This window comes from Thalassophryne amazonica, chromosome 21 (genome assembly GCF_902500255.1).
Source record: "Thalassophryne amazonica chromosome 21, fThaAma1.1, whole genome shotgun sequence".
NCBI lineage: Eukaryota > Metazoa > Chordata > Actinopteri > Batrachoidiformes > Batrachoididae > Thalassophryne > Thalassophryne amazonica.
The window spans coordinates 28,438,473-28,560,683 of NC_047123.1; the positions used below are offsets into that span (position 1 = coordinate 28,438,473).

A 122,211-nucleotide genomic window follows, 5' to 3' on the forward strand; every position below is an offset into this window, starting at 1 on the left:
AGGGAAATGTCTGTGTAAAAAGTGGACAATACTAAAAAAAAAAAAAGGCTTGGTGACAAAAGAAAAGCTGTCAAAATACTCAAATTTAGAAACATGTAAAGGTTTGTATTTAAAAAATAAAAATAAATGTTTTTAAAGGTTGTGATTGGAAAACAAGAATTTAAAAGTAGTATTCCAAATTCAGGAAAATGCAAAGATTAATGAATGGATTTCAGTTAAATTTGGTGAGGAAGACTAGAGGTAAAAGAAAATGTGCAACAGAATGAAAAATTATTGAAGAGTCTTATCATTAGATTTCAACATGAATGACGTAATGAGGTCATGCAGCATTTATAAGAATAAGCAAAAGACTGCGCAAGCACATACTTTCCATTCATTGGATTTCCTAGTCTGAAAGAAAATAAATTTGGAAAACGGAAGAAGGAGCTGTACATTGTGTTAAGAAATATAACTGTTGCTTTTACAAAGCCAGTCAAGTGCAACAAATCTCCATGACTGAGCCGGATGGATTAATCTTTGTGTGGAAATCCTTTCCTACAATGGCTTCACTCTAACCCTCTGACGCTTTCGTAAGAGAAGTGATGCCACTTGTGCAGAAACTTCCACTATTTTCTCAAACTTAAGACATTCACATGCAGCTTTGCCACACATCTCAACAGTCAGGAGAGGATTGAATAAATAAGTTTTAGGATTTCAGAATGCTTTGGTGTAGATATCTCCATAAATCATTAATACAACGTAGAAACTTGATACTGTCATTTGGGGTGAGGGGGAGATGATCACGTTTTAGGGTTTAATAGTGTCGATATTTGTACTTCACTGCATTTTAAAGGGTACCTGCTTCTGATTTTACCAAAGCCTAGGAATATGTGAGCTAGGTTGTCAAAGCTAACAAGTCATACTATGTAAAATTTGAGCAATTTGTATCTCTATTCTACTCATCCCAGGTCCAATATGTGGATTGTCAACCCCAGATTTTCTCTTGGTTTATTTTCGCAAAGGTCATAGTCATTGGTATCAAAAGGTTAAAATACTTGTATGTATGTACTTTTTTCACTTTTTTCATTTTTCAAGGCCAATCATTGAAGTTAAGTTCATTGGCAGTCGGCAAACAAAATTTAAGGTTTATCTCTGGATTGCTCAGCAAGGTCAAATTTAACAAAGGTCAATTACTGAAGTTAAGATCATTGGTGGTCAGTTGTCAGCATTTAAGTTTTTTTTGTTTTGTTTTTTCTTTTTTTAAACCTCCAGATTGCCCAGCAAGGACAAATTTACCTACTCCTCCCAGGTCCTTGGAGTTCTACCAAACTTGTCAATGAAAAGGTTAATGCCAAAATGGTCCTGTAATAATTAATTTTGGCAAAATATTTTCCAAATTGATTTAGATCAAATATGGCACATAGTTTGGTGGTTTCTAAACCCGCCATGGCGAGGTTAGTTATTTGGGTGAAAGTCAAGGAAAACTGGGTCAAATGTTAGATTTGTCACCTTTACAGTATTTATGCCCACATTTCCTATAACCTTTAAGTTGGTGAAAGCAAAGCAAACACACACATTCCTTACTTCTCTTTTAGGTATAGAGATAAAGGAGTGTTTCCTTTACTCACATTACATCATTTCTGGTTTCTGAAGTGTTTATTAAGCAGTTACCTTTAGCCTCCATTTCAAAACCACCAGCTTATGAAGTGTACTGAAGGCTGTGCAACTTCAAACCATATTTGTTTTTAAATGTCTGGAGAATGAGCCATTTTCACAGGTGTACTAAGGGCTTCCTCAGTGGGTGTGCTTTGAGTTTTGACTTTGAAACAGCAGGTGAGCGCAACAGTTTGCACTCAGCGTGGAACATCCTGTCACATCCCAGAAATCGGCTTCCTGTTCAGAAAAACATCAATATTTACCGGAATAAATCTAAAAACCCGAGCCTGCTCTTCTGTCGTGTGTGTATGTGTACATCCCGCTGGTGCCAGGTGTACCTCATCTTTATTTATGACTTTATATATTCCCTTTCAGAGTGAGCCCACCACTGAGAACACATTTTAATGGCAAACACTCCGCATTCCTCCTGCTGCACCAGAGCTTGACTCCAAAGTAAAGTTTGCATTCCTTGGCAGCTGGGAGGAATGCTGCCCTCTGCGGCCCCAGGAGGCCTGGAACGGGCCTGAAGATTACAAGTCAGGAACCATGGATGGATACTTGGTTGCCCAGTTAGAGGTGAACAGCACAGATTTCATTTAGAGTTTAATAAATCTGAATTTGGTCATTGTTGGATTGTGTAGTGTTAAACTTGCACTTGGAGTACTGAATCTCAAAAATTAACAGTCTTAATTTTTGAGGATTATTCCCTCCAGAGCATTCACTACAACTACTTATTCACCGAACCTCAAAGGCTATTAATTTTCATTTAAATTCAGTGAGTGCAGGCTCATATTTCAGCTATGAAGAGTTGCACAAAGACACCAAAGATATAACTTAACATGTTTAAATGTATTTGAACAATTTAACACTTTTAAGGAAGAACACAAACCTGAAAGGATTAATTTTTCTTCTATTTTGTCCAGTACTAGTTCGTGCAGTGGTCACATTAGTGGTTGACGATGCCGATTTTATTTGGAAGCGTATTGCTATTTTGTCGTGCAAACATGGAGTAAAGTTCACCCACTGAAAGAAAAGTGCCTGATGGTATCTGGTGAACATGTATTACCAGAGTATACCTGCTCAAAAACAAGCTTGATAGGCTCACGTCAATGTTACATACATGCTAACTAGCTAACGAGAAATGGCATAGCTGGTTCACAATGCTACTAGCTACTCAGCGTGGCTGATAGCCAGGTAATTTAGTTATATTAAAAGCTGCATTTATACTATCCATTGCCTTAACCCTTATTGAAAACTGCAAATGTGATTGAGAGTTGACCTATTTAGTATCCCACCCATGTGTAGTCAAAACTTCCTAAAAACATTGGCTAGCAGCCAAACAATATATTACTTGTCTAAAAACAAGCTTGCTAAGGTCATTATTGAGTCCTCTACATACTAGTACTAGTATAACTATCCAAGTGGACAGGTAGCTCTGTGGGATTGGAGTTGGGCCACCAATCTATTAAAGTACTTTTTCTACGTGCTAACTAGCTAAGATAAACATTATAGCTACTTGGCCATCGTGACTAGCTACTTAGTGTTGGTGCTAGCCAGATAAAAGGATGTATTTGTACTGTCCCCTATTGCCTTACGTAGTACTGAAAATTTAATGCGTATCACAGCAAGCTAACATGACAGCTGTCGCCATATGTTGGCATTGGTATTGATAGCTAGCCTGTACCCCAGCTACTAATAAGAATAAATTAACTAGTGCAAGTAGGGTGTGTATTTACTTCCATAAAATTAGATGATGTGACATCCAATCTGGATGTATTTCTACAAAATCAATGCCTTTCCTTTTCCAGGTCAGTATGTTTAGTAACATAACTGCATTCTTCAACCGGGAGGACTTTGTACACTACTGTAGATGTACACATGGATAGAGTCTGTGGTGGAAAAATGTTTTTAACTTGAAATCATAGTCAATACATGTTGGTATGATATCCAGCACTGCCCCCTAGCGGCAGATTTTCTAAGAGCATGAAGGCTGCCTCCTCTCTAATTCCTAGAAACGGAGATCAATAGCGCAAACACACGTCATCTTATTCAGGAGAACTGTTCTAACGGGAAAGTAGACTAATGGCAATGTGTCATCTTGTCCTGTAATTTTTTTTTTTTAGTAACGCATCCACTAAACCCAGCAAACACAGATTATCCAGCCCCTCCCAAATGTTCCCACTTTGACTTGAAGGAACTTTCCAACCGGCCTCCAAAACTGTGAAAGTCTTGGTAGGGAAGTAAATTCCACTCGCCTCTACCCAACAAATGTGCTACCTTTTGCATGTGTGCTGCTTAGCCAGAGTTCACAGTGTTCCATGGCAGTCGGATGCATTTACAACACCGGAGTTAACATCATCACCTGTTATACCGCTGAAAAAATTTGTGCGTCACAGCAGTCTGTCAGTTTCACAAAGAAAGTCAGCTCGAGAACGTAGTGTTCGGCTATATACAAGCCAAATACCTGTTAACTACTGTTTTACCCTCTGTAACTGTTTCAACCCCATTTCCTTCATGTGACAGTATATAGTGAGGTCAAGGTGTACCACAGGGATCCATTCTTGGTCCTAATTTATTTCTTTTAATATTTACATAAGATTCAAAGTATTTTCATCTTACTTCAGATGACATCATAGCCTTATAAACAACAGTTTATCACTGACTTGAGTGTTCCAGGGAGCTCACCGTTCATAACTTTAAAAGGAAGAAAGGCAAAGGTCCCACATTTGAGTTCCATAAATTTCTGCAGAATACAAAAAGGAAGAATATGTAACATTTTGTCACTACAAACTAGACTGTCTAGAGCTCATCAATACTAACTTGAAATTTAAAGTAAAAAAAAAAAAAAAAAAAAAAAAAATATATATATATATATATATATATATATAGACCTACAGTAACTCCTCCTCGCCTACAATCAGTAAAATGTCACATCTACAATCACCCGCCTTCCTTTGACAAATCCACAGCCTCTTTCTCCAGGAAACCAAACTCAGCATTTCAGAGCTACTTGCATTTATATTTACAGGAGGCAGTAAACTGCTAATAAATTTTGAATGTATAATTAATTAGTGAATTAATCTGTTTGCACTGTGGGGATTAAGTATGTCAGGTTATTAAAAATAAAAACAAACATATACACATCTGGATATATGTAATAGCTTCTATAGGCACTTAAATACTGGAAAAAAGTAGCAAATGGTTAAATTAAAATACTTTTCACTGCAGCTTCAGTACATTCAGCTACTTTATTCAGCATGTAACAACAAAATTTGGATGTTAAATATACATGTGATGAGAATTTTACATCGGAGTCAAACAGTAGTAAAAAAGTGTTAGCTGTAACTTTAATTGGTGATGAAAGGTTAGAATTAATTAGAGCAGAAAATCAGAATATACAGTGCCGATATATGAAGAGTTTATGTTTTAAAAGAAAAACTAAAGAAATTGAATTAAACTTTTTTTTATGGAGGGGGAAAAAAAATTAAGTTAAATTTTTGCTGGCATTACAAACAATATTACTGTCCTTGAGTGAGCCAGTCAGACAAGTTTGAATTCATAGAGATATTTTTTAAAGACTTTTTCCCCATACCGATATTAAAAAAGAGAGACAGATTTAACAAAAAGCACATAAATTTCATGGGCTGTCAAAACATTAAGTATACTGTCAACTACAACATCGGTTAAACCACGAAACACAGCTGAAGACGTGACTTAACCGTGGCCTTGCTTATTTATATCATTTGTGGAAAAAAATACATTTTTATACATAGGTATACCTTCCCAATAACCAAAGCTTTTCATGCCTACGTCTTATAACATCTCGTGTAAATACATAATTGTTAATAGCGTAAAAGCTGAAATTTCCATTTGATTCACAACTTACTCTTGCTGAGGACAGCTGAGACCAAATGCTTGTTACATCTACCCTGAAAAAGATTCTTCATCAGTTCCTTGTAAATTTTCCACCAAGAATGAATTTAACATTTAGCAAAATGCATGGATTCTCAGTTTTGGGATACAGAGATGAAAATTTCCCGGGAATTACCAGAGTTATCTGTGTGTTCGACTCCTGACAGGCCTCACTAAAGAAAACTATAACTGTCGTTAGCTTTAGCCTACGTAGTAACATGCTGTTAGCATTAGCATGTGCAGTCACATGTTAGTGCTTAGTGTTAGCACATGATGAGACACAAAGTGAAGCTCCACTCTAGACCAAAAATATGGCCTTCAAGAACTATAACCCAAATAGTTACTTAAAAAAACAAAACAAAACAAAAAAAACACACCTTGAGTGTACACCACGTGAGTGTAAGTCGCAACTTTAAAAACCGACAACTCTAGACTCTAACCGTTGGTGTCAACTGTTGTTAGCGTTTTCTTGAATGCAACGATTGCAGTTTGCCTTTCTTACTTGTGTTTCCAGTCGAGTGGAGACTCGCTGGACTGGGTTAGCCTAACGCAAGTAACTCTGATTTTTTTTTCCACGTTCTGCAGGCAGACACGCAAGGCTAATTGTGGTGGTTATCAAAACGAGACTTGCTTAAGGATAACCGCAAACTCTTTAAGTGCCTCCCATCAGGAGTCAAACGCGCCGACTAAAGCTAATGTCCTCTATAAATGGCAGTGTGGCATCTGGAAATCTGGTCATTCCTGGGAAACCCATCGCTAATAAAGCACAAGAGGTGCACAACTGCTTTTTCAGCATCTTTTATATCCATCTCTGGAAAAATCAAGTGAGGACTAAAACATTACAGAGGTCCTCACACAGAAAACCCATTAAGCTGATTCGACAAGTAATTAAAAACCCATTTTGTTTTCACGGCAGAGGAACGTTTGGTCATGTAGCGTTAATATAAATAAATGAGGCAAACGACTACTCAATGAAAGTCCGAATGATTCCCAACATGAGGGGGTGAGAAGAGGCAGATGATAGGTAAGGCAGTGCTTCATACGTTTTCCGTCGCCGTTGAGTGAATATGAGGAGGAGGAGGATGGTTCATGTTTTGACGGATGCCCAGATGATGAGGCCTATAACCACGCCAGCGACCACCAGCACCGACAGTATGATGCAGATCTTCTTACGGGAACTCCTCTGTGGAAACAGGTGCGTTTTATCAAGAAGGTCCAAGGATCAAAATGACTCACAGCTTTTCTTCATCTCCCTTGTCAGCAAGCTGGCCAAGAGTTTGGTTACATAAAGTCCTTGCAGCACGTGGGAGGATGATCTCTGCACATTATTTCTGCCTTCTGCAACATTTAATCATCTTCTTTAACGTGTTTTACCTGGTAGTTTTCAGCACGCGCCAGCTGCTTTTGCGCATTCTGGACGTGAGTGTCTGCCGTTTCCACGTTGGCTTCTATACTGTCTGCAGAACACAAACACGCACACAGTTACAGCTCACATGCTCTCATTTAAAACTCATCAAATAAGAAAAGAATTCACTGCAAAATCCTCAAGATGCTGAAAGCTGCAAAAACCCAGTGCCATTAAACTAGAAGCACATAGAAACTAGGGGGTGACAGAGTACACGTCAACTATGGGAAACACCTTTTTAATGATTAAGAATTTTGGATTTCTGCTGTAAATATTCACACAAACATTCATTATATAGGATTTGTTAACAGAAGCAGATCAATGACCACTCAGTTATTATTTATTTATTTATCTCAGGCAGCCACAATGTGAAAGACATGAAGACTAAAGCACCAAACACACATAGAATTTAAATAAATAAAAATATGCTTGAAGGATCAGGGATGCTTAGAGTTCTAAAAAGTGAAATGTAAATTATTCCATTTCTTTGAAATAATCACCGAAAAGCAACTAAGCAGGTGTTTTAAAATGTGGAAGTGAAATCTTGGTGTGCATTTGCCACACGTGGTTTCTTTAATACGCAAGGTTTTACTTTATTTTTAGACAGCTCGTTATTTTTGCATAATTTCCCAAATGAAAAGTCTCTGTGCTTTTTGTTTTGCAATGAATTTGCAGATGAATGAAACCTAAGTAGTGCTGCATAAAGCACAAACAGCAATTTGATTCAATAAAACCTTAATATTTAAACAATACCAGCGTTCCCTCTGTCATCCAATAATTTGTTACACTCTCTGATAACATCGTCTTAAAATGCGCCCCTGCATAATGCATAGTTCTAAGATTATGACTCAAGAGAAAATGAAAAATACAGAGGAGGACAGTGCTCACAGAAAGCTCATGTACTGTCTTTAGGAGCCTTTACTAATAACTTTCACCAGATTTTCACTTATATTTTGGCTCAAAAGTGATACCTTTACTAGGGGAGCTACGACCACTGCCTTTTCCCCCCCTCCCCCGGACTAAACCAAACCAACTTTTTTAGGTTCTTTAATTGACCCCAAAACACAATCAGGATGTTCCCAAAAATAAAAACTGGCCTCAAGCCAGTTATCCAAGATGGCTGCCAAAATAGGGCTTTCCACTAACACACCTTTAAACAACTTATAAGCAACTTAAATATTACAGAGATTTAATTACAGGGGTCTATTGGTGGCCAGTTTAGACGTCATTTTGAATCTTAAAACCATAAATGAATTTAGTTTAGGCACAAATGAGTTTGCTGTGACCTGCAATGGTCTTCCCATTGAATCTCTGTGATATTTAAGCTGTTTAAAGGTGTTTTAGTGAAAAACCCTATTTTGGTGGCCATCTTGGATAACTGGCTTGAGGCCAGGTTTTATTTTTGGGAACATCCTGATTGTGTTTTGGGGTCATCTAAGGAACCTAAAAAAGTTGGTTTGGTTTAGTCCTGGGAGTGGGGGGGGGATGCAAAGGTAGTGGTCGTGGCTCCCCTAGTACATATGGAATATACCAACCCTCACATCAAATTTCCTTTTTATCAAATGAATGTGAGATCAGATGTTCCTGCAGGATGTGATTATACATTTTAGAAGCATGCAGGACACATAAGGGAGGAACAGACATAATTAGAGTTTACCGATCATGTCTCCTTGTTCGTGGACCATCATTCCCAAGTCCTTGAAGATATCGTTGATATCTACGATGTCGGACTGAATCAGAGCACATATAGTTCATTATATACACACACATCCACAACACTCTGGACAGCAACATTTGTTTGTAATATCATCTGAATTTTATATACTCAACAAAAATATAAACGCAACACTTTTGGTTTTGCTCCCATTTTGTATGAGATGAACTCAAAGATCTAAAACTTTTTCCACATACACAATATCACCATTTCCCTCAAATATTGTTCACAAACCAGTCGAAATCTGAGATAGTGAGCAATTCTCCTTTGCTGAGATAATCCATCCCACCTCACAGGTGTGCCATACCAAGATGCTGATTAGACACCATGATTAGTGCACAGGTGTGCCTTAGACTGCCCACAATAAAAGGCCACTCTGAAAGGTGCAGTTTTATCACACAGCACAATGCCACAGATGTCGCAAGATTTGAGGGCGCGTGCAATTGGCATGCTGACAGCAGGAATGTCAACCAGAGCTGTTGCTCGTGTATTGAATGTTCATTTCTCTACCATAAGCCGTCTCCAAAGGCGTTGCAGAGAATTTGGCAGTACATCCAACCAGCCTCACAACCGCAGACCACGTGTAACCACACCAGCCCAGGACCTCCACATCCAGCATGTTCACCTCCAAGATCGTCTGAGACCAGCCACTCGGACAGCTGCTGAAATAATCGGTTTGCATAACCAAAGAATTTCTGCACAAACTGTCAGAAACCGTCTCAGGGAAGCTCATCTGCATGCTCGGCGTCCTCATCGGTGTCTCGACCTGACTCCAGTTCGTCGTCGTAACCGACTTGAGTGGGCAAATGCTCACATTCACTGGCGTTTGGCACATTGGAGAGGTGTTCTCTTCACGGATGATGCGAAGGAGATGTGTTGCACTGCATGAGGCAAATGGTGGTCACACCAGATACTGATTGGTATCCCCCCCCCCCCAATAAAACAAAACTGCACCTTTCAGAGTGGCCTTTTATTGTGGGCAGTCTAAGGCACACCTGTGCACTAATCATGGTGTCTAATCAGCATCTTGGTATGGCACACCTGTGAGGTGGGATGGATTATCTCAGCAAAGGAGAAGTGCTCACTATCGCAGATTTCGACTGGTTTGTGAACAATATTTGAGGGAAATGGTGATATTGTGTATGTGGAAAAAGTTTTAGATCTTTGAGTTCATCTCATACAAAATGGGAGCAAAACCAAAAGTGTTGCGTTTATATTTTTGTTGAGTGTATATACCTCCAACTGCCTGATAGCAAGTTCTCGCTCCTGGATCAGCCTCAGGTCATCTTCAGTGATGGCTTCGCTCTGAATCTGGTCCTGAGGATCGCTGCGGGAACAAACGCGGGTGCAATTTATTTCACTGGGAGAATTACAGAGAATAGGATTTACTGGATTAGCAGATCTGGATTGGCACCAACACTCCAACACAGGGTTTTAATTTGTTGCAAGTGATGATAATTAACACCTAGATTGAGGTAGTCGACAATTTAAGGGGTTCTTCTTTGCAAAGACTATTTTACAGAAATATGGTGTCATTTCTGTGCAATCCATTAACAACCAAGCAAACAATAACGGTAATATTGATCTCAATCATACAGTGTGATGAACAAATGGTAGCAGGCTGACCTCTGAAAAGGAGTAATCCCAAAGCTATCTTCAGGTGGGCCCGTCTGTCAAAGGAACAGAAATTCAGGGAGGAGAAATAACTTACAGTTCATTGCAAAAAAAAAAAAAAAAAAAAAAAAAAAAGTGATGACAGAGGCTGCAATTTATGCGTTACAACCAGAATTGCTCAGAATTATTGGTATCTGATTTTTATGCACTAAAGTTAAAATATATTCACAAATGTTGTATAATTAGAATATTTTAGAAAATGCCCAAAGTGAAGGAACAACAAAGCAAAATGCTTTTATATTGTGAAATAAAATAAACATTTCCAAATCACTAAATGCATCTTGGACTTCATTTACACAAGTCATTAAGTAATTCAAATTGTATGGTAAATCTTTTTGGAGGAACTTGCAAGAATAAGTGAGGGAAGCCACCAAAGGCACCCGTGACAATTGTGAAAAAAAGTTAGTATAGACTTCTTTGGATGTAAATGGAGATACTGTGCATAGTGCAACTGTGTATTACCCCACAAGTTAAATCTTCATGGTAGAGTCAAACATCGAAGTAGTTTAATATGTTCTGCCCAGGTTGTCCATCAGAAACACACTGGAATTTGACCTGGACCATAATCGTAAGTAGGCCACATGTCCCGAAGGAACCCATGATTTGAACTAATGGTATTGTAGCATATTAATGACAACTCAAACATTCCCCTGCACATATTTGTACGTTTATCAGGATCTACTGTCGGCACAGTCTGAATGGACTGAAACTCAAACAAATTGTCCAAAATGTCAGCAGGTTACACAAGCACACAGCATGCTACTTCCATTAGCAAACAATATACATGAGAGAGCTACACAATCTGTGACTGGAACTTACTGGTATGTGAAGGAGAAGATATTGTATTCAAAATAACTAGATTATATATTTTTGCAATATACCCTCAAGTTTGGTTTTTGCTGGAGCTTTTCTGTCTTTTGGATCTACTGAAAACATCCTTGATTGTATCCTCACCTAATTTCGGCTAGACTAAAATACAAAATGAAGCGAAATGTAGCCTGATAATCACAAAATGGGCGTAAAATGTAATAAATGGAGCAGACTGACTCCAAATATGATTCAATTAAGTACTTTTGTTTATTTTTAAGCGAAACTGAGCGAAGTGGGGACTGATAAATACAAAATGGGTAAAATGTAGCAAAATGGAGCAGATGGACTCCAAATATGATTCAATTAAGTACTTTTATTTAATTATTTTTAAGCAAAATTGAGTGAAATGGGGACTGATGAATACAAAATGGGTAAAACATAGCAAAATGGAGCAGACTGACTCCAAATATGATTCAATTAAGTACTTTTGTTTATTTTTAAGCGAAATTGAGCGAAGTGGGGACTGATAATGAAATGGGGGTAAAACATAACGAAATGGAGCAGACTGACCCCCTGACTGAAGTTTCATCTCTTGATGTACTGAGCGCATCTCACAAAAAACACAAAAGCCAAACAATTAAATAAAAGTACTTATTTGGAGTCAGTCTGGTTCACTCTGTTCAATTTCGTTACATTTTACCCCCATTTCGTGATTTTCAGTCCCCATTTCATATTTTAGTATGGCCTCCTAATTTCACAGCTGTGGAAGTCGTTATTCTTGAGATATTAGCATCTAAAAATTTCTTCTCAGCTAAAATCCCCCCCAAATAACAAAAAAGAAAAAACCATACTCAACCAAAAATTTGACATAAAATTTGAAGTAAAGCTGAGCTGATGTGGCAACACCGCCGTCTGATTAGAGAACGATTTCGTAAACTTCCCCATCTCTAACGGCTCATTTATCCCTCAAAAAGGTGTTCTGCTCACAGACACCCTGGAGCTGGCTCTGACTCTGGCCACGAACTCTTTCTCTTTATCGGCTGCTTGACGCTGAGTCTTCTGGAAGTTGTTCAGGGCACCGGAGAACTCGTTCAACAGACGCTCTTTTTGCAGCTTTCTCTGACGCTAAAATACACACACAATAATATATCAAGTTAGAACAAATGAGAAGTTCCATTTCAAGAATAACTGACATAATTGTTGTTACTGAGAGGAGTGCAGTACCTGATCGATGCCAACAGGTAGCGCACTGAAAGTCTTGACAAGTTTGTCTATGTCTTTGGCCAGCTGGTTGCCTTGCTGCTGTTTCTGTTTCCTGTTGACAAAACACAAACTAAAATACCGATTTTTGTTCAAACACCACAAAATCAGTGTAGCTTGAAAACAGCAAGATCACAAACGAAAGGTTATTTTCATTACTGGTTCGACACCAAATCCACAAATTATCCAACTTTTTAATTATGTTTATTTTTTCCACACAGGCCCAGTTACGATTGAAAATTTTCACTTCTAACATTAAAATGATCATTTTAAAAAGGCTGCCTTTGTTTTATTTCAAGATTTTGATAGAGAGACACAAAAGTGTGACTGTGTGCAACAGACAGTGTTTTTTTTTTGTTTTTTTTTACACGTCAGAAGATAAAACCACAGTATGCTGCTCAGTACTTTTGCAACATGCGTAGTACAGTAGAACCTCTGTTTTAGGATGGCTTTCTTTACGAACAAATCTGTTCATGAACATTTTTCAATGAAAAATACAGCACTTTTCGAACAAAGTCTTGATGCACGAATACCTCTGCCGCAGTAGGTGGCGGTAATGCACAGTGTTGGGTTGCAATTCACCCATAAACGTGAAAGAAGGGTTATTTTTGTGTTTGGGTGTTTATTAAATCATATATTTGGGGACTGCTTTTGGTTTACTTTGTTGTGGACATTAAAAAGTTTTGAGCCGTACATTTTTTCCAGTAATCATACATTAAGTGTAGCTAACGGTGAAGCTACCGACAGCTACTAGAAGTGCTAATGCTGTTAGCATACAACATTAAATCCAACCAGAGCTGCACTGCAACAGAAGTGCCGATCGGTCTAGTTTGGAGTATTTTACGACAAATACCTGGAATAATCTGTCTTGTTGTGCGGTGAAACATCCTAACATCAGTCCCCTTCACCATCCATGCACACCATCAAGTTTCTTCTGTACAAGTAAGTTGAAGTTAAATAGACTATTTTAATATAATTACTGTACCGTATTTTGTATAAGATACTATGCATATTCTTTGTATTTTGTCTGCTTTTTATTCATGAAATGCTGTTATAAATGTAAAACAGTGTTCTTTTGGGGAGCCAGGAACGTGTTAATGCATTTTTTATATTATATATATATATATATATATATATATATATATATATATTTTTTTTTTTTTTTTTTTTTTTTTTTAATGGGAAAATTTGTTTCAGTTTAAGAACATTTAGGAACCAATTAAGTTCTAAAACAGAGGTTCCACTGTATTTCCAATTTTTTTTTAAATGTATGTAATATAAGTCAATGTAAGGCCAATTCAAATACATAAGTACAGTAACTTGATATTTACTTATCCTTGAAATATTGTGCATATCAGGTGACTCCAGTTCAGATCACGACCCAAGTGTTGGGAAACCATGAGTGAATAAGCATTTCTCCATTGTTCTGTTCATTAGGTCAGAAGCTCAGAACACTGTGGATGTTTGATTAAGTTGAGCAGTTCACTTGTTAATTGAACACCTTTTGTTTTTGAGCTCATCGTGGTGGCCAAGTGGTTAATGCGCTTGGTTTCAGTTCGGAAGGTTCTGGGTTCAAATCCCACCCCTGCCACATTTCTCCATGTAATGTGGAGTTGCATCAGGAAGGGCATCCAGCGTAAAACCTGTGCCAAATCAACATGCAGATCCACCTTGGATTTACTGTGGCGACCCCGAGTGCAATCAAGGGAGCAGCCGAAGGGACTTACTATGAGACAAAAATGTGAAATCTGGGGAAACATTTCAACTGATTATCATTTAATTTAAAACCAAAATACAGACACTTATCAATAGACCTGTTAGCTGCAGTGCTAACTTGCAGTTTGATTAGTATCACAAGTTACAAATCAACAGTACAAATCCCAAACGCCGGTCCCGTGACTCACAGCATCTGTCGCAACTTGCTGGTATCCTGATCTGTACCCAGCTGAAACACTGCCCTCTGCAGCTCAGAGCCTAGGGAGCAAAACCAAAGAGGACACGTAACATCTTTAAAGATCTGTGCATCTCCTACGAGCTGCAATCAATGATCGGCATGCACTTTAACAGCAGATTAATATTAAACCCCACATTTCATCCCTTTTCAAAAGTTTCTTTCAGATGTACTTCATTATTTGAAGGTGTGCACAATGTGATGACATCATGTGACGACATTTTTTTTGAAGACCTCAGCAAAACTGAACCAAAGGATCTAATCAAAGAGCAAATTTCTAAAGAGGTTTACAGTGAAAACTGCTGACATACAACTAAATGGCATGTAGTGAGTGTGATGTTTGCCATGTGTGTCAGCAGATTACTTAGCCGAGTCAGCTTCTGGATATCGGAGCTAATTTTATCAGCCAAAGCATTGGGCTCCTCCAGAATTCCAGGCTGGTACGCCATGATGGAGAGCTGTCCAAAAAGCACAGGAACACAGTCTGTTAAAAGAGAGAACACATTCAGCATGGTTATTTTATAGTTCTGGTGCTTTTAAGATGAAAGAACCTCTAAGATGAAACTATGTGCATAACACTGTTATAGCAATTAAGTTGTTTCCACCTGCATGTTTACTATCAGCAATATTTCAATGATTTGGACAAAACTTGGTAGAAGATTCGAGCCTGATTGGGAACACATACAACCCCTGGCAAAAATTATGGAATCACTGGCCTCGGAGGATGTTCATTCAGTTGTTTAATTTTGTAGAAAAAAAAGCAGATCACAGACATGACACAAAACTAAAGTCATTTCAAATGGCAACTTTCTGGCTTTAAGAAACACTAAGAAATCAGGAAAAAAAAAAAATTGTGGCAGTCAGTAACGGTTACTTTTTTAGACCAAGCAGAAGAAAAAAATATGGAATCACTCAATTCTGAGGAAAAAATTATGGAATCATGAAAAACAAAAGAACGCTCCAACACATCACTAGTATTTTGTTGCACCACCTCTGGCTTTTATAACAGCTTGCAGTCTCTGAGGCATGGACTTAATGAGTGACAAACAGTACTCTTCATCAATCTGGCTCCAACTTTCTCTGATTGCTGCTGCCAGATCAGCTTTGCAGGTTGGAGCCTTGTCATGGACCATTTTCTTCAACTTCCACCAAAGATTTTCAACTGGATTAAGATCCGAACTATTTGCAGGCCATGACATTGACCCTGTGTGTCTTTTTGCAAGGAATGTTTTCACAGTTTTTGCTCTATGGCAAGATGCATTATCATCTTGAAAAATGATTTCATCATCCCCAAACATCCTTTCTATTGATGGGATAAGAAAAGTGTCCAAAATATCAACGTAAACTTTATTGATGATGTAATGACAGCCATCTCCCCAGTGCCTTTACCTGACATGCAGCCCCATATCATCGACTGTGGAAATTTACATGTTCTCTTCAGGCAGTCATCTTTATAAATCTCATTGGAATGGCACCAAACAAAAGTTCCAGCATCATCACCTTGCCCAATGCAGATTCGAGATTCATCACTGAATATGACTTTCATCCAGTCATCCACAGTCCACGATTGCTTTTCTTTAGCCCATTGTAACCTTGTTTTTTTCTGTTTAGGTGTTAATGATGGCTTTCGTTTAGCTTTTCTGTATGTATGTAAATCCCATTTCCTTTAGGCGGTTTCTTACAGTTAGGTCACAGACGTTGACTCCAGTTTCCTCCCATTCATTCCTCATTTGTTTTGTTGTGCATTTTCGATTTTTGAGACATATTGCTTTAAGTTTTCTGTCTTGACACTTTGACGTCTTCCTTGGTCTACCAGTATGTTTGCTTTTAACAACCTTCCCATGTTGTTTGTATTTGGTCCAGCGTTTAGACACAGCTGACTGTGAACAACCAACATCTTTTGCAACATTGTGTGATGATTTACCCTCTTAAGAGTTTGATAATCCTCTCCTTTGTTTCAATTGACATCTCTCGTGTTGGAGCCATGATTAATGTCAGTCCACTTGGTGCAACAGCTCTCCAAGGTGTGATCACTCCTTTTTAGATGCAGACTAACGAGCAGATCTGATTTGATGCAGGTGTTAGTTTTGGGGATGAAAATTTACAGGGTGATTCCATAATTTTTTCCTCAGAATTGAGTGAGTCCATATTTTTTTCCCTCTGCTTGGTCTAAAAAAGTAACCGTTACTGACTGCCACAATTTGTTTTTCCTGATTTCTTATAGTGTTTCTTAAAGCCAGAAAGTTGCCATGTGAAATGACTTTAGTTTTGTGTCATGTCTGTGATCTGCTTTTTTCTACAAAATTAAACAACTGAATGAACATCCTCCGAGGCCGGTGATTCCATAATTTTTGCCATGGTTGTACTATTAAATTCTGAGGCAGATCTGCATAAATGTACAGAACCTACAATATCACTACTGTCCTGCTACTGACTGCCAAACACCACAATAAGTCGCTGAAACACCCTGCAGGAAGCTGTGTACAAATAAGACCTTTAAAACAAAAAACAAAATACAATGACTCTTTTCTTTTCAGAGTTTTTGGATTTGCAATGATCTGTATCCACGATGTACTAAGTAGCCTGTAGGGAGAGGGAGCAGACTAGAATGTATCATATTCCAGCTTTCATTCCAGTCAGACACATGCTGTGTCAACTCTAAATTTTTATTTTGGCACCTCCAATTTGTGCCTGGCATCTATCGTTATTGCAATCACACCTACCTAAACCCAGATTTTAACATGCTCATACACTGGTACCAGACTACGACAGCGTTTTAGGGCCACATAGAACTTTTTTTTTTAGACTTCGAGAATAAAGTCGTAATTTTACGCGGAAAGTCGGAATATTACAAGAATAAAGTCATAATATAATATTTGGACTTTTTTCTCGTAAAATTACGACTTTATTCTTGAAGTCCCCAATAAATAAATAAATAAAATAATTTCAACGTGGCACTAAAACTCTGTCGTACCAGACAGAGAACTAGACTTGTAGAATTGTGCAACAGCTTTCAGCACTTCCAGATGTCTTGCGCAGTAGCTGAATTTGGTTTGGGCCCACTTCTGGAATTTTTCACCTTTGAATATATCAAAATCTGTTCTCTTTCTTCCCCGTTGGAGATGTTGAGAACCTTACATGAAAACAGTTGTGTCTTTTTACTTTAGAGATGTTTCGCCACTTATCCAAGCTACTTCTTTTAGTGTGTGTGTGAGATGCATTCAGGAGCTGAATGCCCCAGCATCAGCCATTTACAATGTTTGATGCTGACTAGTCAGTGACAAACCATTAACATACAAGGTAAAAAAACAAATGTTTAATGCAGATATATACTCAAGGATGAAGTATGCCACTTTCAATTAAATCTCTCTAAGACAGAACGTCTGGTCTTCCCAGCCAAAAATCTTTTACGTCACAATATCAACATAATCGCCTCTATCTCTCACTCCAACCTGAGTGTCATGAATAATCCATCCATATAATAAAAGGGAAGTGGCTTTTGTGTTTATCCGGAGAATCAACGGAAATCCAGAAAGAGCCAACTTTCGTCCTTTGGCATACTTATGTATTTGTACTTAACTGTAAGTCAAGGACCACTTGACTTCAAATTCTAAATGCAATTTTAGAATTGCATTTAATCAGATGCCATTTTACCCAATGGCATCTGATTAAATCAGCAACCACTGAAATGCCAAAGAGAATCCCGTGACTGCAGCTCCTTGTGTTTTAATGAGTTAAATTCAGATTCAGCTTTGGGTAAATCAAATTATTCTCCCATACTTTCTGCGTGTATTTATTTCTCTGTGACGCTTCCTGCAGCTACACTAAATATAACGAGAAAAACATGCAAATCACAAGATTTCAAAAGAAAACAAGAGGAATGCCGTCAGGTGACTGTTGGCTTATTATTTCTTTGTTTCCGAGACACAGCCGTTGTTCACATGAGCGCTTTAATCCAGTTTTGACGCTAACGTGAGCAGTGTGGCGTAAAAGGCAATAAAAGTCACAGTCACACAGCGAAAATTCGCTTATTTCCCGTTCTGTTTTCCCAATAATTCTTCCGTTTTCTTTAACTGCTAGATACGGAACCACGCTAAAACACCGCAGAATCGCCTTAAAGTGTCATTAACGTTAGTATTTGTTTAAAATGTAGAAATTTACCTTTCTTGTTGGTTGTAGCGACACCGTGCTTCCGGATTTTATACCACGCCCCTGTCACATGACGTCTGTCAGCAGCTTCCCCCCGCCTTTTCCGAAACAGAATCTTTGTTTTTGTTTTTTTTGTTTTTTTTTTGCTTTTTTTTTATTGTTATTTGTTTTTTTTTTGTGTGTGTGTTTTTAACAGAACCTTTGTTTCAAATTAAAATTGTTTTAGTGACGTTTGTGGATTGGTGATTTTTTTTTTTTTTGCACATGATTTATTTGATTTGATTTGATTTTCCAAAGGCAGGGCATACATATGAATAATGTGACGTCTCTCAGCAGCTTCCCCCCGCCTTTTCCGAAACAGAATTTTTTTTTTTTTTTTGCTTTTTTGTTTTGTTTTGTTTTTGTTTGTTTTTTTGTTTTGCTTTTTTTTATTGTTATTTGTTTTTTTTGTGTGTGTGTGTTTTTAACAGAACCTTTGTTTCAAATTAAAATTGTTTTAGTGACGTTTGTGGATTGGTGATTTTTTTTTTTTTTTTTTTGCACATGATTTATTTGATTTGATTTGATTTTCCAAAGGCAGGGCATACATATGAATAATGTGACGTCTCTCAGCAGCTTCCCCCCCGCCTTTTCCGAAACAGAATTTTTTTTTTTTTTTTTTTGCTTTTTTGTTTTGTTGTTTTGTTGTTTTTTTTTTTTTTTTTTTTGCTTTTTTTGTTATTTGTTTTTTTGTGTGTGTTTTTAACAGAACCTTTGTTTCAAATTAAAATTGTTTTAGTGACGTTTGTGGATTGGTGATTTTTTTTTTTTTTTTTTTTTTTTGCACATGATTTATTTGATTTGATTTGATTTTCCAAAAGCAGGGCATACATATGAATAATGTGACGTTTCTCAGCAGCTTCCCCCCGCCTTTTCCGAAACAGAATCTTTTTTTTTTTTTTTTTTGCTTTTTTGTTTTGTTTTGTTTTTGTTTGTTTTTTTGTTTTGCTTTTTTTTTATTGTTATTTGTTTTTTTTGTGTGTGTGTGTTTTTAACAGAACCTTTGTTTCAAATTAAAATTGTTTTAGTGACGTTTGTGGATTGGTGATTTTTATTTTTTTTTTTTTTGCACATGATTTATTTGATTTGATTTGATTTTCCAAAGGCAGGGCATACATATGAATAATGTGACGTCTCTCAGCAGCTTCCCCCCCGCCTTTTCCGAAACAGAATTTTTTTTTTTTTTTTTTTTGCTTTTTTGTTTTGTTGTTTTGTTGTTTTTTTTTTTTTTTTTTTTTTTTGCTTTTTTTGTTATTTGTTTTTTTTGTGTGTGTTTTTAACAGAACCTTTGTTTCAAATTAAAATTGTTTTAGTGACGTTTGTGGATTGGTGATTTTTTTTTTTTTTTTTTTTTGCACATGATTTATTTGATTTGATTTGATTTTCCAAAAGCAGGGCATACATATGAATAATGTGACGTTTCTCAGCAGCTTCCCCCCGCCTTTTCCGAAACAGAATCTTTTTTTTTTTTTTTTTTGCTTTTTTGTTTTGGTTTGTTTTTTTTGTTTTTGAAACAGAACCTGTGTTTCAAATTAAAGATGTTTCAGAGACGTTTGTGGATTGGAGATTTTTTTTTTTTTTTTTGCACATGATTTATTTTATTTTATTTTATTTTCCATAAGCAGGGCATACATATGAACAATACGAGAGCTAATCTGCAAAATTTCTGTCAATAACTACTATTTGGGCCTTACTGGAACATTTTAACCTCATAGCTTGTCAGCGTTTTATACACACACACACACACACACACATATATATATATATATATATATATATATATATATATATATATATATATATATATATATATATATATATACACACACACACACACACATATACTGGTTCAAATAGCAATATTTGCATGTGGTACATGTCTGGCATTCTTCAGACAGGCACATGTAAAGTAGGCCTTTTGTTTGCATGCAGTTTTGTTGCTGGTCTTTTCAGTTCAGCAAAGTTTCTGGAAAATCAGCTGAAAATCCTTTGCAGCCAGTCATCCGTATGTTCGAAGCCCCCTGAGAGTCCCAGCATTCGTTCACATATGTTTAAATATAGATTTAACTGTACTGTCATTTTGTTTTGACACTTTGAATGAGATTTCTGAAAAAAAAAATCAACTGGAAACCTTCAGCAACCAGTCGTTTGTACGTTTGAAGCCTCCTGACAGATTCATTTGCATATGCTTAAGTGTAGATTTTACCATGTGGTGCATCAACATTTCTGGAGAATCTGCTGGAAACCCAACAGCCAACTATGTTTGAAGCTTCCTGACAGTGGCAGCATATTTGCAATGCTTCAATGTAGATTTAACTGTATTCAATGACATTTTATTTTGACACTTTGAGTAAACTTTCTGGAAAATCAGCTGGAAACCTTTAGCAGCCAGTAATCTGTATGTTTGAAGCCTATCTTTTTATTTTTGACAGTTCAAAAAGAAACGCTGGGGGGGAAACACCTGATTGGTGGATACTGACAACCACAACGCTAAATATCACTTCTTAACCTCCAGTTTGGCATGTACGTGAGTGCATTTATAATTCAATGTTTTGTTGGAAGGAAGGCAAATACAGTATAACAAGCAAAGTATGAAAATTCCAGTATCAAGGTCTGTCTATATATTTCGCTACACATGGCCTGTTGCTAGGCAACCACTCATTCTATTTTTAGTATTTTAGACGACTGCTTATCTGCGGAATATTGTGATATTTATCAGACCCGTTTGAAAGCTTAGTATATTTGAACTCTATAAATGTGTGTAACCTCAAGGAACTGGGTCATTTAATATTGGTGACCCATAAAATTGGGTCACCAATTTTAAGGTATAAAACAACAAATGCATCAAAATGTTTTTTTTTTTCTTCTTTCCAGGAATTTGAATTACAGCAAACACAGAAAATATGACTGGGCCTATATTGTAAACATCCTTTGCAAGCAACAGTTGATAATTTAGTAATATTGCATTAGTATTAAACACAGGTTCCATTTCTTTACTTGTGAACACAACGGAGTCCAATCAGCTTTTGTGAAATAACTAAAAATGTTATGTCTGATCAATATGTCATGTTTTGTACATGTTTCCTGTCTGTAGGTGTTTCAGAGTAAAAACTGCTGCTATACTTATTGTCTTTTTTATAATACTGTGGTGAAACCTATTTAAAATATAAAAGAATCTCACCAATTTTAATTTATTTTTGTTGTTGGCATATGGACTTCACGCTGCAGTATCACACATGGGGTCAAAGGTTAGACTGCATTCAAACCCAGCTGCAAGTTTTGGTGTCATCAGTTTGTGGTCCACTGGCGCCCCCTAGTGGAAATATAAAGCCTCACCATAATGCCAGGTTTTCAAAAACTGATTAGAAATACTTGTAAATCATGAGAAAATCAGATTCCTGTGTATTGGATTGTAATGAACAACAAATTCAAAATAATATTTGTATAACATAATGAATAATGACCTACAGTCAAAAATGGTTAGTATTGTTTTTAACTTAATATTTTAAATGTATTAATTCTTTATTCTTTTTTTAATCTATATGAAATATATGGTTAGAATTTATTGTATTTTACTTGGTATGTGCACCTAAAAGTGCTATATAACTGTTAATGTTATTAATTATGCTTGTCTGATAATAAAAAAAGATACATTGTTCCCACTGTGGAAAAGCACCAGTAAAATCCACATACACATAATTAACATCATGTATCTATGCTACTGTAGCTTGTGATTGTCTGAGGAAAAAAGCAAATACAGATTCACCAAACAAAAAACAAACACACAATGTATCCTGTCAAGACTTACACATTTTAAGGGCTGAGTTTGAGTTTATTCTTGGCATTTCCCTTCCATCTACCCTTGTTTTTCAGAGTGCTGTACAAATTTGCGTTGTGCCACAAACTAAACAGTTGTAACTGTGCAGCATGCAGGATTGATATCAGGAGCAACAGTTACCACGGCGGTAACACAAAGAGTGCTGCTTTTTGTTATCCTGTAACAAATAATCACAGATAAAAAAAAAAAAAGATCCAGCCACAGGTGGAATTTGGGCTGCTTGTCTTGGCCTTCTATGCTTAAAAAAAAAAAAAAAAATCTATCCAGGTTGTGTGGATGCTGCCAGAGCAGCTCTGTCCTATCAAAGGTTGCCCTCTAGTGGAGAAGTCTGGGTGAGTCCACTTTTTGTCTTCAGGATGTCCGCATGATTTTTCTCTTCTATTTCCTTAAATCATTTCCAATACTTATAATAAACCCTTTAAAAAAATGTTTTGTGCTTTGACCAGCCATTGTTCAGCTGTGCTGATAATTTTCTTTTTCCTTTATTTTTTTTTTGGATAAATGCAGGGTCAAGAGCAGGTTGAGGCAAGGCGTAAGTATGCACCGGAGAGAAGGGGAATGAAAGTCAGTTGCAGCAACATGGAGTACATGTGCATGAATAGTACAGGGCAATGGGAGTGTAGTGGTGATCCATGATATGCGGTTAAAATAATGCTGGTTGGTAGTAATTGTATGTACACTCAACAAAAATATAAACACAACACTTTTGGTTTTGCTCCCATTTTGCATGAGATTAACTCAAAGATCTAAAACTTTTTCCACATACACAATATCACCATTTCCCTCAAATATTGTTCACAAACCAGTCTAAATCTGTGATAGTGAGCACTTCTCCTTTGCTGAGATAATCCATCCCACCTCACAGGTGTGCCATACCAAGATGCTGATTAGACACCATGATTAGTGCACAGGTGTGCCTTAGACTGCCCACAATAAAAGGCCACTCTGAAAGGTGCAGTTTTGTTTTATTGGGGGGGGGGGATACCAGTCAGTATCTGGTGTGACCACCATTTGCCTCATGCAGTGCAACACATCTCCTTCGCATCATCCGTGAAGAGAACACCTCTCCAACGTGCCAAACGGCAGCGGATGTGAGCATTTGCCCACTCAAATCGGTTACGACGACGAACTGGAGTCAGGTCGAGACCCCGATGAGGACGACGAGCATGCAGATGAGCTTCCCTGAGACAGTTTCTGACAGTTTGTGCAGAAATTCTTTGGTTATGCAAACCAATTGTTTCAGCAGCTGTCCGAGTGGCTGGTCTCAGACGATCTTGGAGGTGAACATGCTGGATGTGGAGGTCCTGGGCTGGTGTGGTTACACGTGGTCTGCGGTTGTGAGGCTGGTTGGATGTACTGCCAAATTCTCTGAAACGCCTTTGGAGACGGCTTATGGTAGAGAAATGAACATTCAATACACGAGCAACATGGTTGACATTCCTGCTGTCATCATGCCAATTGCACGCTCCCTCAAATCTTGCGACATCTGTGGCATTGTGCTGCGTGATAAAACTGCACCTTTCAGAGTGGCCTTTTATTGTGGGCAGTCTAAGGCACACCTGTGCACTAATCATGGTGTCTAATCAGCATCTTGATATGGCACACCTGTGAGATGGGATGGATTATCTCAGCAAAGGAGAAGTGCTCACTATCACAGATTTTGACTGGTTTGTGAACAATATTTGAGAGAAATGGTGATATTGTGTATGTGGAAAAAGTTTTAGATCTTTGAGTTCATCTCATACAAAATGGGAGCAAAACCAAAAGTGTTGCATTTATATTTTTGTTGAGTGTATGTTAAAGTTGTTCCATTTACCTTGGAATTCATAACTGGGAATTATGCCACAGCTGACAAATGCATTCCATTTTCCCCACAGCACTGCAAGTCAGAAAATAAGCTGAATGCCTCCAAGATTTTGGAGTATAAACTGCTACCAAAAAATATTAAAGTCCCTATCAAAGAGGACAAATGGTGCAACAGTTAAATTAATGTTTTAATTGATAGCTCGGTGTGTAGTGCGGTGTAGCCAGTCATTGTTGTTAGCATCTTCTAAGGGGTTAGCTAATATTATCAGCACCCGTTGATAAACAACACTTTAGATGGTATTTCACGCATAAAATCCCCAGACACTAGTGACAGTATAGCGACAGTGACACCACTGTGTGCACAATATAAGTTGGACACACAAAAAAGACAGGAAAATAAACATTTAAAACAACTTCTACTACTCAGCTTCTACTACTTTTGCTGCTAGGAGCAGCCATGTTGGATTGTGAACTGAACTGTGAGTTAAAAAGTTGGAATTATGACTTCAGGGGGATGTAATTGGGGAATTCTGTCTTCCAAGTGCAACTGGAAAGCACACGTAGCATTAGTTGTGGTTAGCAGTTCTTAGTATGTACACGTATGCTAACTCCAGTAAGTATTTACTTCCAGCAGCCAATTCTTAGTCATGCCATGTGAATGTAATAATGCCCAAACCAAACCTAGAAATCCTGAAATTTAAACTTTAATCATTGTTTCACCCAGCCATAGTTACCAGGTTAAGGTGAACAAAACAATTTTTTTTTTTTTTACAAAACAGAAGTCCTTTAAGCACAGTGGTATCCTAGTAACTGTGCCAATACAGAAAACAGATGTGGAGTAAAAATGTCAGGTCTAGAGCAACGTTTCCTGTTAGCATTGGACATAAAATCCGCCAGACATGAAGATGATGTTCAGTCTGTTCAGGTGAAAACACTGGAATGTCACTCTAAAATCTAAACACAGGAGAGCAGAAGAGCTGGAAATGAAAATTTAAACAAACATTAGCACGGTCCAAATTGCGACCAGTGAGGGAAGCAAGTGCTTTAGCATACGCTCCAAGGACAGACGTCCAAATCACACAGACGTAAATCAGGGTTAAATATCCGCCTCAGTCCATAGACTTCACGTTTGGTTTTTCTCTCCATACAATATACACACGCGCGCCCGTGCACACACACACTTGCTCAGGCAGTCCGTGATCAATCTTGCTTTGGTTTCTTGCTGAGGACCGCTGGTGAGGTAGAGAAGCGTTAGACGCGCTTGAGCTCACTTACGGCTGATGCCGTTGATGGAGTTAGCATCTGCAATGCTGTTGTTGAGCTCCATGAGAGGTAGAGGATCGGGCAAATTACGCTGCAGCATGGATGTTTGTTGGTGTGGCATCCATTATGAATTGGGGGGGAATGTCTGACCCTCGCCCCCTCTAACTTGATCTGTTGGTCTGCCACTGCACAGAGAAGACAAAGTGATGGATGAAATGTTCAGATCTTTTTGTTTGGCACTGGCATGCAGATTGTACAACATATATATATTTTGTAATGATAGTAAGTCCCTTCTAGACATATCAGCCCTCTCTCCCATTAACCCAGATCCTAACATTTTTGATATCTGCAGTGAAATGCTTAAAACTACCCCCTCCCCCCCCCCCCAAAAAAAAACAAAAAAACAAAAAAAATTGTGGCACCATTTTTACAAATCCAAGATGGCCACCATAGTGGCTTGGCTATTTCATGCACTCTCCAAAAATGTATGTTAACTAATCCCCACAAAATTACATAACTAATTTGACTATGAGGCTGCAAGCAGCTTTTGGGCTTAAATTACTCACAAACCAGATTTCCATTTGATCCACTTTGACTTGTTTCTGGGAACTGGAATTCCTGCTTTAACATGTTACTGTATTTCAGTAACAACTCAGCTATTCAATAAATTTATTGTGACAAAGTTGGTTGTGCACTCAGATCTCAGGTCTGGAAGCATGTACTGGTACCAGACGCCATCGCGTCCACCGCACTACGGAACTACTTGGGGTCCTCAGTGTAAATCACCAAGACAGACCACCAGTCCATTCCCACCGCTAGAAAGCAGCAACCTATCTGCCACACTGAGACACAAGCACCTGTGTGCTGGTTGATACCCAGAGAAATAACACATGGCTAGTAAAACTAATGTTCACCCTCAATTCAGGTATTATGCCGTAAGTCTCTCTAAGTATCCATTTGTTTGACATAAACTCATTCCAAAGTCATTTTTTCTAAACTCAGGGTAAGGAGTAGTTTGAGTCGAGGACAGTGAGGTGGAGATATGCACTGGAGAGAAGGGGAATGAAAAAGATCCTCCAAAGAGATCTAGTACCATTGTCACAGTAACTGAACTGATCTGGAGGTGCAAGCCCTGATTGCTCTTATATTTTAACATGTTCATATCAATCAGTTATTTGTACATGTGAAAATATGTGTTTATGCTTTGAGAAGAATGTCCAGCGTGTTATGGTTCGCCGTAGGCTGATGCTTTGTCTTTCAATGAATCCAGACACAAGTGACAGCTCCAGCTCCCTGTGGATGGCAAGAGAGCAGAAACTTGTGTCATTTGTTGAGAATGTGATATTCCAAACATTCATGAATCCAGTAAAGTGCGGGAATAAAACACACAAGCAAAACTGAGGCTTGGTACCTTCGGGCGGCTGGGTCATTGGAGACTTCAGGCAGTACATGTGGTACCCTCTGTCACAGTCATCGCAGAACAAAAGCTGATCCTAAATGAGGAAAAACATCCCAATCTTTTATATGAATGAGATACACGAGGTGAAAACAGTCTGGAGTTTGATTCAAGGCTGTTTTACAATTTGTGTGTCACCATTTTCCCATTTTGGTGTGACTTTGTCCTGAGACAATAACCATCCATGTGATGTCCCAATTAGAGGTGATCATGTAATAGCCTCAAGTCCATCTTCAACATAGATCAGACTTTAGACAGTTCTCGAAATTATAGCACAACCAAATTTCTTTTTGTCTTTAAACAAACGTGTCCAAATTTGAATTTGTTTTTTAATTCACTGTGTTTGTGTGGAGAAATGTGGAATTTAGTGACTAGGGCTAAATTGTGCCATAAAACCCTCCAAAATTGAGTCAAATCAAGTGCAACTTCAATCACTGTATAAAAAATATTTGTGAAAATATTCTTTATAATGCCTGCATTTATCAGTAGATAATTTTTTGGTGATGTGGTCAAAATTTGGTGATGTCATTACAGTCATGTAGTGACTTTTTTCTTGCTTCAGGTGACTTCCTCTGACTTCACCCTCAGTATCTTCATGCCCATAGATATTTTTACGCAGTTAATAATAAAAATCTAATATATATAGCCTATATACAAAAGAGCGGTCTTCAGCTTTATGAAACAAATTAATTCCCTGAATTCTGATTAATTTTCAAAATCCAAATCAACACTGAAAATAGTCACATCTATATCATGTCCCACAGCAGCCTGAACTCAAGGTTCTTGAAATGGAGCAATATCTCCACCTGGTGGACATTTACCATTAATGCAAGTAGAATAGAATGTCACCAAAATCTGTAGTTTAATAAATTTTGTAGCCAAGTGAGGTGAAATCTGGGGACTGAATTCAAACAGTGATGTCTGCCAACCAGCAGACGATACATACGTCGTTCTCCGAGGTGCCGCAGAGGCTGCAGGACTTGCATTCGATGCACTGCCACTGGTATGTCCTGACTGCATGCATCATGTTCTCAGTGAACTGCAGGCACGACGGGTGACCTTTGATTGGGGTCAGATGGAAAACAGATCTGATAATTCGGCCAAACTGAATTAAGTAAAGCGACTAACTTTTAAGGAGTCCGCATTGCAGGCTCACCAGAACGTCCACAGTCCGAGCAGGAGACCAGTTCCTCAGCCTGGCCTGTCTTCCTGTTGGAGCCCTGATCTCCCAGGCAGAAGTCACAGTAGTCGTTGGGGATGATGCCCCCATCTGGTCCTTTCTGAGCTGCAATACAATAAACTCTTCATTTGAAAAGTGTGCATGCAAGAACAACGACAAAAGATTTTTGATTTTCCACAAAATTGACAAAATTTACTTTGTGCAGAAATGTAATTATGCACAAATACAGCTGTCCAGCAGATATCCAGCAAAACATTTGTGCGTAACATCTCCAGAATTTATCTGAATTTATTCGCAACAGGGTCGACTATGTTTACAAGCTGTGTGTCCGTGAGTTTCTTTCTTCAAATTGACCTTGTTTTTGGCACCTTAAGTTGCAGTTGAAGGTCTCCTGTATTTGTTCTGCTCCATGATGCTAACGCTGCAAACGTTTGCAATTTGACAATCGGGGGGAAAAAAAACCCACATTAAGTATGACGCTGCCACAGCGAGTGTCATGGCATTGCTAAAATTTAACCCATGTGGGTCAAAATCCTAAACTCTTTCCAGACAATGTGATTTTTGATCATACTGGGGATATAAGATTGTGAATCCTTTATTTGAAATCTAAAGAATAAAATTGTACTGGTGCTGAAGAAAAGTCTATTTATGACCTCAAAAAGTGACGACAGCTTTAAAGACTTACGCTTGTGGTCATCGGAGCTCTGCGGGGGAGACGGGACCATCTCTGGTTCCTTCTCCTCCTCACCCTCCTCCTCTGCCAGGTGAGTGTGGGTGTAGTGGTAGCTCAGGCCAGGCCGGTTCTTGTAGCGCTTCCCACATACTGGAGAGAAAACATCGCAGCAGAAAATGTTTTAAAATAATATTTTAGAAAAATGACCTGTCATCCCTGACACCAGTAAAACAAAACTGAGTGCACTTAGATGATCTGCAGGAACTGACAGAACCCTTCAGGTTACTGTCGGCACTCATATGTGATGGTTTATGTCCCGCCACACATAACATTTAACATAAGTGCAAAGGTTGTGTTTAATCTTAATCACATTATAATCTGAGAAATGTTTGTCTGCTTGTCTGTTCCCCTATTCCTCCCAGGTCCTTTGGCCAATTTCTACTAAACCTGCATGTGGCTGTTAAACCCAGAATTGCTCTTAAATTATTCGTTTTGTCAAGGTAATTCGGTGAAAGGCTCAAATTTGTATTATTTTTTTCCCCACTCCAGTGTCCAACCTGGCAGCAGATATGAGTGTTCTAGAATTATCCAGGCAAGATCACATTTGCCAAAAGCCAATCATTTGGGTCAAGGTCATCAGGGTTAAAGGTCAAAATTTAACTTTTTCACTCTGATTTACATAAAACTTGGCACACACATGTAGGTGGGTTCTGGAATTTCCCAGCAAGGTCAGATTTGCCAAATTTTAATCACTGGCGTCAAGTTCCTGTATCCCCGTGTGTTTGTTGGTCTACTCCTCCCAGGTCCTTTTGATGATTTCTACCAAACTCAGCACAAAACTGCTTCTCATCTGCATGACATCAATGTTGGTCTTTTCGTTTGTTTGATGACCTGGCCGATTGGTCAGGAGACATACAAAGATATGTGTCCAATTTCTGTCAATTTTGGTATGTGGCTCAAGAAACTGCCCCTGAAGGTTAATTTTGGGACAAGTCAAGGTCACTGGTGTCACAACTCCAAATTTTAATTTCCCCCCTGTTTTGCATTGAACGTAAATGTATATGGTTTCCTAAAGTGTCCAGGTGAGGTTCAATTTGCCAAAAATCAATCAGTTAAGTCAATGTCACTGGGGTGAAAGGTAAAAAACTTAATTTTCTTTCTGAATTAAACTAAAAACATGGAGGTTGCCATGTGTCCCAACGTTGGACCAAATTAGAGTGATATATATATATCGTTGGACCAAATTAGAGTGATATATATATATATATATCACTCTAATTTGGTCCAACGTTGGCACACATGTTGGGTCCCTGGGTCCCTGAATTGTCAAGTCATGGTCAAATTTGCCAAAGGTCAGTCTTTGGTGTGCAGGTCAAGGTCATGCCTCCCAAAATTGGCACATGAATTAAGCTCCACCCCAGAATTGCATTTTTTAAATTTTAGCAAAGGTCATAATCATTGGGATCAAGGTCAACAAATCTGATTTTAAACCAGATTGAAAAGTGCCCTGGCATTTCGGTGAAGGTCAAGGTCATTGGGTCAAAGGTCAAATTTCCACCAGGCAATGAATGGTATTGTTTATTTAGAAATTATACCCAAAACAAGTTGACAACAAGTTTGAAGCTATACTTACCCTGCGCAAGTGCCTTAGCGACTACATGCACACGAGTACTAATGTCTAGTGTAGCTAATATTGCTAGTGAAATGAACGGTCACTTAATCCCATGTAGGTTTTCTTGGGATCAAAGAAAACTCTTCACAGCGAGTGCATTGAAGCTGTAGCCATCACAGGAGCTTCACCTCCAGCATCTGTGCTTCAGCCACGTCTGCAGTGGTTAATGGCATTCGTTTGACCACATTCCTGCAAAACCCACTTTGTTTACGTTAGCACCAGTTAGTAGTGGTCTCCTTGTGGGGACAAGCGGTCCTTCTACAATGGCTACATCTGCAGATGACACCACAGCCGGAGCAGCAGAAGCAACATGCATCCCAGAGTGCAGCTCTGAGCAAGCGTGAAAGCGCACGGCGTGCAGCGTTAGTGTCATGCATACGTTAGCTACGTTATAGGATTAGCATTCAGCTCATAGAGCCCCCAGAAAGACAAGGTGGTGACACGTTCAGATACCTTCTTCAGCCTTTTTTGAGTTATGCTTTTGTTTGTATCTGTCTGCAACAGAGAAGAAACGAGAGCAAACAATAAAGGAAGGACAGAATAAGACACAACATGAAGATGAGGTTCATTTGTTCCAAGCTCATTCAGCACCGCCGTCTCTGACCGCGTCCCCACGGCAACCCATTCCTGCAGGGGTCTCTCCAAGGAGCAAAGTTGCATGCTAATCGGGACTGCATTAAAAGCAAACTCTTTCTTCATGCTGCAGAGAACTGAAGGAGACAGATCACCCAATCAACTGGCGGTTTGATTCCAAGCGTGTCGCGGAACGTGTCTGTGGGAGAAGCTTAACTTCGGGGGAGGATTCGTTACGGGGTCTTCACTTCATTGCGTTCAGAACACAGCATTAATTTGCATTTTCCTTCACGAACACAAAATAAACGGCCCACAAAGGAGCACAAGGCAGCGTTTGTTTTCGCTTACTGTCACAGACGTAAGGTTTGTCCTGGTCGTCGCTGTTAACGGTTTCAGCCCGCCTCCGACTGGATCCTCTGCTCTGAAAAGAACAGTGTAAAATGAATTAATTAATCAGTAATTAAATATGTGTCGCCATACTGACTTGAAACCTATGTAGGTGGGTTACTGAATTGCACAGGGAAGGTCAATGATATGGGTCAAGGTAAAGTTCACTGGGGTCAAAGGTCAAATTAAAATTTCTGACATAAAGACAGACACGCACACGCTGGTTGGTTGTAGAATTGCTCAAGTGAAGAAAAAAATAAACTTAGACAATTCCTTAAATCTTCAGTAAATGCGTGATGTTTAAAAAGTAAATAATTAAGTTCCTTCAGCTGATCCCTTGTTTTTACTTGGGGTCACCACAACAGCTCTGAGGTGAATCTGCAGTATTATTAATATTATTATTATTAATTCATTCACTTTCTGAACCTGCTTAGTCCTGAGAAGGATAACCCAGCGGCCATTGGGCAAGAGGCAGATTACTCTCTGGACAGGCCACCAGTCTGTCTCAAGGCATTATTATTGTCACATTAGTTAATTAATTCATAATTCATAATAAGGATTCACTCATCAGTATTATTAATTTCATCATTATTATTATTAGATTACTTCATATCAATATAAAAAAATAATGATTAATTCATTATTATTATTATTATTTATTATTAGTAGTAGTAGTAGTATCCATCAAGCCATTTTCTATACCCACTTACTCCAATCACAGGACTATTATTAAATTACTTAATATCAATATTGGGTAAAATAATGATTAATTAATCAGTATTACTAATTTTGTTAATATTATCAGATTAGCTAATCAGTCAATCAACCTAGTTTAAGAAGCAACATATGTATTAGATACAGTATGTGCTTGTGCAGAACTATTATACAACTCATCTGTATTAATTTTATCAAGCCACAAAGTTATGCAGATTTGGGGCGTGGATGATTTTAGCCACCTGCTAACAGGCTACAAGCTCCTTTCTGAGCATTTTATTACAAATATCTGGCATAATGGTTTCTTTTTTTTTTTTGCTGTGTGGTCAGTTGTACTAACAGACCATCTAAGAAGGCTTTGCTTTTTTTTTCCTCTGTATTTTCAGTGAGAGAAGTTTTAGTATTGCTTCATTTGTATGTTAGCACTGTTAGCATTAATTAGCGAGTATCAGTAGGAATAGCTAGGTAATGTTAGCTACACTGATAGCACCACAGTTATTGGGGTTATGTGTCAGTCATAATTGTTAATACCCACAACCATTATTAGAGCATCAACATCTGAAAAAATATGCGTTAAACACCCAAACCCAGGTTACCTAGCTTGTTAGCTGTAGCTAGCTTGGTAACTGAGAAGGGAGGGCATGTTCAGCCTTTATTCCCCTCACCCAGGTCTCGCCAGTCTTGCCCACGTTTCACCCTTTTAATCATTTATGAATTGGCCAGGAGTCGGACACCGTTTCAAACAGCTATAATTGATTAATTGCTTTGTCTAAAACTACTCATAAAATGGTCTGAACAATTTCAAGTACTTTTAGTAAGTCCCATCTTTAAATCAGCCAACAGTCAAACCAAACGGAAGAAAATCCTCATATAACAAAACCAGACAAACATTATCTGTGATTTTAAACAAATCCAATATTATAAAAATAGTAGATAAATAATATTCTGTCACTGACTTTGCCTCTGTTTCTGTTCTTTCTCTTTGGGGTGTCCAGTTCAAAGTCGTCATCGTCGTGGAAAGCGTCGCCATTTTCCTCCGCCTCCAGAACTCGCTACAGAGTGAACAATAGAAGTGGCGTAAGAGAGGAAATAAATCTTGAAATACTCATTTGGTGGCGCTCTTGACATTATAAAACTTTGATGACAGAATATTGAGCTGCAAACCACACGGGTCAAAATTTCACACAAGCAGAAAAATAGATTTCAAACAGGGTTCGTCTTCATTTTCTTTGCTTATCATTCTTTAGACTGGATCAACTGGATTCTAACTTCAAAGTTAGACAATAAAAGTAAGCGGTGCTAATTAATACCCTTCAATGCAGTAACTCCTTTATAGGTTAAAATTTATTCCAACCTTAATGTATGCCCATAAATGTCAAACTAATAGAAAGGTCAAAGGTCATGACCAGTATAAAGCTGACATATGACTCCATATTAATGCTTATTAGTAAGCAAAGGTGTATCTCTAGCGAATTATTCAAAATAGCCGTAGTAAAGGAGTTTGACCTTTCATTGTCACCCAAGGTCAAAGGTCATGTGACACATCGAAAGGTGATACCTGACTTAATATTAATATTTCATTTGAATCAGAACCATCTTGGTATTTGTAATTAATTACTCTGAAGATAATTAAATACTTGCGTTTTCTTTTGTAATACACATTCATGTGTGCGCATATCATTCGTCATATCTGTGTATTGTTTGTTTTTGTTGTTTTAATGTTGAATGAACACATCTCTTAGTGAATCTTATGGTTTTCCTCAGGGTGTAAAAAGGACATATATAATAAAAAAACTACCTGTATTTCCAGCAGCGTCTCCTCCTCCTTACTGAGGCTGTTTTTTTTCTCCAGCAGGCCGTCTCCCCTCAGGAGGGCCTCCAAAGCTGTGGCTTCTCCTGCCGGGGGCCCCTCTCTTTTGGGGGCCAGCTCGGCTTCTGGAGAGGTGGTGGGGGGGATGTCATAAAAAGAAAAAAGAAAAAAAGGAAGTTGAAGGGGATTTTTTTTTTAAGTTCTTTTTCAGGGATAAATAATCAATTAAAAAATGAAAATGCTCACTTACATCATTTTTTGCACCAGACATGGGGTCAAATACTTTGCACTGTATTTAAATACAAATACAAATACTTTGTACTTTTTCAAATACAAATACTTTATATTTTGAGTATTTCAAATACAAATACTTTCTATGAACTACATAAACAACAAATCAACACAAAAACTGATAAACTGGTGACAATTTATTGTGAAAATATCATGACCAAATACTATTGATAAGTAAAGGATTGAATGTTTTATCAAAAATTCACTATTATAATATCACAGGCAATAATCAAACTATCACAATCTATATTCTGTTTCCATCACTATTGCATCCTTTTGTATCCACCATATCACAAAACAATAATAAAATGTCATATCTTCTCGTCTCAGCATATTGTATTATTGTATCTCAATCACAATAACGCGGAGCTTATAGTTTTCTGGTGTGTCTCTCAATGCGGTGTCACAGAGATTCCCAAGTTTGAAAAGTATTTGGAAATACTTGGGATCGGCGATGTATTTGAAATACAAATACGTTGAATTCAAAATCAGAAAATATAAATACAAATACTCCGAAAAATGTATTTAAGTATTTTCAAATACAAATACTTTTGTATTTGGCCCCATGTCTGTTTTGCACCAATTTTTCCTTCTATGATAAACACATAATTCCCCTTCTCTCTTTAGATCTGTGCAAAACTCTCACAGGATCAAAGTAGGGATGTGAAAAGAAAGACGGGGGTGAGCATACCTACTGTTATCACATCCTGAACGTCTACGCCCCCCCCCATGCTGAATCCCTCCTTCCTCTCCTTTCCTCACTTCCTAATTCCTTCATTTGCTCGTTATCCTTCACCTCTGATGGAAGCCAGTAACTAATCACAGCGGCCAGGAGCCCAAGGACGCGTCTTCACTTGCACAAAGTCCAAATATATTTAGACATTGCTGTAATTTTTCCAGTTTAAATCACTTTAGATTTGTTGAAATGTTTTGAACACAGGTATTATCTCATTGAAAATGCATTTAAAGTAAGTTAAAAGCGCATGCGTTTTGCATTTTGTGATAAAAGTGTATAATTTGCCAAACTTAAAGCCAAAATCAAAATCTGCAGATTACACGTTGTTTTAAAGTGTGGTTTCAAAGTGTTCTAAAACGGCGTAGCCTCAGTGTATCTTCGCCCTCACAGGAGAACCTTTGTGTTCAGGAAGCATTAAATAAACATTGTCAAAAGCCAGAGAAAGGGGAGCGCTCGCATTCCTCTCTCGTGTTGTGATAGATATCTGGGCTAAACTGCTTGGATTTTTGAAAAACAATAAAAAAAGAAAAAAAAAACCTGACATATGTATGATTGGTAGGCTGGGAATTCCCTCCTATACCACTCTACCCCACCCCCACTACCCCCACCACCACCACCACACACACACACAAAAGAAAATCTAAATCATCCAAACACCAAATTGCATCTGGAAGAGAGCGAGAGGAACACAATGGCACGGCAACGCAAAAACAAAGTCTTTAGTCTGCATCTTATCAGGTTCCTGGGCATTCCCTGACAAAAATCCCCCGTAACGTGCACATATGCACGCTTGGTTGCACACACATACATGCACATACTTCCATAACACTCACTCCCATTCTGGCGGCTCATGGACGAATGATTATAGAGGCCCAGTTAAGGTGTTTCTGCACTACAATGAGGCACAGTCGCACAAATGTGTGCATGCATGGGAGGTTTCTGCACACACACACACACACACACACACACACACATATATATATATATATATATATATATATATATATATATATATATATATATATATATATATATATATGCAAATGTGTGTGTGTGTGCATGGATGCTACTAAAGAGAGGAGCCATTGATTCAGGAGCAAGACCTGGCGAGAGAGACAGACTAACCAGGGCCAGATGGTCTGATAGGGAGCATAAATTCTGCACAACACTGCAAAATCTCTGTGCAGCTGCATAAGAGGGCACAAGACCACTGGCGGATCTAAGGGGTTTTAGGAGGTTTAACCCCCCTCGCTTTGAGTTGCACCAAAAATTAAATGGCTATGTTACAACTTGCCAGCCAAAAGCTTAAACCTCTGGGTTCCAAGGTGCAATTGGTCGTTTTTGTCTACTTTTCATTTTACCTTCAAAATTTACCTTAAAAACCTGTTGGCATTGCCTTGTTTGGTGTCATTGTTTTCAGCACAACCTCACCTGTGCGACTTTACAGTTTGTCTTTCATTCTGACATGCTGTATTAACACAGAGAACCTAAATTCACACAAAAACATATAATCCAAATAGAAAAAGTTTTTTTTTTCTTACTGTGAAAACCACAAACATGTTTAGCAAACCATTTTTAGAACATAGAATGCAAATATAAATTGTAAATTTCAAAAACATATATACAAATGTAGCAAACAACAAAGTTATTTACAACAAAATGCAGGAAATGCTTCAGGTGTTTTTTTGTTGTTCAACTATTTACAAAACAAAACAATAAGATGCCACACAATTTATTTATGCCACTTAAAAACAATTCCTGTCCAACACAAGACAGAGTGAACACAGTCCTGACTCACAAGAGGAGTGTCACTCCTCCTGTTGTCAACCTGGAAGCAGTGTTGGCATTTTAGTCTGTCTTTGTTGGGACCATCTCAACTTGTTAATAAAATTCTACCAATTACCAAATGTCCAACATACATGCTTGAATTGCCTGAGATAGCAGATAAATGCACCCTTAATTTCAATTTTTTTTCAAGGGGGGCATGCCCCTCACCTCCCTAGTCAACCCCCCCACCCCCAAGAAACCTAGATCTACCCCTGAAACCTGAGATGCTTTTTAAAAGTGGCTGCAGCAGCTATGAATACAAAAGTCACCATAAAGTCAGAAGTGGATAAATATACGCTAACGGTAGTGCTGCATGCATGCATGTGTTGATGGGCTGCAGAGCTCTTACCCAGTCTGAGCTCACAGAGGCGGAGCTGGGGATCCAGCGGAGGCTGGAGCCGCCTCTTTTTTCTCCAACAACGAGCGGGGTAGGTATACATCTGTCCCGCCGCCTGACCTGGACACACATGGACATGTATGCACAGACAGTGGAGTGAGCTAAACAACCAGCCTCAGCACTTTGCTCATTTTATTGTAAGTGATCGCCATATGCCAATGCACAGTGGAGCTAACAAATCAGAATGTAGCTTTAAGTCATCACAAAGGCTTTTTTCTGCACTACTATAATTTGATTTCTTGATTTCCATGAGTCTGTTTGGCTAAAAAGGAGGTGTGGTCAAGTGCAAAGCTGGTGCATTTCTAACATCTGTCACAATAATCTATTTGTATTTTAGACCACCTAAAAGCAGATTTGAAGTGCAGCAGTGTGACATTGTGGTATTTTAAGAGTGCAGCACTCAGACGTGCCTTACATGAGTGGGTTCATCACACATGTACACTTTGTTTTGATCCATTTTAACAGGTTTTTTCTTCTGGAAATGATGAACAATTCCTGCTCAGAGCATTAACCCAGATTAAATTAACCTTCACTGCATATCAGGAAAAGTTCAGCAATCAAATAAATTTTATTAATACAAGCATCAGAAATAGTTAGTATATATACACAAGGAATAACAGTAGTATATCTGTCATTCAACTTATGGTGCAAAAGGGAAGTGGTTTTACATTTAACAGCAAAGTAGTCATTCATTGGAGGAAAATTTTCCTGGTTCTAACTTATTCTTTGCAATGTATTTATTATTTGCAGATACTCTAAGTGCATTTTACATCAGCGAGTTGGACTAGGTGTCTCCTTTCAGTGATGGCGTCCAATCGTTTTGTAGTATCACCAAGATGAAATAAAAGCCGGGTTTTTTTTTCTGTCCACTGGAGTGGTGACAAAATGAAGAAAAGGAGGCGGGGATGGATGAACCCAGAATAAATGCACATCATGTGAGCCAGGTCTGCCACAAAGTATAGGGTGTGGCCTGCAGGCATATGCGATGGAGAGCAAGCTATTTGTGTCCGTCACTGTGTAAAAGTGCATTGGTGGCCCAGATGTGCACATCATGTTCTGATTGCATAAAATATAGAACAGAAAAGGGAAAATGGGTGAGGAGGATGGGAATCCAATAAACCATTCATCCAACCTGACATATGCTTTTTACATCACACAGGTAATTCAATACAAGCAAACCTCGATGCTTATTATGAGGTTAGAAAATTATTGGGAACTGTTGGCACTATTACTCAAAAGGTGTTATGCCAGTTTCCATCATTCAAATTTTGGTGCTGATCGCCATGAAAGTAGGTGGACTCTTGATTCTTGAATCTTGCTTTGTTGTACCGAGGATTGTGTTGCTGGACTGGTGGTCAAAACCAGAAAGGCCCGCAAATTGTGTAAAACTATGTTTTTAAGCACTACACCAGTATTTATCTAAAAAAAAAAAAAAACAAGAAAAAAAAAACATATACATATGTTTGTTTGGTTTTTTTTGTCTGTTTTGGAGGAAAGAGATGCTTTTTGTGAAGCACATTCGGGAACATTAGTTACTGACAACAGCTTTTCACATTTCACTTCCTTCCTGCAGCATTAAATATAAAGCAGCTTTATTTTTTCACTTTGGATTTTAAATGCAGGGTTTCTTGTACCACTAATCACATAATTTGCAAAACTTCATTATATATATGACTTTAGGCAAGTCAGAAGACAGATATATGAACATTTTCAAGTCACTGAATATGTATTGGACTTCATTTTAACAATCATTAAGAAATACAAACTGTATGGTGCCTTGTGGTGAATCTGTCTAGAGTTCTCAAAAGCTGAGTGAGGGAAGCCATCAAGGCATCCATGGCAACTCTGAAAGAGTTATAGGTTTCTGTGGCTGTGATTGGAGAAATTGCAGTACAACTTTTGTTGGTTGAATCACCCGTCACTGCTTTAAGATCACATCCAGGCTTTTGTCTCCCATGTGCCTTCTGGCAAATTGTAGTTGAAATGTCATGTTTTTGTTTTCAGGAAATCCTTCTATTCACCGCTCCACCACTATAGGGGTGCCAGTAATTCTGATGACGACAGCATATAAAGTATTTCACCTGCGATGTCTCATACCTGGCTGACGATGGCGCTTTTCCATCCAGATGTAGCAGTTGTTCTGTGCCACACCCGTTTGAGAGTCCAGGAAGGGCATGCGCACACTGCGTTCAGCGCAGAGTCGGGCGTTGTAGCTACGACAGTGTTCGATGGCCTTCTTATAAAACTGGTCACCCAGCCTGTGAGCAGATAATCACAGAGTCAGACCGATAGATGAGCACATCACTGCTTTCATTCAACATCTGAAGAAAACTGAAGATTTGTGCTTTTTTTGTGTGTGTCAGTTTCACATCGACCCATGGCGAGATTCTCACTGTCGACTCTTAATGGAAAAGCCCATTTAATAACTTGAAAAAAAGAAACCATGGGAATGTTCCATCCTGTCAAACTGATGGATGAGTGAGTGCGCCGGATCGAAGTCCACACACAGCACTTGCAAATATCGAACAAAGACAGAGGGTGAGCCATCAATAATCTTTACAATTTCAGACTAAAGGAAAAATTTCTGTAGCTGAGTTTGTTAAAAGCAGAGATCCAAATCCACATTTTTTCATAGTACACTAATATTGTGTAATTTTGTCTCCTCAGCTGGACATGGTTAATTTCTTATAAAATACCAAATAAAAAATGAAGAAACACACTTTGGCTCCTGGAAGTGGCGTCATTTCATAGTTTGACCTGCAGGAGGCACTCCGACAGCTTTGTTTATAATGATGTCACCAAATCTCTTTACGATTTCTGAGTGAACAAATTTTCAATCTGTGCATCAGTACTTGTACAAACCTTCACCAAATTTCACCTGGACATCCCAAATGTGTGCGTCTGTCATAGGTCTGAATTTCAGTGTGATCAGGTTTCACCAAGACCTTCTGAAGACCATCCACTATATTTATTCTTGTGGTCATGATAACTTCAACATCACTGATCTGATTTCCACCAAATTTGAACTAGACATCACAAATGAATTCATGTACAATGAGTATGAATTTGAACAAGATCAGGTTTCACCAAAACCCCTGTGCTTTGATATTAATGTACATGATAACTTGAACAAAATGTATCAAATTTTCATAAAATTTGAACCAAACATCCCAGATAAATGTATCTCAAAGTAGTTTCAATTTGAGCATGATTGGGTTTCACCAAGAACCTCTAAAGACCGCCAACTTTACTGAACAGTCTTTACTGTTGTAGTTTGTTATTCCCCAGCAGCTAAAGGGGTTAATATCAGCCGGTATGATTTAAAGTGGGTATAATGTGGGAAAATTATTTTATGCACCTTTTATAGTTGCATATAGTTCAGGTTTCATGTTAAACATTAACAAAGTTCTGCACTTCTATAACTATTTATATGGAAATTCTCCTGCAAGAAGCAAAATTTAAGAGTGAAACAGTTCATTTTATACTTCTGTGACATACGTCACACAAATCCACAGGTGGACTCTTGGTTACTATGAGAGACACCCTGCATGATACACCCATTGGATAACTATGAGAGAGCCAGAATGGGCGTGGCAAACAGTAGCTCCTTTCTATTTAAAGCAACACATGCAAAAACATGTTGTTTCATAATGGCCGAAACATGTTTGTGACGCCAATCTTTAAAACAAATGTTGAGCTACGTATATACTATGACCCCTTTAAGTTGTCATTTCTGCTGCCTATCAGACCGCCGCTCTGACTTGACAAGCGGAATTGCAAAGGCCGCTATGTGGATTTTATGCACAGATATGTAAAGAATGTTAAGCTGGACAAAGACCAGCACTCTGCTCACACTGAATCTCACAAAGATGTGCTCTGTGCGACGCTGGAAGAGCCAAAAGGGCTCCAGCAATAAGACGATGGGGGGGCAGGTAGCGGGAGGAGGGTCAGGTGTTGCATTCATGACCAAGGAAAAAATGGGAACGTGCAGAAGCACAAACAAGTACAAAGAGTGACTGATCTGCTGCAAAAAGTCTAAAAGGTCAAGCCACGTGCTTTAGCTCTATTTAATGTGTTGCTTTCCTGTAATGTTAAGGAAAAATGTGCATAGACATGATTTAAGACTTTTGATAATAAAAGAAAATTATAAACAAGCTCATTTCAACCACACATATGTTATGATAAAAAGCAGTACCTGCTCCTAATTTCCATCATGCATGCGATAAGGTTATTCCCTACAACAAGTCTGTACATGTCCACAGACAGGTATGCAGTATAAAAAATAAACAAAACAAACTTGCTTTTTCCATGCATTGAGTGCATGAAAGGAAGGTAACTTTTAACCAGCTCATCCTCCTTATATGCCCTTTTAGTTTGGAGACATACAAGATGATAGCATTTATCATTTCTGAGTTATTGTGTTAAGAAACTGGAGATGATGGACTTATCCAACTTTCAATTTACTGTACTTATTCATGCAATGCGTGTTAACATTTTGCTAGAGTCTATGAATATGCACCCTTCTAGTTTAAACGGAAGAAAACACAGAATGTTAGACATACACAACTCTAAGCCAGGCTTAATCAAAGAGTGGTCCATGGACACACTGGTGGTCCATGCGCAACCCCTAGTGGTCCATGAGTATACTGACAAAATGTCACATTTTAAATTATAATCATATTCTAACTTAAAAATGTTTCTGAAACCATTTAAGTGACTCAAAAAGTCTCATAGGTAGTAGGATATATGTATTATTTTCATTATTAACTCATATGTAAATCCAAAATTTGGAATTTGAATTGCCTGCTTTGTGACACTTGTAATATACTGTTGCAGTGGCATGTAGACTAATTGTTTTTGGATATTTGGGGAGTTAGGTGTTCCTCAGGGAGTGGTGTTTGATCTGAAAATGTTTGCAAAACACTGATCTAAACTGTTGGCTCAGACTTCAACCAGCCCAAGGGCCACCAGTTTGAAAGCCCTGTCGTAAAAGAATAAACAACTGATAAGAAGAAGAAATCTCCACAGAGACTGTCATGGGATCTTGTAGCTGTATTTTTAACCCTTGTGGGTCAAAATTTTAAATCCTTTTTATGACTTTAATGGTTAGAAACATCAAAATGGATTACACCTGTAACTGTTTCTGTATATTTGTTTATTCATTATAAATGTGTGGATGGAACTACTTTTCTTTTCTCTTTTTTCACCCTTTGTCATCCCATATTGTTTGTAATTTTCTTTTTTTTATTGAATTTTCAAAATAAAAGAGTAACATCGCCCAACAGGCTTGTAATCTCTTATATAACTAAGTGTTTGCATGTGCCCACATGCATTTGGGTGCATGTGTTTGAGAGTAAACAGACGGCATACATGCCTCAGAGACCATCTGTCTGTGGGGTTGCATGTCCTGAGACCTGCACCCCCCCATCCAAGAACCGGACTGAACCATTACAAACTGCACCGTGCTCCTGTTTGCACCCAGCGTGACTGAACGGCCCCACGGCGCTTATGAAAGTAGAGTATTGCATGTCGTAGAACACATTCCATTTGGTCCACGGCTTCCTGGATACTGATGGAATCTGCAGTTGCTCTGTGTGTTTGTGCCGGTGTATATATACACACCACTGTGATTGTTTTAGCACAGGGCAGATCTGTGTGTTCACTGGATACAGATGCAATGATCACACTAGGATCTGATGGTCTTGTCTTATTAAAATCAATGAATATTTACAATTTTTGGAGAGTCAGTCAGTGTAGCCGGAAGACTGTAGAAAAAAAAAAATCTGTCATGGGTGATTACTTTCTGAAGTCTCATAGATTAAATGATAACACAGTGTTAATGAGTGGGGAAAACAGTCATTTGTAGAACCTGACCAATATGGATTTTTGGGGCCGATACTGAGAACGATATTAGGGTGTTAAAAAAAAGTACGATACTGATATATTTAAAAATGGCAATGATTCTTAACCTTTCACAACCAAACCCTGATGACAAAGAAATTGAAGTTTGTAGTTTCACTTTAAACCTGAACTTTATTATAAATAGATAGAAATATAAACAAAAACCAACTACGGTACGTCATGCTGCCTTCACTTGGACGAACAGTCACCATGTCACACATCACTCAACATTTACAAAAAATAGACTTCTCGTGTATTTTATGCAGGGGTGGCGGCAAAGTGGTTAGTGCACTTCGTTTCAGTGAAGAAGGTCCCAGTTCAAACTCCATCCCCGTCACATTTCCTCAATGTGGACTTATGTCAGGAAGGGCATCTGGCGTAAAACATGTACCAAATTAACATGCAGATCTACCTCGGATCTGCTGTGGCGACCCAAAGTGAAAAAACATGGGAACAGCCAAAGGGTTCTTACTTTAGATTTCTCACGTATTTTATGCAGGGGTGGCGGAAAAGTGGTTAGTGCGCTTCGTTTCAGTGAAGAAGGTTCCCAGTTCAAACTCCATCCCCGTCACATTTCCTCAATGTGGACTTATGTCAGGAAGGGCATCTGGCGTAAAACATGTACCAAATTAACATGCAGATCTACCTCGGATCTGCTGTGGCGACCCAAAGTGAAAAAACAAGGGAATACCCGAAGGGTTCCTACTTTAGACTTCTCATGTATTTTGGCTCCACTTAGCTGGAAGCATAGTGACCACTTGTCTCTTGTCACTGTAAAACAGCCACTTTGACTGAAAATGAATGGCAGCTGGTCGCTTTGCCTCTGTCTCTTAGCTAAAATGACCAAGGGGTGATGGGGTCCCAGCATTACTTGATGGCATTGTAAAACAAATGCAATGAGAACACCCTCTGCTGGACAAACTCTGTAATGACACAATTTCCAACAGGCAAAGTGTTTTTTCTGCATTGGCTATTTGGTGAAATAAATGCTTTCATATCAGCAAAAATAACACCGATATATGTTCATGAAAGGCTCAAATTGGCCAATATTGACAAACCTATATATATATCGGTTGGGCCTTATTCATTTGTCACAGTGCTCATATTATGTGTTAAAGAAAGGGATGCTGAACAGATGGATCATTACTGAGTGTGACCTTGGACAAAAAAAAAATATCCAGTGGCTTGTGTCGTGATATTTCCAAAAGTGTAAAACCCCACTGATGAGCTGACAAAACATTATATGGCACTATGGAGAATTGTTTTCATGTTGTGTGCATGACTTCATTCAGATCATTAAGGAATGGAAAACTGCACATACAACCAACGGTCGCATTCCGAGCCCCATCGGTAATCACACATCATTACCGCGAATCTTAAAAGATCCACATCGAGATCAGGATGCTGAAGGAAAATTCCTAGATGGCGAGCACCATGTACAACAATTAGGGAGATGAAGAGGGGGAAGAGGATGAGTCAAGGAGGCACGGGGAGGTAAGAGCAGGGGTCCAGTATGTCCCAGGGCGCACGTGTTCCCATTCAAACCCTGTCACACTCACTTTCTGTCAAGCACGTCCAGTGCACAACATACAACTGTCCGTACACAAAAGAAGACGACACAACAGGAAGGTGCATTGGAAACGTGCACCAGTTCCATGTGCATAACATCAAGGAAAGAAGGGATGATTACTCTATTGTCTTTTTTATGTTTTTCTTTTTCTTTTTTTCCTGGTGGGTCTGGAAATCATTCCAGGCCTTTCTCATTACACAGGCTCAAAGAGACAAAAGCCAGGGTTCGCTCCTGTGTGCAGGGTCTAGTATAAATGTATGCAGCAAAGGCAGGCAGGCAGACAGACACCCCCCCCCCCCCCCCCCCCCCCATCGCTTACACACACTCCCTCTAATGCAAACTGGGGGAGGGGTGCATTGCTACACACACACACACACAAATACATGCATTACACAACCACCACCTCTTTTACATTTTCCCAAATCTCAGTCCCACATCCTTTCAGTCGCCATCCCACCTGAGCCCTTTTGTTCGCTGTGAACCGAACCACAATAATAATGCAGGAAAACATAATGCATATGAATTCACCTATTTGAATACTTTTCATATCAGCTCTTCATTCTTGTAGGTTTAAATCACACACACACGCACAATAAACTCTTTTTCAATATGAATGTTTAAGGTGCCCAAGTTCGGTCCTCGAGATCTACCTTCCTGACACTCTTGGTTGTCTCCCTACTCCAACACACCTGAATCCAATGAAAGGCTCATTAAAAGCCTGCTAACAAGTCTTTCGTTGGAGTAGGGAGACAACTAAGAGTGTCAGGAAGGTGGATCTCAAGGACCGAACTTGGGTACTCCTGGTTTAAATAAATCTACTAAATATGCATTGGTGAAATGTTGCTGAAAGAGTCTAGAAACCCAGGCGTGCCACATTCATGGCCAGCTGCTGACTGTTGTAATTCATCGCTGGCAGGGGCCACTAGCTGAATTATTACCGCAACTCAAATCCTGAAGACAGTTTGACAACCCTGCCGACCCCCAGAGCAAGCACTAGGCAACTGTGGTGAGGAAAACTCCCTCTTAGGAAGAAACCTTAAGCAGACCAGGCTCTAGGGGGTGACCCTCTGCTTGGGCTGTGCATATATACCTGTATACGTACATACATACACACACATTATATACATATATACACTTATACACACACATATACACACTCACATATATACCTATACACATACCCACTAACACATAAATAAATATACAATACATATATATACACATACATACATTTATACCTACACATACATATACATACCCCTACACATATACACATATATATACACGCACACATATACATACATACACACACACACACATGTATACATATATACACATACATACTACATATATACACACACATATACATATACATACATATTGACTGATTGATCATTTATTTTGAGTTTTACAAAATAAGCATTTCTTTGACATCTACATTTACCCACATTGGGTTGAAAAGAACAGGAGATACAAACATACACGCATACATACCCGCGCACTTAACCCGAAAAGGGGTGGGATGAAGACGAACTTATTTAGTCCCACCCCCAAATACCCATACGTTATTACGACTACCGAGTGTGACCAATATTCCTTTTTTATTACTATGTAATTGATATCATATATTAGTGATGAGTATCTATAATAATAATAATAATAATAATGATAAAAACAATTCCCACCATAATAGACAGTAATAATGACAATAATTATTGTCAATCAAAAAAAATTTTTTTTTTATTTCTATTAGTATTATTACTACCATTTTTTTTTATTGCTATTGATATTGCTAGTGTCATTCCTTAAGCCATTTTCATATGTCAATAAATTCCCCACATTTACTCAGAAAATGACTATTTAAAAGGACTATTCTTGTGTGTGTCGATGGTAATTCTGTCTCAATATATACATATATATATATATATATATATATATATATATATATATATATATATATATACACATCATACATGCGAACATACATACACCACCTATACACACATGTATACACATAATACATATACATATATACAATTATGCTACATTCATTTTATTTTATTAATTTAATTACCTTAACTTTTTTATTAATTTATCATTATCATTATTATTATTATTATTTTCTTTTTTTTTTTTTCCCCTTCCCCTCCTTCCCCATTTGTCATGTGTGTGGTGCATTAAAAGATGCAAAGTATTTTGTAAACCTGCTGCCAGAGAGGGGTCGCCCCCTGACACAGGTCCACCCTTTGCTGAATGTCCTAGGCTCTGCATTAAAAGACAAGGTTTTGGAGTCTGCTGGCAGAAGGGGGAGACCTTTGAGCAACAGACCCCCACTTGCCGACCCTGATCTGGTGATAATGATGTAAGTGATGTAAGAGGGGGAAACAAGGAGGAAAGAAAAGGAAAAGTCTTTTTATGTATCAATAAACTTACATATGTACATATTTATATAAATGTAAACATAAATATACATATATGTATATATACATACATACACCCACATATACATACATATTATACTTACACATATATACATACACACATACACATATATATACGCATACATATATACATACATACATATACATGTTTCCCCCTCTCTCTAAGTTATTACCATCATCACCATACTTCTATTTGACTAGCATTTCAACTACAGGATCATGATGTATAAAAATAATACTTTTGACCATGGTTACGACACCGGCAATAACAGGTATTATGCAAATATGTTAACATCTATTATATTAACAAACATATAGTAAGATTTTATTATCATTATTACCATTTTTTTTAATATATATAATATAGTTTACAATTATGGCTATGATATATATAATTAAATTGATGTACAGGATAATTCCAGGTATTTTATGAAAGTTTGTGTGTCCTAGCGAGACCCCTTCTATTGCTGACAAGGCAAAAAATCAAAGGTAAATTAACTAGAAATAAATTAAAAAGACGTGACGATCACGCACCTCTCTCCTCATTCATGTATTTCAACAGAACCATTTCTTTGTATCTTTTTTTGAATTGATGGATGTTAGGACAATGCTTGAGCTGAGGTGCCAAACTATTCCACAGCTTAATGCCATACACGGACACACAGAAACTTTTCCTGGTAGTTCTCACTGCCTTGACTTTAAAGTTACCACATCCCCTCAAGTTATAGCTTCCTTCTCTCTGGGTGAAGAGACTCAGAATATTACTGGGTAATGAGTTTTTACTGGCTTTATATAATAATTGTGCAGTGTGAAAATTAACCAGATCTGGCATTTTCAACAATTTGGATTGCAAAAATAGACTATTTGTGTGATCAATATATCCTACCTTATAGATGATTCTTATTGCCCGCTTTTGGATTATACAGAGGGGATGTAGCAAACTTTTGTAATTGTTACCCTAGATTTCTATACAATATGTTAAGTAAGGAGAGATTAAAGAACAATACAATAAATATAATGCATTATGATCCAGAAAATATTTTGCTTTGTACATAATAGAGACATTCTTGGAAACTTTTTTATGTATGTGGCTGATATGAGACTTCCAGCTTAATTTACTATCGATGGTTATCCCTAAAAATTTGACTTCTGACACTTTATCTATTTCGACACCGTCTATATTTATTGGTAAATTAGAATTGACATTATGATTTCCAAAAAACATGACTTTAGTCTTTTTTTATATTTAGGGATAATTTATTAATATTCAACCAAGTTTTCAGCTTAATTAATTCGCTATTTACCACATTAATAAGTTTGCTATAGTCACTGGAATAGAATATATTGGTATCATCTGCAAATAATAATTTTAATAATTGTGACACATTAAATATGTCATTTATATAAAGATTAAAAAAATGTGGACCCAGTATGGATCCCTGTGGGACCCCACAAGGGATGCCCAAACACCCAGATTTAAATGCACCCATCTGCACAAACTGATGTCTCTCCGTTAAATAGCTTTGAATCCAGTTCCAAGCCACTCCCGATACCATATCTTTCCAATTTTTTGAGTAGAATTGAGTGATTAAGTGTGTCAAATGCTTTCTTTAAATCAATGAATATTCCAACTATATAGTTTTTACTATCTAAGGTGTTTGTAATCTCTTCTATTGCTTCAATTATTGCAAGTGAAGTTGACCTACCAGACCTAAACCCATATTGACATTCGTTAATTATGTTATATTTTTCTATAAAGGATCCTAACCTGTTGTTAAAAAGCTTTTCTAAAATTTTGGAAAATTGTGGAAGTAGAGAGACCGGTCTGTAGTTTGTGAAGATATGTTTATTTCCATTTTTGTATAGTGGAATAACTTTTGCCATCTTCATTTTGATCGGGAATGTCCCAGTTTGAAATGACAAGTTACATATATGAGTCAGGGGTTTTGATATGCTTTTGATTATTGTTTTTACTAGCTTCATATCTATGTCATAACAGTCAGTTGATTTTTTATTTTTACATTTATTAACAATATCTATTATTTCGGCTTCACTAACACTGGAGAGAAACATTGTGTTTGGATTGATTTTTATGAGTAATTCCTGCTCCTTGTTACGACCATCGGGAATTTTTGCTGCCAAGTCAGGTCCAATATTAACAAAGGAGTTATTAAAACCATTAACTATGTTATTCATATTATAGATGTCCTTGTTCTTATCAATAAAATAATTTGGATAAGAATTACCTCTTACCTTATTTTTGATTATAGTGTTAAGAATTTCCCAGATTCTCTTGGTGTCATTTTTATTATTATTTAATAGATTGGTATAATATAATTTCTTGCTGGCTCTGATTATATTAGTTAGTTTGTTTTTATATAATTTATATCTATGTTCAGATTCTTTTGTCCTTAGTCTAACAAATTGTCTGTATAATGTATTCTTCTTTTTACAAGCATTTTGTAGACCTTTTGTTAACCATGGACTTTTGGCGACAGTACTGTTTTTGTTGACTTGGCGTATTGGACAGTTTATCTCATATAATGAATTGAAAATGTCTAGAAATTTATTGAAGGCACAATCCACATCATTCTCCCTATACACAGTGCGCCAGTCCTGTTTTGTTAAGTCATTATTGAGGTGATCTATTGCTTTTTGGGTTCTTACTCGTTTAAATGCAGAGTATTGGGGTTTTACCTGAAAATTACAATTGGAGTCATACACAGTGAACACAGGAAGATGGTCAGTTATGTCACAAATCAATAAACCACTTATATTTTTAGTTTCTATGTTGTTTGTGAAGATGTTATCTATTAGAGTTGCACTATTCAATGTAATTCTGCTTGGCCTGGTGATAACTGGGTATAAGCTCATGCTGTACATTGTGTTTATAAATTCGTCAGTTGATGTGTGCCTATTGGGGTTTATTAAATCAATGTTATAATCTCCACATATAAATATTTTTTTGGTATTTATTGATGAAAACATTCTGTCCACCCAGTTTGTAAATGTAGCCATATTTGAGCCTGGCGCCCTATACGAGTATAAACAACTTCGAATAATGTTTTTCTTGTTTCCATTATAAATTTCTATTGATATACATTCTAACACATCTTTTATTGTTAACGTCATACTTTCTATTACCTTAAATTTAATATTTTTCCGCACATATATAGCAACACCTCCACCTCCTTTATTCACTCTGTTGATGTAGTTTAGATCATAACCATCCAACTCAAATTGTATTCCTTTCTGCGCATTGAACCACGTTTCTGAAATTGTTATTATACTAAAGGGTTTTGTAAACTGCTGAAGAAATTCTTTGATACTGTTAAAGTTTGTGTACATACTTCTGCTGTTAAAGTGGATAATTGATAATTTACCTTCTGTTTTAACTGTATTATTGCAATCCTGTTCCGTATAGTAGTTGCAATGAACGGTATCAGTCGAAAAAAACACATTATCCGGGTCTATTTCGTTTTCCAAATCCATTATCTTCTGTTCGGTGTACTCAGTTGCTTTTAATTCCAATAATTCCTGGTTTATTATCCTCTGTTGTATTATTTCATCTCCTGAAGTAGAGATTATGGGTTTTGATTCAATGGTTTGTGAAGTAGAACATTTTTTTTTTTTACTTTTTTATTTCTCCATACATTATTGACTCATATTTCATATTTTTCCAGCTCTTTTATGTCCTTAATAACCAGCACCTTAGCTACTTCAGGAGACCCATTCAGTTTAATGAAGACTTTACAATTCCTGACCCATGTATTCTGAATTTTGTTTGTTTTCCTTAAGTATCTGGCTTTTTTAGCAATGTCTGCATTTGTTTTTCTCAAGTGATCATTCAAATAAACATTCGTACCTTTCAATTTTCTTCCTTGCCTCAACAATGTGACCTTATCCTTTCTGTTGAGAAACTTCATGATAAGCACAGGAGGAATGCCTTTCTTCGTAGGGAGAGGGTAACAAGCTTCAAGACAATTTACGTCCAAATCAATGTCCCTGGACGCCAGGAACGCGGCGACCTGTTGTTCCGCAGAGCTCTCCTCCATCTCGCCAGTTTCGAGATCACTGCCCGCGGCCACTGCGTGGGCATATGAGCGGGGTTTAATCTTTAAACCAGTCACAACCACATCGTTAATCCTTGAGTACTGCTCCAAGTCCTCAACTCTCTTCTCGAGAGCCTCGATCCTCTTGTTCATTATGTAATGCATTACTAAGGCTGTTAGCTTGACTAGTACTGACATAAAAATGGCTTTTATTGAACTTGTTTGAGAACAGAATTCTAATTTGTGATTAATGAGTCATGTAAGGCTGACACTCAGACAATTTAATAAAGGCAACACAAGAAATAACAAAGACACTCCTATTTCGGCTGGCAAAGAAGCTAGCTAACGCTGTTAGCTTCACTACTTGGTGGCTACTGACATAAAAATGGCTTTTATTACTCTTGTTTCCAAGTAGAATTATAATTTGTGATTACAATTGAATATATATGTGAAGATATTTAATGCATTACTAAGGCGGTTAGCTTGACTTCTTGGTACTGACATAAAAATGGCTTTTATTGAACTTGTTTGAGAACAGAATTCTAATTTGTGATTAATGAGTCATGTAAGGCTGACACTCAGACAATTTAATAAAGGCAACACAAGAAATAACAAAGACACTCCTATTTCGGCTGGCAAAGAAGCTAGCTAACGCTGTTAGCTTCACTACTTGGTGGCTACTGACATAAAAATGGCTTTTATTACTCTTGTTTCCAAGTAGAATTATAATTTGTGATTACAATTGAATATATATGTGAAGATATTTAATGCATTACTAAGGCGGTTAGCTTGACTTCTTGGTACTGACATAAAAATGGCTTTATTGCACTTGTTTGTGAGTATAATTCTGATTGATGGGTTATGTTTGACTAACACGGAGTAATTTTAATGAAGGCAAGCTCACAGATTAATAAAATAAATGGATTCCTTTCAAGTGATTATTAGCTAGATAACCAATCTTAGTACCTACAATACATATCTAAGGCTGTTAGTTTGACTACCGGTAACTGGCATATAGCTGGCACTAAAATGGCTTTATTGAGCGTGTTTGTGAGTATAATTATAATATGTGATTAATCGGTCATTACTGAGAGGATGTCTGTCTTTACAGTCTTGTTTTAAGTGAAATCCTCTCTTGCCCTATAGTGCCAGATGGACTCAGGATTCCTGGGATGGGACGCCCCTAATCTCCTACTCTACATGCACAATTCTGTACAGACAAACGTATTGCTGCTTTGCTCTGGGTTTTTTTTCTCCCCTGGAATTTTACAAATTTAAAATACCTTTACAAACAATTTGTGCCAGACAGTAATGATGGCAAAGAGTCACGTAACACAATTTATACCAATTTTTAAAGCAACTTACCATGAGTTTAAAGCTGTTTAAATCCAGGTAATATGTGGTTTGAAACTCATTTAATGCAGATTATTTAGCATGTTAGTCAATCCTTGATGCAACGCAATTTAAACAATAACCAAAATGAAATTAAATCATTTTAAGCCATTTAAAATAAGAAAATATTTGAGTTAAACCCTTTCAAGGGATATTTAAATCAGCTTAACTCAAATAAAAACAAAAAGCAAATATTTGCATTGCGGGAGTGGAACAAGTGAATAATTTGGAATTTCATCAAGAAAAAAAAAAAATTATGAATCGATTTTTTTTTCTGACAAACTCCAAAAATTCCTTCATCAGCTCATTTTTGTCTACAAGTTCAAAACATTTTCAAGGTACAATTTGATAAAAGTGAAATAAGAAGTGAATTGGCCCTTAAACAAATGTAAATCAAATGTTGGCATTTATTTGGCAAATCACTTGAATTATTATTTAATTAAAATATTGTGAAAAGATAATCAACTTTTTAGGATGTCTGTACATTGTTGCAATGCACTGTTTATTATTGCCATCTATTTTTTTATTGGTGTTAATTTTGCAGAGTGCTTTGATTCCTAAAGTTATTATACAGTAATTATTAATAATAATACGCATATAAAGCCACACAGAGTAAAAGTCAGAGGTCCTCCCATATGAATGAAAAAGGTGTGACTTTTACTTTGGAAAGTACAGTATATAGGATTACTGTGGAACAAAATGTTTTTTTTCCATTTAAAAGGCAGTAATACAAATTTGACTGAGCCACTAAACTGGTGGTAGTTAAAGCTTATGAATGATTAAATATGGCCTATGTGATAATTTCCTTATACATGTAAAAACAGAAATGTCTTATGACATTAAATAGAGCAATGTATTGTACTATATATAAGTTGCTGTTCCATTTCAATTCCCATAATTCAGTATGTTGGAAAGGGGAATGAACAGATCACTTTTTGCATGAATGTCCTCTTGGTTTTGCTTTGGTTTTGTGAATCGCGTTCTTTAATTCTGAGTACCTGTCAATACAAGTGTAATTAGAAATTCAATTTTTTAAATTTTTATTTATAATATTGTTAAAACCCCTTCATATAGATAATCCATCCACCTGGCAGGTGGCATACTGGATCCATATGTGCCTTGAACTAGTCACAATCCAAGACCAATCTAAAATGTAAAGTTGATCTTGGAATAAAAAAGATCTTCATTAGCTGCAGAAGCAGGATGTGGTGATCCTGGACATGCATAGTTACAAGTGGCTTGTGGTTGTGAGACCAGTTGGATGTACTGACAAATTCTTGGAAATGGCCTTGAATACAGTTTATGTTTGAAAAATGAATATTCAGTTCAAGGGCAACACCTCTGTTGGACATTCCTGAAGGCAACACGACAATTTCACACTCTCTCTCAAAACTTGGAATGGTTGAGACCTGATTATGTTGTGTGACACAGCTGCATAGTTTTCAGAGCGGTCTTTTGAGTGTCCAAGGTGCACCTGTGCAATAATCATGCTGCTTGATCAGCATCCTGATAGACCACAACTTCCATGTGGATGGAGTATCACTGACAGTGATTTTAACAAATTTGGAAATGGTATAAGCTTTTTGTGTGAGAAGGGAAAAAAAACCTAAGCATGAAAATGCTTTCTTTTGCATGAAAATGTTGAGATATATAACACACCACTCTGTGCATATTTCGAGGATGCTTAATCTTTTGCCTCTTTAATCACTTCTGTATTAAGATATAATCCATTGAAATTGCTTTTCTTTTACGTGCACGTAATCCGTGCGCAGCTGCACGAAAAACACCAGCTGGCACAGCAAATGTCGCTTTGAAATATTCAGTTTTCAACACCGCTATCCTGCACTGTGAAACAAGCCGTGCATGCAAACTTCTGTCAAGTGTTGAGAAAGAGAACAGTGGCAACTTTTAGTGAGGTAAAGTGAAAAGCAGACGTTCCTTCTGCAGATTTGTACTTGAGTGCATATGCGCCGATGCAGCATCTGCAGATCACGCATGCAAAATGACATAAAAGCATATTTATTCCCCCGCACCAGTGAGCGCGAATACTACATACAATGACGTTTTGCCATGATTTGATGAATTCTTTTGAAATGTACTTACGATTTTAGAGGATTTTGAATGACTGTTGCCATTTTCTCTGCAGGACTGTAACGTAATATTCCAAATCTCAGCGGACTTTGGGACCCTTAAAAACACATCAGCAAATGCGATTCTGGACGTTAAGAAAATGGGCGTGGCTTCATAGAAAACTGCCAAAATAAACGTAGTCACACTATTGACCAAATATGACAATTTTTAATATGATGATGATGATGATAATAATAATAAAATTGTTAATATTATTGTTCTAACAATAACAACGACAACAATTATTATTATTATTATTGTCATAACAATTTCTGTTGTTGTTGCTGCTTTTATTATTATTATTATTATTATTATTATTATTATTATTATTATTATAATTTCTGTTGTTGTTGCTGTTATTATTATTATTATAATACCAAAAATGCTATTCTTTTTCTCTGTCACAAAAAACAATCAATCCATTTTCTGCCCCCTCTTACTCCATTTGGGGGTCACAGGGTGGCTGGAGCCTATCCCAGCACTCATTGGGGCATGAGCCGGGGTACACCCCTCTATCAAACATAATAATAATAATAATAATAATAATAATAATAATAATAATAATAATATTGCACCGAAACACATATTTAATTTTGTTATATTTGACAATCCAATGAAATAAATAAATTTCTTCTTTCCTTTTACACTGTATATAATTCTTACTTTGTGAAAACAAAACTGTACTTTATTTAAGTCTTGCTCTCAAAACTTATTTTATTTCAATTTTGTTCTAAAAAGACCAAATAAAAATCTACCTGCCATTTTAAATGGATATATGTAGCGGATGTAGTTCTGACCTTGCTATTTTATTTATTTTGCTGGCTGAGATTTTTGTCTGGATTTTCAAAATAAGACCTACGCTGTTGTAGTAACTGAGTATGGCCACTGGGTGGTAGCTAACGCTCCTCAAACAGACCCACCTGGCCAACTCTGGTTGAGTCCATTTGAGGTATGATTGGATGATATGCTGTCACGTGATATACTGACGCCATAGCAGCCCCAGAAAGAAATGTCTATGTCGGCAAATATACAGGACAAAATATACAACAGCAGGAAACTAAAACCAGAATTAAAGAATCAAATGTGGCTGGCGATGACAACAAAACTTTTTGATGGTACTGCAAAAGAGTTATGGCAAACTGGAAATGCTGTCCCTGAACGTTTTGAAATCTTTGAAACGCATTTAGGTAGCCTTTTTTTAACATGTTCTTGTTGGTAGCAGTACACTACAGCACACTCAACCCAAATCTCACAGCCATGGTGAGAAGTGACTGAAAATAGGATAAATTTAATGAGAAAAGATGTCTTTTAATTAGCCAAAGAAGTGCTTTCCGCATTAACGTGGACATGGCCAAAAATTCCCAGGGATTCTGTCGACTATGTGAGCCACTTCTTGAAATATGCGACCAAAGTGGTTGTAAGAAAGCTATGCTGTGTACAAAACTCTTGGAAAGTCATAGATTCCGACCCCTAGCTCTGGGAAAAATGCCTTGAACACTCAGTCGGGCAAGAATTTTCGTTCAGAAACTTAGCAACCTGAGATAACACAGTTTACGTCACATTGATGGCAGCCATGTTTGCAACTGGTTTGATGTTACTAAGGCATCTTTAAAATAAAATTTTAGCAAGACTACACCTTCACATTCTATGTTGTTAGTTACATTAGCAGCACTACACGTCAACAAAAACTTCTTTGATGATTTTAAATTTGCCCAAAGAAAACATTAGCTTAGCTCTACTGTGAGAGGCTAATGTTGAGCCACTGTTGTCGCTGGGATTTTTTTTTTTTTTAATGTTGGGTCTTTCCAAGCTTCTGAGTGTTCTGAACACAGCAACAGTGACAGAGGATAAAAGTATATGGAAAAAGTAAAAGGCAGAATATTAATTTGGTATTTGCAAAAATCACCTCTTTTCCACTACAATGAAATTAGACACAAAAACAGAATGAAGGTGAGGGTAGAAGTATTTTTGCGTTGGATAATTTTTACATTTATGACGCTTAAGTTTATAACAGTTTACAGCCCCAAGATTCCCCTAAAATATTAAAGATGGGACGTGTTCCTTACTTTTATTTCTCCAATTAACATAACACACTTGGTGTCAAAATGGCGCCGTGAAGGGAGGAAACTGACGATGAACGTCTGTGACGTCAGCCGTGATGGTTTGTGCAGCCAATGAGCGACGTCCTGAGATGGGACAACATGGTCGGTGTTATGCAGCATTTTAGCTAATCAGCCTGTTCATTTATATGTGACGAGATAATACGCCAGGCTCTGAAGAGTTAATTTACCATCCCTGACAGAAAGATTTGAATTATTTATTGACAGGTTAAGACGGGGATTCTGTTTTATTTATTTTGAATACGCGCCGTAACTTTGAGATGTTGGAAGTGAGTCGTACTATTAGCCAAGTGGAAGCTAACTAACTAACTAAATTAATTAGTAAGCGAGCTAGCTTAAATATCTTGGGGGTCGATGAATAAAATATGAAGAAGTGGAACTGGCGAGAAAAGCAGAGACCCGACCGGCAGCCTGGATGGAACAGACGGACGGAAAACGAACAATGGTGAGTCTGAGGCTGCGTTCACACTGCGGCTTAAAACGGACCTGAGTACCGTTTTTACTCTCTGACTAAATTCTGTATGTTTTTGATCTATGTGCATTTAATCACTGCACAGAAAAAGCTAATTATACTAATCGATACATATTTTAAGGTTTTGTGAACGTGCCTTCATTTGCTGTGCATTCTGAGGTTAACATCATGTTTCATTTTTATCGGCAGGTATGGGGATGATGATGATGCAGGTCCTTCATCTGCAACTTCTCAGAGGAGATGTGAAAACCAGTCTACTACTTCATCTTCTTCCTCCTCCGAAGCTCGCAGTGCTGCACCAGGTCAGAACCAGATTCTGCTGCTTTCACAAATTAAACAAAAAAGAAGAGTGTCTAATATGTGCTTGTTGAAGACTAGTTTGCAAACGCTGCAGCAGGAAATAAATTTGTACCCGTGTTTGTATGCGATGCCTTGAAAGAAAATGAGGAAAATGTAGGAATGTGTTGAAAGTAATCAGAAAAAGTTGCACTTTTTAATGTTTCATGACTTTTTCTGTGACAGAGCTGCCGGGCTTTTACTTTGACCCAGAGAAAAACCGTTATTTCCGCCTGTTGCCGGGACACAACAACTGTAACCCGCTGACCAGAGAGCAGTTGAAACAGAAAGAGAGGGAAGAACAGAGAAGCAAAATGCTCCAAGAGGATGACAAACCAAGGAAAGTGAGTCAGAATTATTATTTTTTTGAATCTTCCCTCTCACCACGGCACAGCTAGTGGGTGAGATAACTTCAGTTGTACTATCTTGATTGTCACCAAAATTAGTACATGAATTACGTATGGTGACCTCAAGAAGCCTTTTGATTTGGGGGTCAAAAGGTCGAGGTTACTTTTGCGTGCTTTGTAAAAATCTTATGAGAGTGATAGCTTCTTTTTTTTACTGCTCAGTTCTCATTATCAAACCCTATATGTGTGTGACCCCAAGAAGCCTCTTGAGTTTGGAGTTGAAAAATCAAAATCACTGAACTGTAATTTGTAAAAACATTCTGCAGAAAAGTGTCACTTATCAATCTTAAGCTTGTCAGCATTTGCCCAGGTTACTGTCGATTAGTGCAGATTCTGCTTTTTTTTTTAAACTGTGCTTGTTATTTTATAAATATTTATTGAACAATGCAAGAAGGTTGTGAGGAGCAGCAAGCCAGATTTGATCATTTCATGATTTTGGTGGAGTTAAGTTGACTTAAAATTTTGTTGATTAGTGAGTTAGAAGAGCTGTCCTTTGTGGTAACATGAGTGTAGATAAATCTTATAAAAAAAAAAAAAATATATATATATATATATATAAACTTCCAGCACAGCTTAATAAAATACAACAGATTATATGTATCCCGTTCTGTCATGCACTGTGCACTTTGCATTATGAGAAGAAGACATTCTCTTAATTGTGTTTGTGTCTTCAGGCTTGTTTGTTAATTCTAATTTTCACAGAAAGCACCGAGAGCAGGCCTGAATGCGTCGCTGTTGCTGCAGAAAAGACACCTCGGATTGATACCCGAGAACTCGTATTGTAGGTACTGTATCACAGAAACATGTATGTGTTGCTATGTATTATTTATGATTCATTACAAGAAGTTAATTATGCTATAAATGAAATTCCATCTTTAACAAAAGTGTTACTGTGTACCTCCAGGCTGGTCCATGAGGTGAAGGTCAGCCAAATGAAACGCTACCAACTTGATATCCAGAGCGAGGACAACAGCAGCTCACACACTGACAACTTCAGGATCGTAGTGGTGAGAATCCGCATCCACACAGCTTGTATGTAACATGATCTCCTTTGTAAATACAGGCACAAGATTGACATTATACACAGCAAATAAATTGTGCTGGTGTTCAAAACTGTGTTTAAATGTGACACTTTGACTTGTTTTCCAGTTTATTTTCTGACGTGCATGGTGTCTTTTATCATCTGTCCTCGCTTCCTTTCAGGGGGACTCAGCCTGTGAGCGCATTTTCACTGTCAACGATGTGTCTCATGGCGGCTGCAAGTACGGTATCATGAACTTCAGCAGCACCAGCAAGGGCTCGCTCTCTGTGGAAATGTGCGACAACCTTTATTTCACCAACCGCAAGGTGAGAGGCGTTTTCTGTTGGCTGAAGGCAAATATATAGATAGATTTCTTCATGCAGTGAGTGAATAGATGGAAAGATGAATGAATGAGACCATACCCTCCAGCTTATGAATACGATAACACCAAACCAGGAAAAGCTGTCATCTTATACTTTTCCATATTAAAATGGAATATTATGAGGACAACCTGAGTAAAATTTGGTGAACTTTGTGTATTATTTGTTTGTAACTCAGAAAAATTTGTAGAAGATTGCAGACTTAATTAGCTGAGTAGCCGTTGCTGTTCTTGTTGTCTCACACAGTCCAAACAAGCATTGTTTCCATTAGGTCTACTCAGTCTCTGCATTCCAGAAGCCAGTCTTTCAGTTTGAGAGTGTGATTTCTTAAATTTAATCATTTATGAGACAGAAACTTGATACACCAGATCAATTGAAAAAGCAACTTTGTTTTGCTTGTGTAACATCCAATAGACCAGACTGTGACCTGCTGAACACTGCCACCTGCTGGATGGATGTTGGAAAATTAGGCGCAGATGCTGTTGTCAATGAAAGGAACCGATTGTTTCCACACAGAAATACCCAAAATCAGAGAAGGAAACTGTTTTCTGATTGTTTAAAAGCGGTTACACTCGAAAATACAAATAGCACAGTCGCAGCTCCACACAACCCTGCTGAAAGGATTTCATTTTAAAGTAGCTGAAGAAGACATCTTTTTCACTAATCATATGTTTGGTTTTGAGGTGGCATGTAGCTGGAGATGAGCTTGTTTGTCAGTTTCTTTAATTCCATCAATAATTTTTCAAGTTTCATCCAATAGCAGTGAATTTTAATGGCTGTACTCTGAAATGTTTTCCAGGTGAATTCCATCTGCTGGGCTTCAGTCAATCACAAGGACTCTCACGTCTTGTATCCTTGACATCATCAGTAGCAGCAGTCCTTGAATGTTCTGTTTTTAGCTGATGGCGTGTACAGATTACGTCACACCATGTGACTTTGATGACAAGCACGCTGCACTGTAAGGGACTGTAGATGCATGGTCTACCTAGCAACATGAGGATGGTGGTTCTGAATATTTGAGGTGATGTAGTATGCACGGTGTGTTGTCCATTACCTGCTCATCTGCTACTGCTGACTATCATATTTTCCACACTGGAGTATTAGTTGTATCTGTTCAAAAATGTGTCACGAAGAGGGAATAAAAATCTGTATGTCGCATTTCTTGTTGAAACGTGGTGTTACTACATCATGCAACAAGAAGCAAAATTAATTTAATCTGCATGTTTATTTATAACACAAACACAGTATTAGTAAGCAGAAGCTAACAAACTAATATTGTTGAGGCACAAAACACAAGTAAACTGCTTCATGTGGCTGCTAAACAGACGATCATAGCTGAAGTAAACATGGCATGTAATTATAAGTTTTAAAACTTGTTGCATTATTTATAATGCAAACAGTGTTAGAAGCTAACAAGCTAAGTAATATTATTAATAATGTTTGAAAACTTGTTGCATTATTTGTTTATAACTCAGGAAACTTTGTAAAAGAATGTAGACTTACTTAGCTGACTAGCTGTTGCTGTTCTTATTGTCTCACACAGTCCAAACAAGCGTTGTTTCCATTAGTATTAAAGATATATTCAGTCTCTGCATTCCAGAATCCAGTCTTTCAGTTTGAGGTCATGATTTCTTAAATTTATGACACAGAACTTTTTTCCTCATTCTGGGCTTTTCTTATGCTGCTTCTTTTTCTTCTGAGCAGCTTGTCACATACAGTGCTATCTTGTGGTCATAGGTGATAATGCAGTATTTTTTCCTACATGTCATTTGAGAATATGTCACAGGACCTCCTAAAGTTGTAAAAGAAAAAATGCAGCATTGTATGAAAAATACAGTATTTCTCACACTTTATATCATCTGCATAAATTTGATGCCCTTTTTGCTTTTGAGTGGCTTCCTGGACACTACGTGCATTTTCCTCTACTCTCGTCTCAGGCTGTGTCTGGTGGGCGTGGCAGACACCCCTGGCTGTGTTAGTTTACTTCCTGCTTCCCTTTTCAGCAACTCGAACCCAGGTCAGCACAAACCGTATAGACGTTCTCACACATTAAGTGACATTAAATTGCTACTAGTAGTAATTTAGTAAGATTTCGGGGAAGGGTTTAGTTTTTGAATGTGAATATTTCATAAGTGACTGTTTTGTTTACCTCAGATCAGCCGGGGATGCTGTGCAGCTTTAAGATATCCACAGCCTGGTCCTGCGCTTGGTGTCTCAACCCGCAGGTAGAAAACACCTTCAGCACAGGTTAGTACCAGAATCGTTTGTTGCTGCTCATCATGTGGAAATTGCAGTCACATTCACGGGAGCTTATAAATGTAACGTGTCTGTGTTGGCAGGTCTGTCTCGTAGGGTAATATTGAAAGATGCAGAAACGGGTCGAACACAGACGTACAGCGTGGGCAGTGACGTCTTGGCTCAACAGTTTACGCTTCGAGTAAGTTCTCTGTTATAATCACTTGAAAAGAGTCCAGAGTCAATCACTTTTATGATGAGTGAGCATCATAGAGGGAAAGATAATCTTTGAAAAAATTAATAGATTAACCTTTCATTCATTCTCCTTCCTGTTTCCTCAGGCTCCTGTGCTCTTTAACGGCTGCCGATCGGGTGAGATCTTTAGCATAGACCTGCGGCAGCGCGGCCGCAGGGATCACAGCTGTAAAGCCAGCCGATTCCATCAGGAGTCGGCCATCACTTCTGTGCGTATTCTGCAGGATGAAAACTACCTGCTGGCTGCAGACATGCTGGGCCAGGTCGAGTTTTATAGCTTAAAAATTTGATTTTTAGATTATTTCATTTGCAGGACCCTGCAAATGTTTGTTGCTTATTTCATGTGCATTCATGCACAAATCAACATTCAGTCCCTGTAAAACCCAGGATACTATTTAAGGTATAAAAGCATGTGTGTGTGCTGTGTGCAGATCAAGTTGTGGGATGTGCGACTAACAAAGCCGGTGCAGCAGTATAAAGGACACTACAATGAACACGCCTACCTCCCCATTCACGTCAACGAACCCGAAGGCCTCCTACTAGCAGGTTATTAAATAATGAAAGATTCAAACTCAACAAAATCAAACAACATGAATGTGAAATATGCTGTTCTCTTATTTTTTTTTTTCTTTTTTCAACAGTGGGTCAGGATTGTTACACACGGATGTGGAGCCTGAAGGACGGCCACCTCCTCAGGACCATCCCGTCACCACACCCGGCCGCAAATGACACGATCCCAAGCGTAGTATTTTCCTCGAACCTGGGTGGCTGCAGAGGCCTTCCAGGCCTGCTGATGGCTGTCAAACAAGACCTGTACTACTTCCCATACAACACTGATTACACGGAAATTGGCGAGCAGCACGTCAGCTCTTAAATGACTGAAAATGCTCCACTCAAGTATCTATTATGTCAAACTCTTTGTTGCCAAATACAGTAAATCTTGCATTCCCGCTGAATCGCGCCAGTGGGATTGATATTTTTGTCTGCAACAGCCATTGCGATTTAAAAAAACAGACTCAGGTCATAATTTTTGCAGACTTTTGTGCTAAACATAATAGATAATAGGTGTTTTGTTCATCAGTCCACATTACTTAATGCAACTTTTTTGACAAGTGTACTTAAATTGAAAGACTTTTTTATATTAATTGAGATTATTGCAGTATTCTCAATCTTTGTTAAACTGTATTAAATTGTGTTTCTTCTTAGTAGGTTTTAGAATTCAATAAATACATTCTGGACTTTAATGTAAAGGCACTGATCTGTTTAAAATCAGCACTCACTGAAGATGGAAGTAGAAGCGAGACAGATTTCACGCAAAGCAGTTTTATTCTATTTTACTCAAAGTGTTGAACTTGTCTTGACATTCACTTATCTTGGCAGTGACAGTTATGTCTCTGGGTCCTCAGACTATGAGATCAGGACACGCCTGGGAAGTGCTTATGGAGTCGTGAGGTCAATGGACAGAGGTGGTTTTTTGATGCTGATATTGCAGAATGAAGATCCAGGTTTCCTGTCTTACTGGCAATTATTGGATGTCTTCTATACCTGGACTTTTTGGAGGATCATTGGGCTGGAATGAGTGGAAAATGAGCGGTTACGTAGGGAGACTGATGAGGACTTAGCTTGCATTGTGAGCTATGATGTTGGCTTGTTTTTCAGGCATGATCCAGCTTGCAGGTGCCCCAGTGTAGAGGACCCCGGTGGCTGGAGAAGGCTAAGGGGTACACCCACTTTTCACCTGGCTGAACCAGATTTATTGTTAAGTTCGAGTCACGGGGATGGACTTGTTGTCTGCCTGGGTGGTTGCCATCTAGGACCCAAGGCAGTTTGTGGGTTTCTAATATTTAACTGATTTTTAGCCTTCACCTAAACTTGCTGCATTAATCACATCCAATCAGATATCTTATGGCCCTGGATATATGGACAATCAATCTATAGAATGGGGTTTGACTTGAGGTCTGTGCTTCAAACCATCTGTGTCTCCTTGGACAAGACAACTGATCTGTGCTCCACCCCGCTGTAAAATGGGTAGCAGCCTTGACTGGGGAAGTAAACTGCAATGGTCTGGGGTCCCTTCTAAGAGGACTTGTAGAGTCTTATACAATTCATGGTATGGTATCTGGGAATAAGCGCCTGTATAGGACTTCTTCTGGATAGATGCTCAACAGACAGCCTGACTGAATCATGCGTTGTCTTTATCAAACACATAATGGTTGCACCAAGCTGGACTTCATACTGCAGTTATTACCAGCATCTTCCACACAGCCTGAGTAAACAGAGCAATAATTACACTATTGTGGTTCTGAGGGGCCAGGCTCAAAGGTGTTGGTGGTCCAAAGACTTGCTAACGTGACGGTTTCAAAAACAAGCACGGGCCATTAAAATTTTGTAAACTCCAACGTAACAATTTACAATGCCAATACTGACAGCATTAAGGCTAGTAACTTATCTGTGCAAAAACTGCTAAATAAGTGCTGCAGGTTGAAATGCACATTAATAGCTTCTTGTTTGAGTTCAGCAAAAAAAAAAAAAAAAGCAAAACAAAAAAACGGTCATACATGAATACAAACTGAGATGTTTCTATAAATTTTCCCTTCATTCCTCTAATGCAATTCCTGAATATCTAGAACACTATCTAAAATTACCTGTATTTAGTTACTGCATTAAGTTCTGTTATTAAAGGGTTTACAGATGTCGCCACTAACTCCAAACGGTGCGATTATTTCCGTCACATCAAGGGGGATTGTCAGAACGGCTTGTTTCAATACGAAATTGCAAGAAAAAACAACTTCCACATCACTTTTGTGAATTATTGCACCTTCTTTGCTGACATCCTAGGATTGTTCCTCACCAAGTGAAGAAGCATACAAGGACTTGACATAAGGTCAATGCTTAAAAACAATCTAGCAGCAGTCATCAAAAGACACTTTGAGGTGTTTTGGCCAAAAAAATGAGGCATAAGAAGGCTGTCAGTTCTAGTTCCTGCTGAGGCTAGGAACTAGCAGATCTTGTGATTCCTGCTAGAGCTCTCCGGGTTTCTGGTTGCAGGTGTTGCAGACCCTGACCGGGTGGTCCCAGCCACGGCAGGGGACAGGGCGTCGCTTGGGAGAGCAATCGTCACACACTCCTCTGCCACAAGCACGACAGTGGTGGATGGACAGACATGGAGAGAATTCCCTCTGGCACTCGCAGCAGGACTCGATGTCTTGGTCTGGGACCCAGTAGGACGGGCGTGCGGCATCCTTCACCAAACCTGGGGGGAGACAAATGGTGAACTCAAAAAGCAGACGAGAATCAGTCACAAAATCAAGTACAACAGACCAGATGTTACCCTTTGTCTTATATACCCCATACACCTGACTATATATAGCTAGCAAGATATAACTGGATAGGTCTTTAAGATCCTTCAAAAGGAGGGATCATATTATGAAGCTCCAATACCCCTTGCAACAGGATCATTTCATCATATGGAGCAGCAATTCTACCCTTGACTTCCACATACTGGATTTGTACCCGGTCTCAACCAGTCAGTCCAATCAACCTGCAAAGGAAACATTTTTGCTTGTATCTGTGATCTTTTGAGAAGTGGGAATGGATTGTTGAGTCCGTCCAAGTGGTTGCCATCCAGGATCTGGGGCAGTTTTATGGTGTGGATGCAGTAATGCACATGCTCCCAAACTTGACTTATCCATGAGCTCATTCTTATGGTCACTAGACAAAAGTCATGACCATAAGAGAGTTGATACAGTAATGCACAGCAATGGCTTAAATATTCCTAACATCATGGAAAGCCCGTGCAGAGGGATGTCTACGAATCTCCTGGCAGATCTGTTGCTCACCAAGAGGAATATCAATGGCACCAACTACAGCTCCCAATGTGTTCTGAACAGCTTCTCCAACTTTCCTGGCCATCAGGGTACTTCCTTCCTCCTCCAGAGCAGCATCTAGCAACTCTACAAGAAGAAGAGATGGACTCCATGACATCAGACAAAACAAGTACAAAAGCATCTGCGGCTCAAATGTGGGTAATCAAACACACACCCGTTGGGATACCCCTGTCATGGAAGCATCCATCGCACACTCGAACAGGGTCAAGCCCCCAACCCCTCTCTGGGACCGGACGGGATTTGGAGGAGCAGGCATCACAGAAGCCCTCTCCACAGGCACGGCAGTGGTGCTTAGTGTCGTTGGCCTGGAACTCCTCGTGGCACTTATGACATTTCTGCAACACAAAAAAATGAGAATGTCAAAGACTCCGTGGCCTTCAATGGGTTGCACATTCTACTCTCCGTGGATTTCAGATCTCAACCAAACATTGAAGGGTTTAAACCCTGAAGGGCCATTGCTCAGTGGAAGACCTACTCTCTGAACCACATCTCTTCAGACCTCAACACTGCTATATTTGGGGAACATTTTTGTGATATGCCTAAGGCATATCATAATCGGTGAAACCTTAATTGAGACATAAAGCTGAATTCACTTCTTTTGAATATTATTCTTGTAATTCCTACATTGACTTTAATTTAACAAACCTACCACGATAAGAGAGTTAGGTTTCCAGTAGGCTGGAGCAATCTGGTCAGTAAGCCAGGATGTGACTGCTTTGGCGGGCTTGAGACTGAGTTCAGACACTGACTGGGAAATGAATTTCACTCCATCCAGCAATCTCTGGGCAGCATTGTTGTTGTCCTTCAATAAGCCATCAGACTGCAAAAAAGTCAAAGGTCTGCATTGTCATTTCTAGGTATCTTCATAAATGCACTGTGCTGCAATTAGCAATGGGCCAGAAGACATGAGACATGAACTTGTTTTACTGGCTTTACCCCAGGCCAGATGTGCTGGATCTCTGTTCTGACCACTGTTTCCACTGGATCCTGGTTTCCATACCAGTACTGCCTGCTTCTGTAGATCACTGCACAGTTGGGGCACTCTATGACATACCTGGACAAAATGACCTCAATGCCAACATGATGGAGACAGATCAAGTGGTCCTTTGGTCTTGGATTGCTTTAAGTTACTTAATGTTTCTATTACAGCTGCACTTACCCAGACCAGGCGTAAACAGCCAGGCCAAACCACGATGAGTCTGAAGAGGCTGTTGCTTTTGGAACTACTATCACCTCCTGACCTCCCTCATAGCAAGCCTATGAAGTTCAGCACAGACTCTCAGATCCTTCTCAAGCAGGCATCCCTCAACATTATCACTTGTGGGGGTCTGTACTTGCCTTGCAGGTGTAGATCTGGTTATTGTACTGTGCAGAATAACGGCACAGATGTTTGGCTTCATGGTCAAGCCCTTCCTTGAGGTGATTCATGCTTCTCTTACAGCCTAAACTGAAAGGGAAACCATCAAAATTTGACAAAACGTCAAAATTTGCTATACTGCGCGACCTTGGGAAATGAAGTTATACAATGCACTTGGGGGTGTGTTAGAGAGGAGAAAGACACATACCCACAGCTCAGGCAGATGCTTGCACAGGTAAAGTAGTCATCTGGAAAGAAGCAGTTACCCGTCATGTGCTCATCTGGTATCTCCCCACTAAAGCAGTCACTGAGGGCCTACAATATGGGAGTTTAATTTCATTAGACAATGGATTGGGATAATCCATGCAATGCTTTGGGATAATCAGAGAATCAGCTATTTCTAAAAATACATACTCTTTATATTCAATATATGGCAACTGTTCCCTTGTGAGCTGGGGTATTGTCCTGATGGAACAGTACCTCCTTTTCCAGCTTTCCTGTCTTTCGTGTATGAGCATGTATAGATTTAAATTTGAAATAAATAAAAAAATATCAATGTTTCACCACTCTTATTGGCCAACGTACTTGCAGAGCCTTGTAGATGACTCTCGCGCAACGTGGTGAGCGGGTGGTGGTGTTACACAGTTGTTGCTCCAAATTGCATAGAAGACCACTGAAGTCTGTGGGAGGGTTATAAGTTCGAGTTCCACAGTACCGGATGTAGCTGAATGCTTCTGGAAGCAAGCCTAGTTTCCTGAAACGCTCCTGGAGGAGACGCTCAGTTGATTCAGATGGTTTGTCTAGAGATGCAAAGACAAAGACAGAGCATTATTCCAAACTGAGGAATGTTTTTTTTTTTATCTTGACTGACTAATCAGTTCAGCGCAACGTATTTAATGCACCTGATCCGAGCAACTTCGTGTGAACTGTCTCATGGAAGATGATTACAGCAGGGCCCAGAGTTGACAGCGGGACTTCCAGTCCACAGCGGGTGGTTATTGCTTTCAACTCCTTGGTGAAATGCTTCAGGTAGGCATCTGATGCATCGCCAAGGAACTTGAAGAGATCATCATGGAGACGGTCAGCACGAGTTCGATAAATAATCACATCGGAGAGAGCCAGTACCTTGAGAAGCAGTCGGGTTCGCTGACCCTGGTTTGCCCCTGATGACAAATGAGAAGACGGAACTCAGTGCCTTCTACTTCAACTGAACAGTTTAAAGTGGTACATAAGGGGGGAAAAAAAAAAAATCCTCCCACTACCATATGCCCCATACCAGTCCCAAGTAGTCCTTCTGTGTCGATGACAACCACATGGTGGACAGGATCTAGAGCTGCCCAAACACCCACTGTGCAAGATTCCTGTGTTGGGAAGGTCTTGAACACTTCTCTTCCAAGGAAAAATGTGTGGTTCAGGGTATGGGACTTGCCCTCGCCAGTGTTCCCAAATATGGAGACCACCTTGAGGAGCTCATCTGGGTTGCAACCTAGTCTGTTCACAAAGTCGCCTTCATTGTTCACCTGAGAACCGACCCAAGAACAACAGATTGTTATAACATTATGTACGTATCAGTGCTTGTTAAACAAATGCCTGACACTTTACTGAGGGGAAGTACTTACCTGCATCTCTTCCTTCTCATCCACCAAAAGGAAACTGCACACCTTCTCCAGTTGGGTTTTCAGGAGTTCAGTCTCCTCATTGGTCATGTTATCCTCCTGTGGAGGCTTGGCTGGAGGATAAGCAGTCAGTGGATGCTTCCTCTTGTTGACTCCACTATGGGTGCGTCTCTGACAGTCCAAGCACATGTTGATCTTACAACCTTGGCAGCGCACAGCTGCTCGAAGCCGCCCGCTGTTGCCGGAGCAGGTGGTGTAACTTTTGCAGGAGTCACAGAACGGAACGTGCCCTGGCTCAATCCGGGCCCGGTCATGATTCCTCATCCGCTCTTGGCGGTGAAGCTCCAGTTCGCATCGGGCACACTGCAAGCTTCTGCATTCATCACATTCAAATGTAGCTTCATCTGTACCACCGCAGGCGTAGCTCTCTTGGCAGATGAGGGCTGTGTTCATTCCTTTATCTACACATGGACCTTGACTGCTCATCTCAAACCTGGCAGGTCAAGACAATACCCTTGGTGTTCATAACACACTATGACTATTTATAAAAGCAACTGATTGCGCTAATATTGAGAATATTCTGTAATACAGTAGTCAGCAAATTCAAACACATGCTCATTCATGTATTTTTAGAAAATCTTGGTGTTGACTCTGAATGTTTCAGATTAGGCCTGATTGAGTTGCCATAAAATGGAAAAACCTTGAAATGGCCATTTCTGTCCACAGCAATATCTTCAAAATGCAAAGTGCAATTTGTATCAAACTTGAGGGATAAACTTGGTGGACCATCCTCTCGCACCACAGGTCATGTCAAGGTCTTAGGTCAAAGTCAAAGAGGCCAGAGGTCATTGTCAAAAATACATTAATGGCCATATCTCAGGAACTCTGAGACACTGAAACTTGTTTTTTGTTATAAACGTCTAGTCTTTTTGGGCTAACAAACCTCTGATATCAATAATGTCATGTGGCAACAACAGGTGAAGTTGAAAAATTAGCTAGCAGCAGCAAATCACTGCAGCCATCTGAATGCTTTGGTATTTAATCTGTTGATCAACGATGGAAATAAATAGCTTTGAGCGATTTGCACGGCAACCAGTCAAATTCTGGGTACGTGATGGAACTCTGTATCTGTGTTAAACCTACAAGTGCAATCGGAAGTGCCAGAAGAATAGTCGGTATGTAATATATTGGGATTGAACCAATAACAACAACTTTATTAAGGTAAACTGATTTTTAACTGTTCTATGCCAGAATCAGACCTTCTCAAACAAATTTAATCCACTTCATGCTTTAAATTAATTTGAACCACATATTCTATTTTGCACTTATCTGAAATGGCGAAACGTTAAACTGGTTTTAATCTGGACACAGCAGAAATAATTCACTTTTGAACTATTCCACATCATGGAGTTGCTTTAAAATCACTTGAAATAACTTTAAAGTTGTTTTAAAACAGATACTTGATAAATTGGTGTAAAACAGATGGAACTGGATTTGACACTGTATTGTGTTTTCGTGAGTTTACACTGTTAATTACGTCATAGACAGTTTGTTACAATTAATCATAAACGTAATGGTCTGTTTTATCACTAAATGCTGTTATTGTGGAACAACACGCGTTATTTTAAACCAGTGTGTCGCCGTTGAGTTAAAACATCACATGGAATTCACTTTGTCCACTGATCTAGAAAAAGATCTTAAATTACACACTGACCTAGAAGTGAGCTCGACTCCGAAGGTCGCCGATTGACTCTCTTATTATTACAGAAATGTTGAGTCATTATAGAAAAAAAAATGAACATTTGAAGATGCCCAGTGTCTGATATCTCGGAAAGAAAACCGAAACAGCTTCAGGAACCTTGTAGATGTTTTACATCAGCTGATCGGTTTGTTTTCATCCAGAGTTCAAATGTCACTATTATCATAGTGCATTCTGGGAAATGAAGGATTTACTTCCGATGATGGATGATGGATTTACTTCCGGTACGTGTCTCCACAAAATTATACATAGATATTCTCAAAGAAATGACTGTGTCATCACACCACCTCATGCGATTCTCTCAACAGATGTTTCATTTAAAATTTAATTAGGATCGTTTTTATATTGCTGACAATTTTGATATTTCTTGATTTTTTTAAAAATATTTCAGGCCATTATATTTCTAGATATCTTTATATATGTATTTATGCATACATGTGTGCTCTTTATGTACACTTTTAATCACACTAATAAATTAATTATAAATTAATATTCATGAATTTACTTATGGAAATACAACATGTGCTGTGGAGTTTAAGATTTCAAACTTTTACAATTGAATACACAAATTAGAGTGGCCGAAAATAGATATTAAAAAAAAAAAAAAATCTAAAAACACACAAGGAGATTTTTATTGCCTCAGTGATTGTGAATCAGCTGCTTGATATGGCGTGTTTGGCTCCTCCTTTCGTCGACATTTGAATCACTTTGACACACGCCTCGAAGCACTGCTCTGAAGGCTTCAAAACGTTTCGGAATGTTGCAGAGTCTGAGTCGTAGTCTCGTTACATTACGTATTTTTAGTTACACCCCCCCCCCCCTTTTTTTTTCTTTCTGAAGTTTCTTTTGTTGAACCTTCTCACGTGTTTTGTTTTGTAGCAGTCGCTGGGGAAAAAAAACAAAAAACGAAGCTTTTTACACTTTGGTGTGCGGCTAGCACTAGCTACGTGCTGACCTTAGCTCAACTGCGATCATGGCAGATGAAACCTTCACGGACATCAACGGAAACGTGTTGTCGCTCGACTGTCAGAGTCACTCCACTTTCTGCAGGGAGATCACCATCAGCTCCCCTAAAACCTCCGTTAGCAGACTGCTGGTGTGCAGCTGCTCCGTGTGGCTGGTAGCCTACACCGTGTTCTTTTTCACAGAGGTAAAACCGCCACACTGCGCTGAGCAACGAAAATCATCACAAGAGTTTAGGACACTTGGGCAGGCTGTGCTCTGCAAAATTGTGATGTTTTCATAATTTATCTGGGAACATTATTGTCAGATTATTTTACAGCTGCAGCTATTTTGATAATTGATTATTTGAGTCTCTGTTGTTGCTAAATGTCCATTTTTTCTCATTTCTGCTTGTGAATTGTGAATGTCGGTTCCTTTTACTAGGTTTTTGAATCTTCTCTGACAACAAACTGAATATATTTTGGTTATGGGCAAAACAAGACATTTGAAAATGTTATCTTCCCAACATTTTTAATTTTGATTCCATTTTATGGATCAAAAACAAATTGATTGAGAAAATGAAAGGCATCAGAGGGCTGCATACTTGTGTGCGCGACACACCACAATATAAATGTAAAAGTAAATGTACATAGGTATGTAACAGTGTTTTTGATTATGTATGACGTCATTATGAAGACAATCATATCCAATCAATCACATGCTTTAGATCATCCATTTAGTGTATTTTTGGACCATGTTGGGACACAAAGGGCACATAGGTAGGAGTCAGTGGTTAGTTTTTTGTTAGCAATTCAAGTACAGATCAGTCCGTATTTACTTGAGAAATATCTACTTTTGCTGGCAGTGGACAGCTATTTAACTGACATCGATGCTCTATGTGTGATCTTTCCCCGTTTTCCAGAACACTGCTTTTTTATCCAGCGCTATCCTCATCACGCTTGTTGGAATGATTCTTTACATCCACTTTGTGAAGGTGGACCACGAGTCCTTGCTGCTCATTGGCTCATTAGGCCTCCAGGTGTCATCCATCTACGCCTCAGGACGTGAGACCACCGCGTTCATCGAGATGAGCAAGATTAAGGACGTTGTCATCAATGAAGCCATTTATATGGTGACAACATTAAATCATTACTCTTGGATGCTTTTAATTCATGCAGCATTTTAATTTTCTAAGATATGAATTTTGTGATATTTTTATTTCAGCACCATGTCATCTATTACCTCTGCGTACTCTTGAAAGACAGTTCAGACCCTGATGCAGTGTCAAGTGTCGTTCCGTTGTTTCAGGTAAAAATAAACAATAGTTTTTTCTTTAAAGATGAAGATTGTTTTTCATTTTTGTCTTCTTGAATACAGTTTTGTCATGGCAACTTTGTCTTCAATCATGCATTTCTAACAGATGTCCTTTCTTAATTTCTTTTCAGAGTTCAAAGCCAAGGCTGAACTGCTTAGTGAAAGTCTACAAGAGCTGTCAAGAGATCCTTTCAAAACAAACTAACATTGTAATATAACATAATCTGAAGTTTCTGCCTTCACAAGCCACTTTTAATATTTTTGATGGAGTATTTTTCTGAAATTTACCTCTTAATGATGAAAATATAGCATGTTGAGCACAAACATCATAGCTACTACATCATATTACCCTTATTTGACTGTCTTTGTAGTCTATGAATGATTTAATGACTTCAAAAATGTTATGTACCTCATGCATGTTGTGTATGCTGTTGGCAGTCCCCTCAACTACTTCATTATTGTGACGAATGGCCTCTCTAAGTTTAATTTATAATAGTATTACTTGATGTTTTGTATTAATCCTTAAGTTCTGAATAAGGCTACGCATATACCCTGTAAAATACAGTGTGCGAATAGATACATTGAATGAGTCCAACTCCTCCACTTGTTAAGAGGATAACTCCAAAACAGTAAATGCTGTCATCTTGTATATCTCCATTTGAAAACAGCATATAATGAGGGTAAACCAATTAAAATATGGTGAATTTTGATGCACCAGGTCAATCAAAATGCTACTTTGTTTTGCATGTGTAATAATACCTCATAGATCTTCCAACCCCTGCTGAACACTGTCACCTGCTGCATGATGGAAAAATAGGAGCAGGTGTGGTTGTCAATGACAAGAGACACTGTTTCTGTGCTTCAGAGAAGTTACATTGTAAAACTTAAATAGCATGATCATACCTATAAACAACTCCACAGAACCGATTTTGTATGAATATAGTCACTAATGAAAAGTGTATGATAGTGATGATTTCTGCACAGAAATGAATTAAATGCTGTTTTCCTGATTGTTTTACTGTGACAGAGTTTTAGGGCCACATTGAATTTCTTTTTTTTTTTTTTTTTTTTTTTTCTTTTTTTGGACTTTGAGAATAAAGTCGTAATTTTATGAGAAAAAAGTCATAATATTATGATGATAAAGTCGTAATATTATGAGAATAAAGTCGTAATATTACGAGAATAAATTCGTAGTATTACGAGAATAAATTAGCAATTTTCCGAGAATAAAGTCGGAATATTATGACTTTGTTATTGTAAAATTGCGAATTTATTGTCGTAAAATTACGAATTTGTTCTTGTAATATTATGACTTTATTCTCACAATATTATGACTTTATTCTCGTAATATTACGACTTTATTCTCGAAGTCTAAAAAAAAAAAAAATTCTATGTGGCCCTAAAACGCAGAGGTAACATTTAAAATCTTGTTAAATACAACCATACTTCCACACAACCCTGCAGAAAGGATTTTGGTCAAATGTAGCCATAAATAAAAAACAAAACAAAAAACACATTATTCACTGCACAGAAATGTGCTAAATCTGAGAAGTAAACCTTTATTTTCCTGATTGTTAAACGAAAGTTACATTATAAATCTTAATCAATCATACTTCCACACAACCCTGCACAAAGAAATACAAATATAGCCACAAACAAAAGTCACATGATAAACACTTTATGCACAGAAGCGTGTTAAATCAGAGAAACAATTTTATTGTTTAAAAGAGGTTATGTTCTAAAACGCTACACTGTCATAAATCCACACAACCCAATGGAAAGGACTTCTAATGAATGCAACCAAAACAGACACTTCTTCCTTCCTTCCCTCTCTCTCTCAACCTGTGGTTTTGAAGTTACAAATAACTTGTAATGAACTTGTTTTCAGTTTCTTTCATTTGTTTTCCAAAGCCAAGTTGTGGTGGCCACCGAGAACTGCAGCCTGGCAGTTGTTTTATCAGCACTACTATTCCTATCCTGTAGAGGGCAGTATTACACTGACCCATTCTCATCTACTTAAACAGAATCACCCCAAATGTGAGCATTTAAAATGTGCTTTGTGCCCTGTTTGTGTTGTTGGTAAGAGAATTTTAGAAATGCTTAAATAAATGTTTCTAATTAACATTTATTTATATCCTGCTGTCCCACTGACTGCTTTAGATCTGCTACATGTAGATTATGCTGTTAGAAGTTTGAACGGCTCCTTGTTCCTCATTCATTCCACATCCTCGGTTGATGTCCGTTTAGTTTGTCTGGCACCGATTTCTCCGATAGGATTATAGATCAGTATGGTGCACGTGTCATGAGGTATATGTGGATTTTAAGATGCCTGGTGGCCACACTAGCTTTGATTGCCCACAGTTTAAAGTTCAGCCGTCTTTACGGCTCTTTTGACCGGTGTTTCCCCTCCAGGCTTTTGTGGTCTCGTCCATTTCAGTTCTAGACGAGCATCTGAGGCCGTTATTCAGGACGGTGTGTGAACTCTCTGCTCTGCAGGTCATGAAAATAATTACAAGGGTGTGATTTTCACAGGGTGAAGCGTTGTGAAGCCGTTACGCGGCTGTGAAGAGTAGCTTTCTGCTGGGTTAATGGTCTCTCCTGGAGGTGCCAAACAGCTGGGGTTCCAGGCAGAAACTGGCAGTGACACCTTCAGCCTTCTCTAATAAACAATCAGTTCCTCTAAATCACATGTAGCCCGCAACCTCTTCTTATAATACGGTAATAACCACATGCACACAGGGGTGTGAAATGTTTAGGGTTTAAAAATAACAGGCAGTGATGACTTAACTGTATTTTCTGGTCCTGCTGGTTTTCATTGCGTCTTTCAGTGTGAGCTCATGTTTCCACACCTGTCTTTTTGTTTGGCTCGCTCACCTGATTACTTCGAAATATTTTATTCAAAGTTTGGTGAGAAAAGTTGCATGTGGGCTGTAACGGATAATTAAATCTGGGGGACTAATATCACAGAGATTCAATGGGAAGACCATTGCAGGTCACAGCAAACTCATTTGTGCCTAAACTAAATTCATTCATGGGTTTAAGATTCAAAATGGCATCCAAAATGTCCACCAATAGACCCTTATCATTGAATCTCTGATTGATTACATTTTTTGACTTTGTCAAAAAATGTAATCTGTTAAATAATGTTGAATAATGATGCTTAAAATTGAAAGATTGTATTGTAAAAAGGGGCAGAAAATATAAGACTTGTTCTTCCCTCTGCTCCTTTTCATTCAATGTCTTGCAATATATTCATTTCTGCTTTCCCTTTTTTTTTTTTTTTAAATGAATGAAATAAATATTGAGAAAAAAACCCAACACTATTTTGGTGGCCATCTTGGATAACTGGCTTGAGGTCAGTTTATATTTCTGGGAACATCCTGATTGTGTTTTGGGATCATCTAAGGAACCTAAAAAAGTTGGTTTGGTTTAGACCTGGGGGGTGCAAAGGTAGTGGTCATAGCTTCCCTAGTACTGCTACTGTGACCTTTAACCTGGTACGCTAGCTGTCACTCAAAGCAGTACACTGCTAATTATTCATGACTTGATTGCTTAAATTGGTTTAAACTGAGGAAGTTATTGCACCTCTGCCCCCACCTCCCATATAGATGTAATGATTGAGGAAACTAGCTACTGATCCAAAAACCAGGTTTATTTTTTGTTCTTTTTATACCACACTAAGTGTTTATTTCTGCTATAAAGTTGGACATGGGTATTGGCTTGCTTTTGGAGACAGCCTCAAGTGGCTGTTCAAGGAACTGCAGATTTTGGCACTTCCATGTAGGCTTCATTTTTCAGCACCGGAGGTTGCCACATGGTTCAATATTGGCCTTTGCTTAATCTTAATAGGGAAAACCTGTAAATGTGTTCCCTTTGTCAAGGTGGTCTTGGTTTTAGACACCATTTCCTTGCATTGCATTGGAGGAATGAGCAACGTTATGAATAGAAACAGTCATCAAGAGAATGCAAAGCATCGGGGGTCACCAAAGTACACACTAAATATGAATGAAATTGGTCAGCTGGTTTTTGACATATTGTGCTAATAAGGGTGGCAATGAGAATATCTTGAATATCCCGCTGCAGCTTTGAAATGTACCCTAAGGTCACGGTAATTGACGAAAACTGACGGAGGGACAGATGGACATGCCGATTGCTTTACACCCCACTGTGTTTCTTACTGGGGGATAAAAATATCGTTGAATCGGATCTGGATTGTCTTATGTGTCCGGATCTGCAAGGATTCTGTGAAATTATCTTGTGGCGTTTTGTGTGCGTGTGCTGAAGGCCTGGAGCCTGTTTTCGCACGTGCATGTTAAAAACATACTCTACATATTGTGAGATCAGCCAGTAAATCACACATTCGGCGCTGCAGCGACCTCGTGTAAAGCCGGTTTATTGCCGTTGGGCACAGACTTGTCGGTTGCTGTCGTATTGTGTTCCAGGTGCTGAGGGGATGAAAGCGGACTCGTGGTATTGTCAGAAATATCAGTTCATCCGCAGGTGGTAACGCTGTGTCGGTTTAGATTTGAATCTCAAAAAGTCTCCTCTTCCCGCCACGCTGATGACGTCACTAGCTCAGTAGCCATATCTCCCGTTCTCGCTGCACACGTGCGCTCAGGGTGTTGACACGCTAAATCAGTTTGTCGTGTGAAACGATTGCTGGGTTTTTCTTGTCTTAGCTTTTTGTTTTTTTTCCTCCAGTTCAACGTTAACCGGAACATGTCCACGTTAACGCTCTGCGGCGGAGCAGAGAGCAGGGTGGAGGCGTGATTTGCTTGGTGACTCTGCAGAACCGGTCTTGACACAAAGCCGCGTTTATGAAACACTCTGAAAACTTTTAACTGTACACAATAAGATGGAGCAGCTGTAGTAGGCCCACCCCCAACACACACACACACACACACACACACCAACAAAAGCATCCTTAGATGTGCACTTTGGGGCCGTCACTTATGGCACATCTGGAAAGAAAAAGCATTTTCTGCACAAGTTTGGAAGTTTTAGTTGAAATCTGGGTTAGTAGGTTCAGTGGGGAGGTGATAGTCTCGTGGTTAAGCAGTGGGCTTCAAACCAAAGGTAGTAGTAGTTTTAGAAAATCTTGGTGTTGACTCTGAATGTTTCAGATTAGGCCTGATTGAGTTGCCATAAAATGGAAAAACCTTGAAATGGCCATTTCTGTCCACAGCAATATCTTCAAAATGCAAAGTGCAATTTGTATCAAACTTGAGTGATAAACTTGGTGGACCATCCTCTCGCACCACAGGTCATGTCAAGGTCTTAGGTCAAAGTCAAAGAGGCCAGAGGTCATTGTCAAAAATACATTAATGGCCATATCTCAGGAACTCTGAGACACTGAAACTTGTTTTTTGTTATAAACGTCTAGTCTTTTTGGGCTAACAAACCTCTGATATCAATAATGTCATGTGGCAACAACAGGTGAAGTTGAAAAATTAGCTAGCAGCAGCAAATCACTGCAGCCATCTGAATGCTTTGGTATTTAATCTGTTGATCAACGATGGAAATAAATAGCTTTGAGCGATTTGCACGGCAACCAGTCAAATTCTGGGTACGTGATGGAACTCTGTATCTGTGTTAAACCTACAAGTGCAATCGGAAGTGCCAGAAGAATAGTCGGTATGTAATATATTGGGATTGAACCAATAACAACAACTTTATTAAGGTAAACTGATTTTTAACTGTTCTATGCCAGAATCAGACCTTCTCAAACAAATTTAATCCACTTCATGCTTTAAATTAATTTGAACCACATATTCTATTTTGCACTTATCTGAAATGGCGAAACGTTAAACTGGTTTTAATCTGGACACAGCAGAAATAATTCACTTTTGAACTATTCCACATCATGGAGTTGCTTTAAAATCACTTGAAATAACTTTAAAGTTGTTTTAAAACAGATACTTGATAAATTGGTGTAAAACAGATGGAACTGGATTTGACACTGTATTGTGTTTTCGTGAGTTTACACTGTTAATTACGTCATAGACAGTTTGTTACAATTAATCATAAAAGTAATGGTCTGTTTTATCACTAAATGCTGTTATTGTGGAACAACACGCGTTATTTTAAACCAGTGTGTCGCCGTTGAGTTAAAACATCACATGGAATTCACTTTGTCCACTGATCTAGAAAAAGATCTTAAATTACACACTGACCTAGAAGTGAGCTCGACTCCGAAGGTCGCCGATTGACTCTCTTATTATTACAGAAATGTTGAGTCATTATAGAAAAAAAAAATGAACATTTGAAGATGCCCAGTGTCTGATATCTCGGAAAGAAAACCGAAACAGCTTCAGGAACCTTGTAGATGTTTTACATCAGCTGATCGGTTTGTTTTCATCCAGAGTTCAAATGTCACTATTATCATAGTGCATTCTGGGAAATGAAGGATTTACTTCCGATGATGGATGATGGATTTACTTCCGGTACGTGTCTCCACAAAATTATACATAGATATTCTCAAAGAAATGACTGTGTCATCACACCACCTCATGCGATTCTCTCAACAGATGTTTCATTTAAAATTTAATTAGGATCGTTTTTATATTGCTGACAATTTTGATATTTCTTGATTTTTTTAAAAATATTTCAGGCCATTATATTTCTAGATATCTTTATATATGTATTTATGCATACATGTGTGCTCTTTATGTACACTTTTTAATCACACTAATAAATTAATTATAAATTAATATTCATGAATTTACTTATGGAAATACAACATGTGCTGTGGAGTTTAAGATTTCAAACTTTTACAATTGAATACACAAATTAGAGTGGCCGAAAATAGATATTAAAAAAAAAAAAAAATCTAAAAACACACAAGGAGATTTTTATTGCCTCAGTGATTGTGAATCAGCTGCTTGATATGGCGTGTTTGGCTCCTCCTTTCGTCGACATTTGAATCACTTTGACACACGCCTCGAAGCACTGCTCTGAAGGCTTCAAAACGTTTCGGAATGTTGCAGAGTCTGAGTCGTAGTCTCGTTACATTACGTATTTTAGTTACACCCCCCCCCCCCTTTTTTTTTCTTTCTGAAGTTTCTTTTGTTGAACCTTCTCACGTGTTTTGTTTTGTAGCAGTCGCTGGGGAAAAAAAACAAAAAACGAAGCTTTTTACACTTTGGTGTGCGGCTAGCACTAGCTACGTGCTGACCTTAGCTCAACTGCGATCATGGCAGATGAAACCTTCACGGACATCAACGGAAACGTGTTGTCGCTCGACTGTCAGAGTCACTCCACTTTCTGCAGGGAGATCACCATCAGCTCCCCTAAAACCTCCGTTAGCAGACTGCTGGTGTGCAGCTGCTCCGTGTGGCTGGTAGCCTACACCGTGTTCTTTTTCACAGAGGTAAAACCGCCACACTGCGCTGAGCAACGAAAATCATCACAAGAGTTTAGGACACTTGGGCAGGCTGTGCTCTGCAAAATTGTGATGTTTTCATAATTTATCTGGGAACATTATTGTCAGATTATTTTACAGCTGCAGCTATTTTGATAATTGATTATTTGAGTCTCTGTTGTTGCTAAATGTCCATTTTTTCTCATTTCTGCTTGTGAATTGTGAATGTCGGTTCCTTTTACTAGGTTTTTGAATCTTCTCTGACAACAAACTGAATATATTTTGGTTATGGGCAAAACAAGACATTTGAAAATGTTATCTTCCCAACATTTTTAATTTTGATTCCATTTTATGGATCAAAAACAAATTGATTGAGAAAATGAAAGGCATCAGAGGGCTGCATACTTGTGTGCGCGACACACCACAATATAAATGTAAAAGTAAATGTACATAGGTATGTAACAGTGTTTTTGATTATGTATGACGTCATTATGAAGACAATCATATCCAATCAATCACATGCTTTAGATCATCCATTTAGTGTATTTTTGGACCATGTTGGGACACAAAGGGCACATAGGTAGGAGTCAGTGGTTAGTTTTTTGTTAGCAATTCAAGTACGGATCAGTCCGTATTTACTTGAGAAATATCTACTTTTGCTGGCAGTGGACAGCTATTTAACTGACATCGATGCTCTATGTGTGATCTTTCCCCGTTTTCCAGAACACTGCTTTTTTATCCAGCGCTATCCTCATCACGCTTGTTGGAATGATTCTTTACATCCACTTTGTGAAGGTGGACCACGAGTCCTTGCTGCTCATTGGCTCATTAGGCCTCCAGGTGTCATCCATCTACGCCTCAGGACGTGAGACCACCGTGTTCATCGAGATGAGCAAGATTAAGGACGTTGTCATCAATGAAGCCATTTATATGGTGACAACATTAAATCATTACTCTTGGATGCTTTTAATTCATGCAGCATTTTAATTTTCTAAGATATGAATTTTGTGATATTTTTATTTCAGCACCATGTCATCTATTACCTCTGCGTACTCTTGAAAGACAGTTCAGACCCTGATGCAGTGTCAAGTGTCGTTCCGTTGTTTCAGGTAAAAATAAGCAATAGTTTTTTCTTTAAAGATGAAGATTGTTTTTCATTTTTGTCTTCTTGAATACAGTTTTGTCATGGCAACTTTGTCTTCAATCATGCATTTCTAACAGATGTCCTTTCTTAATTTCTTTTCAGAGTTCAAAGCCAAGGCTGAACTGCTTAGTGAAAGTCTACAAGAGCTGTCAAGAGATCCTTTCAAAACAAACTAACATTGTAATATAACATAATCTGAAGTTTCTGCCTTCACAAGCCACTTTTAATATTTTTGATGGAGTATTTTTCTGAAATTTACCTCTTAATGATGAAAATATAGCATGTTGAGCACAAACATCATAGCTACTACATCATATTACCCTTATTTGACTGTCTTTGTAGTCTATGAATGATTTAATGACTTCAAAAATGTTATGTACCTCATGCATGTTGTGTATGCTGTTGGCAGTCCCCTCAACTACTTCATTATTGTGACGAATGGCCTCTCTAAGTTTAATTTATAATAGTATTACTTGATGTTTTGTATTAATCCTTAAGTTCTGAATAAGGCTACGCATATACCCTGTAAAATACAGTGTGCGAATAGATACATTGAATGAGTCCAACTCCTCCACTTGTTAAGAGGATAACTCCAAAACAGTAAATGCTGTCATCTTGTATATCTCCATTTGAAAACAGCATATAATGAGGGTAAACCAATTAAAATATGGTGAATTTTGATGCACCAGGTCAATCAAAATGCTACTTTGTTTTGCATGTGTAATAATACCTCATAGATCTTCCAACCCCTGCTGAACACTGTCACCTGCTGCATGATGGAAAAATAGGAGCAGGTGTGGTTGTCAATGACAAGAGACACTGTTTCTGTGCTTCAGAGAAGTTACATTGTAAAACTTAAATAGCATGATCATACCTATAAACAACTCCACAGAACCGATTTTGTATGAATATAGTCACTAATGAAAAGTGTATGATAGTGATGATTTCTGCACAGAAATGAATTAAATGCTGTTTTCCTGATTGTTTTACTGTGACAGAGTTTTAGGGCCACATTGAATTTCTTTTTTTTTTTTTTTTTTTTTTTTTTCTTTTTTTGGACTTTGAGAATTAAGTCGTAATTTTATGAGAAAAAAGTCATAATATTATGATGATAAAGTCGTAATATTATGAGAATAAAGTCGTAATATTACGAGAATAAATTCGTAGTATTACGAGAATAAATTAGCAATTTTCTGAGAATAAAGTCGGAATATTATGACTTTATTGTAAAATTGCGAATTTATTGTCGTAAAATTACGAATTTGTTCTTGTAATATTATGACTTTATTCTCACAATATTATGACTTTATTCTCGTAATATTACGACTTTATTCTCGAAGTCTAAAAAAAAAAAAAATTCTATGTGGCCCTAAAACGCAGAGGTAACATTTAAAATCTTGTTAAATACAACCATACTTCCACACAACCCTGCAGAAAGGATTTTGGTCAAATGTAGCCATAAATAAAAAACAAAACAAAAAACACATTATTCACTGCACAGAAATGTGCTAAATCTGAGAAGTAAACCTTTATTTTCCTGATTGTTAAACGAAAGTTACATTATAAATCTTAATCAATCATACTTCCACACAACCCTGCACAAAGAAATACAAATATAGCCACAAACAAAAGTCACATGATAAACACTTTCTGCACAGAAGCGTGTTAAATCAGAGAAACAATTTTATTGTTTAAAAGAGGTTATGTTCTAAAACGCTACACTGTCATAAATCCACACAACCCAATGGAAAGGACTTCTAATGAATGCAACCAAAACAGACACTTCTTCCTTCCTTCCCTCTCTCTCTCAACCTGTGGTTTTGAAGTTACAAATAACTTGTAATGAACTTGTTTTCAGTTTCTTTCATTTGTTTTCCAAAGCCAAGTTGTGGTGGCCACCGAGAACTGCAGCCTGGCAGTTGTTTTATCAGCACTACTATTCCTATCCTGTAGAGGGCAGTATTACACTGACCCATTCTCATCTACTTAAACAGAATCACCCCAAATGTGAGCATTTAAAATGTGCTTTGTGCCCTGTTTGTGTTGTTGGTAAGAGAATTTTAGAAATGCTTAAATAAAATGTTTCTAATTAACATTTATTTATATCCTGCTGTCCCACTGACTGCTTTAGATCTGCTACATGTAGATTATGCTGTTAGAAGTTTGAACGGCTCCTTGTTCCTCATTCATTCCACATCCTCGGTTGATGTCCGTTTAGTTTGTCTGGCACCGATTTCTCCGATAGGATTATAGATCAGTATGGTGCACGTGTCATGAGGTATATGTGGATTTTAAGATGCCTGGTGGCCACACTAGCTTTGATTGCCCACAGTTTAAAGTTCAGCCGTCTTTACGGCTCTTTTGACCGGTGTTTCCCCTCCAGGCTTTTGTGGTCTCATCCATTTCAGTTCTAGACGAGCATCTGAGGCCGTTATTCAGGACGGTGTGTGAACTCTCTGCTCTGCAGGTCATGAAAATAATTACAAGGGTGTGATTTTCACAGGGTGAAGCGTTGTGAAGCCGTTACGCGGCTGTGAAGAGTAGCTTTCTGCTGGGTTAATGGTCTCTCCTGGAGGTGCCAAACAGCTGGGGTTCCAGGCAGAAACTGGCAGTGACACCTTCAGCCTTCTCTAATAAACAATCAGTTCCTCTAAATCACATGTAGCCCGCAACCTCTTCTTATAATACGGTAATAACCACATGCACACAGGGGTGTGAAATGTTTAGGGTTTAAAAATAACAGGCAGTGATGACTTAACTCTTGCTGTATTTTCTGGTCCTGCTGGTTTTCATTGCGTCTTTCAGTGTGAGCTCATGTTTCCACACCTGTCTTTTTGTTTGGCTCGCTCACCTGATTACTTCGAAATACTTTATTCAAAGTTTGGTGAGAAAAGTTGCATGTGGGCTGTAACGGATAATTAAATCTGGGGGACTAATATCACAGAGATTCAATGGGAAGACCATTGCAGGTCACAGCAAACTCATTTGTGCCTAAACTAAATTCATTCATGGGTTTAAGATTCAAAATGGCATCCAAAATGTCCACCAATAGACCCTTATCATTGAATCTCTGATTGATTACATTTTTTGACTTTGTCAAAAAATGTAATCTGTTAAATAATGTTGAATAATGATGCTTAAAATTGAAAGATTGTATTGTAAAAAGGGGCAGAAAATATAAGACTTGTTCTTCCCTCTGCTCCTTTTCATTCAATGTCTTGCAATATATTCATTTCTGCTTTCCCTTTTTTTTTTTTTTTAAATGAATGAAATAAATATTGAGAAAAAAAACCAACACTATTTTGGTGGCCATCTTGGATAACTGGCTTGAGGTCAGTTTATATTTCTGGGAACATCCTGATTGTGTTTTGGGATCATCTAAGGAACCTAAAAAAGTTGGTTTGGTTTAGACCTGGGGGGTGCAAAGGTAGTGGTCATAGCTTCCCTAGTACTGCTACTGTGACCTTTAACCTGGTACGCTAGCTGTCACTCAAAGCAGTACACTGCTAATTATTCATGACTTGATTGCTTAAATTGGTTTAAACTGAGGAAGTTATTGCACCTCTGCCCCCACCTCCCATATAGATGTAATGATTGAGGAAACTAGCTACTGATCCAAAAACCAGGTTTATTTTTTGTTCTTTTTATACCACACTAAGTGTTTATTTCTGCTATAAAGTTGGACATGGGTATTGGCTTGCTTTTGGAGACAGCCTCAAGTGGCTGTTCAAGGAACTGCAGATTTTGGCACTTCCATGTAGGCTTCATTTTTCAGCACCGGAGGTTGCCACATGGTTCAATATTGGCCTTTGCTTAATCTTAATAGGGAAAACCTGTAAATGTGTTCCCTTTGTCAAGGTGGTCTTGGTTTTAGACACCATTTCCTTGCATTGCATTGGAGGAATGAGCAACGTTATGAATAGAAACAGTCATCAAGAGAATGCAAAGCATCGGGGGTCACCAAAGTACACACTAAATATGAATGAAATTGGTCAGCTGGTTTTTGACATATTGTGCTAATAAGGGTGGCAATGAGAATATCTTGAATATCCCGCTGCAGCTTTGAAATGTACCCTAAGGTCACGGTAATTGACGAAAACTGACGGAGGGACAGATGGACATGCCGATTGCTTTACACCCCACTGTGTTTCTTACTGGGGGATAAAAATATCGTTGAATCGGATCTGGATTGTCTTATGTGTCCGGATCTGCAAGGATTCTGTGAAATTATCTTGTGGCGTTTTGTGTGCGTGTGCTGAAGGCCTGGAGCCTGTTTTCGCACGTGCATGTTAAAAACATACTCTACATATTGTGAGATCAGCCAGTAAATCACACATTCGGCGCTGCAGCGACCTCGTGTAAAGCCGGTTTATTGCCGTTGGGCACAGACTTGTCGGTTGCTGTCGTATTGTGTTCCAGGTGCTGAGGGGATGAAAGCGGACTCGTGGTATTGTCAGAAATATCAGTTCATCCGCAGGTGGTAACGCTGTGTCGGTTTAGATTTGAATCTCAAAAAGTCTCCTCTTCCCGCCACGCTGATGACGTCACTAGCTCAGTAGCCATATCTCCCGTTCTCGCTGCACACGTGCGCTCAGGGTGTTGACACGCTAAATCAGTTTGTCGTGTGAAACGATTGCTGGGTTTTTCTTGTCTTAGCTTTTTGTTTTTTTTCCTCCAGTTCAACGTTAACCGGAACATGTCCACGTTAACGCTCTGCGGCGGAGCAGAGAGCAGGGTGGAGGCGTGATTTGCTTGGTGACTCTGCAGAACCGGTCTTGACACAAAGCCGCGTTTATGAAACACTCTGAAAACTTTTAACTGTACACAATAAGATGGAGCAGCTGTAGTAGGCCCACCCCCAACACACACACACACACACACACACACCAACAAAAGCATCCTTAGATGTGCACTTTGGGGCCGTCACTTATGGCACATCTGGAAAGAAAAAGCATTTTCTGCACAAGTTTGGAAGTTTTAGTTGAAATCTGGGTTAGTAGGTTCAGTGGGGAGGTGATAGTCTCGTGGTTAAGCAGTGGGCTTCAAACCAAAGGATCCTCGGTTCGAACCCCAGTCTGGCCGTACAATCATGACGGACCTTTAGTCAAGGTCCTTAATCCCCAAGTTGCTCCCAGTGTGTAGTGAGCACCTTATAGCAGGGTGATTCTTAGACTACTGGCATTTATTATGTCCTTTGATCATATTGTATGAAAAACAGAAAAAAGGAGAAATTTCACACTTTTATATTTATCTTTACAATGAAAGTGTGTTAAGAAATTTGTTCTAGTAATCTATGATGACTTTTTCACCTTTTTTCAGCATCATTATATGCAAATATTACCGTTTTGTGCTTGTCCCACACCCAGACTTTTGATCTTCAATGATAAAAATGAATGGTAAAAAAACGTTTTTTCTACTGTTTTAAAATATCTGTGAATAAAATATCAGTAAAATAATCAAAACATAATTGGGGTATTCAATGTCATACAACTGTTGTGATTTTTTTAAACAAAATGTAGTTGTCCCACACTATTGCCGTAATTTCCACCACAACACTGTAATGTCCCTTTAAACAGTTTGTATGAAAGATTGTTTGGTTAGTTTCTATGGAGATAAACAGTGACATCAGAGCACATGTATATAGCGCCAAATCACAACAAACAGTTGCCCCGAGGCGCTTTATATTATAAGGCAATGGTGTGGTGGAAATTACATTTACAAGGCCAATAGTGCCTGTAGTTAAAGAATCACCCAGCAGCACCCTGACACTGGTGTGTGAATGTGAGGCATCATTGTAAAGCGCTTTGAGCTTCTGATATAGATGGGAAAGTGCTATATAAATGCAGTCCATTTACCATTGTTTTTATGGATGCACACAAGACAACAAAAATGAGAAATGGATCACAACTGCGAGGACAAAAATTCTAAGAAATTGTATTTCATTGGTAGTTACATATCAGAATCTGCTGAAAGAAGGTTCTGTCATTTAAAGGCGACTTCTGTGACTTTTTCATCCTGGGCCCTACATTCACCAAAGAGGAACATTTTCACCAGCGTTTGTCTATTTTTGACTGTTCGCAGGATAACTCAAAAAGTAAATAAATTACCTTCGGTTTGTCCTGTTTTTCCACTTGGGGTCACCACAACAGATCTGACATTTGACACAAGTTTTCCACCGGATGTCCTTCACGACGCAACTCCAGATTACACGGGTGGCCTCAAACGGTGCATTAACCATCTCACCACCACTTTGCCCCAGAAAATCTCAATGGAATTTCGTAGAAATTCCAAGAAATACATTTTGGATTATCATCTTTGGAGGTAATCTGGAATATATTCTGGAATTATTATTATAAAATAGCACATAGCAACATTTATGTTAAAACGCTGTCAGAGGATGTTGATGAAATTTGGTGAACAGGTGGATAATGTCCTAGAAAATTATGAATCTGATTCTGTTTTAATTGATATGTGGCCGAGGTGGAAGTTTAACAACCCAAAACTGTCAATTTTAAATGTTGATTTCGCTCTGACTCCTACACGTGAGCGTGCGTAGAGCTTTAATTCAGTAAAGTGATGATCTAGTGGTTAAGCGTTGGGGCTTGAGACCAGAGTATAGTCTGTTCAAAACCCCATCAGGCTGGAAAATCATTAAAAGACCCTTGGGCAAGATCCTTAATCCCCAAGTTGCTCTGTGTGTGTAGTGCACGCCTTGCCTGGCAGTGCCCTATCGGTGTCTGAATGTGAGGCATCATTGTAAAGCACTTTGAGCTTCTGATTCTGATAAATACAGTCAGTTTATCCCTAACAATGTTTTGTAGTTTAGTCAGTTTAGTTTAGTTTAGTTTGTTTAGTCGCTGATGGTATTGTGCTGCATCTACGCAAATTTGTGACTCATAAGGGGTTTGTTTATTTTTTTTCCGTCACCCTTTACGGGTGACTTGGTCGTATTTACTCCAAGACCATTTTCCGCTGTGGAAGGTTCAAGAAAAGTGTTGAGGCCGTCTGTCCTCTCACTGGAGGACAATGAAGTGTTAAACGTATTTACCCAAGGATGTATCACGTTAACCAGCCCGCCCCGTGCTTGACCTCAGGGACGCCACCGTATATACGCGAGCTGATGCACCCATGTTCACCCCCTCCTTCTCGCCTTTTCTAATCTCTCAATGTGTTTGGGTGGAAATGATTTCCTAATGCCAAGAAATAAATAAATGAAAGAGAGAGAGAGCGGGAAAGGCCTGAAAGGGTGCCACGCCCCTGTGGCGTCACCTGGTAGATGGAGGGTAAGTGAGCTGAACTTCGAGTCAGACCAGCTGGCAGGAGATAAGAGCGAGGAGCCTGCTCTGCCGGTCCGACAGCAGTGTGTTCCTGCAAACGCACAACCGTTAAGACTGTTTACCTTGAGAGAAGAAGAGCAGCACCACAGATCTGACGTCCCAGATCAGGTTCTCTGGTCTCACCTGTACTGTGAATCTGGAGGCTTTCATTCACCAACTGTTCCTTCTATTATTACAATTAATCTCTGCACAAAGTCAAAGCAATCTGACAACTTTTTTGGGCCTTTTGTGTTCTGATGATCCCTAAAAACTTCTTTTTACCTCCGCCAAGGAGGTTATGTTTTCACCAGCGTTTGTCTGTTTGACATTTAACAGGATAACTCAAAAAGTTTTGAATGCATTTGAATCAAATTTGGTGGAACGATGGGAAATATGTCCAGGATCAATCGATTAAAATTTGGTCATGATCTGGATTAAACTCTGGAAAATATAGCATAATGTATTAGCGTGCCCTTTTGTGAATCCACATCCTTCAATATTGATATATGGCGTGGCGAAGGTATGCGCTCTACCGAGTGCCCTTGTAGTTTTGACAGTGACCCTTAATGACAGAGCAGCTTCTATCTGTTTCATGTCTGATGGGCCCCACAGTCGCGTGCGTCGGTGATATGCACATTCACTCTGTAATCAGCTGCTGCAGAGCTGTGAAATGCAAAAGACGCTGTCACTGGATTGAGAATACTCCTATGGTTAGCGCATGCCAAAGGCACGCGGCACATTAACAATATGACATCACGTAACTGGAAAACACCGTTCTTTAGAGCTGTGAATGATTAAAAAAAATAAATTAAAGTTATTTTTGAACTATGACTTCATCATATAACTATGTGTGACTTCATTTCAAGTCATACCAAGCAATCACAAATATTTTTCTGATCAACATGCACTTTCAATCATCCATCTAGTCTTCTTGGCTGTTAAGATATAAAAAGGGCAATTTTTTTTAACCATGTTTTCCTTGTTCTTTGACAAAACTACACCAGACTATAAGCACCTCTAGATATTTATCCATGTAATATTCCCACCAAGTTTGAGCCATCTAGTCTTCATGGTTGTTAAGATATACAAAAAAGTGTGTTTTTTTTCTGTTTGGGACCATGTTTTCCTTGATCTTTGACAAAACTACACCAAAATATAATCACCTTTAGATATTTATCCATGTAATATTCCCACCAAGTTTGAGCCATCTAGGCTTCTTGGTTGTTAAGATATACAAAAAGTGTGGATTTATTGGGGTTTTTTTGGACCATGTTTTCCTTGATCTTTGACAAAACTACCCCAAAATATAATCACCTCTCAATATTTATCCATGTAATATTCCCACCAAGTTTGAGCCATCTAGGCTTCATGGTTGTTAAGATATACAAAAAAGTGTGTTTTTTTTTTCTTTTTGGAACCACATTTTCCTTGATCTTTGACAAAACTACACCAAAATATAATCACCTTTAGATATTTATCCATGTAATATTCCCACCAAGCTTGATTAATTTCATATTTTCCAGATGAATTCCATATTCATTATTTTAGTTTCTATATATTTGTAAATTTCATCCTTTACTATCAAGTTAAACTCCACGCCTTCAAGTTAAATTCTATTCTTTATTATCAAGTTTTCATTCCATATTCTCAAGTTTAATTATACATTCTTTAAGCTTCTTTTGATATTGCCAAGAAATTTTGCCACAATATTTTATTCTATAGATCACATTACATTAGAATTTTATTAATCCCTTGGGAAGACTCCCTATGGGAAACTGACACGGGGTAAGAAGCACACAGGGTAAGAAGCACACAGAGTATCAAACATAGAAATAAAAAACAATTTGCAAATGTAATTATAAAGACAGAAATATAAATACCAGAAACACTACTCGCTACTGGTTTACTGGCTACTACTGTTCCTCTCCTTCCCGTCACCTGTCTTCCTGTTACTCCTCCTCCCCCTGAGTGAGGAGTTGTACAGTCTGATGGCCTGAGGGACAAAGGAGTTTTTCAGTCTGTTGGTCCTGGGCTTGGGAAGGATCAGCGCCCGATATATTCACTCATCTTCATCTTCTGGGTCACGGGGGCAACAACTCCAGCAAGGGACCCCAAACTTCCCTTTCTATATTCTCATTTTGATTCTATAGGTTTCATTCAATATTCTCAGTTTTGCAATATACATTGCCATTTCATTCGATATTTCTTTATAAATGTCTCTTTATGTCGTCAGACTTTCACAGGGTTCCACTCATCGTCTCTGTAGTCGGATCTCCTGATGTCAATGTCAGAGTTCTGGTGATGTCATTCTTAGTGAATATGACTTGACCGATGGAGGCGCAAACAGTGTGAGTAAGTGCACGTGACTTACTGGACAGCAACCAGTCACTCTCTGCAGAACAAGTCCAGACACACCCGTCTCAATCTATCTGAAACTGCACAGAACAACAACAACAAAAAAAAAAACCCCACAATATCTGACGTTATTAATTTTATCATGTTTATGCAGGTGGCCAAGTGGTTAGTGCACTTGGTTTTAATGGGGTATGTTCCTGGTTTAAACCCCACCCCTGCTGCACTTCTCCATGTAATGTGGAGTTACATCAGGAAGGCCATCTGGTGTAAAACTTGTGCCAAATCAATCATGCAGATCTGCTGTGTTGACCCCAAGTGCAGAACAAGGGAGCAACCGAAAGGTCTTACTATTACGTTTATCATATTTGTCCAGTTTTGGATCTGTGTAATGCACGTTACAAAGTCTTGTATTGCTGTTTTTAATAATACGTGTGCACGTATTTGGCATAGCAGTTGCGCGTGCATGTGTGCATAGGGTACGTGGGACTCTGAGAGTTGTGTCAACTTGCATCATGTCCTCACTTGTTGCACTGTCACCACGTTTGTTGTGCAGATGTCACAACACCGTCCGCCCACCCCCCCAACCCATTCTCCTTCCACGCCACTGTGAGAACATCCCAGCCCCTTGATTCCCAGACATAGACACGCCCTATGTTAGGTCTCATGACCAATCAGAACACACGATTTCTGTGATGAATCCAAAGTGATAAGTGTTTGGATGTCCAAGTCTTCTCTCCCATATTGACGGATTACAGTGGATCCTAAAAGCGTATTTAAAAAGTATTTGATTCCTATTACTTCTGTACAAATTGTTAAATATGGGTCCGGTTGTGAATGAAACGATCGCTGTGGATAAATGCAATAGCCAAAGCAATCACAAAATTGAGTTTTCAGAGCAAAAACAACCAAATTATACATCTGATGATCGGATCTCAAGAAGAAGCCCAAATTGAGCTTAACATGGCAATTTCAGTTCTCAGAATTGATTGGAACTTTTTTTTTAATTATTTTTTTTATATTGATTTCTGTGCAGCACCTAAAAAAATCACATTGTATTGTAAAATTATTAGTTACCATGGCGGCTCCTGTGGGTTTTTCTTGGTGGGCTTAGGTGGTGGCACAGTTATTTTTTTTATAGTATGATAATCAAATTTATTAAAAGAAAAAAGTACAAAATGTGAAGTTGTAGTGCCTTATATGTACATGTTGTTAGTTTGCACATGACAGGACTCAAAAACAAACTTAGAAAACTTTGGAAAAACTTTTTTATTATTATTTTATACTGATTTCCGTGCAGCACCTAAAAAAAAAAAAAAAATCACTCGATTGTATTGCAAAATTATTAGTTATCATGGCGGCTCCTGTGGGTTTTTCTTGGTGGGCTTAGGTGGTGGCACAATTATTTTTTAGTATGGTAATCAAATTTATTAAAAGAAAAAAGTACAAAAAAGTGAAGTTGTAGTGCCTTATATGTACATGTTGTAGTTTGCACATGTAATGAACAGTAGAATTTTTTGTTTAAAATCATAATCACCCTACTGACAGGACTCAAGGACAAACTTAGAAAATTTTGGAAAAACCTATCGGTAGAACAACAGAAAAACTCAACAACAAATAACACAGTTGGGCAGAAAGTGGTCTCTTTAGGTGGCACTATTCTTCTTCTGTTCTTTGTACATCTATTCTTCGTTTCTGTTCTTTGTTTTACTACGTTCAGGTTCCTGGATGACAAGGACAAGGATTTGTAAACATACTAGCATGCCAAAGCTAATGAAATAATTAAAAAAATAACTCAATGTATCTTGATTTGTGGAAATATCCCATGAGTCTTAAGAAAATGGGAGACAGAATAGTAGTTCTGAATTAATATTATCAGTTTTATTGGGGAAGGGATGGGGTGGGGGGGGCTATAACCCCATCATGCCCCACGCTAGAACCGTCCGTGATTTGGCTCCAATTTGAAGAATGCCATCCACAAAGGGGAAAATATTTTTTATTTTACTGGTGTCGCTTTCTTAGTAAAACGATCCAAAGCTAACAAAGCCTTTTTCACAAAGTGTTCCCTTTGTTTTAAGAATTTTAAAAAAGTTGCGAGAGTGTTTCGGGTCTTTTTTTAGGACATAAGTTGGGGTGATGTGGATCACCAAAAGCACACCGATGCCGCATGCTTTAAAGTCACAGTTACCTTTTAAAACACCCACACTGAGTCCTGTCAACAGGGCTGATCAGACATGTTTGAAGTGCTAATCACCTTATTGATCCCTGGGTGCTAAATGTACTCTTCAGCTGTTGTCTGTGGCCGACTTTGATCATGCGAGATCGTTCGCTGACAGCATCTTAAAACCAGAGCCAGAGGACCTGGATGTGAAAATGCATGGGGTGGATGGCATCGGGTCAGTTCCAAAACCTTGACAAATACCAGTTAAATGGTGGAATTCAAATGGAGTCCATTCATTTGGGTGCATATGTGCTTGTGCATTGACAAGTTTGTGTTATTTTATCTGACTTCCACGTGATTTTAGAGCTGAATGCAAATAATAAGGCTTTTTTTTTTTGGCTTTAATTTCACTACTTGGTCAGATCAACACTAGGTACCCTATTTTTAAATGCAAGGCTCTATGTGCTCTACACACCATGATATAAATGTACAAGTAAATATGCATATGGTGTTTTTTTTTACTATGTAATTTGTGACTTCATTATGAAGTCATTCATACCAATCAATCACAAATATTTTGCTGAACAATATATACTTTCGGTCACCCATCTAAGCTTCATGGTTCTTAAGATATATACAAAAAAGGTGTTTTCCTTTACCCTGACCTCTAGAGATGAATAGATTCTGGAGCACATTGGTCAAAGGTCAGAGTCAAAGGTTGGTATTTGATGAAACTACTCCAAAATCAAATCATCATCAGATATCTATGTGAGGAATATTCCAACCAAGTTTGAACCACTGAGACTTCTTGGCTGTTGAGATGTCCCCCCCCCCCCCAAAAGGTTTTTGGGCCATATTTCCCTTGACCTTTTATTAAACAACTCCAAAATCTACTCACGTTTAGATATCTATCCAAGATATATTCTCACCAAATTTGATGAAAATTTGTCAAGGTGTTTTTAAGTTATCTTGTCCATAGACACACAGACGCACACTCTGGCTTTCCTTAAGTCAGAAGGCCAAAGCTCTAGGATTGATTTCAGGTTTTGCACATCGACAGGTGTTGATTTAACAATGGGACACACAGAGCCTATTTTAAGAAGTTAATCTGCTCACTTTGCAATAAAATAATGAACAAATCTCATACAATAGGTCGTGAAACTGTTCCCTCAACTGTCCAAATACTTTTGATACTATAAAAAGTATGGTGCAGCTTGCAAAAAAGTACGGGACTTCTTGCACCATCTTATTTGGACGCAGTTGCAACTACCCCAGAATTCAATTTTGACACTCAGTTTGCAGCTGATATTCATCATTTTCTTTCAACTCCCCAAAATTTGGATTGACAGTTAAAAATAACTGAATGCTTCCCAGTATGCACTGAGAATTTGCATTTGTTTGCATATGGGTGACTCCAGTGTGTGAGCATAGAGAATCTGCAGAGTTGAACTGTAGCTGCTGACTGTGGAACAGAAATAATCGTTGTTGCCTGCAGGCACAGTCGCAATAAGGAGCTGGGACGTTTCTCACCACTTTTTCTGCACACCGAAACTGACAGTTTATGTTTTGACTGGAATAATTGGGAGGGTTTTGTTGTCAACAGACTTGTGCGGTAAATGTGACAGTCAGGTTCACATTTCACACTAATGGCTGACTTTTGATCCTGATCACTGATTTTTAATAATATCGCTGAACTTTCATCCTGATTTCTGATCTTCGATCCTGGTTGCTGATGATTGATCCGGATCCCTGACCTTTGATCATGATCAGTCATTTTTGAGAATGCTCTTGATATTTGGTTTCGTTTGCTGACCTTTGATAGCTTACCTTTAATTGTGACCCCGCACACCAAGCTATATCCTGACCTTTGATCCTGATCCGTGACCCTAATGATGCCTCACCTTAAATGGAATTCTTGACATTTGGTAATGATCCCTGAGTATCCATCCTGATTATTAACTTTACTCATTGCTGTCCTTTGATCCTGATCACTGTTGATTGATACTGAACCCTGAACTTGGAGTGTGATCACTTATTTTTAATAAATGTTCTTGACCTTTGATTGTTTTAACCCTGATCATTGATCCTGATCCATGATCCTGATCCCTCAGTTTTGATCACATTCTTGACCTTTTGACAATGATTCATGAGCTTTGATCCTAATTTTGACCTTTGATCCTGATTGCTGTCTTTTGATCCTGATGATTGATCTTTGATTGATGATTGATATTCATCCATGAGTTTTGATTCTAATCAATCATCTTTGAGAATGTTCTTGACCTTTGATCCTGATTGCTAACATTTGATCCTCATAGCTGACCTTTAATCATGAGCACCTATCAAGCTACATTGTGATCTTCAGTGCTCATCTATGATCCTGATACTTCACCTTTGATTACATTCTTGACCTTTGATCCAGACTACTGACTTTTCATTCTGATTGCTGACTTTTAATCATGATCACTGAACTTTGATCCTGATTATGACCTTTGATCCTGATCACTGAATTTGCATCGTAATTATTGATCACTTTGATTTTGTAAACAGGATCAAAGTAAGTTGGATCAAAGATCAAAGGCAGGATATCTCTCTTTATCAAGAACTGCACCAACATTTCCTACCTCTCCATCATATTTAACTGAAATCTGATCATGTCCTTTTTATTTGCCCTACTGACAGACACGCAAAATGCACTTTATTGTTTGATATAAATGTCAGTGTTTGCATGCTGTTAAGTGAACTTTCATGTATAAAGGGCAAAATAAAATTACTTTTATTTTCTTTTCCCAACCTATTATGGCTTAGGTAAACAAAAATCACAATAAGTGTGTGTGCCAAGTCTTTCAACAACGTATTAAACTGCCAATTTCGACAACTGAGGATCAACATGAGTGGGCCAATAGGCTTCATCTTCAGCCAGACAGACCTGTCAGTGTACCTGCTGATTCCCAGGCGTTCTTGCCAAACTTTGTGACTACAGTGAAACCCGGAGAGAGCGAAACTGGCCGCCGTCCAGAGGAAGAGCTGGTTGATTTCGACTGACACAATCGTTACGAAAACGGGGGATCCTGGGAGGAGGGCCAGCCCTCGGTGTAGAGATGTGAAAAATAAAGGGATGACTAACCCTTAAGATGAGAAAAAGAGGATGAAAAAGAACACTGCACAAACTCCTGGGAAAGGAAAACCAGTTCAACGTCCCCGTCACAATTGCTCAATGAGTGCAGTGTTGGTGTTGTGACTATGACTGTGTGGGTTTGCATGCATATATGTTAAGATAACTATGCATCTGAACAATTTTTTATCACTTTCCACATAGATACTGTATCAAAAAAACTGTGAATGAAAAATTGGAACACAAACAAAAGTCATACGTAAAACCTGTAGTTTTTACTGCCCGCCTTGTCCAAGTGTGCACATTTGTGCACACTGCTGAACTCCGTGCAGATACACATCTTAGTTCTGTAAAGAGCTTCATTATGTTCCGTTCAAATCAATATTTAACATTTCAAAGTGGTGACGCATGGGCCGCATAAGGCCAGCAAGATGGTAGTTTATGGCCAACCTTATTGTTTATTGGTAACCACTGCCATTTTTCAAGAGGTAATGATTGTATCAAAATTTTCTAACTTGATTTCAATCACATCTTCACAGATATGCTCTTTAGCTGCAGAAACACAGCACATTTAACCCCTTAACGCCTATTGTCGCATATATGGGTGATTCTTTAACTACGGGCACTATTGGCCTTGTAAATGTAATTTCCACCACACCATTGCCTTACAATATAAAGTGCCATGGGGCAACTGTTTGTTGTGATTTGGCGCTATATACATGTGCTCTGATGTCACTGTTTGTCTCCATAGAAACTACCCAAACAATCTTTCATACAAACTGTTTAAAGGGACATTACAGTGTTGTGGTGGAAATTACGGCAATAGTGTGGGACAACTACATTTTGTTTAAAAACATCACAACAGTTGTACGACATTGAATACCCCAATTACGTTTTGATTATTTTACTGATATTTTATTCAGAGATATTTTAAAACATTAGAAAAAAACGTCTTTTTTACCATTCATTTTTATCATTGAAGATCAAAAGTCTGGGTGTGGGACAAGCACAAAACGGCAATATTTCAAATCAAATCAATTTTATTTATATAGCGCCAAATCACAACAAACAGTTGCCCCAAGGCGCCTTATATTATAAGGCAAGACCATACAATAATTACGGAAAAACCCCAACGGTCAAAACGACCCCCTGTGAGCAAGCACTTGGCAACAGTGGGAAGGAAAAACTCCCTTTTAACAGGAAGAAACCTCCAGCAGAACCAGGCTCAGGGAGGGGCAGTCTTCTGCTGGGACTGAGGGAGAGAACCAGGAAAAAGACATGCTGTGGAGGGGAGCAGAGATCAATCACTAATGATTAAATGCAGAGTGGTGCATACAGAGCAAAAAGAGAAAGAAACACTCAGTGCATCATGGAGAACCCCCCAGCAGTCTAAGTCTATAGCAGCATAACTAAGGGATGGTTCAGGGTCACCTGATCCAGTCCTAACTATAAGCTTTAGCAAAAAGGAAAGTTTTAAGCCTAATCTTAAAAGTAGTATGCATTATATTTGCATATAATGATGGTGAAAAAAGGTGAAAAAGTCATCATAGACTACTAGAACAAATTTCTTAACACACTTTCATTGTAAAGATAACTATAAAAGTGTGAAATTTCCCCTTTTTTCTGTTTTTCATACAATATGATCAAAGGACATAATAAGTGCCCGTAGTCTAAGAATCACCCATATGCTACAATATGTGACTCAAATATGCAACATACCAAATTGACCAGTATACCTGTTGTGGCAAATTTGCAACATACCATTATTATTATTATAACATTATAACATAAATGATTACCAAAATACCAAAATTACTATTTATTTTTTGTGCAAAAGTGAAATTAATAATCTCAATATTATTTACCATCTACTTAAAGGCAAAAACACACACAAAACATTTTTTTTATATACAGCTATATAAATTCAGTCGTTAAGGGGTTAAGAAAAAATAGTGCTTTATTTGTGAACAATTAAAAAATGAACAGATTTGGGATTTTTATGGTCCTTGCAAAAGGTTGATGAACAATACCTTTTTTAAAAAAATCTACTTTTTACAGTTATTGGATGTTTCAAACACCCAAAAAAATCATATCTGTGATTGACTGTGTAGAAATGGTGATGATATGAGCTAAATTCATGCCTGAAATGGCTCGTTTTATACTTGTGTGACATATGTCACAGAAGTGTCTATGGTGTATTTGTGGCATCAAAACTTTTATTAGCTTGGTGAAAATGTGTAAAGTGTGATCCTTTGAAATTTTGTTGTTCTATATCTGCCACAGTAGGTTTCCTTTTATGTCTTTTTTGTTAAGAAACTGCCTTATGACATCACAAAGGCCCAGTCACACCCATTGTCTTGTAAATGGCGTTGACCATGATCGCTCCATTTGTGAGCAAATGTGCTGTCTGACTGCCCATCCGGTTTCACCTGTCATTGCTCACGGAGAAATAAACAGGAGTTCAGATACGGACATCTGTGACGTATGTCACAGAAGCCTAAAACAAACTGTTTCAGGCTTTAATTTTTTTAAGTTTCTGTCTTTATACACAGAATTATTGCGCTTTGAAGATATTTACCTTGAAACCCCCCAACCTCAAAGACAGATAAATATAAAATTTGTACAATATGATCCGTTTAAGGGCTTAAAATAGTATCTGTCTATATTCAGATCCATTCTGATCTGGAGGTTGTTGCAAGTTGCTATGCACAGCATTCAAGCCTTCTGGCAGGAAATCGTCATTGAGTCAAATTAAAGTTCATCACAGTGACCTCGTTATTACCTGAAGATGTCCTCTTAGTGCAGCAGATAAGTGAAACAATCATGCAAATGGTGATAAAAGCATCAAATTTGGCAGAAATACTCCTTAGAAGCTCCTCTTTTGAAAAAAAATGATTGGCCACTTGACTTTTCAATCGGTGGTCAGGTAGGGGTCAATTGAAGAATTACACAGAGGTCAAAATTAAAAGATGCTCCAATCATATTGAAAAATATTCCACATTATTTGCCTGATCATAAAGATTCCAAAAAGGTATAGTTTGGACTATCTGTGACTGAATTCTATGGCGTTATGGGATAAAAACAGCAAGAATGGTGTCAAAGGTCAGTGTCATTTTGTACAGGGGTCAAAAGTTAAAGTTGCTCCATGCAAATTATTGGTTGAGCTAATAGGATTAATAAATGGAATAGTGTTGACAGTGTTGAATGTTTGGTCTCCAAATTAAAGGTCAAACAAGGTCTACGTCTATTGGATTCTATGACATGTGACATATGTTACCCCGTAACATAAGTAAGGATGATACATGGTCCAAACTATTCCTTTTTAAAACCGTGTTAACTAGTAATTTGCATCACTTTTTACCAAAATTGGAGCAACTTTAACTTTTGACCCCTGTACAAAATGAAACTGACCTTTGTCGCCATTCTTGCTGTTTTTATCCTGTAAATCCATAGAATTCAGTCACAGATAGTCCAAACTATACCTTTTTGGAATCTTTATGATCAGTCAAATAATGTGGAATATTTTTCAATATGATTGGAGCATCTTTTAATTTTGACCAATTGGTTTTTTTCAAAAGAGGATTGTCTGAGGAGTATTTCTGCCAAATTTGATGCTTTTATCACCGTTTGCAGGATTCCCCTCTAAATATTCTTATCCGCTGCACTATCTGGTTTCCTAATATTTTTCAAGATTGCTGATGTTTAGGGTTAAGTGTATTTGTGACTCAAATTTTTTTTTTCCACAGCCTATTTTTCCATGACATTTTCACTCTTATCAACCCAACATCAGTGATGTAGTCAGCTTTAACAAACAATGCCTCTACACAGAGGCCGCCCTCACACCCGACTGCCTCTGCAGACCTGTTTTGCACAGCAATCAGTCAAAGCTTGGCACTTCCAAACCTCATCAGTTGTTGTGTGGATTGCATTTGAGTCGGTCACCCAGGGGGTCATAGGTTACTTATCATATCCTAGGACTGACGAATTGTTTAAGGAAAAGTAGCCGGATCACTCAGACTCCCTTGAGACAGCAATTAAATTCAATAAATCCCTTTGAAACTGTTTTGCCAAGCAGTCTCAGGTGTGAGACGCATGTATAATATATGCATAATAAACACACGATGGACATTCCACTTCATTTATTTATCACTTCAACTTATCAAAGTTCACAGACCCAAGCAGGAGAACATTTTTTTTACAAAACTGACACTGATATAAAAGTACTGAAAATATATGTTTAATATTTTCCAGACAACATTAAAATGACAAACTGTTTTAAACAAACAGAACAGCGTATAAACTGACTTCTACAAGAAGTATAACCTAGCCTGGCTAGCTATTTAGCTGCAGTGTGCCAAATATTACCTTCTTTTGCACTCATGTCACAGGAGCAAAGCTTATAGAGGGGTCATACCAAGCAGATATAGTTCATCAGGTGTCTTGAAAACAGATATTAATGCTGCATTTACATATTAACAGTCAGTCAGAGGCAGACCCGAGGCTGTTAGCGGCCATGATGGAACATTTCCATGCTAACAATACACAATGATAGGTGGCCTCGAGCATTTAGCATGATGTTAACATCTTAAGAAGCCTCTTCTCTGATATTAACATGTCTTAAAATGTTTTTTTTTTTAATAAATACTTTTTTTCTACAAACCCCAATTTAGCATGCTAAGCTGCAACTTATAAAATTCATCATTCTGTGACACAAAATGCATTAGCTAAAACATGTAGCTTGGCACTAGCTTCCTTCCAAGTGTCTTCTCATATATGATCAGTTTCTTTTTATATTACATTTTTTAAGACACCTTGTTTTAGTATTTAACTTTACCCATCTAATAATTCAATAATTTATGGACTCCTTCTTAAAGAAATCAACTTTTTTCATGGTCTGCATTTTAGCATGCTAAGATTATATACCTCAACATAACGTACATCATTGCCTGGAACATTCAACTCATAGGGCCAACTTCAATCCAAGCTTCCTTTCTTAGTTTTAGCAACTTTTAATATTATAATATATACATGTGCCTTTTAAAAATATAATACTTTTTCATTGACTCCACTTCAGCAGGCTAAGCTACATGTAGCTAAAACATGGACATGGTCATACCATTCCATAACAGAAAGTGTACTACCTGGAATATTTTGCTTGGTGCTATCTTATTTCCAAATGCCTTATTTTATAAAATTATAAGGTGGCAAAAGTTCTTAATCATACATATTTGCATACTTGTGAAATATGTTTGTTTTTATCAAGCATTTTCATAAAATGCACATTAGCATGAAAAGCTAAAATATAATACATTATCCCATAGCTTTGTGCTAATGTATTACTACATGCCATATTTTATCTTACAATATTATAAAGGTGGTAAAACTGTTTTGGGTGTCTATTTTGACGCGAAAATAGTCAGGGTTTAGTTAATAAAAGAAGGCTATAAAAGAAGTTGGCTAATTTTCCTCTGAATTGAATGGAATTTCTGTTAGTCCATCAACTTCTGACCGCTAATATGTAAACACAGCTTGAAAAGAAAAAAAAACAAAACAATTTTTGTGTCCATTTCTTTAAAAAGAACACCCCTCACTCAGTGGGCGTGTCTCAAATTCTTCTGTGACATATGTCACAGAAGTGCAAAATGAGCTGTTTGAAGCTCAGTTTTCACAGATAGCAGCAGATTTGAAAAATGCACAGACAGAATTGTAGAATGTTGATATTTAGCATAACAACCCAACTAGGTTTAACTGTTAAAGGTGGATAAAAGCTGATTTTACACTTTGGACCCCTTTTAAAATGTATTATATCATGCCTGTACACATTGAGTCTGACTCATCAACAATTCGACCTGCTGTCATTGTTTTTTCCATGAATGTGTGTCAGCTGACGACAGTGAAAACGTATGTAAGAGATGACAACATTGTCGGATGACTAACTGGAAGATGAGAAAGCACCTGCAGAAACCAGCCAGGGACGTTTTCACACTCACTTAGGAATTTGGCACCTCACAGAATGGACAACAAGCTGCCCATCAAACACAGCCGTGGCACTTTGGTGCTCTTCGCCGCCGTGTTAAAGGTTACAGACTGCAGCAAACCGGATCATGCAAATTAATTTCATTTACGTTGAGCCTCAAATCTCAGTGGTGCCGACACACAAGCCATGCTTTTTTTTCCTGCTGACAACAGTGCATTTAAACTTCAGTTCCTGCACTGTTTGTCATCCGAGGATGATCTGATATCAATCGGAATCAAAGGGCTTTGCATTAAGTTCAATTCTGTTCACAACCCACAAGGTCAACAGTCAGATGAAGCAGAAGAACTTCTTCCAGCTACACCTGGAGAACGCTTTGGTGCGCCTGTCGGAGAACCGCTTCTTCTTGGTCTTGCGGGCTTTGTTCTTGATGGCGGCGAAGATGGCGGCGTCAAACGCCTCCTTCAAGTTCTTCTGGGTAAGTGACGAGCACTCTATGTAGTCTGTCGCCCTGATTTTGTCCGCCATGCTCCGGGCCCGAGAGCTCAGCACCGGCTTGACGTTGGAGCGGTCCAGGTTGATGAGGATGTTCACGTCCAGTAAGAGGTCCGACTGAGTCCCGACGAGGACGATGGGTGCGCTCGGGTTGTAGGCCCGGATCTCTGGAACCCATTTCTTGGTGATGTTGTGAAAAGAGGTGGGATTGACCATGCTGAAGCACAGAAGGAAGACGTCCATGTGGGAGTAGGACAGCGATCGCAGTTCATCAAATTCCTCCTGAATGGAAGAAGAAGGCAGATTCTGTCAGACACTCTCACTGACTCATTACATTTGATTTAACAACAGTATGACAGTTTCATATTACACAATAAGGTTATGGGATCACTGAACTTTCTCTGGTAGTTTGTCCATTTCTCTGTCTTTTAATGGGATTATTCCAAATAAATTTGCAACCGATCTCCCCAAAACTTGTTGGTATAATCCATTCTTTAATATTTTGATCAGTTTCTCACAACTTTCCAATAGATTGCGACAAATTTTTATCAATTTTATCAGTGCTGATTCCAGTCTATTGATTCTGAATCTCAGCCTTACATAGAAACATGGGTAATTTTTCAACATTTCAAATAATTTACTCAAAATGTTTCAATCACCATAAAGATAGTGGAAAGATCAACATCATCAAAGGGCATAAACTATTACTTTTTGGTCTTTATTACAATCTGGATGTGAATTCTAAATGTAAATAAATAAATAAATCTATATATAATTTTTTAGAGAGATGTGGCACTTGTCAAGATTTTAATCAGTTTGTCAAAATGTTTTCAAATGCTCTTTATGATATTTGGCTGAATTTTCAGGGATACCACAATGAAAAAGCCATTCCATTTTCGTATTATTCGCTTTCTGGTTGTAGATTATGGATTGATTTTGTGCTTCTTTGTTTGTTTGTTTGTTTTTTAACTTTCTTTTCCATTGCAAAATGCAGAATTGTACAACATTTTGACCACTTGTTTTGAAAAGTTCTAATCTGATTTCCACAAACCCGGATGGAACGAAGAAGAAACCATTTAATATTGTTACTGTTTGCATTCTGGATGTGGATTGTCACCCCACCCCCCATCCCTCAGGCCCCCCCAATCACTCTTTCCTTAAAGTGAGATGTGACATTTAATTTTTTTTTAACTATCTTCAGAAAAATTCTAACAATTGTCCAATGTCCATCTTATCAAGAAAAAACTTGAACTTGTTGAATTTTGATGTAAATTCTAGATCTGTCTTTTTCATTTGCTTTCTTTTGCATCGTAAAATGATGCATTATCCACATTTTCAAATAATAATAACAATTATTATTATTATTATTATCACTGGTGCTGTGGATTCTGGAGTTTTTGTACAATGTTGTTTTACTTAGAAAAATGCATCATTATTCAACATTTTAAATGATTATTATTATTAGTAGTAGTAGTAGTACCATACCATTGTCAAAGTAACTTTGAAAAGTTACTTCATTAGTTACTTTATACAGTTATATTATACAGTTACTTCATTAGTAGCTGCGGACAAATTTTCGGCAGCTGCTGAATGTAATTAATAAAGTAACTCAAACTCTAACTTGGTTATTTTTAAGATTTAGTACTCAGAAAAGTAACAACTATTAGTTACTTTGCTGATTACTTACTTTGCGAATTGCTCAATCTTTTTAGATTATTAGTGACCTTATTAGTTGCATTACTTATTAGTTGCAAGTTTTTGGCAGATTCTAATAAAGTAATTGCATAAAGCTGCTAATGACTCAACTGTATAAAGTAACTAAAAAAAGGTAACTTTTAAACGTTACTTTGACAAAAGTGATCATTCTGCCCCTCTCTTTTTTTTATATAGCTGAACAAGACTTTGTGTGTGTGTGTGTGTGTGTGTGTGTTTTTTAGCATTTTAATCATTTTTCAAAGTTTTTCAATTCACTGTCTGTGACAGTGAATATAACAGTTATGTGTACAAACGAAATAATGAATGGAATGGAATGAAAATGAATGAATAAAAAATGAATAATGATTTTTTTTTTTTTTTTTGTCATAGTTCGGTCAGTTTCTAAAAGCTAATATACTGGATTAGTTCCAGGTAACTATTTAACATAAATAAAAAAGTATCATGTGGTTACCTGTCCGGCAGTGTCCAGAAGTTGTACTTTGACTGGAGATCCTTCTACTTGCACCTGACCTGTTAAAAACCAGTCAGCAACAAAATCAAAGTTCAACTCATGTTTTTATTTTATTTTATTTTTATTTATTTATTTTTTGGACGCTCTCTGAGTCACCAGTATGAATGTATTAATGTGATACCACTGCTATTATTGAAGGCATATGACTATGAGACAGTTTGACTGACCGGAGAAGACGTCGAAACCCGTCTGTTGGTACTCGGTGGGGTAACCGTTGGAAGTGTAACTGATGATCATGCTGGTTTTTCCGACGGCTCCGTCTCCGACCAGCATGCAGCTGATGACCCCGGGGTCCAGCTCGTCCTCCCGGGTCAGAATACAAGCGGAGGGGACTCGCGACTCGTGGTAAAAGTAATCCATGTTAGGTGGCATGTCGGGTCACACGTGAAGGCAAACCGATTCTAAAAGTCCCGGTGATGTCGCGTACAGCCTGCCTAGTGACTGACTGACTGACTGATTTTTTGACTTTCTGTTCCAGCAGGTTGTCATTTCCATAGCCACGCCCACTGGTGGTAGAGATAATCAATGGGTAAACCAAAGTGAATACTCTGAATACCCTGTCACGTTTTATTTTATTTTTAGTTTTTATGTTATTTTCGGAAATAAATAAATAGAAACGTACGACAGAGTTTTAGGGCCACATTGAATTTCTTTCTTTCTTTCTTTCTTTTTTTTTTTGGACTTCGAGAATAAAGTCGTAATATTACGAGAAAAAAGTCGTAATATTACGAGAATAAATTCGTAATTTTACGAGAATAAAGTCGAAATATTACAAGAAAAAAGTCGAAATATCATATTATGACTTAATTCTCGTAAAATTACGAATTTATTCTCGTAACTTTATTCTCGTAAAATTACGACTTTTTTCTCGTAAAACTGACTTTTTTTCCTCATAATAGTACGACTTTATTCTCGTAAAATTACGACTTTAGTGTCTGAAGTGGAGTCAGAAGTGTCTGACTCCGTGGTATAACTCTCAAACTCGTAGCTTAAAGCAGATAACCCGTAAGTTGGAGAGGAAATGGCGTCTCACTAATTTAGAAGATCTTCACTTAGCCTGGAAAAAGAGTCTGTTGCTCTATAAAAAAGCCCTCCGTAAAGCTAGGACATCTTTCTACTCATCACTAATTGAAGAAAATAAGAACAACCCCAGGTTTCTTTTCAGCACTGTAGCCAGGCTGACAAAGAGTCAGAGCTCTATTGAGCTGAGTATTCCATTAACTTTAACTAGTAATGACTTCATGACTTTCTTTGCTAACAAAATTTTAACTATTAGAGAAAAAATTACTCATAACCATCCCAAAGACGTATCGTTATCTTTGGCTGCTTTCAGTGATGCCGGTATTTGGTTAGACTCGTTCTCTCCGATTGTTCTGTCTGAGTTATTTTCATTAGTTACTTCATCCAAACCATCAACATGTTTATTAGACCCCATTCCTACCAGGCTGCTCAAGGAAGCCCTACCATTATTTAATGCTTCGATCTTAAATATGATCAATCTATCTTTGTTAGTTGGCTATGTACCACAGGCTTTTAAGGTGGCAGTAATTAAACCATTACTTAAAAAGCCATCACTTGACCCAGCTATCTTAGCTAATTATAGGCCAATCTCCAACCTTCCTTTTCTCTCAAAAATTCTTGAAAGGGTAGTTGTAAAACAGCTAACTGATCATCTGCAGAGGAATGGTCTATTTGAAGAGTTTCAGTCAGGTTTTAGAATTCATCATAGTACAGAAACAGCATTAGTGAAGGTTACAAATGATCTTCTTATGGCCTCGGACAGTGGACTCATCTCTGTGCTTGTTCTGTTAGACCTCAGTGCTGCTTTTGATACTGTTGACCATAAAATTTTATTACAGAGATTAGAGCATGCCATAGGTATGAAAGGCACTGCGCTGCGGTGGTTTGAATCATATTTGTCTAATAGATTACAATTTGTTCATGTAAATGGGGAATCTTCTTCACAGACTAAAGTTAATTATGGAGTTCCACAAGGTTCTGTGCTAGGACCAATTTTATTCACTTTATATATGCTTCCCTTAGGCAGTATTATTAGACGGTATTGCTTAAATTTTCATTGTTACGCAGATGATACCCAGCTTTATCTATCCATGAAGCCAGAGGACACACACCAATTAGCTAAACTGCAGGATTGTCTTACAGACATAAAGACATGGATGACCTCTAATTTCCTGCTTTTAAACTCAGATAAAACTGAAGTTATTGTACTTGGCCCCACAAATCTTAGAAACATGGTGTCTAACCAGATCCTTACTCTGGATGGCATTACCCTGACCTCTAGTAATACTGTGAGAAATCTTGGAGTCATTTTTGATCAGGATATGTCATTCAAAGCGCATATTAAACAAATATGTAGGACTGCTTTTTTGCATTTACGCAATATCTCTAAAATCAGAAAGGTCTTGTCTCAGAGTGATGCTGAAAAACTAATTCATGCATTTATTTCCTCTAGGCTGGACTATTGTAATTCATTATTATCAGGTTGTCCTAAAAGTTCCCTAAAAAGCCTTCAGTTAATTCAAAATGCTGCAGCTAGAGTGCTGACGGGGACTAGAAGGAGAGAGCATATCTCACCCATATTGGCCTCTCTTCATTGGCTTCCTGTTAATTCTAGAATAGAATTTAAAATTCTTCTTCTTACTTATAAGGTTTTGAATAATCAGGTCCCATCTTATCTTAGGGACCTCGTAGTACCATATCACCCCAATAGAGCGCTTCGCTCTCAGACTGCAGGCTTACTTGTAGTTCCTAGGGTTTGTAAGAGTAGAATGGGAGGCAGAGCCTTCAGCTTTCAGGCTCCTCTCCTGTGGAACCAGCTCCCAATTCAGATCAGGGAGACAGACACCCTCTCTACTTTTAAGATTAGGCTTAAAACTTTCCTTTTTGCTAAAGCTTATAGTTAGGGCTGGATCAGGTGACCCTGAACCATCCCTTAGTTATGCTGCTATAGACATAGACTGCTGGGGGGTTCCCATGATGCACTGTTTCTTTCTCTTTTTGCTCTGTATGCACCACTCTGCATTTAATCATTAGTGATCGATCTCTGCTCCCCTCCACAGCATGTCTTTTTCCTGGTTCTCTCCCTCAGCCCCAACCAGTCCCAGCAGAAGACTGCCCCTCCCTGAGCCTGGTTCTGCTGGAGGTTTCTTCCTGTTAAAAGGGAGTTTTTCCTTCCCACTGTAGCCAAGTGCTTGCTCACAGGGGGTCGTTTTGACCGTTGGGGTTTTACATCATTATTGTATGGCCTTGCCTTACAATATAAAGCGCCTTGGGGCAACTGTTTGTTGTGATTTGGCGCTATATAAAAAAAAATTGATTGATTGATTGACTTTATTCTCATAATATTACAACTTTTTGATCGTAATATTACGAGAATAAAGTCGTAATATAACGAGAAAAAAGTCGAAATATTACAAGAAAAAAGTCGAAATATCATATTATGACTTAATTCTCGTAAAATTACGAATTTATTCTCGTAAAATTACTTTTTTCTCGTAAAACTGACTTTTTTCTCATAATAGTACGACTTTATTCTCGTAAAATTACGACTTTATTCTCATAATATTACAACTTTTTGATCGTAATATTACGACTTTATTCTCGAAATCTTAAAATTACGACTTTATTCTCGTAATATAACGACTTTATTCTCGAAGTCTTAAAAAAAAAAATTAAATGTGGCCCTAAAACGCCGTCGTACGTTTATATTTATTTATTTCCAAAAATAAAATAAAAAATAAAAATAAAATAAAATGAAAATTGTCTTCGGTTTCTTTCCTATTTTGCACATTGAGATGTACCTCAGTCAACTAAAAATGAGTGTTTTGGACTCGAACCCTTCATATCTTGATTAAAGTGTGCAGAGTACATGTGTTTTTACAGATGCAGCCATATCCGGAATGAAAAAAGTACCCATATCTGATGTAATTTTTTTTTTTTGTTAGAATATTATTTAGAATTCGAAATAGTAAATATGAATGAGACAAGAAATAAGATAGGCGACTGCAAAATATATATGAATAACAACACATATATGAATAACAATAACATTCTTTTCTACTCTTCCTTTTTTTAGATATTTAGATATACCTTACTAGTATAGTTCTACCTTAGAACTGGAATATATTATTGAAGACATACCTTACTGAATTTTCATGAAGTCAGCACAATGAAATTAAACTGAAATAAACTTCATGTTTTTTACAGTTGTTACAGCTTTCTGCTTTACTGAGTATAGTTTTGTGTTATAAGCAGGGGTGCCGCCACGGATTTTGGGCCCCATATCAACATTGTGGTGCAACATGGGGCCTGACCCATGTACATTGTGGTGCGAAGGGCTCATTCTAAAACATATGGAAACACATTGACTCATTGTTCTGGGTAATTTATATATAAATGAACAGATGGTTTCATTTCTGCCAACAAACACCCCTAAATCTGACATACTGCAGCTTTAATGTTGATTGTTAAATCCAATGGTTTATCAATACTGAGCCAAAAATGGGGAAAGAACAAAGTGAGCCTGCGGAGGTGGAGGTATGCACTGGAGAGAAGGGGAATGAAAGTCAGTCAGAGCAAGTGAGGGATGGTTGTATACAGAGAAGGATACTGAAGCTGCCAGTCAAGAGTTTTAGAGGACAAAAGAGGAGGTTTGTAGATGTGCTGATAGAGGGCAAATGAGTGTTAATATAATTAAATCCTGCATTTAACAACCACACACTGTCACCAATACGTAATTGTTATTCTCTCTTAAAAAAAAATATCCAATCTTCAAAATCCTTATAACTGACAGTCAAACGCTCGTTGGTCCCAATCTAAACTAACTGCACCCTCTTGTGTCCAAATCTGCGCATTACACTACAAAGTGATCACGTGATGTTGCGAGTCACCTGATCCACCCCGCCGTTGTTGTGCTGTAGGAAGCTAGCTGCTATGGCTAGGATGAATGGTTGAATTCCACATATTGTCGCGTTTATCCCACATAAAAAAAAAAATCTTTATATTCGTTTCAAACTTATAAAAAAGGAGAGCCATTTATTGCTGGAAACAGACAGTTAACAGGAGCTGCGGTGAGATTTTTTTCCTCTTTATTTTCATTGCACTTGGTTTACAGGCATTCAGTCATGGCTTCAATTCTGGATGAATACGAAGACTCGCAAAACACCAGGCCGACTTCTCAACAGCACAACCGACTGTCGAGCACCAACATCGGCATCACACATTCAGGTAATAAGGATCGGTACCTGGATCATTCCACAGGCGTAGCCAGGAATTTCTGAACTGGGGAAGGGGGCGGGGGCAGGAAGAGGTCAGCGGCATCAGGATCTAATAAAGTCCAATTTTTCATCCAAATTAACTCTTTAACTTTTTTTTTGGGGGGGGGGGGGGGGTTTGCCCTGCTTTGAGACATATTTTCTCCCATTCTAATTCAGGACACTGATTTCTAGATTAAAATGACGTCATCACAGGACTTTCAAAATCACACTCCCTATATTTCGACAGAGGCGATGTGTGTCAGGCCGGACTGGCTATTTACACCAACGGTGTTGCATATTGCACGATACCGATGTGCAAGTTGCACCACAGATTTGAAATTCAACCCATCGGAAGGCTTTTACAATTCGACCCGGGAAGAGCAGATGGAGCCACATTGCACTTTGGGATGATGTGGGCAGTTTGGTAGTAGATGTTTCTAATATGGCCGTGGCTATTCGCACGGCGGCCGTGTCCATAACTCTCATTTCACTGTTCGCACGGCAAGACTCTGGTGGCAAAAGGCCGACCCTATTCGAACGGCAGCCGTGTCCATAACTCTCATTTAATGCAGTTTGTTTGTTTATACAAGTAGTTCCAAGTTTTACCACCAGAGTCTTGCCGTGCGAATAGCCACATGAAAGTTATGGACACGGCAGCCGTGCAAATAGCCACTTCCTTCTAATACATTAAACTTATGTAAATGATGGTGGTGCAAGTAGGAGTGTAATAAATCCTAATTTACGGTACACCACAAATAGCCTTTTCCATGTCAAGCAATGGACTCTGAAAATTGAGGTTCAGTTTTGAAACTTCTGTAAATTGATAAATCAAGGACACTTTTATTAGGTTCTAAATAGACAGTAAGTGCAGGTGGACCCCCCCCCCCCCAAAAAAAAAAAATAAAAAAATCAATACATTATCTGTTATACTTTTAGAGATACTGGCCTTCAAAGGTGTCAAGAAAATAGGCGTCTGTGCCAAAAAGTGACATGCCTCCTTTTTTGGACCCTAAGGGAAGGAAAACTATTTGGGGTATGAACCTTACATTTTGGATTTTCCATATTGGGATAATAATCTTTAAAAATCTGTGCAAATAAAGCAAATCTGAAACATGAACTAGAGATATTTTTTTAATGGCTTGATGATCCATTTGTATGTCTGTGTTTTGATTGTGTTGGAAGATATAATTATTGTGTAATTGCTGTTTCAAGAATTCCAATGCCCTGCAAGGAGCATTCTCAACATTTTATAAATAACTGCTGATTTCCAACAACTTGGAAGTATATGGATATTTTGGAAAGATTACTTTCTGCAGAACAGCATGACAGCAGTACATTTTATTATTCAATGATTGTCAGTAAAATCCAATAAAAGAAAACGATAGCTTCCTCACCTTTCAGGGATGTTATTTCTGGCAGTGTTATTTCTACTGTTATTACCTCCGCCAAGGAGGATATGTTTTCAGTTGCGTTTTGTTTGTTTGTCTGTCTTTTTGTCAGCAGGATAACTCAAAAAATTTTGAACGGATTTTGATGAAATTTTGTGGAGTGGTTGGAAATGACAAGAGGAACAGGTGATTAAATTTTAGTGGTGATCCGGATCACGATCCGGATCCAGGAATTTTTTAAAGGATTCGTCACCATTGCGGGATAGGGGGAATTTTGACATTCTAGTTTCTAACTCCACAAAAACAAGGCAGAAAGGCTTGAAAAAAATGAGGGTGTAACATAGTCAAATGTTCTATTAAACAACAAAGTTTGGTGATGATCGGCTCCGGATTCCGGATCTGGTGATCCAGAATATACAAAAATATAGGGAAAATAGAAAATGTGTCAGTGTGAGGTGACAAATGAAGCTAGAGATGCACAACTAATATCAAATTGTAGCTGAATCTGTACTGATTCAGTAAGGTGTCATCAGATTTGATGTAGCTTCAAATGTTATGGAGCTAGATCCAGAAGAAAACCGCCATTACCGAAAAATTGTTTTTATACAATAACTTTTGAACTAATAAAGACATAAAAGTGATTCCAAGTTCTAGTGGTATGTTTTCATGGTCAAGGATGTCAAATATAAAGGAAAGAAAAGTATATGTATCATAGTTTTGGTTGTAACACTGAATTGTTGAATAGATCACTGTGCCAAGGAGGGAATCTCTTTAGGGTCAGTGACCCTATGGCCTTGGTGGAGGTTTGCACTCTCTGAGTGCTTGTAGTTGTATATACTTTCACTTTTATTCTAAAGCATGCACTTAAAGCATGCAGTTGGCTTTGTTACATGCAGGCAGTTTCCTTTGTTGACAAAGTTTTCCCCTGATGTTAGGTTTTGTGAATGTGAGACTTGAGGAAGAGAAGCCGATATTCAATAAGCAAAGGATCGATTTTTCACCACCTGAAAAAATTAACCACCTTGCAGTCTGCAACAATCAGCTGTGCATGAGTTTGGGAAAGGACACCCTACTCAGGCAAGTAACACCACACGCTGACGTCGTTCGTCATATTAACGAGTTGTAGACTGGGTTAGTTTGAATTCCAGTGGCTAATATTCTCAGTGATTAATATTCAGTTTTCTGGTTCATCCAGGATCGACTTAGCCAAGCCTGATCAGCCTAACCAGGTTGAACTAGGAAGGAAAGACGACATTAAAGTTTGCAAATTGTTCCTCGACCCCACAGGTGAGTAAAGATCAAAAATAAAGTATTTTGTTGTCAATAACTTAGTTATTTTTGTTTGCTGCAGATGGTTTCTCCAAGACCCGAAACTGCATTATGGGAGCAGCATCATGATTATTATGGCTTCTTTTTTTTTTTCCTTCATTGCAGGTTCCCATCTGCTGATCATCTTGAGCACCAGTGAGTGTCTGTATCTCAACAGGAACACCCAGAAAGTTCGCAGTCTGTCTCGCTGGAGAGGACATCTCATTGAGAGTATTGGCTGGAACAAGCAGCTGGGCAACGAGACGAGCACTGGGCCCATCCTGGTCGGTACCAGCCAAGGCATCATCTTCGAAGCAGAGATCTCTGCAACGGAGGGCAGTCTCTTCAACACCAATCCAGACCAATACTTCAGACAGGTGGGACGGCGTTATCGTGTGCAGTATCGAAACCATACAGTTGACACTTTATTTCAGAATTCCTAAACTTTTATCTTTCCTAAAAGATCGAGTTTTATCTTTGAGGGATAGTTTGGAATTCAAGCAGCTTATTAATGTTATGTTTCACACCAGATATCTGCACTAGAGCCCGACTGATATATCGGCCGGCCGATATTATCGCCCGATATAAGCCCTTTTCATAGTACTCACTATTGGCCGAAATTTTGCCGATAGAATGCCGATAACACTGTAACAAATTTTTATTTTTGTTTTGTTCCTGGGTACACAGTGTGTTTTCCTAACCTGTTATGCCTTAAATAAATAGAAAATAGCTGTTATTTCACAGTAACTTTGCTTCTGTGATCAGGACATTGATATTTTGAAATTTGTCTGTTTTCAAGAATATTCTCGATTCGCCTTCACTACTACTGAGTAGTCTTCTAGCATATTCTTTAACAGCTAGAACTGTCCAGAATTTTCTAGAAGTTTCCAGAATTATCTAGAAATTTCAAGAAACTTTTAGAACTTTCTAGAACGTTAAACAAATAATATCAAAGTTTGTGCTGAATGTAGTCATTTTTCCATAGACTTTAGACATAAGCAGTTGAAATATAACACTTAGAAGCCAGGAACAAAAATTGTGTTACACAGTGAATTTCTCATAAACGAAACAGTTACTGAAATAATGTTTGTGTTGGCAATGTAAAATGTCCTTGCACCGTTTTTCTAGTAGATGGAGCTCTGACTCCATTCAACTGAGAGCTGCTTACACTCCTGCTTAAATGTGTTCATCACCAGCCCCCGTAGTTCATCGTCACACTGCACTGATCGGCTGACAAAAACATACAAGTAAGTTTATAAGGATCTATATCCTTATCCTGAACCTATATCTAAGTTGCAGCAACAAGAGGTACAAGATCAGATGTATTTCACAACAGATCATATGTATTTGCTTATTTCACAAAGGTTTAATTCTTGATTGCATTTTTTGAACTTGAAAATTCTTCTCTGTTATAAAGTTAATCAATATGAAGACAAAGCTTCAGCTTTTAGCTCATACCTTTTTTGTTAAGGGTCCAAAAAAGAACATTTTATTCATTTAAAAATAATAATATCAGCTGATTTATCAGCTATCGGCAAATCAGCCGATTTATCAGTTATTGGCATTTTTTTCATCCAAATATCGTTATCGGCATCGGCCTAAAAAAAAATCCATATCGGTCGGGCTCTAATCTGACTGCTAAAGCCAAAGTGTCAATAAAAATAAAACAAAAATGTTAAAAACTTTGTGATTCTTAGTATGGTTTGAGTGATATTTTGAGGGACAACAACTCCAGACTTGTGTAGCTCTTGAACGAGGGTTACTAACTGGTGCCACGTGGGCCACATTTGGCCCAGTCTCTCTTTGTGTAGACATGCTTTATCAGGATGTCTGGACTTGAACTTTGCAGAAAAAAGTGGGTGCGTGTCAGTTATCTGACAATAAATATGCACATTAAAGTTGGTTAAACTCAAATATATTGTTTGCACCGATATGGTTAGTGGTCCAGTTAATGAAGATGATACGGAATAATCATAGTCTTTGGGTATTGTTGTGTATTACTTGTATATTGGTTTAGAAAAAGTAGGTTTTTGCTTTGTTTCTTAAAAAACATCAGTGATCACGCTTTGCAGGAGTGACAGGATTACAGAATTCTAGGGGAAACACCCAACAAACTCAGGATCTTCAGTGGTGGATTGTTTAAAGGTCACTACATTTTTTATTTTTCCTGAGGCAGGTCCACTCCCTGGAAGAGGATGGAAAGCCAGCGCCAGTCTGCTGCATAGAGGTGGAACGGGGCTTGGAGAACAAGTACTTCATCATCGCTACCACCAGCAAACGCCTTTTCCAGTTTGTAGGTAAGGTGGCCGAGGGGTCAGAACAGCAAGGCTTCAGCTCCATCTTCAGCCAGAACCAGGACCTGCTGCCCAGTTTCCAGGAGTTCCCCTTCAGCATGGGTTATAGTGAGATCACCTTCTACACCTCCAAACTCCGCTCCCGCCCCATGGCGTTTGCATGGATGATGGGTAACGGCGTTCTTTACGGTCAGCTGGACTACATCAGGCCTGATTCCTTGCTGAGTGATGTGCAGGTAACCACGTGTGAGAGAGCTTTGTTTTTCGGTTTCCGCGTTCACTCGTCTTCATCTTTGTGCTTTACCTCCTCAGGTCTGGGAGTACACGTCAGATATTGACCTGAGTTTAAACAAACCCATCTCCATCGTGCTGACGCAGTTCCACTTCTTGCTGTTGCTCCCTGACCGAGTCAAAGCCATCTGCACTCTGAACGGGGAGGTGATCCATGAGGATGTATTCCCAGATAAATTCGGCCCTCTGAAGAAGATGATCAAGGACCCGGTGGGTGGGTTGGTCTGGATTTACACAGAAAGGGCCGTCTTCCGATACCACATTCAGCGTGAGGCCAGGGACGTGTGGCAGATGTACATGAGCATGAACAAATTTGATCTGGCCAAGGAGTACTGCCGTGACCGGCCCGAGTGCATGGACATGGTGCTGGCCAAGGAGGCCGAGCACTGCTTCCAGAACAAACGATACTTGGAGAGCGCCAAGTGCTACGCCCTGACGCAGAATTACTTTGAAGAGATTGCGCTCAAGTTTATCGAAGTCAAACAAGAGGACGCCCTGAAGGAATTCTTGCGGAAGAAGCTAAATAATTTGAAACCGAGTGAGAGGACGCAGATCACCTTGTTGGTCACGTGGCTAACTGAGCTTTACCTGAACCGGCTTGGCCAGCTGGAGAGCGACAGTAACAGTGCCATCTTCCAGGAGACCCGCAAGGAGTTCCAACAATTCCTCAGTAGTCCCAAGCATAAGGATTGCTTGTACATTAACCGCAGCACCATTTACGACCTGCTCGCCAGTCACGGCAACGTGGATGGCATGGTGTACTTCTCGGTCATCATGGAGGACTACGAGAGGGTGATATCTCACTACTGCCAACATGATGATTACGCCGCCGCCCTGGACGTGCTGTCGAAGCACTGTGAAGAGAAGCTTTTCTACAAGTTTTCTCCCGTGCTCATGCAGCACATTCCAGAAAAAGTAGTGGATGCCTGGATCCAGATGGGCAAACGGTTAGACCCAAAGAAACTGATCCCAGCACTGATGAACTACAGTCAGATGGGCAGCACCCAGCAGATCAACGAAACCATCCGCTACATGGAGTTCTGTGTCTACGAGTTGAACGTGACAGAAGAGGCCATCCATAACTACCTGCTGTCTCTGTATGCCAAGTATAAACCAGACTCTTTGCTTTGGTACCTAGAGCACGCAGGAACACATACCTATGAGATCCACTATGATTTAAAGTATGCTCTCAGGTTGTGCGCAGAACATGGCTACCTCCGGGCGTGTGTCCTGGTTTATAAGATCATGGAACTCTACGAGGAGGCAGTGGATCTGGCTTTGCAAGTAAGTCTTCTGTGTGGAAATAAATACGTAGCGTACGTGCTATGGATGAGCAGGACCACCGTAGGTGCCATAGAGCAGAGGCCAGTGAGAGAAGGAGTTGGGCTACCAATATCTATACCTGGACTTGGGTCTTAGTCATGTCTTTGGTCAAGACACTTCATCTGCCTTGTTCAAGCTCACCCAACTGTAAATGGGTGAGCTTCTCACTGTGGAATCCAGGGATAAGCACGGGCACCAGTGGGCCTCAAGGCTCAAGGACAATATAGGACTTACCTACCTGGCGTAGAGATGGATTACAAAGTTTTATTGGCCATTTATTTAAAATGCTCATCCAACCACCAAGTAAGATTTGTTAGTCGGCTGTGTGAACATTAGTACTTTCAGAGTAAAAGCCTACCAATGAAGTTCTTGAGTCATCAGGTGCGTGGTGGTATTGGTGAGTTTGTGTAGGCAGTGAAACAACACGTGGCAAAGTCAGCAACTTTTCAAAAAGCCCCACATTTGCATCTGACATGCTCCAAAACGTAAGTTGTTCAGGAGTTATTGAACATCCTGGTTGCAAACTCACAGACAGTTGTGGGCAAAAATGTTACTTCCATGGTGGGAGTATCTAAACACCATGGGTGCAAAGATTGATCCATGAGGAACCCTTAAATGTAATTACAGTTTAATTATGTAAGATATCTGACTAGGTTATCTGTCTAGAGTAATGTCTCCAGTATTGGCAGAAAAAAAAAAAGTCAGATTGTGGTTATGTTAACAAATACTGTGTATTTATTGTCCATAGGTAGATGTGGACTTGGCCAAATCATGTGCTGACCTGCCTGATGATGATGAGGAACTCAGGAAAAAGCTTTGGCTGAAAATTGCCCGACATGTGGTGCAGGAAGAGAAGGATGTGAAGAAAGCTATGAACTGTCTGTCAAGCTGCAACCTGCTCAAAATTGAAGACATCCTGCCCTTCTTCCCAGATTTTGTCACCATTGACCACTTTAAGGTTTGTAATTATTGCACCTGTTCATGGTAGTGCAGGTGGGTATTGTTTCAATCCTATGTCTGTGTATGAACTAAAAACTTGATTCATTTTGGACCAAACTTGGTGGGTTGATTGTCCACCCAGCTGTCAATGGGTACCAGCTTCGACTGGAGATGTAACCTGCCTTGGACTAGCATACCATCTGGGGGGGATCGTCAACTCTTAGCCACTTCAAGCTATAGAATCTGTAGTCCTGTATAAGGCCTTAGGGACTATGTCAGATGTCTTCTAGAAAATTGAACCCTAAAAATGACAAATCCTTCTGAAAGTGCTTTCTCCTTATGTCAAGTTCTTTTATGTTGTTCTTCATCTTCCTCTGTTTCCAGGAGGCCATTTGTAGCTCCCTGGAAGAATACAACCAACATATCGAGGAGCTTAAGCAAGAAATGGAGGAGGCTACAGAGAGCGCCAAGCGCATAAGAGAAGACATCCAAGAAATGAGGAACAAGTACGGTGTTGTTGATTCCCAGGAGAAATGCGCTGCTTGTGACTTCCCCTTACTCAACAGGCCATTCTACCTGTTCCTGTGTGGTCACATGTTCCACTATGACTGCCTCTTACAGGTACCCCAACAGGCTCCATCATACCTTTTAGTGAAGACATTAACAGTTTTCATGTTTTTTTGAACTACCTGTGTCATGATCACTTTTGACTGTTGAAACAAGAGCCTGACCAATAGGGATTTTTTGGGGGGCCGATACGATATTGGGGAGTAAAAAAGTAATGATGCTGTTATATCTGCCAGTATATACATACAAGTAAACAGAGGTGGGACGAAGTCACTGTCAAGTCATTCTCAAGTCATGAATCGGCAAGTCTCAAGTTAGCTTGCAAACAGTTGGTGGTCATTATGATTTGGGACTTGACTTGAGACTTGTGATTTGCCGATTCATGACTTGAGAATGACTTGCTGGTGACTTTGTCCCACCTCTGCAAGTAAGTTGCCCATAAGGGCAAGGAACACAACTGTAAGTTGATTTTTGGCTGTCAGCCCACCTTATTTTTGGCAAAAGTTAACTTTTCAAGTGAATACACAGTCGAGACCTTGCCGCACATTTGAGCAGCTTTTGTCGCCATATAACGGGAGATGAGAGCATCTCAGAGCTTGTACATTTCCTGCTTGAAACTCAAAATTCATAAAAAAAAATGGCATTCATAAATGTCAGACACACATGATTTTTTTTCAGTCAGAGCTTTAACCTTCCTGTATTAATGTATAAAAATTTTGATTTTGGGTTTTTACAGTTCTTGTGTTGTAGGACCCTGAAGGTTTTGCCGTATGGACATAAAGAAAGACAGCAATTTCTCTTTACAAGCACAACTTACAGTTGTAAAAAAAAAGGCAATGATTCCCAGCATGTTGTTATCAAACCCTTATGACAAATTTAATTTAGGTGTGAAATTTTACAGTTTAAATATTAACTTTAGTATTAAAAAAAACTATAAATGTAACAAATAACCAACCAATGTATGTCACGGTTCTGTCACGCTGCCTTGACTCGGATTGCCCATCACTGTGTCCCATCACTCAGCATTTGCATAAAATAGACTTGTTTCTTGTAGCACCGCCTAGTTGGCGGCATAGTGAGCTCTTGTGTCTTCTTTGTAAAGTGCCCATTCTGATTGAAAATGAATGGCACCTGGTCGCTTTGCCTCTCTCTCATACCTAATGTGAACAAGGGGTGATGGGGTCCCAGCCATGCTTGACAGCATTGCAAACAGTGCCATCAGAGCGGCCACTGTTGGACAAACTGCAAAATGACACCATTTCCAACTGCCCAAGTGTTTTTTGCATTGGTTATTCTGTAAAATAAAAGTTTTAATGTCTGCAAAAATAACATTGATACTAATAAGTTCATGAAGGGTTCATATCGGCCAACAGATATATCGGTCAGTCTCTAGTTGAAAACTACTTAAAAACAAAAAACCCCAAACATCTCATTTATCGAGTAGCATTTATCGAGAGTATCTTCCTCCCCTGCATGCAAGGGGAGGAAGATACTCTCATGTAATACTTTGTCACAACATAAAGTGTTTCCATGGTAACACTCAAAAATGCTAAAAAGTAGATGTGGGGCTGAAATTACTTCCAGATAACCGCCTTCTATTTGACCCAATTCAGCACCTAAAATGACTGTTTAGCAGATTTCACAGCAGTCTGACTTCTGTAACAACTGATTCTCCTCTGCACCTTTTTTTTTTTTTTTAAATCCTGCACCGATTAGGAAGTGACCCCTCAGCTGTCGACTTACAAGCAGAGTCGTCTGGAAGAGCTACAGAAAAAGCTGGCCGCTGCCGCACAGTCGTCCAAATCACGGCACCGCCCGGCACCCAAAGAGGACGTAGACTCTGCCAGCCTGGGCAAAGGCAGCGCCAGCACGAGCCACGAACAGATAAAGTGCGACATCGACGACATCATCGCGTCTGAATGCGTCTACTGCGGCGAACTGATGATCAAGTCCATCGACAAGCCTTTTATTGACCCTCAAAGGTTTGAGGAGGAGAAATCCAGCTGGTTATGAATCAGACCCGTTCTACGATCAGTGCGAAACGATAATCACGTGGCCGTGCAGCTTCAGTATGTCAGCGATAAAGGTTTGAAACCTTTTGCTTGCCTCTTGCTTCATTAACGAAACAAGTGAGGGAAATGAAACATGAAATACTCCGGCAGTCATCATTGCTCAGTTGTCTTGTTCCTGTTTAACTGCTGTGAAGTGACAAAAAGACTGTTTATTGTATTAATAGAATAAATGTGTGGTAGACAAGAACTTTGAAATTCCAGAAATGTCAAATAAAGTCATTCCATATTAACCAAACCCTTGAGGAAATGCACAGAGCTGTATTGGTTTAAGTGACACTAGTCTGGTGGACCATGCAACAACTGAACCTCTTTGACAAAATCAGCTTATTAGCAAGGAAAAACACCCTTGGATGTTTTATTATTATTATAATAGGAAGAAACCTCAAGCAACCAAGACTCAGTTGGGTGACCATCTGTTATGACCATTCTGTCAAACAAAACAAAAGCACAACACATAACTGTCAGACCATGTATTGACAGAAATGTTGCAGCTAATCAACTGTGTACAGTCCAGTGTTCGCGCAGAGATGGTCAAAACATATCCAGGGTGCAACAACCAGTGGATGGTTTGGATGCAAGTGCCATAATTCTACAACTCTGCAGAAGCTGTTTTGCTGTGAACTACTTTATACTTGACTTGAGAATTTTATTATTCTGCCACATACTTCTACTGCACTACATCTTAAATGCAAATTGTGCACTTTCACCCCACTGCATTTATCAGAGAGCTATAGTTAGTAATTTTCCATTCAGATTTACAATGGAAAATCAAAAATATCAATAAGGCTTTGTTAATCCACAGGATAAAATTCACAAGCATCCAGGAGTATGTTAAAAAAAAAACACTGTGTGCAAATTTTTAAAATTAACTCCAGATTTACCCTCTGCAACATTAAAACTGTCAACATACTAAAACAAATAATTATATTCCAGTAATATAACATTGGCCAGTAATATAATAATTGTAAAAGTACTCTTGCAGACTGGCCTTTTTCATAACATTACTGGATTATAATCTTTTTATAATATTTTTGAAATAGGCCAGTCTGCATCATGAATACTTTTGATACTTTTAAGTATATTTTGATATTGAGGCAGTTTGGACATGCAGATGATCATCATCATCATCAATTTTATTTATATAGCGCCAAATCACAACAAACAGTTGCCCCAAGGCGCTTTATATTGTAAGGCAAGGCCATACAATAATTACGTAAAAACCCTGTCAAAACGACCCCCTGTGAGCAAGCACTTGGCGACAGTGGGAAGGAAAAACTCCCTTTTAACAGGAAGAAACCTCCAGCAGAACCAGGCTCAGGGAGGGGCAGTCTTCTGCTGGGACTGGTTGGGGCTGAATGCGGGATATATCCTGAAAAGGATGTGGAGGATGGAGTTGCCAGGCAAATGGAGAATAAAAAGAGTGAGGACATAGAGCTCCATGACATACGTTTGGAAGTTAGTTAAAAATCTGGGTTACTAGGTTTGGTGGGGGAGGTGATGGTCTGGTGTTTAAGCATTGGGCTTGAGACCAGAGGATCTTTAGTTCAAATCGCAGCCTAACCTTGGGCAAGGTCCTTAATCCCCTATACAACCCCTGGCAAAAATTATGGAATCACCGGCCTCGGAGGATGTTCATTCAGTTGTTTAATTTTGTAGAAAAAAAGCAGATCACAGACATAACACAAAACTAAAGTCATTTCAAATGGCAACTTTCTGGCTTTAAGAAACACTATAAGAAATCAAGAAAAAAAGATTGTGGCAGTCAGTAACGGTTACTTTTTTAAACCAAGCAGAGGAAAAAAATATGGAATCACTCAATTCTGAGGAAAAAATTATGGAATCACCCTGTAAAT

At 38.4% G+C, this 122,211-nt stretch overlaps 8 protein-coding genes across 18 annotated transcripts; 4 read left to right on the top strand and 4 right to left on the bottom strand.

The window, feature by feature from the left end:
* Positions 1-4,864: 4,864 nt before the first annotated feature.
* stx7l (syntaxin 7-like) lies at positions 4,865-18,608 on the bottom strand. 2 transcript variants are annotated; one of them, XM_034162229.1, is made up of 10 exons: positions 18,523-18,608; positions 14,726-14,819; positions 14,315-14,384; positions 12,375-12,465; positions 12,138-12,275; positions 10,293-10,336; positions 9,903-9,993; positions 8,610-8,682; positions 6,922-7,004; positions 4,865-6,730 (listed from the first exon to the last, which is right to left on the bottom strand). In XM_034162229.1, exons 2-10 carry the CDS (start codon positions 14,808-14,810, stop codon positions 6,635-6,637), a joined length of 771 nt encoding a protein of 256 aa, XP_034018120.1. In that variant the 5' UTR covers positions 14,811-14,819; positions 18,523-18,608; the 3' UTR covers positions 4,865-6,634. The 2 variants fall into 2 exon arrangements, with proteins under 2 accessions (XP_034018120.1, XP_034018121.1); XM_034162230.1 differs by having other exon boundaries at positions 14,726-14,845; positions 18,523-18,565.
* Positions 18,609-24,949: 6,341 nt separating this feature from the next.
* dpf3 (D4, zinc and double PHD fingers, family 3) lies at positions 24,950-54,778 on the bottom strand. 4 transcript variants are annotated; one of them, XM_034162223.1, is made up of 12 exons: positions 54,632-54,778; positions 39,270-39,430; positions 37,125-37,232; positions 33,910-34,046; positions 33,068-33,163; positions 31,359-31,431; positions 30,891-30,932; positions 28,778-28,915; positions 28,069-28,197; positions 27,859-27,971; positions 26,868-26,949; positions 24,950-26,749 (listed from the first exon to the last, which is right to left on the bottom strand). In XM_034162223.1, the coding sequence occupies exons 1-12, from the start codon at positions 54,661-54,663 to the stop codon at positions 26,682-26,684; spliced, it is 1,179 nt and encodes a 392-aa protein (XP_034018114.1). In that variant the 5' UTR covers positions 54,664-54,778; the 3' UTR covers positions 24,950-26,681. The 4 variants fall into 4 exon arrangements, with proteins under 4 accessions (XP_034018114.1, XP_034018116.1, XP_034018115.1 ...); XM_034162225.1 differs by lacking the exon at positions 33,068-33,163; XM_034162224.1 differs by lacking the exon at positions 30,891-30,932.
* Positions 54,779-56,759: 1,981 nt separating this feature from the next.
* wdr21 (WD repeat domain 21) lies at positions 56,760-62,794 on the top strand. Of its 2 annotated transcripts, XM_034162220.1 has the most exons (13): positions 56,760-57,223; positions 57,440-57,552; positions 57,773-57,930; positions 58,696-58,778; positions 58,898-59,000; positions 59,197-59,340; positions 60,194-60,243; positions 61,332-61,411; positions 61,549-61,641; positions 61,734-61,831; positions 61,971-62,147; positions 62,316-62,430; positions 62,526-62,794. In XM_034162220.1, exons 1-13 carry the CDS (start codon positions 57,144-57,146, stop codon positions 62,756-62,758), a joined length of 1,527 nt encoding a protein of 508 aa, XP_034018111.1. In that variant the 5' UTR covers positions 56,760-57,143; the 3' UTR covers positions 62,759-62,794. The 2 variants fall into 2 exon arrangements, with proteins under 2 accessions (XP_034018111.1, XP_034018112.1); XM_034162221.1 differs by lacking the exons at positions 56,760-57,223; positions 57,440-57,552 and having other exon boundaries at positions 57,868-57,930; positions 58,696-58,774.
* A 1,299-nt stretch (positions 62,795-64,093) lies between these two features.
* Positions 64,094-79,133, bottom strand: zfyve1 (zinc finger, FYVE domain containing 1). Of its 3 annotated transcripts, none has more exons than XM_034162216.1 (13): positions 78,933-79,133; positions 68,748-69,237; positions 68,405-68,648; positions 68,031-68,291; positions 67,714-67,928; positions 67,337-67,443; positions 67,110-67,218; positions 66,931-67,028; positions 66,708-66,825; positions 66,421-66,591; positions 65,926-66,106; positions 65,724-65,837; positions 64,094-65,137 (listed from the first exon to the last, which is right to left on the bottom strand). In XM_034162216.1, the coding sequence occupies exons 2-13, from the start codon at positions 69,228-69,230 to the stop codon at positions 64,905-64,907; spliced, it is 2,334 nt and encodes a 777-aa protein (XP_034018107.1). In that variant the 5' UTR covers positions 69,231-69,237; positions 78,933-79,133; the 3' UTR covers positions 64,094-64,904. The 3 variants fall into 3 exon arrangements, with proteins under 3 accessions (XP_034018107.1, XP_034018108.1, XP_034018106.1); XM_034162217.1 differs by lacking the exon at positions 78,933-79,133 and adding an exon at positions 70,459-70,675 and having other exon boundaries at positions 65,938-66,106; XM_034162215.1 differs by lacking the exon at positions 78,933-79,133 and adding an exon at positions 70,459-70,675.
* Positions 71,243-73,503, top strand: pigh (phosphatidylinositol glycan anchor biosynthesis, class H). 2 transcript variants are annotated; one of them, XR_004558469.1, is made up of 5 exons: positions 71,243-71,653; positions 72,368-72,577; positions 72,670-72,753; positions 72,891-73,067; positions 73,122-73,503. XR_004558469.1 is itself a non-coding variant. In XM_034162233.1 (4 exons), the coding sequence occupies exons 1-4, from the start codon at positions 71,477-71,479 to the stop codon at positions 72,975-72,977; spliced, it is 558 nt and encodes a 185-aa protein (XP_034018124.1). In that variant the 5' UTR covers positions 71,243-71,476; the 3' UTR covers positions 72,978-73,503. The 2 variants fall into 2 exon arrangements, 1 of the variants encoding a protein (XP_034018124.1); XM_034162233.1 differs by having other exon boundaries at positions 72,891-73,503.
* A 659-nt stretch (positions 79,134-79,792) lies between the features above and the next one.
* Positions 79,793-81,978, top strand: LOC117503067 (phosphatidylinositol N-acetylglucosaminyltransferase subunit H-like). 2 transcript variants are annotated; one of them, XR_004558470.1, is made up of 5 exons: positions 79,793-80,128; positions 80,843-81,052; positions 81,145-81,228; positions 81,366-81,542; positions 81,597-81,978. XR_004558470.1 is itself a non-coding variant. In XM_034162234.1 (4 exons), the coding sequence occupies exons 1-4, from the start codon at positions 79,952-79,954 to the stop codon at positions 81,450-81,452; spliced, it is 558 nt and encodes a 185-aa protein (XP_034018125.1). In that variant the 5' UTR covers positions 79,793-79,951; the 3' UTR covers positions 81,453-81,978. The 2 variants fall into 2 exon arrangements, 1 of the variants encoding a protein (XP_034018125.1); XM_034162234.1 differs by having other exon boundaries at positions 81,366-81,978.
* Positions 81,979-86,871: 4,893 nt separating this feature from the next.
* Positions 86,872-120,501, top strand: vps18 (VPS18 core subunit of CORVET and HOPS complexes). 2 transcript variants are annotated; one of them, XM_034162214.1, is made up of 11 exons: positions 86,872-86,882; positions 102,728-102,732; positions 110,035-110,147; positions 112,500-112,641; positions 112,760-112,851; positions 112,999-113,249; positions 115,049-115,402; positions 115,479-116,741; positions 117,529-117,738; positions 118,104-118,340; positions 120,003-120,501. In XM_034162214.1, exons 3-11 carry the CDS (start codon positions 110,045-110,047, stop codon positions 120,297-120,299), a joined length of 2,949 nt encoding a protein of 982 aa, XP_034018105.1. In that variant the 5' UTR covers positions 86,872-86,882; positions 102,728-102,732; positions 110,035-110,044; the 3' UTR covers positions 120,300-120,501. The 2 variants fall into 2 exon arrangements, with proteins under 2 accessions (XP_034018105.1, XP_034018104.1); XM_034162213.1 differs by lacking the exons at positions 86,872-86,882; positions 102,728-102,732 and adding an exon at positions 90,896-90,927.
* rhov (ras homolog family member V) lies at positions 100,329-105,335 on the bottom strand. The gene is made up of 3 exons (XM_034162231.1): positions 105,068-105,335; positions 104,841-104,899; positions 100,329-102,955 (listed from the first exon to the last, which is right to left on the bottom strand). Exons 1-3 carry the CDS (start codon positions 105,270-105,272, stop codon positions 102,509-102,511), a joined length of 711 nt encoding a protein of 236 aa, XP_034018122.1. The 5' UTR covers positions 105,273-105,335; the 3' UTR covers positions 100,329-102,508.
* Positions 120,502-122,211: the final 1,710 nt, after the last annotated feature.

Coding starts and splice junctions, on each gene's coding strand:
- zfyve1 (XM_034162216.1), bottom strand. CDS start 69,230: ATGAGCAGTCAAGGTCCATGTGTAGATAAAGGAATGAACACAGCCCTC. Junction 68,292..68,404: donor AGAAGGACTACTTGGGACTG/GTATGGGGCATA, acceptor ATTTGTCATCAG/GGGCAAACCAGGGTCAGCGA. Junction 66,592..66,707: donor TCCAGCACATCTGGCCTGGG/GTAAAGCCAGTA, acceptor ACTTTTTTGCAG/TCTGATGGCTTATTGAAGGA.
- stx7l (XM_034162229.1), bottom strand. CDS start 14,810: ATGGCGTACCAGCCTGGAATTCTGGAGGAGCCCAATGCTTTGGCTGAT. Junction 14,385..14,725: donor CCAGAAGCTGACTCGGCTAA/GTAATCTGCTGA, acceptor TTTGCTCCCTAG/GCTCTGAGCTGCAGAGGGCA. Junction 12,466..14,314: donor AGCAAGTTGCGACAGATGCT/GTGAGTCACGGG, acceptor TTTTGTCAACAG/GAAACAGAAACAGCAGCAAG.
- wdr21 (XM_034162220.1), top strand. CDS start 57,144: ATGAAGAAGTGGAACTGGCGAGAAAAGCAGAGACCCGACCGGCAGCCT. Junction 59,341..60,193: donor TTTATTTCACCAACCGCAAG/GTGAGAGGCGTT, acceptor AATGTTTTCCAG/GTGAATTCCATCTGCTGGGC. Junction 61,412..61,548: donor TTTCAGCAACTCGAACCCAG/GTCAGCACAAAC, acceptor TGTTTACCTCAG/ATCAGCCGGGGATGCTGTGC.
- vps18 (XM_034162213.1), top strand. Junction 110,148..112,499: donor CATCGGCATCACACATTCAG/GTAATAAGGATC, acceptor CCCTGATGTTAG/GTTTTGTGAATGTGAGACTT. Junction 115,403..115,478: donor CCTTGCTGAGTGATGTGCAG/GTAACCACGTGT, acceptor TTACCTCCTCAG/GTCTGGGAGTACACGTCAGA.
- LOC117503067 (XM_034162234.1), top strand. CDS start 79,952: ATGGCAGATGAAACCTTCACGGACATCAACGGAAACGTGTTGTCGCTC. Junction 80,129..80,842: donor CCGTGTTCTTTTTCACAGAG/GTAAAACCGCCA, acceptor CCCGTTTTCCAG/AACACTGCTTTTTTATCCAG. Junction 81,229..81,365: donor GTGTCGTTCCGTTGTTTCAG/GTAAAAATAAGC, acceptor ATTTCTTTTCAG/AGTTCAAAGCCAAGGCTGAA.
- dpf3 (XM_034162223.1), bottom strand. CDS start 54,663: ATGGCAACAGTCATTCAAAATCCTCTAAAATC. Junction 39,431..54,631: donor ATTCAAAATCCTCTAAAATC/GTAAGTACATTT, acceptor ATCTGCTCACAG/GCTGGGTGACCAGTTTTATA. Junction 26,750..26,867: donor AATGACCCAGCCGCCCGAAG/GTACCAAGCCTC, acceptor TGCCATCCACAG/GGAGCTGGAGCTGTCACTTG.
- rhov (XM_034162231.1), bottom strand. CDS start 105,272: ATGCCACCTAACATGGATTACTTTTACCACGAGTCGCGAGTCCCCTCC. Junction 104,900..105,067: donor GGGTTTCGACGTCTTCTCCG/GTCAGTCAAACT, acceptor GGTTTTTAACAG/GTCAGGTGCAAGTAGAAGGA. Junction 102,956..104,840: donor TTCTGGACACTGCCGGACAG/GTAACCACATGA, acceptor TCTTCCATTCAG/GAGGAATTTGATGAACTGCG.
- pigh (XM_034162233.1), top strand. CDS start 71,477: ATGGCAGATGAAACCTTCACGGACATCAACGGAAACGTGTTGTCGCTC. Junction 71,654..72,367: donor CCGTGTTCTTTTTCACAGAG/GTAAAACCGCCA, acceptor CCCGTTTTCCAG/AACACTGCTTTTTTATCCAG. Junction 72,578..72,669: donor TCAATGAAGCCATTTATATG/GTGACAACATTA, acceptor TTTTTATTTCAG/CACCATGTCATCTATTACCT.